At 36.5% G+C, this 140561-nt stretch overlaps 4 protein-coding genes across 5 annotated transcripts; all 4 read right to left on the reverse strand.

Moving 5' to 3' along the window:
- Positions 1 to 3923: 3923 nt before the first annotated feature.
- LOC149786812 (uncharacterized) lies at positions 3924 to 12249 on the reverse strand. 2 transcript variants are annotated; one of them, XM_089977323.1, is made up of 4 exons: positions 11895 to 12249; positions 9032 to 9694; positions 7246 to 7326; positions 3924 to 5734 (listed from the first exon to the last, which is right to left on the reverse strand). In XM_089977323.1, exons 2-4 carry the CDS (start codon positions 9687 to 9689, stop codon positions 5214 to 5216), a joined length of 1260 nt encoding a protein of 419 aa, XP_089833449.1. In that variant the 5' UTR covers positions 9690 to 9694; positions 11895 to 12249; the 3' UTR covers positions 3924 to 5213. The 2 variants fall into 2 exon arrangements, with proteins under 2 accessions (XP_089833449.1, XP_089833450.1); XM_089977324.1 differs by having other exon boundaries at positions 9032 to 9216; positions 11895 to 12245.
- A 35789-nt stretch (positions 12250 to 48038) lies between these two features.
- LOC149786813 (uncharacterized) lies at positions 48039 to 107453 on the reverse strand. The gene is made up of 5 exons (XM_089975982.1): positions 107297 to 107453; positions 90124 to 90789; positions 88664 to 88744; positions 87244 to 87788; positions 48039 to 49180 (listed from the first exon to the last, which is right to left on the reverse strand). Exons 2-5 carry the CDS (start codon positions 90782 to 90784, stop codon positions 48746 to 48748), a joined length of 1722 nt encoding a protein of 573 aa, XP_089832108.1. The 5' UTR covers positions 90785 to 90789; positions 107297 to 107453; the 3' UTR covers positions 48039 to 48745.
- On the reverse strand, positions 49127 to 64478 carry LOC149786814 (caspase-3-like). Its single transcript, XM_089977327.1, has 4 exons — positions 64355 to 64478; positions 51636 to 52322; positions 49918 to 49998; positions 49127 to 49463 (listed from the first exon to the last, which is right to left on the reverse strand). The coding sequence occupies exons 2-4, from the start codon at positions 52294 to 52296 to the stop codon at positions 49330 to 49332; spliced, it is 876 nt and encodes a 291-aa protein (XP_089833453.1). The 5' UTR covers positions 52297 to 52322; positions 64355 to 64478; the 3' UTR covers positions 49127 to 49329.
- A 17220-nt stretch (positions 107454 to 124673) lies between the features above and the next one.
- Positions 124674 to 125571, reverse strand: LOC149786815 (caspase-3-like). The gene has a single exon (XM_089978265.1). The coding sequence runs from the start codon at positions 125481 to 125483 to the stop codon at positions 124761 to 124763; it is 723 nt and encodes a 240-aa protein (XP_089834391.1). The 5' UTR covers positions 125484 to 125571; the 3' UTR covers positions 124674 to 124760.
- Positions 125572 to 140561: the final 14990 nt, after the last annotated feature.

A 140561-nucleotide genomic window follows, 5' to 3' on the forward strand; every position in this document is an offset into this window, starting at 1 on the left:
TTATATAGGACGCATAGCTCACATTGTACATATGATTCATATAGTTTATATAGGACGGATAGTTCACATTGTACATATGATTCATATAGTTTATATAGGACGGATAGCTCACATTGTACATATGATTCATATAGTTTATATAGGACGCATTGCTCACATTGTACATATGAATCATATAATTTATATAAGACGGATAGTTCACATTGTACAGATTATACAGTGTCAGTAGCGTAGTAGACAAGGGTACCAACTGACCGAAATGTTAGTATATCTAATAGGTTTAGTTCGTTTCGTTTTCCTTGCGCTAGCACAGGGCCAATGTAACTAGTCTACATAAATCAGAATAGTCCAAACTGGTGAAATGGTATCTCAGCTAACTCAAATGGAACAAGAAATCTGGTATTTTTCTTCAGGTCGAGGAATTTATAGATATATATATATATATATATATATATATATATATATATATATATATATATATATATATATATATATATATAAGGAGTGTTTATGTATTATTGTTATGAATTTTGACATAGAAATTGTGTTCGACTTAATTAGTTTGATTAATTTATTAAATTTCTGTTCATTACACTACTAGAAATTATATCATAATAAATAGTTGGTAACTAGAAGATGAAAAATGCTCTTCGTTCAGAATGAACAGTAACATATATTTAAATGTTGATGGATTTGGAAAGAAATGAAACCGACTAATGTGCCGCACGTGTAGTCTTGAGACCTGATGGCTTGACGATTTCCCCGTACTATCTACGGGATCTGTGATCATGTATTATTTTCCCTACCAGGTAGAGGAATGTACAGGTACATTAATAGTTTTTTTTTCTGTGGTTCAATATCTGTCTTAAGTATGTCTCATCGAGGTCTCATCTTCATGTTCTCCTGATGACTGATAAAAGGCTAATACCGTTTGTTTTCATGGGTACACGAGCTGTTTTTTTTTAAAATTTCTTTCAGACTGCGCATGAAGAACACACGAAGTCAAAAACCAGCAAAGTCGGGACAAACATTTGTTTGTTTTGTAACACCTGTGTTCGTAACAAAGAACTCATAACTTATTATGATATATTGAAAAGTCTGCCATTGTTTTATCAATTTGTCTATGTTGGAAATAAATATACGATACGTAACAGGCTCTTTAAATAAATGAATCTGCCGTTTACTTCTTAACTGCTCACATTTAATGATTAAAAAACCCAACATTCTAACTTTTGAGATGGGTCATATAATTCAAACCAAACTTTCTTTTCGTGCAATTTAATTTTTTGGAAAATAATTTTAGTTTTCAATCGCAGCGTTTCATTAACAACTCTACATCGAATGATAATCAAAGTAATTATTACTTCTTCTTTTTTCAAGCTAGAACAAAAAAAAAACTTAATATCAGAACAAAAGAGATTTTCATTTTACTTGCCATTTACAGCAGAAAACTATGTTCCTATCTAAATAATTTTCTCACTCTCCTCTCACACTCACAAACATGGCGTAAAAGTTTGTCGGTTTAGTATAGTCTCGATCCGACTCATTAAAATGCATGACTGTTCAACTAAAGTGCATATGTATACCAACACGTCTTATTTGACGTTGATTCGTCTCAATGGGCGTGACTTTGTAGGAAACTCTCGCTTAAAACTAGATATTTCTCTTAATTATACACACCAATTATATCTTTATTTCCAACAAGGACTTAAAGTAAATAAGACGCAGAGAATATGATAGGAAACTTAAAACATTTTTTTCTAGCTACAAGCATTTTTTAAAAAAAAAACAAACTGAATATACATTATTATTTTAGCCTCTAAATTCCGTTTTTTTTTGCAACGTTTGAATTAGGGAAATTTTGCCTGATTAAAATATGGTCTTGCTGAGGATCTTTATAATCTTAACACATTTGCAATGAAACCAAATCAATAAATGTGTGTTCGTGTTTCAGTCTTTGTACTACTTCCATGTATAAATTTCACACGACCTGTCCCTTACGCCATTCCTGGCATTATATTTTTTTACTATGTACAGTATTAAACCAATTCTTCAGTTGGTACAGTTTTTCTTTAAATGTCGCTTCCGAATTCAAAATCCTTTCAAACGTATAATATCCACCCGCATTTGTGGCAACCAAATTTAGAGGCTAGAATTAATAAAAAAAATGTCGATTACTAATTGGGACGTGTATTTTTAATAACTGTCACCCTTAACGCATTTTGTGAAATTATTTTTTGTGTGTTAATTTTACATTTTTTCATTGTCTACAAAAACATAACAAATGACTATTTCGGATGATTATCATAACACCAGGAGTCTATAACCCGTTGTTTTCCTCAAGCACGATCTGGTCTGCAACATCAGCAGTATTCAGTAGTTTTTTTGTATTTGCATTGATAAAGGGGCAACACTGCACAGTAAACAAGTTTTGAACCTAGCTTGTGGAGCACATATTGCGACGACGCTATGGCCTTAAACTAAGTAACAGAAAAGGGCGACCACCAACAGGTTTGGACAATTCAATAAAAATTATTTCCGTAGAACCAAAAGTGAAATTTTAAAAGTAACGTACAGTATTGTGAATTAAATTCCAATCGGCCCTAAAAGTTTTGTTTTATCACAAGTCCAAAAGTACAAAGTTCAGAATGAATTCCAGTGGTGTTCCGAATGCTTTCCAATCTTTGTATCAGTAGACTGGAATAGTGTTGATGTGCTAATAGTATTGATGTATCACAATGATCTAATCCAAAACGTCTGCAACGAGTTCAACATAATCCAAAAACAGTGATTTAGTCCAAATATATTAGTGAACACATTGTAATTCCAGTGAATAATTTCAATAAATAAATCCTCTCAATTACAACTGAACACAGCTAACACTTTGGATGTTCAGAAAGGAATAAAGAATTTCTGTTTTCTTCTCCCTGATATAAAAATCCAGTCACAATAGAAGGACCTGAACGAGGGTCAAAGTTCATCTCTATAACATTCTAAGTTGTCAACAATATCAGGTCTATTACTTAAACTTTGGTAAAGAACATGGCAAACAGCAGGTACACCAGGAACTCCCGAGGGGAATCCAATGTTCCGAACTCAAATCCAAGTAAACATGTTTACCTAAAAGTAATATTTATCCTAATAACTAATCTACAATCATAGCCATGTAATAGGTTGTTAAAAAAACAATAAAAAAACAACAACAACCCCCCCAACCTCTCCCCCAACATTTGTCAGGGTAGGCCCGGCTCTAACCCTCAATTATAGACAAAGTTCAATCACTAATAGAAATTAAATATACATAATAATATCACGTGACTAAAATGTCCATAAAATAATATGATTTCCTATTGCTAAAATGTTTTTCCAAGCTTTAAAAAAATTAATTTGTTTTAGCAAACATTAAAATTTTTCACAGAGTAAAAGCGAAGACGTTTTGTATTTTCCAACATTAATTAAGAAATCTATATTTCTACTTGGAAATATTTACAGTATCTCTTTGTAGGTCATGTATAGATCTTTCGAAAGTCAGTTCTGACCTCATTTTATCACTTTGTGCAACGGTCAGTAGGGTAAGTGAGCAGATTGGTCAATTTGCATTCTTGTATTTGTAGGAGTGGTTATTACAAAAGAGACATTGATACAAATATTTACAAAAACTGGTTAAAATAAAAATCTCATCTTATTATATTTACAATGCAATGTATGTGAATACATAAAAACTTAGTTATGATAAAAACTTAGTTATGGAAAGGAAAAATCCATTGTGGATATATGCGGTGCAGGTATGCCGATTGAACAGGTGTAGATGAATACACTGGTAAGAGTTCAAAATTAGCTATGTAAGGAACTGCACTCATCCCATGCGTGCTGGAAGCGTTTTTGCTAACTTAGATAAAGAATAAAAAGTATTAAACAATGTAGTGTGTGCATGCCAAATGTACTAAATTTATTGATACATATAAATACATTTATTAGACTACCTTTTAATACAAATACAAATATTAGACTACCTTTTAATATAAATACATATATTAGACTACCTTTTGTGGTATTCAAATATTGCTTAAGTTTGTGGATTTTGAGTAAAAGTTGCTTATAATTGGAATTAAACAGACCATATCTGCCTGGCTTGTTGTGTGGTATCGTTCATTGATTCGTAAAACTCCTAAACGGATTTTCGCCAAACAGATCTTATAACCGTTGGTCACTTTAGTGACGGACCATTTGTTTTACTTAGGGGTATCTGGTGGTTGCCTCTCATTTTCTTTCCAGTTGGGAAAATTTATTTTGTCTACCAGAAGAAAATTTATTTTCCAAGTAGTATCTGCAGCTACTATTTAGCAACTAGCGGTTGTTATAGCCGTATATAAAACTGATGAATACAAATAACTAAATTATGATTATGTTGTTGTTTCGGGTTTAACGCCGTTTTCTTTACATGATAGACTCTATATCTGGTGGAGAAAGAACACGGAAAAATCAAGGGAGGAACCACTAACTGTCGGGAAGCTGCTGGCAAACTTTCTCAAATAGCCACGTTGGCCGAGCCCGAGACTCGAATTAAAGTACACATGCCAGAGTTCGTATTGATAATTCAAGTGAACTTGAAAAATTATTAATGCGTCCTGTTCTATTTGCATGTTTTCAATTTATTCTGAAAATGCAGTGACTATGAAATTATTAGTACCGACATCGATGAAAGTTGATAAAACTGGCTAATATATGACACAATTTACTTTAGACAACGAGCTTGCTTTTATTCAAGAGCTATACCATGAAACAAAAGACTATCCGAATGTAATGCACACGACTTCGTGACATCTAAATAAGAAAGATGTTAACGTACTAGTAGAACAACAGTGCCACTTATATTATGATAAATGTCAGTTTTACATCCAGTGTGACATATTCAAGAATGATGAGGGTATGCAAAGCACACTTGTAGCAAAAAATGTCTCATTCTATTATTCGCGTGCTTGCAATTGTAGAAAATTGCAAACAAGAGAAAGGAACATTTTAAAGTCAAATAAGGATCAGGATAACACGGTTTGCAAGAGTTTTGTCTGATTATTGCAGTAGTGCGTTAAACGTTGTGAAGAACACACAAAAGATGCTTGTATTCTGGCATTATTTTCTTATCCTAAAGCAGATATTGTTGGTTAGTTGTCGTAGTATTTCCTCTAGTCAAAATTCATAAATCGCTTAGTCTGTCAGTGTTTTAGTGGAATCAGAAGATCCCTTGTCAACCTATGCTGAATGACGGAAACTGCTTTAAACCCTCCACCTGTCTCCCTCTGAGCCATTTTAAAGGCTGTCTTCGTAAGGATATCAAGAAAATGAATTTGGCTCTGAGACGTATGCTCTTCCATCGCGTTGTTTAACTCATCTAACAGCCAAGATCCAGTCTTGGAATTTCGCCACGCATACTTCCCAGACTGGATAGCATACACTACAAGGCAATCTTTCTGGATGTTCATAAGCGAGATGAGAGTTTTGCTTCCAAACCCTGACTCTGCTCCTTTCTGATAATCGTCGTTCTTATGCCCTGCGTCTGCCTCGTCCTTTGTATTTGCATCTGCATCTGTATTATCATTTTGGTTTGCCTTGTCCCTTTCACCTGCCTTTGCGTACGTTTCATCTTTTTCATCTGTTTTTGTGCCTTCCTTGTCTTCAATATTTACCTCCTCCTGATTATCTACCGAATTATTAGCGTCTGCCTTAACATCTCTATCTGTTGAGGAGAAAATGTCCAATTTTATCCAATGTCTAGACTATACACCTTTAATTTATTATGACCAATAAAATTATCAAAGACTTGACGTTTGTTTCTAAGCTTTTGCTTTATATATGCTTCTAAGCAAGAGAGAGAGAGAGAGAGAGATCGAGATCTTGTCCAAACACAAGGTTACCTTCATTACACTGTTGTATGGGCATATTACATTCTAAAGATTGACTTACTAGCGTATTTGGAATAAATTACATGACGAATTTGAAACTATCATTGATATTTGTAAAGTGCATGTAAATACTTATTAAATTTAGAGCCTTGCTTTTCAGTTAAACGTCACGTATCCCATCTTTGTGTGATGCTAAACCATCACAAGTAATTATGTAATCTCTGAGCTGATTGGTAGCAAAAACAAATTATATCAGTATTATAGGAAGAATCTAATATCGAAATCGTTTATGTAGCTGAAGAATTACCTTTGTCTAAAATTCGATATGTTTGTTCATTTGAAAGAATGCAAGAGTTTCAAATGTTGAGAATCAAGATCTAATAAGTTTTTTAAGGATTATATGGTCTTAAACTAAGTAACCTTTAAAGAATGAAATCAAACTAGTTTTGTAAAATTAAACAAATAATTTATTTCTCCAAAGTAGAAAGTGAAAAGCTAAAAATATCTTACAGTATGGTGAATGAAATTCTAAATATCCTAATAGTTCTACCACAAGCCCAAAAGTATCAAGTATTCCAAATGAGTTCCAATGGTAATCCAAATGAAGTTCAAGCTATAGTGCCGATGTGCCAATATACTTCATGTATAACAATGATATAATCCAAAATTATATGAATTCACTGTAATTTCAAACAGCTACTAATTCCGAAATTTTGAGCATAATGTAATTTTAACGAATAATTGAAATAAATAAATAAAACCAATTAAATGATCACAACTATTTGTCTCTTCTAAAACTGATGATTATACTAGGAATACATAATTTTCAGTCAGTTATCTCTTATATAGAAAAACTAAGACGCAGTTTCAAAGCAAAAACGAGGTTCAAAAAGTCATTTCGAAATCCCTTTAACTGTCAAAAAGGTCAAGTCTCTGACTGAATTTCCAGCAGCCAAACCAGTCAGGAATTAAGGCAGTTGGATTTCCTTAGGGGTAATCCATGACCTAGAACTCATTTCATCAACATGTTTTCTTTGATAAAAGTACGTCTTACTACCATTGACACTATCTACTGCATCAAAGAGCGACATCACCTTAAAGCATAGACTCATAATCGGAAAGAATATTGGTATTTAATGTGTTAACTGGCAAATGACCCTTTCAATCTATAATCATGAAAAGCAACACACATGATATAGATATACATAACAGTTTCAAGTTAAACGTATACAGCTTGCATTAGTTAGGTTAACTGCAAAAGTTAAACTCTGATTGTAAAAATCATGAATGGATACATTTCTCTCTGAACTGCAAATCAAAATTAAATTTCCCGTCGGATAACTACCATTTCCTTTTGGTTCCGAGTCTCTCTCCTCTTTCTTGGACATAAGTGCAAACTCGAGTCCTTTGTCAAACTTTTGGGGATCTGGAAATACGGAATGAAGAGTGTCAAAATTATTTTTGTAATACAGTTTTGTAATCTTATTGGTCTTTCTTCACGAAATTGCACCATGTGCACAAAGAAGTTCCAATTAATACAACCGGAAGGATATAATATATAGTAGAAGAAATGGTAATACTTGTAAGATACGCACATTACACATTACTCTAAATCTACTTGGAAATTCAAGCAGCTGTACATTGGCGCTATTTTATAACGTACACTCAAACTGAAATATGTTGATCCCAGAACTATAATTTAATGTATCTTCTGCATTGTGTCTCTTTAAAAAAACACACAACAATTTAAAATCTTGTGAGGCATTATGTGGTCATTTATAATTTGTTCACGATATCCATGCACTTTGTTTATGTCATGGTGTCGGTTTTTGATCATGCACTTTATTTTTATCTTTGTCTCTGTTTGGAATCAGGTCTTTTTCATCCTTATTGGCGACCGCTCCGGTAGTCTAGTGGTTAGAACGTCTGCCTCGGATGTGCGAGGTCCCTTATTCGAACCCCGGCTGAGTCATACAAAAAGACTTATAAAAATGGTACTAACAGCTGCCTCGCTAGGTGCTCAGCATTAAGAGGTTAGTGTTAGGACTGGTCGACCTGTTGTCAGGCCAATGTGACAGGGTGGGGCATGATGCTACATGTACACATCACTATAAACTGTCAGACTGCAGATATCGTAGCGATATGACTGAAAGACTGTTAAAGCTACGTTAAAAATCCAAATCACACACACACATCCTTATTGGTAAAACAGATTTGGGCCTTCATTCGAAAATCACGAAATCGTCTGAATCTAACGAACTAGCAGGCGATGTCGATTAGGTCGCGCTCTAGTATAACATCCCAAATCAATAATAGATCCTGTTTATACTATCACGTGTGCATTTATAACGTAAACACACTATACAACCATGTCTATACAAACACACTATATAGTCAGGTCTATATAAACGCATTATGCAGCCATGTCTATTTCAACACACTATACAGTTATGTCTACATCCACACAGTGGCGTCACTCGGGTTGGTGTCACCCAGTGCGGTAGTTCATGATGTCACCCGCATGGTCCTCCTTCCGTAACAGACCATACAGAATCCTTAGTAATGTCATTTAGGTGTCACCCCCTCTGACGGTGTCACCCGGTGCAGTTCGCAACCCCCGCATCCCCCTAGCGACGCCACTGCTGTGCCTGCTAGTCATGTATTTAACTATGATCGGTTATCCGCTTATGAAATCCGACTAGACCGAGCAGTGTGTGCTCTGTAAAATTTGCAATTTTTCATTTTGGTGTCACCCCTCTGAGATGGTGTCACCCGGTGCGGTCCGTACCCCCCGCACTCCCCCCCCCCTCCCCAGCGACGCCACTGCATACACAGATGCCTTGTAGAATATTTGTAGCATTTGTTCAATGTGTGTGTGTGTGTGTGTGTGTGTGTGTGTGTTTGGAATCTGTCAGAACTTTAAAATTACCAAATGTATAAGTACAGAAATAATTGTAATTGAAATTGTTTCTATTTAGAAAATAATAATTTCTTACAGATAAAATGTTTGCGGATCCAAGGTAGACAAGAATTAGCTCAAAATAAACAAATTACATTAAGGTGCGTAATTTGTCTAAATCTTGAATATTTAAAATTAGACTCAAAGGGACAAAAACTGTACAAATCAATACCATTTGGATTGCTGTCAGAACGACTCCTGCATGCTTGGATGACAAAGATCTTTGGTTTTCCTGCTAGAGAAGGACATCTTCCGAGGCTGTTTATGACGTCCATAGTAAATTTGTATTGATCATCTGCACACAGTAGCGCATGCTCGAATTGCTGGGAGCGTCTTGGTCTCTCCTCACCATGAGTGCTGATGGCAAAAACGAAGAAATCAGTATTGTTGTAGTCCTTCGAGATCGTTTTCTCCAAAACATCATCCAGTTTAGACAGTTTGAGGTTAAACTCGTCCCCTTTGTTCAATTGTTTAAATCCTAGTTTATCCAAGAACACGGATTTAAGATGTAACAGATCTTTTTCTGCACCATATCTATATGGGTAACTCTGAAAACTTTGATTGACAACAAATATAACACTACCTCGGATGCGTTCTCTATGGTAATAATACGGAGTTATACCTGGATCTGGTATTTTACCCGGTGCATATACTAAACTAACACCAGTTTTACGATCAGAGTCGTTTGTTCTCTGGTCCTTGGATGTACTATTATTTCCGGTTAGATTTTTTGCATCAAAACCATATGGTTCATCATCACTTTCTGAGCTGTGTTTATGAGTTTTTTTCTTTCTGCACTTCCATAAACAAGGATCCGTTTCATCTGCCATTGTTCCTGAATAATGAATGTATTTTGACTTGGTGAAAACGAAAGATAAATGGAAACACGCAATGTTAACAGAGAAGATTTGACTTTTTTCTGATAAAAAAAAGATTTGTGTGTGTACATTCTGTCACCTTTGTATATTCTAGAACACAAATTAATTTACAGCTGTGCAGTATCATTATAAGATTGACATTGCACAGTAAATACTAAAGGATGCCATTAAACAAATACTTTGCACAAGTCTATTTTCTTTTTAAGTCATGCATACTTGTACGTAAAAGGTGAAGAATAGCACACATGTTTACCAAATGTAATGATTCTATAATGGGTAGGATCATAACCTCTCTATGGATACTCAACATCAAAAAAGCAAATATTTCCTGAAGTGATTTGCAAAGAGTTGCATTTTTTCAATGTTCGGTCTTCTTTGAACGACTCTCAAATTTTAAATTCTTGTTTTGCAGTAAACTTTATTGAAAACCCCGCCTATCGTGTTTATTTGCATGAATACAAAATATCACTTCATTACAACAATTTTTCTTTTGCTAATATTCTTTCTGTTCACAGGATTAACATTAAGAGACAGTATAGGCTTCTACGAGAATTTAACATTAGGCTGGAAATTTTGGCTTTTATGAGAATTTAATGATAAAAACATCAATATATTTAACTTTGTGGGTCGAAATGAGGATCTAAGATCTTTAATGAAATTGAACATATATCTAAAATTTGTTTGATAGAAACGCTGGTGCATGCACATATACAGTTTTGAAAAGTTCGAGTATTCGCATTAAAAAGGTAGAATTAGATGCAGTAAAATAAAAATTTGGAAAAAATATTTTTAACAAATTAAAAAAAGAAAATTTTAAAACTTAAAAGCAAATTTTATAAGCAAAATATTTAAAGCAAAGTCAAACAAAATCAGGATGAATGACACATATGTGAAAGCGAATGTCCCTCTAGAAAGAATAAGAGAAAGTGTTTCTTGGCTTGCTTATTGATTTTTGGATCGGCGACTTGCGTAACGACTATTCTATTCTTTTCAAAAATATTGTGACTGTAAATATTTGTGAGCCGCCTAAGTAAAACTTTGTTAAAATTATTTTCTAACAAATGCAAATACACCGGTACATCTTTTTGGGACTGATTGATTATATCATCAATTTGCCTAGAGGATGGGACTAGAACGAATAATATCAGGGATTAAGTAAGTCTACATTCTATACTTCTCACAGGGTTCGATAAAAGTCACGTGACTTCAAAATGGGTATGGTTGGATCCGGCAAGAACATCAAGAATAACCAAAGGAGTTCCTAAGGTTGTGGTCGCAAAAGATCTCAGGCACAATATGCATGTGGAATCTCTTGAGGAACTACGTGAATTACCTTACTCGGCAAATTTTATTCGCTCAGCGCATGGGTGTATATCGTTGCACAACCGTTAGGTTTCTCCCACTACCAAGCGGTGCATTTTCCCTGATGGAAACACCACATACCGTACTGGTATTACGCGATCCCAAAATAAACATTGGCGGTAATTCCTTGGGGGGATATGAATCTGGTATGAGACTCGATGGACCATATAAAAATGCATATACATTGTGCTGCAGCGGTCTAGTCTAGCGTGCAGAGTGCACACTATTCTTCGAATTACACCATGTGTGTGTGTGTGCGTGTGTTCGTAGTTCTTTCAGAAATCGTCGATACATGATGGCCAATGCATGTATGTAGTACCCCCGGAGAGTTAAAAATAGTACGACCATTCTATTTGGAATGTAAACAATTACACTGTATTAGCTGAGGTGTACACATCAATCATCCATTGAGCGAGGCATAACAATCATAAGCTAACCAGAATTCCTAACAAAAGGTTGTGGCATCGTCTGTTTACAATAACATTTACTGTTTTCTAATAACGTACTATAGTATAGTTCGAAAGTAAGGAACGGCCAGTTTAACCTTTCACATTGAATGAAATATTCCTAATAGTCGAGTCCAAGTCATGTAGTACATGGCGGACATCTTGGGCGCATTCTATGCATAATTTGTTTCATTTACATCTGTAAGTCGATAGCATTATTGTGACCTGGATTCCCAAGTACACGTTATGTTGTGTAAGAAGTTTAGAGGACTTAGTATGGATAAGACAAATATTTTTGACATCAAATCTATCATATTAACTTGTCAAGCACAAAATCTCATGCACTTACCTTTTAATTTGTTCAAGCTATGTTGACTTTTTTTTTTCCAAACCCAAAGTGTTATTACAGGCGTGTAGTATGACAGATATGAACGTCAGTTTCAAGTGGTCTAATAGGAGTTCCGGGATGTAATACAGTACCGAAGCATGCAGACAGGTCATGCTACCGGAGTCCTAACTCGTTTGAAGTTTACCAGTATATATAATTACAGGCTCAAACTTTGCTCAGCTATACTCCTTTATTAAATGTACATCAGTGGTGTAGTGCTAACCAAAGAAGTGAGGGAACGCAAGAAAGAAGAGACGGATAGCCTGTTACTCAGATGATGGTTGGGGGAAACTAAGGCGAGCACAACAAAAGTAAGCGAATGCGCCAAAAAGTAACGGAACACCGTTCTCACGCGTTCCCACAGCACTACAATCACGATGTACACCAATAGTCACCGGTGTTATTTTGGGATGTTAAGGTAAAATTCTAAGCACTTTCGTTTATATATCACTGTATATAAAACTTGAAACAAGAAATTAAAGTTTTTCATTCTTTACGCCACACCCTTGATTTAACTGAAGGTATAAGCAGACAGAGACAGTTTGGGCATATACCGGAATTCAAATTTTGATCTGACACCAAATTAGCAGTTCACATTCGTCATGCTATAAAAAAGTATTATTCATTTCCATGTCCTGTAGTAAAATTATATCTTACAGGTTAGAGCATTTTTAATTCATACTCTACGGAGATTCGAAGCCAGGTCGGCGGATAAACGGCATTCATCGCTGTTAACCCACATACCTAGGTTCGAATTTCCGCTGAGTCCTAATTCAAAATTCTTTAACCTGCATGATAATATTAATTATTCGATTAAAAAAAGTTTATTTGAATTATCAAATATTGTTCTGTAGGATCAAGTGATAGCACTTTCCGCAGTGTTTGATGTATATTTGTAATTCTCTCTCTCTCTCTCTCTCTCTCTATAGTAACAGATGGGGGGGGGGGGTATGGGCTAACTTGTGTAAACGTAATAATAAATTGCAAGAATGCTCAAAGTCAGGACCTTTTTATTTTTGACTGAAATTGTGGTAAGATGCTTAGTACAAGAAATATGACTAAAACATGAATGTATGTGTTTGATTACGTGTAACTTATGCAATACACAAATGTTATAATATGCTGGCCTTCATAACCTTAACATAATCATTCAGCGAGAAATGGACGACCCACGGAGTATTTTGAAAGTTAACCCTAAATTCTTAGTGTGGCGGGAGATAGCTGCTTATTTATGTGGCACCATATTACTTTTATATTAAGCTTGACTCAATAGCAGTGAATTGAATTTGTTTGAATTGAATTGATTCCTATTGTTGTACTATATATAATTCCAGTCTAGTTTTGAGAATGAAGAAATTAAAAACTTGTAGACTTGTCTTATTTTTATAAGTATCTGTGAGCTTTTTAACGCCATCCAATAAAGTTGTAATTATAACTACCTCAATGGTGGAGAGATGTTGATTAAAGCGCTGATGTTGACAGCTATCTGCCGAATTTCGAATTTCACTCCTATTTATACTCTTTGGAAAGTAGTCATGTGCTGTAAACATAACCAGTCATTGCTTGTCCGGGACGCCGAACAGGTCTGGTGGTGCCGAACAGATACTCTACAACCAGCGACACAAACTGAGGGTTAATATACAATTTAACTATCATCACTTGTCCGTTCACACTATGTCATTAGCAAATATATAAACATTACGTATTTTGTCGTGTCCGTCAAACGTCAACGTACTTGAAATCGTAACAAAGACAGTTAAGCTTGGGTGAAGAGTACACAACTACCGATGAACGCTGATAACATTAAAAATATATTGACCAGCATAAAAACGAAGAATACACCATTAAATATTCAAAACATACTTATTCTAGTATAAAAGAAAGCCAGCATTTACAATCAACAAGTGAAATTTAATTTATAAAAATGTGCACTTGACAAATTTACTGTGTGGAACCGGTCATGTGATCTAGTGTCGGCCATCTTGCCTGCAGACGTATTTTCGTGATGTCAGCTGTTGGAGTCATAGAGCTTAGTGCTATTCAAATGATGAGTTGTCATGGGAATTTAAGGGTGATAAACATATTTCTTGGTGTGACAAATTCATATGAAATAAGATTCCAGAAGATTTTGTGAGTATTTAACGATGTGTGAGGTTGAATTTCATGACGCATGTTACCACATGACCGGCAATCACACTTGTCATAAACATGAACGGTTTAATACAGATATGAAGGTAAGTCGCGATCTATACACTTCTGATACATTACAGTGTTTAAATTCATTCTTTCAGCAGTTTATATGTTCATTGACATGAACAACATGTTAAATTTATGACATAGAAAAACCACCCTTCCCATCCATCCTATTACAGCTTTAGAGCCCCAGGTCTATAACAATATATATATATATATATATATATATATATATATATATATATATATATATATATATATATATATATATATATACAAACATCTGATCAATGAGCCGAGGGTCCATGTTGATGATCTCGGCAAGAAAAAGCGAAACAACAGTCTGGAAAACAAACAGGGTGGGAATTAGGGTCACATATCTAAAGTCATGCATATAAATGGCTGACAAATATCCCGATTCAAGGTAAACTTCTGGCAGATTTGCAGGCCAAAATAAGATGCAGTTTTTAAAATTTTCTGTAAAAACCAGTGGCATGAATTTAAGAAGAGCCTTCTGCCTGCTTTTGTTTTGGCATAGATCCGGCAATTAAAGGAACAGGCAGATTCTGCTTTGGAGCGCTTGGAGAGCCCATTAACGAAACCCATGTTTATTTGTGTTATGTCTTCAGTCATTCTTGTTGACAGGTTTACTTTCATTTCCCTTTTGTCATTTACAGGGGATTTTTTGGCCCCAGAATTTCCAAGTTTTATTAGTACAGGCTTTGGTACTCATTTGGGTCTGATGATTTCATCTAGGTCTGCTTGTATTTGCGCTAGCAAGCATCTAATGGTCGCCACGGTTTCCCTCGTGGCTCTTATGATATCCTTGGTGCGTTTAGCCGTCTTGACAATTTGGCAAGGTTCTGTTTCTGTTCCCATCATCTTTTTAACTTTTTCCGCAGTTTTACGCATGGGCTTTATCAGCGGAGCAAAATATTCTTCATAACATATTGTAAGAGCTTCCCTCGCGGCATGTTGCGACAGAAACATATCTTTGATGCGTTCGCGAACATTTATGTAATTGCGAAGAAGTTCCAATGAAACGTAGGCAGCTTTCAGGAAGTCAGTTAGTACCCTGTGCTCTAACGTCGCTGGCATGTTTCTCAAACATATGTATATTTATCGTGGTGTTTAACATGTTCCTTTGTCTCATTCACAAATGTTGGACCAAACCCACGCAATACTTGGACAATTCCGCGGTCCACCAGTAAAGTCAATCGTGAGGAAACTATATGAGTCCAGGCTGACCTCTGAGAATATATTATGAAACTAATAATGCTAGTATTAATCGGCACATCAAATCCAGTAAATCTTTGTAGTACCATATACGTGAACACCACGAAATATTATCAAGATGTTGCAGATGTTCCGGATCACTTGGGGCACATGGGCCTATTGTTGGTCACGTAGATCACGTCTGCGCTTTTTGGCAGCCCCGAGGATATGATCTCGAGGATTGTCTTGGCGGTCAGGCATTAAATCATTGTACACGACAAGATTATTGTTTTCCGGGTCAAACTCATCAATGTTAGGGGCTTTATCAATCGAGAAAATCAGCTGAATGGCAGACGATGGTTAATCGGATACTTGGGACGCAAGCGCTTCCGTGAAATCCCTGAGTACATCATAACATCGTCCATGCATGGCGCAATATGGTACCACCGATCCCATTTAAACCATCGTGTAATCCGATTCAGCAACAGTTGAGTTTTTCCGCATCCGGCCAGCCAAGAATTAATGCACGAATCAAGTCCTGATGTATGTTGCTGAGCTTCAGTGGTCTGGACTTCGCCGGCTCAGATAAGACAATGAAGGATGGATTTTTTTCTCTTTCGCATTTATGATGCCATGCTGAATACCAACTGAAATTTTATTTTACGATATCAGCATTCTTTTATATTGCTTGCGATGCCATATGAAAAGTAATACCCCTAATCCAATTCGGGTTCTAACGGGTAACAGTAGAGCTGTAATCTCGGGAAGTATTTCCCAATGTGGAGCGATGAAGTTTACCTTTATCGTCGGACGGCAAAGCGGTCTCTCTTTCAGTTACACTGAGAAAATCAGTGGTAGACGTGAATGCGTTCTCGCGCAGGGTCCAAAGAACCTTCGCGATGATATCGAACAAATCAACCTGGGGCAATATGGAGTAGATATCCTGAAACGCATATCGCTGGATGAAGCTATCGTGGGCTTGGAACACGGCTAGATATACGACTGGATTATAATAACCAACCAAAGCCTTGATATGTCCTTGTAAAACGCGTCGATGCTGCATATTACAAGCCTGATCTCATCGATTAAACATCAAACGATATCAAAAAAGCCGTCGAAGCTCTCATCCATGACTTGAATGTGATTGCATGAGCAGCTGTTTTAGAAATCGCTTGATGGATTGTTAAAAAAGACATGAAGGTAAAGATTACACTTGGAGGCTAAGCTCTCGCCTCCCGTGATCGCCAACGGTCCAATAAAGGCTTGTGTGTTAATGTAACAATATGAACGCTAAACTGACAACGTAAATTTAATTCACGGTGATGATTGGAAGGGCGAAACAGCCGTTGAAAAGTTAGGCAACGTGGAAATATTTCTTCGAATGTCGCTAGAGCGTGGCTGGACGAACACGAGTTGTAGCGGATTTATTTACCTGCCCCTAGAAAATGTTCCTGTGGATGGTTTGATGTAAGGACACCCAAGGAAAATCAACAAGCTGATATATTGTTTCTCCCAGAGAGTGTAAGAGTGGAAGCACGCTGTGCTCACGGACAACAACGTACATACAAATATGCACTAACAGCCATGGATGTTACTAGCAGATACGAGGAAGCCGAGGCGCTTGCGTGTAATTTTTCGTCAATGTCGCAGACGCGTTGAAACGCATCTACGCACATGGGCCACTAACACGGCCGAAGCTTTTGCAGGTAGGCCTGGCCAAATAATTTCTCAGAGCGGTCGTTACGTTGTTGTCGAAATACCTTGTGCGGTTTCGTCGTGGACATGGTGTTCATCGCTATAAAGCCATTGTAGAACGATTTAACAGAACATATGCGAAATGATAATTTTATCATCATCACGCCCAGTAATTATTGATTTACAATCGGTTTCGTGAATGAATGAGGTGGCATAGCTCGGTCATGGAAGCACTGATCAACGAAATTACACGACCGACAGGTATAGCTCCATCTGCTTCCATTTAGCAGAAAAATTGTAACCCGAAACCACCAAGCATTCTCACGAGACACTATGCGTCTGTAACCCTCTTCGTTAGATTTAGTGAAGAACAATCTGGTTCAGTATCTGCATACTCCGTGTCGGAGGGGATAGAAGGTTGGAAACGTCATACTACTCACCCAGTATGGTTTGTCGATGTGTCTGCGATCTAGAACCGAATTGATATCCCGGGGCAGCCAACTCCCTACCATCTAACGCCAGCCGACAACGTCCGTCCGTGTTAGGAGTGGTAAAGCCACCGAATAGGATATTTGTGCGAGAAAAATTGCAAGTTGTTGACACAATTACGAGCTTACCGCCAAGAGGTTGTTTTTGGATCTCGTAATGCCCGTACGCGCCCGTGGTGATTCCATCAGGAAAATTCCGCTGCTTGATATCCAAAGGGGACAAACTTACCTCGGTGCAACGATACACACCATTGCGATGTTTCTTCGAGCGATCTGCCATATTTTGGTTATTCTCGTCGTTGCTGAAGACAATCCATGTATATGTTGAGCTTGAGATCTTTTTCTACGGCAACCTTAGGAATGCCTTTGGCTTTCTTTATGTTCTTGCGGATCCAACGACATTCAGCTGAAGTTTATTGACTTTATTTGGAAGCCTGTGACAACTATAAATAAAAGATGTACTCACTTCAATCCTGATACTATTCACTGTTGTCTCATCCTCTCTGCTTATTGATTCTAGCACTGTATACCATCAGTAGCAAAAGATGCATTTGCAAGAAATAAATTTCAAAGAAGAGTTATATTGTTTACTTCGACTACGCGTCAAATTCTATTTAAAATCATTCACATTTTTCACCAAGCGCAATGTGTTTTGAAATAAATAAAATAGCATATACACAACTCTCCGATCCAAGAAGTGATATCCAGCCAAAGAAACTTAATTTTGATGCCAGCTTGAAGTAGATTTCTTGGATTGATTATTCCTTTGCTTCCACGATGGGATTCCAATAAAGTGACCAACATTCAATAAACAAAGCCCAATGCAAAAACTAACAAAACGACGATGAAGAGACTTGCAGCTAGTACACACCCAATAAATCCATGTTGGGTACATGTTCCTAAAGTCATCTCGAAAACGCATTAATCTGGCTAGCTAAAAAATCAAACTTCGACTGATCTTCATCAATGACGAGCTTGTTCGTGTAATAGTTTTCCTCCAAAAACGAGAACAGTCATTTGCAAAAGAAAGAGAAGCTTAATTAGCATAATTCTAAGTGGACTTTGTGGCACTCCCCAAAACGTACATTGTTTGGAGACATAACTATTACCAGGGATATATTTCTTACGTTCGCATGACGGTTGTAATAGTGAAGAGGAATAATTGGTTAGGAGTTCACGTGCCTGTTGCGCACTGCTGCGATGCGTCTGGAGAAGGTTGTAGCCACAACCGTTGGGCCCGGTTTTACGACTAAGGCAACTCTCATAGGCTCGACAACATGATTTGTTGTAGGAGATATTTTAATAGCAACGCTGGAGAAATATTTTCGATACGCATGCATGAACCAATATGGATTTATTCGTAAATTTTTGAAGCAACACCAAGCAGTCTCAGCACAACTGTCAAGCTGTACTCGGTGGCCATCCAAGATAAACGACTACCACGGTCGAGTTCGAGATGGTTCTGGGCGAAATGGAAAACTTCCGATGAATGGGTGCATATATAAGATCATCCGGTAGAACGTCCGCCCAAACGGAATATGAAACGTTAAAATTTAAATAAATACCAAGAAGACAAGTTGCCCTTCCATCGCAAATTATTGCGGAAATCTAAAAGAGCTGTATGGTTTTGTTTCTGCAAGAAATGTCCAAATCTGTTATGGAATTAACTGAACCAGATTACATCAAATATGTAACGTTTCTCAAATATTGCCTTTATGCGAACTATCTGGTAATCGACACGGAAGTTCTACAACCCATAATAGAACTATTCGGTTAGAGATACTTGGACTCGGTGATGTTGAAAAATGTCATCGCTGGATGGAGAAAAGTATCTGAAACTTCAAGAATTATTTTAGAGCCATTTAAGGAGCTGCTAATGCTTGCAATGTTTTAAAAGCAGCGGGACGCCTTGCCATAAAGTGTTTTGTAGAAAAAAATCTAGAAAAGGATGAGAGAAAACTTTCTAAATGAAATCTATGAAGAAATAGATTTAGATGAGGATTCGTTTTAGCTCTTGGTTTTCTAACCATTCACGATCTTTGCTCGCAAGCACCCTCGTGGTGGCGGCAGCGTCGGGTGGGGGTGGGGGACTTGATAAGTAAGCGTCGTCTCGATCCCTGTATCACGGTTCACGCAGGTTACAATCAGAGATGCACACGTTTCCAAAAATCTCCTGGGGGAAAACGTCATGGGATATTAGAAGGGTTTAGGGGATGGAAACCGTGATAGGTAACCTTTGTCTTATACCTCTATTATGATGCTACTACTCGTGTGAAATTGCCATAAGCATGATTCAGCTTTTGGCGTTTACATAGCCTACAACTGAACAGAAGATTTTTCTCTATGACATTGAAAGAAGATCACACACGGAGAAATGCGACTAACAAGCTTTGCTTTGTTGAAATATATTTTGGGTAACGTAAATAATATTAACATTGCGATAGTGTCTATCTTGTGTAAACCAATTAATTCTTTAATTTCTCCTAATATTTTATCGAAGACGGTGAGACTAGATTCAGGTACAATGTTGTAGTCTTCACACAGAATACCGTCTACAAACAGAATGTAACGAATTAAACTGTCACTCTTTGCAGCACCATATGATGATCTGAAAAACATTAGATCCAACAATTGACAAATGTGATGAATTTTTCTTTTTTTTTTGTAAATCTTATTGAGAATGGACGATGCAGCCATGACGCCAGAGTTTTGGAATATTTATTCCTTCGTGGTATCACAACACGTTCCGATATCTGAAGTTTTTCGTTCGGTGTTATGCTAATGGGTAGTCTTGTAACGATTCTTTCACAACTTTAGCATGGTGCATTACGCATTGTGTCCAAACCTTTTCCAGTCACATACTTCATTCGAGTGCAAAGTCTGATCGCGTACATCGCCAGTGAACACAATTCTTTGAACATGTAAACAATGGACTAAGTGTGACGAATCGTTTCTCCACAAAATGTTACATTTATTTTCATCACTTGTCCCATGAATTTTAACATAATGATTCTTGCTTGAACATAAACAGTTTTCGTAATCATTATAATCAGATCATTTCATGAAATGAAAATAAATGTAGCAAAGTGAATCTGCATGCAAACTAAAGGTACGATACAGTGCAATGATGCGTGCAGAAGTCGTGGGATCGATGTATTTATACCAATTTCGAGTTTTGTTTATGTCATAATTTTCCTTGAATCAGCCATTTAATACTTTGGAATAACAATAGGTTAAAGCTTCAGGATGTATTTTCGTTTGCATTTTACTCGAATTTGTGAAACTTACTTGTAAATGCGTTCTCACGGTTCCAAATGTAGATTTTGGATGCACTCTTCTAATTTATCCGTGAACAGATCTATAGGACCACTAGACTACAACTTTCATCTACCAGTCTTTAAACTGTATGGAGATCCCATGGAAAATCCATGCTAATGGTGTCATGTCAAGAATATGAAGTTTCTAAGGAACCATATGGGGTGACTAAGTGAATGCAGTGACAGTTCGGAGACCATTGAGCATGTTATGTGTTCACTGACTCTTTATATTCCCGTTGGTGATGTTTCACACGATAACTGTAAAAACTACTTTGTTTACTTTTTCCATGTACACAATTCCTGGTATGGGTAAAGCTCTATGACTGGGTCCTTCCAGACGTTTTGTGAATTTTAATTTGAAAATGTTGAATCGACTGGCAAAATCACAATAGCAAGGAAAAGCAACAAGAAACGTGCAATTTCCACTTTATCCCTGACCCTCTGTAATGAGGTGGGGGTAATTCTGCCATTATTGGCCAGTTAATTGTGGCGTTGGTACAGTAATAACCTCTGCCACCTTCTAGACCGGGTATAAGAAATGGAGCTACTTAGATGGAAAAGAAAACTAGTGTTGATCATCGGCATCCAATTTTGGAAAGGCAAAACAACTAGTAATGGATGTCATAATGGACGAAAAGGAAAATAACAAATGGAATGGGAGACCAAAAGAGAGCTGCAGCTAAAACAACAAAAAGAACAGCAGCAGATGGCACATAAGCAACTATGAGAGTTGTAGCGGTAGCCGATCTAATAGTGGAACCTGCAACAACAACAGTAACATTCACGACCATAAGAGTTAATTCCGAGGATGGATGATTGTGAGGCTGATCAAATCTGTAGATTATTGGCATCAGGATTGATGGGTAAGAAGGTGTTCTAGATGTGAAGCCGGGCCTGGGAGGTGCGCTCACAAAGCAAACAGCCCTTCTCAAAGCAAACATACAGCCCTTTTCAGGGTTACCCGTGTTTATTGTTGTTGTTGTTGTTGTTGTAGAGTTTTTCAGCACACGATAGGCTATACATGGCGGCCAGTATTAATGGTGCAGGAAGAACCCGGGAAAACTGCGGAAAGAACCACCGATCCTCGAGAAGCTACTGGCAAGCTTTCTCACATACCCATATTGGCCGAATCCGAGACTCGAACCTACGCAGACAGAGGTGAGATGGCAGTGATCTTTAACGGAGAGCGCTTTAGACCACTCGGCCACTCAGGGCCCCTTACCCGTGTTTATAGAAACAGAAATATTACTCAACATTGTCATCCAAATTATTTAATTTGTATTTTTGTACGTTTATGTACAAGTTTGTCTGAAAATTTTTAAAACAATTAAAAAAATTTGAAATGTTTTATCTTAAGACTTTCTTGTCGGTAAGATATTTTTAATTTATTTTGTAGATTTTTTTCTATTTTATAAAAAAAATTTAAACAAAATTTTAATATTTATTTTTGAATGACAATTTTTAAACATTTATTTATTTTACTTGTTTAAATAGTTCTTCCATGATGTTTACTGCTTTTAAGTGTGCATGCGCATGTTTTAAAAAGATTTTAAGCTTGCATGCACCATCTTTGAGAAAGAAAATATAAGCGTAGTTGCAGTTGTTTTTAGAAAATATTAAGTGCATGAGCAGAAACGTTTTAAATCCCTTTTCAAGCGTGCATGCACAACTATTTTGAGAAATCAAATTCTGATGGAGAGCTTGAATATATGATGTCATTTCCCATAAGCGTGATGGGTTATCTCTATTTGACTCCACCATGTTAAATTTATATAATAACCCCTTTATCTTGTTTCCGCTAAACAGTTATGAGGTTCTTGTGAAAGGGGAACAGTTTGTATGCATTTGCAGGATGCACAGGGAGATAATGTTGCCATACTTCTATGCTTGAAAGTATGAAACTGTAGATCGGAACATTTAGCATTACAGCTGTGTTCATGAATTGTAAAAGCCACGAGGTATTACTATTTTAGATCAGAATCTTATACCACTATGTTACTAAGGATGTGTGGTTAAACTTATGAACGTTTTCAACATAAAGTATTCACATGACCTTAAAGTGACAACATACTGTTAAATTCTAGCCGGCCACAAGATCGCCAGCCCATCCCACCCCAGTGTTAATCTTATGATGTTTGTAACATTAAATTTCGATAACCGCCACAGGGTCAGGTTTCAAAATGGCCACGTAATGGTAAATTCAAATAACCGCCATTGCAGCATTTTGATCGCTATAATATCCCCATTACACACACACACACACACACACACACACACACACACACACACACACACATACATACATACATACATACATACATACAACACCTTGTTCTTTGTAACAAACTATGTGTGTGTGTGCTTTTCGTTGCGCTTTCAGAAAGTTTCGATAACTGATAGCAAATACACGTATCTAGCATCCTGAAGAGTCAAAAATAACCAAAGATTCCATATGGAATATAAACAAATACATTATAATAATCAAGGTGTACAGATCAATCGTCCATTGACCGAGGTGTCAAAACCATAAGATCTGTAACTAAAGCTTGTGTCATAATCAATTTACCCATAGGTCGGCAGTAATGAACTGTCGGTTTAAACCTTCAAATTGAATGGAATATTGGTAATGGTCTAGTCCGAAACATGTAGTGCAGTCTAGACATATCGTGCGCACTCTAAGCATGGATTATTTCATTTACATACATACATACATACATACATACATACATACATACATACATACATATGTCGATAACATTGTAATATCATGATGATGACAAATTAGTCAACATACAAATGTCACGAGCTTACTTTTTACTTTTCTCATGATATATTATGACCTTTCCAAACAGGAAGGATTATTACAAGTGTGTAGTATGATATATCATTCAAGCGTTCTAATCGAGTTCCCGCATGTAATAAAATATCAAAGTACGCAGACAGGTCATTTTACTCGAGTTACATCTCGTGTGAACTATATCCTTTATATATCCTAAAATGACTTGGCTTTGCTCAGCTACATTCCTTTGTGACATGTACTCCTGTGTCACCGGTAGTATTATTGTTGGATACTAGATTAGTCACTGTGCGTAAGACTTGAAAAAAGAAATTAAAGTTTCAGCAACAGAGAGGCTAAACAGACCCCTCCAGATCGCAAAAATAAAGGCTTCTACGAGAAACTTCACGTAGGGAGCATCCAAATTTAAAAAATAAAAGCTGCCACGGGACGTTATTTACGATACAAACCTTGATGTGTGACCACATGTGTGTTATAAAAGCAATATGTGCAGGCAAAATTTGTTTCGTCGCTTAAGCCTCGCATTGCGGTCTCAGCCTCCCTGCTGCTGTACAGGTTAAAATATTTAGTCAAGTCCAATTCGATATCGTGATCGCGGATCATGCAAATTTATCGTTATAAATCCATGCGGCGTTGATTGAGCGCGACTAAACAGATTTTAAATTTTACAATATCCATGTCACCGTTGCACCAGGTTTGGTGAATATTTCTTAACGTGTGCGTGTCAACACCGTTAAATACTTCTAAAATATTGCAATTATCTCTAATTACCTTTGGTATCTGCGTGTATCTCTGCGTTACGTAAATAACATCCGTGTTTTTGTGTCGCCCACGAGAAAATATCCTAGCTGGATTTGCTTGCTTGTCTAACATCACATCGTCATACACGACTAAATTATTAATTTCTCCATCAAGATCGTCAACAGATGGCGCTTCATCAATATCTGTGATAAATTCAATAATATTATCACCAATTTCGGACGCATTATCGCTAAAATCTTTAAGAACCTGATAACTGCGCTGATCGTCAGCAGATGGGGCAACTAAATATAATTTGTCCCATTTTAGCCATCTCATTATCAGATTTAGCAACAATTGAGTCTTACCAGAACCTGATGGGCCGATTATTATGATCCTGATCGAATTTGGTAACGCCGCGTGATGTTTCACTTGCACAGGCTTTTTTGTGGCCGAAAAATCAATTACATTCATGATATATTAATATTTTATGGATTTATATTGTGTTAAATGTCGCTCAAGAACCCCAACACTAGATCTAAATGAAGTAACAACACGTAACGGCAGATCAGCGATGACAGGCAAGTGTGAAAAATGCAAAACAAAAAAGTTTAGATTCATTACAAAAAAAAAAAAACACGGCGGTGACATTGCCGCAGGATTAACATCGCTGCCTGGATTATCTTGGGCAAAATATCCTGGAGAAAAACATTTGCCTGGATATAATTATTGCGGTCCTGGTACGAGACTTGATCTTAGACTCGACAACAATAATAATCCGAAAAAAGGTGAAATTCAGGTAAATGCTGTCGATGGCGCGTGTTATGTTCATGATTTAGCTTATCGTAGCGGAGATTTAGCGCAGAGACATACAGCTGATGTAAAATTAATTCACGCGTTAAATTCTATTCCTGATAAAACTTTCAAAGAAAAATTAGCTTCATGGTTAATCAAAACAGGCATGAAAGGCAAATTAGTATTCGGTGAAGGTAATTAATATGGAGTCGATATATTATTCTCCTCGTGGATTTTGGCGAGGAAAAGCAGCAATTGCCAAACTCGCTAAGGCTGCTAAGGTAAAAAATCATGTAGCGGCATCTTGGCTATCTAAACAGGCAGTTTGGCAAATTTATCTTCTTCCGCCTAAGAAAACTGAGCACGCACATTTCGATGTTGGCGCACCTAACGATGTTCATCAGGCTGATATAATGTTTCTGCCTCACGATGATGTTGATGGTAAAACTTACAAATATGTGTTAACCGTCGTTGATATCGCTAGCAGATACAAAGAAGCTGAACCGTTAGCAACTAAAACAGCCAACGAGGTAGCAAACGCATTTAGCAGAATTTATCAACAAGGACCACAAACCTGGCCAAATTTACTTCAGGTTGATCCTGGTAGAGAATTTTTCGGTGCTGTTTTGTCGTTAATGAAAAAAACTAACACAAATATACGACGCGGTGGTACTGGAATTCACCGAAATCAGGCAATTGTTGAAAGATTTAACAAAACATTAGCTGAGCGGTTATTTGGATATCAATATGCGAAAGAATTTATCTCAGATAAGCGATCTCAGGAATGGGTGTTAAGGTTACCTGAAGTTATTAACGCGATTAATAATGAGCCAACTAGAACAATAAAAATGAAGCCACCTGTGGCGATTACAAAATCAACCATACCGATAATTAGGCGTGATTTTTCAAAACAACCTGTGCTAGGTAGTATCATCGTTAGATATTTATATAAGCAAGGCGATGCTGAGGGCGGCCGACAAAGAGCAACTGATCCAAATTGGAGCGTAACATCACACAAAATTTCTGCCGTAACAAGATCGTCGGGAAGACCTGCGATTTATATTCTTGATTCGTTGGCGCCTCAACGCGGATTTACTCGTGAAGAATTACAAGTAATTTCACCTGATACTCAATTGCCGCCAAAATCACTTAGATAACTCGTCTATTACATTCTAGGCACGTCAGCGTGACGTTGCTTCGTAAATGACCGATATTGTTGTTTTTTCTATTGACGGTGAATTGTCGAGGATCATTTTTTTGATATTTCCACGCCATTACGCAATTGCAAATCGCGCAGTGATTATTTTGTTGTCGTCGAAGCGTCATTATAAAATCCACATCAAGGTCAGATTGGTAGTTATTTTTCCTGTCGTATCGATTATATCTAAATATTTTTTTCTTAATTACATTTTCGCACGTTTCATCGTTAATTATTGATTCATCCAGAATAATTCGTCGTAATTGAGATAATTTTCTAACTCTAGATACAGCTAAATAAACTAAATTTGACCACATAATTCGGTCATCAATAATCCAAACAATATTATCGATAGTTAATCCTTGCGATGAATGTATCGTCATGGCGTATCCTAATTTCCACAGAGATTTTTCAGTATTTAGCGCGTCATTAACAAGATCAATATCAACAGGGACAATATCATTTAAAACTAAATTTTTTTTATCTCCTCCTGGTAAAATTACATCAATATTTTGTCGTCGCGTGTCAACCGATCGATAACAAAGTGGCACAGGTAGCGTTGGAAATTTCTCTCGATGATGTTGTAAAAGTTTTTGTTGAAGATCATCACGGACTATTTTTCTACTAGCAACAACTAAATGATTAGGCTGCCATAAATTTAGAAAATCTTTCATTGACGTTTCATCAATTATTTTTCTCATTACGTCACACTGAATTTTATCTGGCTGTAGTCGAATTAATTTCTTAAACTCAGTGATTTATCTAAAGATCTATAATCAGTATCAACCTCGTCGTAATAATCAACAAAATTCTTCAACCAGATATGCGGTGATTCTCCATCAATATAATTAGGTTGACCGTGATCGCCACACATTATTACGGCGGTATTTTTTGTCGATAGAAACTCAAGGAATAATTTTAATGTTGTTAAATTTATTGTACAAACTTCATCAATAAAAATATTTTTGTTTATGTATTTTTCTCCCATGCGTGAACAATTCCATACTCCTCCGCTATATTTGAAAAAGCTATGATAAGTGCAGGAAGCAACGCCGCGTTGTTTCATTTCCTTCGCTAATCTGTGTGTCGGCGTTAATACGATTAAATCAGAGTTTCTCAATAATTCGATAGCTCGTGTTGTTTTTCCGCTACCACCTGGTCCGTTTATGTATACGAATTTATGTCGAGAAATCGGATCATAAACAGATGGCGCTAAAGAATTATCTGGCATTATATTTTGATGATATTCATCAGCATCAGCAACGTCGGCAGATGAAGTATAATCTAAAATATTTTCATTTTTTATTCTCCAGGTGCCCCAACTACCATCCCCTGTTAAATTTTCTAACAACGACGCGTGTTTACTGTCAATATAAAATGAGTCCGTGGCTACTCTAACCGCGTGTTTAGGAAATTTATTTATCATCGAAAGTAAATTTATACTTACATAAGCTAGCATTGAAGATCTTAAATGCGTATATTGCGGTGATTCTCCTTCAACATAATTAACTACGGTACCTATCTTTGTATCATTGACGTAAATATTTTCGCGATTACAAAATGTACCTTTTAACGTTGTATCGGCAGTTATAAAATCTAACTCAGCAACGTCCATAATCAACCTAGAATGATGTCGTTGGTGATCGTACGCGCCACCTTGAGTAAATTTACCTATAATTTTTCTACCTAAATCTTTTGCGTTCTCGTCGCGCGTTGGCAACCAAACTGATGTTTGTTTTTTATACGAAATAATTGCTTCACTAACCGTCAGCAACGTCAACATGGCTGAATCTAACATATATCGTAACAGCGCTATATGAACCCAACGCTGACATGAAAAGTGTTTCCCAAACCAAATGTAGCAGATTTTATACAGATTTTCAAAAAATTTAAAAGATACAACACGAGCGAATCCTGTTAAGGGAAAATTCGGTAACGGTCCGTTAATCGCAACACGAGTCATTTCACTAGTTGGATGACCAAATTTAGCAAAATACTCACCACATTCTCCTAATCCTAAATAACTTCCAGGATACCACGCGGCCATATCAACAGATATCATATTTGTGTAATCGTATTTGGTGTTCCATAATCCGCCATGACCGTATTCGACGCAACTCATCTGAATATCTTTGAGAAACTCATTTCGCGTTGGCTTCCACGAGTTTTTCTCTCTAGCGGCGTGAGCAGCAACAGACGAAATAGTAAAACAATTAGTCAGTAATTCAGAGTTTGTCGTGTATTTATCAGCTAATTCTGTCATTGAATCGTGTAATGACTTTATTCGATAAATATCACCATTAGGTCGCACAAATTGATCATATTTATCTTCGCTGCTGAATAACCAAACTGATACAGGATCGGATTTACTTATATCGTAAATGAATTTAAACATGTTTAATGAATTATCCAGCGCAGAATTATCTGCGGGATAGAATTTAACAACACGATCTCGAGGAAATATTGTTACCGCGCTTGACCAAGCATGGGAATTATGATCGATAATTTCTATAGGAGCACCTCGTGATTTATATGCTGATTCGTATAAAATCTCACCAGTAATAGTTTTCACTAAATGGGAAATTTTAATTTGCATGATAACGCAGCTACGTCAGTTATTGATGCGCCATCAACAACTGATTCAGCCCAATTGTTTATTTTTGCTAATCTTATCGAGGTTAAGCCTGATCCGCGCTTTGAGTTTTTCAAATGCTCCATTACTCGCTCAGCTACACAATTAATTACCGAAGAAACTTTCATTAAAGTTAATTTTTTAACATCAGGTTTGTTATTTAACCGGTAAATTCCATAAACAACAGCACTAACTGGATAAGATCTAGCATAATACGGTTTATCTATGCCTGTTAATAATCCAGGTCGACTACGCGCGGATAAAATCACATTTTTTCTTTCTTTAACTATAGGATCTCGTTTATCACGAATTATCCATACGTCATCATTCATTTGTGCGATAAATTTTATTCCAAATATAAATTGTTCTTCGCCGTCATTATTTCGAATATAATTAATTATTTCTCTGGCTCTCTCGTCTGTCATTGTGTTATCGATCAAGTTCGTTTTCCAGGTCGACCAAGTGTGAATTGCTCCATCATCGTAAAATTCTTTCTTCGCTTGATTAGTTTCGGGAATAACATGCTCAATTTCGTCAATATCAAATATTTTCATATTATATTTTAGACAAATATCTAAATTATAAATGAACAAATGTAAATGGAACACTGATGGTTCATTAAATTGTTGCGACAAATCATGCAAGCGTGAATATTGCGGTGAACACATGCAGTCTGTGCGTAAAAACAATTACGGGCCGCAGAGGTGCATAAAATGTCAGGTTGGACTACGAGGAAAAACTCGCTTATGCTTAAATTGCGGTGGTAAGCGATATCGAGAAGTAAAGCGACACTTTGACAAAAAAATTAACGTTGATGATCGAATAATCAAATGCGAAGAGGACTATCTTAATAGGTTTCAAACAAATAATGATTTAAACAAATGATAATTTGTATATGAACCAGATATTTGTGAGGCATCCGATTATTGATGGCTATGAAGCATCGTGCGATGGTGTTGTTAGAAACTGCAGAACAAAAAATCCCGTCGGTAATATTACTAATACTGGTTATCTCAGATTTAATGTAAATCACGAAAAAAAAAAACATTATCTAAACCACAGGTTTATTTTCGAGTGCCATAACGGACCAATTCAGGATAAATTTGTAATTGACCACATCGATGGAGATAAACTAAATAATAAATTATCTAATCTAAGAAGAGTAACCCAGAGCGAAAATTTAAAATCTGGTAACGTTGGCGGTCGCAGAGTATCTAAGGCGGTTAAATCAACAAATTTAGAAACAAATAAAGAAATTATGTTTCAGTCGATGAGAGCCGCTGGTAGATATTTTGGTATTCATCCTGCACCGGTGAGATCTGTTGCAGAAAAAATACAAAATTCGACATTTTCGTATAAATTTGGCGTATGGGTTGAGTTTCATTATATACCATTAATTTTAGATGATTAAAAATTTTACAGCAATTATTTTCCAGCAACAATATATTTTTTTTTACATTATTTAGAAATATAATATTTACTATAATGAAAATATAAATTATATGATTGACGCCATCGAAGAACTAAAACAAAAAAATACAAAATTATCAACAGAGTTAGATTCTGATAATATTGTTAGTGACTTTAACACGCTCGCGCAGAATAAACTTGATTGCAGGTACGTATTGCCATGTGAATATAAATTCATAAAGAAACTTCAAACAGCAATGTATCAGTCACTAGCATCTGTCAGCGAGGAACAAATTAAAGATTTTGTTGCTTTATCTAACATCATTGAGAAAATTAGATCCGAATTATCAGACGAATACGAATCACGAAAAATAATTAATACTCGAGCGGGGCAACTAAAAAAATTAATAAGTGAAACTTAATATCCTTAAGGATATCACTTAAGATTTATTTCAGAATAATATTTATTAATATTTATTTCAGAATAATATTTATTTCAGAATAATATTTTTTTATTGAATAATTATTTCAGAATAATATTTTTTTTCGCTGAATTTTGTCATTTTTGATGAAAATTAGCAAATTTCATAATTTTGACTACCAACTACCCCCTCAAAATGAATAAATTCTAGATTATTTCACAAAATATCACAAATTTATGCAAATTTCTTAATTTTGACTACCAACTACCCCCTCAAAATCAATAAATTTCACAAATTTATGCAAATCAATATTTATTTCAGAATATTTATTTCAGATTAATATTTATTTTTTTTACTAAAATTTATAAAATTTGTGCAAATTTCTTAATTTTGACTACCACCTACCCCATCAAAATCAATCAATTCCAGATTATTTCACAAAATTTAACAAATTTACGCAAATTTCTTAATTTTGACTACCAACTACCCCATCAAATTTACAAAAAAACACAAATTTTTTAATTTTGTCCCTATAAAATCTTTGAAAATCCGAAAAATCAATAAATCTTAGAAAATCTGTAAAATCAATAAATCTTAGAAAATCTGAAAAATCAATAAATCTTAGAAAATCTGAAAAATCAATAAATCTTAAGATTTTAAAAAAACGTTAATTTTTACTGATTTTTTTGTCATTTTTTTCTGCATTGGAGAGATTGATACCCTTAAGGATATTCGATCTAAAATTTTCCATCAAATTAATATTTAACGTTTCTCTGCGAATATCAAGTAAATCCCCGCGCTGATTAGTTAATCTAAAATTAATTCTTGGCAATAACTGATTATGACACCGAAGATAAACTGGATTAATCGGTTCTTTTACGATTAAAGACCCATGTGGTGTTGTTGGCGAGAACGAATAAATAACAGATCCTTGCTGAACCTGACTCGACACGGACGCGTCTGCGCTGTAACTACCGTTAACGATATCCGCGTGAAGATTTACCGCGATAACGTCAGTTATATTCACGATATCTGGAGAAATATGCCGTCCTCCTCCCTCTGGGTTATTATTGTGCCTAAGTAAAGATTCTGGTGGTAATTTCTTTCTCCATGCGGTGTGTAATTGAGAAAATAACTCATCAATAGCGTCAGTGACTGATTTTTTCATTTTAGGTACGTTGTAGCTGGGAAATCTAAAATTTGGTAACGTCGCATCGGTTAGTCCGTACGCGGTCATAAATTTTTGTTTATTGTTAGTTTTATCATTAATTATTACCTGGATTATTTTCTTGTGCATATAATTTATGTCATGAGCGAGTTGATTTAATATGTGTGTGTATCTGATAATTTTGCTACATGAACTTGATACGTTTAATACACACTCCTGAAAATATTTCCTTAATAGTCGCAGTTGTTCTTCATGTTTTTGATTATATTTTTCTGATAATTCATTAATTACATCTAATTTAAAAGAATCAAATGTGCGTGTTTCTTTGATGATATTGAAGGTCCACATCATATTGTTCTTTTCCCAGAAAATAAAATCGTCTCTTGATGATACTCTCATGAAAGAGAATCTATATTTGTAGGTGTCATCAAGATCATGATAAGATATTCCGGTTGTTATATAATCAGATTTCACAGGTTCTGGTGGCGCTGGTGGATAAATTGACGCAATCTCAGGCCAACCTAGCACGGATCTAACCGAAGATTGATAAATATCAACGATATACGGTGATTTTAATTCAATAATTGAGGTTAATGTTGGTTCATGCGCAGATATTTTTATTCCAGGCTCACTATCTCCGGTTATATTCGCTATTCTGTATAATAATTCCTCGTTGATTTGTTCAATCTGATAACTACCTGTTGGCAATCCAACGATGATCCAATCTGGCGTATCATCGGCGCGGTTTTTATTAGCGAAAACAAACGAGTTATTCGACAATAAGCTACCAAATGATTTTGATCTAATATTAGGCCAGCTATGATAAACACGCAATTGTGATAACGCTATTTCGTCAACAAAAATCGGAATAGGAAAAATAATGCTAAATTCTGGTTTAGTTGAGCTTGCTGATATCATTGTTGTTCTGCTTAGATTCGTGTTTGTTACGATCTGTGCCAGCTCTGACATTATTATTTTCAATAACTTCAACATGGTAAATTTTTACCATCTCGGAAAATTCGTTATCAGATATAATTCCGTCATTGAGACTTTCTGATAGCAACGAAGATAACTTTGTATACGCGATTGTTACCACGTTGAATTTGTTAATGTATGAAGTTAATTTTTCGCTCGTGCATGATGATATTTTTTTTGCGATAATATTAAGAGCACCAGCGACGCTCGTTGTTGCGCAAACTGCAACGGTGACAGCGACCGGTGCCATCATCGTTATCGCGGATAATATTATTCCGGCGCCAGCAACAGCTGCACTTACCGAATAAACAACTACATCAATGACAACTAATCCTCGTTGATATTTTTTATCTTTGTTTGATACGTGCTCATGGTAAGTTTTAGTGAATCCTGCCATGATCGCGCTTGATTATATCTGTACTCGGACGCTGTCATTATTAATTTTATAACTGATTAAATTGATTGTGATAAATGCTGATCAAGTTGATGATGGCATTTCGGCGATAAATTCAAAGAACCAAAGATATTGAGCCGGATCTGTTCTTTTTCGATCTGGTGGTTCTAGCGTAAACAATTCTCCGATTTCTTTGGCCAAAGGAATAGTAAAGGAATTTGGATATATGTCGCCATATCCGACTATCTTAAAATGTATATTGGAGAGAACAGTTAATCGATACAAGCCAGTAACTGGAGGGAGGTAGGAAAAGCTGTTATCGGTTGGCGTCCATATCGCTACCTTCGACGCTACCGTAAATGTTAAATTTACAATATGCGATGCTAAACGTGGAATTTTGTTAATTTCCCCAACAGCGTTGCTGGCTGCCCTTGCTTCTTCCTTAATTTTATCAATTCTTTCTCTAATCGCTAATGATATATTTTTTTGAACATCTTTAAGACCCTCCTCAAGACCTTGCTCAATTTCTGATATTTTTTTATTTACCCTGGCGATGTCATCATTAACCCGCTTAGTAGCTTCGGCGTTAGTATCAATTTCTGATATTTTTTTATTTATCTCGGCGGTAGCATCATCAACTCGCCTAATATCTGCTCTGTTTTCTTTCACTTCGGTTGTTATTTGATCAATCTGCCAGATAAATTCATTAATCCGCTTGACAGATACATTGATAATTTCGATATCATCAGTGATGTTTTTGATGACTTTAGCTGAGTCTTTGTTATCCTCGTTAATTTTACTAATTTCTCTCTGAGTTATTTCAAAATCATTTCGTAAGCCAGTAAATTCATTTACATGACCAGTAAAATCACTTTGAGATTTTATAATTTTTTCGTTAATTTTTACAATATCATCGATAGCTTTTCTAGCATTTTTTCGTAAGGTAGTAAAATCATTTACATGACCAGTAAAATCGTTTTGAAATTTTGTAATTTTTTCGTTAGCTGTTATAATTTCTCCGTTAGCTTTTTTAATATCTTCGCTAGCTTTGTTAATATCTCTCTGAGTTATTCCAAAATCATTTCGTAAGCCAGTATAATCATTTACATGACCAGTAAAATCGTTTTGAATTTTTGTAATTTTTTCGTTAGCTGTTACAGCATCCTTTTTAACTTTTTCAAAATCTTTTACAAAAAATTCAAAACCTTTTTCAAATTCTTTGAGAATTTTTCCAAGTTCTTCTTTAATTTTTTTAACATGATCGTCTTGAGATTTTTTAACTTCTTCGCTAATATTTTTAATATCTTCGCCAGCTTTTCTAACAGTTTCTCGTAAGCTAGTAAAATCATTTACATGATCAGTAAAATCACCTTGATATTTTGTAATATCTTCGCTAGCTTTTGTAATTTCTTTATTTGCATTAGCGATAGCGTCATCAGCTCGCTTAATGGCTGCGTTGATTAATCCTGCGTTGGTATCAATTTCATTAAATTTATTCTCAATTTTTGTTTTAATTTCTGATATTTTTTTATTTGCCTCAGCTATAGCATTATCAGCTCGCCCAATAGCTGCTTTATTTGTTTTTGCTTCGGTTGTTACTTGATTAATCCGTACGATAGATTCATTAATCCGCTTGATAGATTCATTAATATTTACGTTAGCTTTTTTAATCTCTTCGCCAGCTTTTTTAACAGTTTCTCGTAAGGTAGTAAATTCATTTACATGACTAGTAAAATCACTTTGAATTTTTGTAATTTTTTCGTTAGCTGTTGCAGTGTCTTTTTTAATTTTTCAAAATTTTCTGCAAAATTTCTAATACCTTCTTCAACTTCTTTTCCAATTGTTTCAAATTCTTCTATAATTTTTTTAGTATTATCACCTTGAGATTTTTTAACATCTTCGTTAATTTTATTAATTTCTTCGACAGCTTTTCTAACAGTTTCTTGTAAAACAGTAAAATTACCTTGAGACTCTGCAATTTTTTCGTTAGCTTTTCTAATTTCTTCGTTAACTTTTTTAGTAAAATCATCCTGAGATCTTTTAATATTTTCATTAGCTTTTTTAATTTCCTCGTTAGCTTTTCTAACAGTTTCTTGTAAAACAGTAAAATTACCTTGAGATTCTGCAATTTTTTCGTTAGCTTTTCTAATTTCTTCGTTACTTTTTTAGTAAAATCATCTTGAGATTTTTTAATATTTTCGTTAATTTTATTAATTTCTTCGTTAGTTTTTCTAACAATTTCTTGTAAATCAGTAAAATCACCCTGAGATTTTTTAATATCTTCGTTAACTTTTTTAGTAAAATCATTTTGAGATTTTTTAATTTCTTCGTTAGCTTTTATAATTTCTTCATTAGCTTTTCTAACAATTTCTTGTAAACCAGTAAAATCATTTACATGACCAGCAAAATCACTCTGAGATTTTTCAATTTCTTTGTTAGCTTTTTGATAGTTTCTTGCAAGCTAGTAAAATCATCTTGAAATTTTTTAATATTTTCATTAGCTTTTCTAACAATTTCTTGTAAGCCAGTAAAATCATTTACATGACCAGTAAAATCATCCTGAACTTTTATAATTTTTTTGTTAGCTTCTACAACAGTTCCTTGTAAACCAGTAAATTCATTTCGTAAGCTAGTAAATTCATTTTGAGATTTTTTAATCTCTTCGCCAGCTTTTTTAATCTCTTCGCCAGCTTTTTTAACAGTTCCTTGTAAGCCAGTAAATTCATTTACATGACTAATAAAATCACTTTGAGATTTTGTAATTTTTTCATTAGCTTTTACAATATCTTCATTAGCTTTTCTAACAGTTTCTTGTAAGCCAGTAAATTCATTTACATGACTAGTAAAATCATTTACATAACCAGTAAAATCATTTTGAGCTTTTTTAATATCTTCGCTAGCTTTTTCAATTTTTTTGTTAGCTTCTGCAACAGTTCCTTGTAAGCCAGTAAAATCACTCACATGCACGAGGTGCTCGTCTCGCTGAATTACGTCAGCTAATTTGACATTACTCGTTTTTAATTTCCCGTGCTGATCCTGAAAAATAACAACCTCGTCAGGATCTATTCCTGATATTGATAATAAATTATTAAGGTCGTCTTTTGTTGCGTATTTTGATAAATCGGCATCAGATATTTTTTCCCTTATTAAGGACCGTTCATAAATGTCAACCATTATTAATTTGTGACTGATTTAATTTATCGGACGTATATTTAAGTACGGTTTTGTGATACGGCAGTGACGATTTTGATATCGCATCAAGAACATTAATTACCTCACTGCCGCAGATTGGTGGATCAGTTAGTGTTTGTGTTGGTAGCGTCGAATACCAAATCGGAGTTTTTAACTGTTTCGCGTAATTGATAAATTCAATCCATACGAGTCAAAATAAATTATTTCACGTGGATTAATTCCGTAAGCAACCCAATGTGTGCCTGGTCCAATACTGTCATCGAGGTTTATTATTCCGGTTTCGGTAGAGTTTGGTTTGGTCGGTAATTGATCTCGCATAAATACGCCTCTAAAAAATTTAATTTTCTTGTTTTTTACTTCGTTAGATAAATCTAAATTTGACATTGCTACAGGGTTCCTGGCAATCTTAGACCGCGGCCGTATCCCAGGTAAGTTCCTGGCAATCTCAGGCCGCGACCTTTTTTTTTACCATATCGTCCTCCTGTCATTTTTTGTGCTAATTTGCTACCTGCGTATCCAATCGCGCCCGCCGCAGCAGCTTTTGCTACAGCCGGAGCAGCAGCAGCTATTAATCCTGGCAATAAAGCTAATAAAAAGAAAAATCCACCAACCTTAATCATATCTTTGATAGCGCCTGGACTAAGATTAACGTGAACGCCAGTATTTGCCGATTTAGCCTTACTAAAACGCTTATGCTGAGTTTTAGTTAATGATAATTTATTTGGTCCACCATGAATTTGAACGTTTTTTAACGTTAATTTTACCGAGCTGGCTTTCTTTGATTGAAGTTTTTTTTATCTGATCCAGAGTCAGAGTTACACTAACATGATCGTATGGCATTATATTTTATGAGATTCAATTTAAATTCACATTTTTTCTATAGGCGCATCAACAACCCTCATTCTACCGCTAATTCCTTCTAAAAGCATAGTTCTATCGCTGAGAATCACCGCAGTTACTTTGTAGCCAGCAGCTGCATTAATTCTTGCTTTAAAATGTATATCAACGACAGATTGTTTTATCAAATCAAGATGTTCTAGCGAAAAATAATAGATCGGATAACGAGTATTAAAATCTAACTGTGATATTTGCAATCCCGTGTCAATTTATTTGATCTCGCCCCATATAACTTAACAAGCGATGATACGCTCGAGCTGTAGAATAAGTTGCAAAATCTATCGATATTTCTTCAGATGGTTCTTGTTGTCCGTTTATTCTCAACGACACATTAGTAGCGGCAACATTATCAAATATCATGTGACTGCGAATTTGACTATATCTGTCGCTGTTTTGAAAAGCAATGAAAATATGTCTAGGTGCAGAGACACCTTGTTGAGCTGCAATACGCCAGGTGTAATCACCATTAATATTAGTAGTTGTAGTGTCAGTTGTTGTTGTTAGCCATGACATTATTGATTTACCACCTTTATCCATGAACGACAGTAACTTTTCTTCTTCAATTACTGATGGAACTAGCGCTGGCATCCACAAGGTAAATTTATTTATGTTAACTTTACCAGCATCAACAACAGCATTATTTCGCCAGATGGCGTTATCACTACCGTTTCGAATAAGAGTTAACGTGTGTTTAGCTCCGAAAATTACCTTTCTAAAATTTCTACAAAATCCAAATATATGCGATAACGGAATCGCGCATGAAAATCTCACACTACCTCCTGCCAACTTTATCAACAATGCTCTTCGCGTGGCAAATCCTAAATTATAATTAGCGTTAATTTCTGTGACTACTGCTGCATTAGTAGCGTTGGCGTCGCCAGCAGCGTTTCTTGGTATAGCAGAAATAAATTGCACATGATCAGCTGTATCAGCATTATCTTTGGCAAACATCATGCTAGGACCAGCTGATCTGGTAAAATCATCTGAATATCTCGCTAGGCCTCTAATTGTCGTAGCTAAGTTAACATCATTAGTAATTGATTCAATCTCCCTTCCATCAATCATGTATGTGGCGCTCTTAAATAACGCCATAATACCATTATTTACAAATCTCACACTACCTCCTGCCAACTTTATCAACATTGCTCTTCGCGTGGCAAATCCTAAATTATAATTAGCGTTAATTTCTGTGACTACTGCTGCATTAGTAGCGTTGGCGTCGCCAGCAGCGTTTCTTGGTATAGCAGAAATAAATTGCACATGATCAGCTGTATCAGCATTATCTTTGGCAAACATCATGCTAGGACCAGCTGATCTGGTAAAATCATCTGAATATCTCGCTAGGCCTCTAATTGTCGTAGCTAAGTCAACATCATTAGTAATTGATTCAATCTCCCTTCCATCAATCATGTATGTGGCGCTCTTAAATAACGCCATAATACCATTATTTACAAATCTCACACTACCTCCTGCCAACTTTATCAACATTGCTCTTCGCGTGGCAAATCCTAAATTATAATTAGCGTTAATTTCTGTGACTACTGCTGCATTAGTAGCGTTGGCGTCGCCAGCAGCGTTTCTTGGTATAGCAGAAATAAATTGCACATGATCAGCTGTATCAGCATTATCTTTGGCAAACATCATGCTAGGACCAGCTGATCTGGTAAAATCATCTGAATATCTCGCTAGGCCTCTAATTGTCGTAGCTAAGTCAACATCATTAGTAATTGATTCAATCTCCCTTCCATCAATCATGTATGTGGCGCTCTTAAATAACGCCATAATACCATTATTTACAAATCTCACACTACCTCCTGCCAACTTTATCAACATTGCTCTTCGCGTGGCAAATCCTAAATTATAATTAGCGTTAATTTCTGTGACTACTGCTGCATTAGTAGCGTTGGCGTCGCCAGCAGCGTTTCTTGGTATAGCAGAAATAAATTGCACATGATCAGCTGTATCAGCATTATCTTTGGCAAACATCATGCTAGGACCAGCTGATCTGGTAAAATCATCTGAATATCTCGCTAGGCCTCTAATTGTCGTAGCTAAGTCAACATCATTAGTAATTGATTCAATCTCCCTTCCATCAATCATGTATGTGGCGCTCTTAAATAACGCCATAATACCATTATTTACAAATCTCACACTACCTCCTGCCAACTTTATCAACATTGCTCTTCGCGTGGCAAATCCTAAATTATAATTAGCGTTAATTTCTGTGACTACTGCTGCATTAGTAGCGTTGGCGTCGCCAGCAGCGTTTCTTGGTATAGCAGAAATAAATTGCACATGATCAGCTGTATCAGCATTATCTTTGGCAAACATCATGCTAGGACCAGCTGATCTGGTAAAATCATCTGAATATCTCGCTAGGCCTCTAATTGTCGTAGCTAAATCAACATCATTAGTAATTGATTCAATCTCCCTTCCATCAATCATGTATGTGGCGCTCTTAAATAACGCCATAATACCATTATTTACAAATCCGATTTTATCATTTGCGTCGTAGTTATCATTATTAGCTTTTACAATCTCACCAACAACTTCAATAAACGCCTCAGATGGAAGAAAATATCTGGTCGTGTCATGAACCTGAACTTCAACGCGACTTTGGCTGTTTGGCGTTACTGCGTCATACGAATAATATTGATAATCACGCAATGACGTGTCTTTACTTACCGGTTCGTCCATGTCAAACGCTTCGTTTGATGTCCTTGCAAACATTTTATTATAATTATTATCTTCTAAAACGAAGACCGTCGCCCGTAAAGCTGGTATTTACTGGTTGGGTGATTTCCTGATTTGTTAATTTATTTGTTAGCTCAGCTAATTTCTGATTTGCCGCACCATTAATAATTTTACTAATGTCGCTAGGCATTATGGCGGTGCTGGGTAATTTGGCCTTTTTACGCACCAATTTTGCGATTTTATATTAATGGCACTAAAAGCTTTACCAGCTAAATCACCAACAGCAGCAGTAGCTTTATCACGAACAAATCCAATTGCTTTCATAGCTAATTGTTTAGCAATTGGTCCGACTTTAGGTGTTATTCTTGTAACGAAACTTGCAAGTCCGTTACCGTGAACAAGTTTATATACCGGCAATCGAGAATTAACAACACGAACCTGAGCGGGTCTACGATGATGTTTATGCACGATCATATTTTATTTATCTTATTTATCTAACAACTAATCGCTGTACCCGTCAATAATTTCATCAATAAGATCTCTGTAAACGTGAATATCTATAATGCCACCGTGAAATAATCGTTTACAAATATCAGCAGCTTCGTTAGTTATTTCACGTGAGTTATTTCCTGCTCGTTTTCCCCCAATAAGAACCTCTAATCTAGATACGTCGTTGACAACACTATCAGGACAGATTGTATTATAACCTCTACCGGTAGCTCCTTGCTGCTCACCAAACATTTCTTCAAAGTTATTTAAAAAATATTTCTTGGCTCGTTTATCAGATTTTAGCTGTAATATATATGTTAAAAAATTATTATAATTTGGATCACCTTCATTAGGTATAAAACTTTGAGCAGCAGAATATACCAAAGCGGGCCATTTTTGACGTGAAATATCATATTTTTTCCCTTAGAAAAGTATCTCTCTTTTTAAAACCAAATGCAGCAATATTAGTTAATTTATTTTTATCCTTAAAATGTTCAAGAGCTTTATCGGTAAAAATTCTTCCAGGATCAAAAGATCTAGGTGAAGATTCTAATTCGGGTAAAGATTCTGGTTCAGGTGAAGATTCTGGTTCAGGAAAGGATTCTGTTTTGATTTGTGATCTACCATGTACCTTATTAACAAAATCAACAAAATCCGGATCATTAGCAGAGACACGATTAACATCACGAGATACATAATATATCCATCTCATCCAGTCATTAAAAGATATTTTTTTATTTTTGTATTGATCTTTCAAATATTGATGATGATGATCAAAATTCTTCCTAACAAAATCAGTTAGCTCATCATCATTTTCAAATGATTGTATTTCATTAACAGCATCATCAGTATATTTTTTAGCTCCAGGAACCCCTCCAATAAGTCTTTCCTCATATATATCTTCAAATTCTTCCTCATCATCAGCCTGAGGTGTACCTGTATAACTACAGGTGCAGGCGCAGGTATGGCAGTTTGTTCTTCAATTTTCTTCAGCACAGGAAGAATACCCCTTTTTCTCACATCAGGATCTTCGACATCTCCAAGTAAAACCCGCTCGGTAGTTTTAGTTACAGGTTCAAATAATTCTGTTGAAAAATCTCTAAATCCGAGTTTCTCATCCTCATATGCACGTATTTTTCTTTTAACAGATTCTCTAACAGGAATTAATTTTCTTAATGCTGCTAATCGCTCTCGTGCTAATCTGGCTGAATGTGGTTCTCCAACGCTCATGATATACAAAATAATTTAGTTTAATAATGGTAAAAAGTTACTAACCAAATATTTTAACCTGTACAGCAGCAGAGAGGCTGAGACCGCAATGCGAGGCTTAAGCGACGAAACAAATTTTGCCTGCACATATAGTTTTTATAACACACATGTGGTCACACATCAAGCTTTGTATCGTAAATAACGTCCCGTGGCAGCTTTTATTTTTAAATTTGGAGGCTCCCTACGTGAAGTTTCTCGTAGAAGCCTTTATTTTTGCGATCTGGAGCGGTCTGTTTAGCCTCTCTGCTGCTAAGTTTCTCATAATTTAGGCCATACCCTTGATTTAACTAAAGGTATGAGCAGACAGTGATAATTTTGGCAGATGCGGGAACTCAAATTTGATCTCACACGAAGCTAGCATACACGGTGACATATCCTCGATGAATTTAGAGTTAAAAGTATTGCTTTGTTTTGTATAGGGATAATTAATATACAGACCAAGGGTCCTCATTAATGGTGTCGGAAAGTGAAGGAGATACAACAGCCAGGATAACATATTATGGATTGGGAATCTAGGTCATATGTCTGATTTCATGTATACAAATGTCTGACAAATCTTCCGATTCAATGGTAAGGCTTTGGCAGATTTTGAGGCCAAATAAATTGAGTTTTTGAAATTGTTTGTTCAGTCTAGTGGTGTGTAATGGTGAAGAGCTGGTCCATATTTTAGAGAATATTACAAGACCAAACTCTAAGTTTATTGGGCAAGACCCACGGCGGAGACTTACCAAAGATGGCCTAGTGGATATATGTTTATACTGAATATACTGAATTAAATACTAATGTCTTGATTTTAAATAAATTTAATTGCTTGATGAATCATATTTTGTTTAGTTCATTCTGTACATTAAACGTCAAATATTAAATTAAATTACAAAAAATAAGCAAGCATTACTCTTATATATTGTTTTAAATGAGACAGTTGGATCATACATTGTGTTAGCTTTGAAGTTCATTACAAAAGTATAAGAACTCGAAATCAACTTTTTCAAAAGTCGCATACCAGGCAAACGGCGGAGATTCAACGACGGTGGTTGAAGGATATATTACACCAGTTGAATAAACTTATGGATCGTAACCCAGATTCGTGATTGTCAGTAAATTAAATCAACAAGACCATTCAGAATAATATATTGATTGTAAAAAATAGAAAAAATTACTAGACCAGAGACAACTTATTGAACGTAAAGACATTTAAATTTATTTTAATAATATAATAGTGCATTGGGTGGTACTGAAACATGCTAAGATATATGACTCAGCAGAAAAAGATAAAATATCACGGACGAGTTGCCGTTATTTTGGTATATTTAGTTACCCGAATCTTTGTTGATATGCCACATTCCAGACATTCTCATTTTGCATTTCTTACTGACATTGCAACATTTCAAATGTCAAGATTTTACAGACTCTATATAACACCAACTGGCACAGTATTTTGGGTGTTATATGTAACTTTGGAAAAGTCTTGACTTCTTATTTACACAGTCTATATTAATAGACTCCAATAAAAACTATCTCTATGTTGCTCTTTGTCTCCCTCGCTCTCTCTGTCTCTGTCTGTCTCTCTTTCTACACACACACAAATACACGAAATACACACACACTGTCAGACACAAAGAAGAAAATAATTGTACGCTCACGCTCATCACCGAAAATAGGGTGTTACTCAAACTTTAAAATATTGCGTCAAAATACAACAGATACAATGCATTTCAAACGTCTATGCATTATTATACAGCTTTGCTAAGTAGTTTCCAATTTTGTTCGTGGTATAAATGTATACCTTTGTAACTTGTACAATGTGGGTTTTTAAACGCAGTGAGACTTAAAAAAACAGATATTTTGCAAACAAGGTGAAAAATCAATTGAATCACTAAATTTGGCTATTTCCAAAGAAAATATATCTTTTTGAAACAATTATATTTGTTATATAATTCTTAATCCATGCAGTAAAAGATATTTGAACATCTTCAATCACTGGACAATCATAAAGTTGGTTTTTGTGTTGTTCTAGTTTACAAACGTATATGTATTGTAATAAATGAAGTTCATATTTTTCAAAACCTGATTTGTTACAATAATTATGTGCATGGATTGAAACTTAAGTTCATGTACATCTATATCCAACGTTATCTACAGGAGACTTTGCTAGTCTCCTGTGGGTTAGGTTGGATATAACTGTATATAAACTTAAGTTTGCCGATACTCACACAAAGAACTAAATGTAACCACCTTTGGAACATTTACATTTTAAAGTATCCTAATCGATTACTGTCTCAATGTAAGCTGGACTGTAGCCTTTTCACTTAGTCATAGCGTAGCACATTCTTTACATCTCTGATATGTTAGTCTTCTCTCGTCTCTTTTCTTGTACTCTCCTCCTTCTTTTAGTGGTGCACATCTATCACACGTAATTTGAACCATTTATTATCCGTGCTATATTTTAGAATAGTTCGAATGGAATAGATAATTCATACAGTTCAAAAAGAACAGATAATACAGCATCAGCCAAATATATCTAACAGGCCCTTTAAATAAATTAATATGCCGTTTACACCTTACCCGCTAACTTGTAATGGTTAAAAAATGAACAATGTTCAAACCCTTGAGAGTAGTATCAAATGATTCAAATCTAATGTTTCTCTTGGTTAGGTAGATTTTTTATTTTTTGGGATAAAGTTTGTAAGCTCACTTGAAAAAAATAATTGCATAATAAAAAGAGATTACCTTGTTCTTGCCATTGACTCCAGAAAACGTTGTTTAAATCTAAACCATTTGCCCACTCTCGACAATCTTCTACAGGGAGCTCCAATTTGACTGGGATTGGAGATATGAAAGACTGAGACGAATCAAGGCTTGTGTGTTTATGTAGATATTCAGGTAAAAAGTCTGAGACAAAACAAGGTAATGAAACGCAAAGAACGCTTGTCGTATTTTTGCGCCATCTGTTTTTATTTTGCATTTCAAACTTTATTTGACTGATTATTGATATTGTTCTTGACAATTATGACGCTGTGGCTATAGTGTAAAAGACAATCTCTCCTAGCATATGTGCCAAATTGATAATCGGTGTCCAAAGGGTTCACATTTACCATCAAATTAATAATAATGTGGTAACGCCGGTGTAAAGTAATCGGGACCTCAGTGGAAAGGGGATCGGAAACTAAAGTAAAGTTATCGCCATTTGCATAAAATGTTTGAAGGGAATAAATTAAGTTTGCACTACAATTTTAGCAACGAACTTTCAGTTTCTATTTCCTCTAAATTTGAATTTATGAAATGTTGGTTACTTGAAAGATGGTGTTACAGCTGTTATTTTTAATCTCCATGCTGATTAAGGTTCCTAGCTCAATGGTTCCAGTAATTCCGTATGTAAATGTCTCCTTGCAATAACTTGATTGCTATTGTCCAATAGTAAATAAAATCTTTAAGCGTCACTTATGAATTCATCTTTAAGTGTAACTTCTTAATTCAAAGTCATTTCAAATATCACCTCCACCATGTGATTGTTTCAGTCTTAAATAGAAACTAAAATAAATTTGTTTTTCTTAAACATGTGAGTCACTGATTGACAACTCTTTTCGCTAATGATTGTCAACTTTTAGAAATAATTTGGAGGCAAAACAAATTTTAACGCCGTTAATTTTACAGTTGTTTCATGTATGCAAAACGTAACAAATAAACATAATGCAAACGACCCATTTTCGCTGGTGAATTCAAAACGAGTATCGTAGTACCACGAATATATTACCTATTGAATCTATCACCTGTCATTTTTCCGACATCAACAATATTCACTAGCTATTTATTTATATATGAAGGGGAACCATTTAGCTCTGAGCTGAGTTGCACACCTAGCGTCTGGAAACATCATATCACGTGACGAAATGTCCCTATAACATTATGTTTCCTATTACTAACTAGCTTTTACAAAGTTGTATCAATATTGATTTGTTTTAGCAAACATGAAAAATATTCACGGAGTATGAGACAAGACGTTTTGAAGTTTTCCATCATGTACTAAAAAAGTTAGTTTCTTTTTTTATATCTATATTTGACTTTATCATATGTAGCGTCTCTAGACATAAATCATGTATACGTCTCGTAATAGTTAATTCTGACCTCACATTAACAGGCACATAGGTTTGTTCCATTGTTTTGAGTAAGTGAGCAGATTGTTGTATCTGCTAATATATTACAATGTACAAGGGCGAAATCTAAGATTAACCGAGTGCTAACGGCAGCGTCTGGGCGGTCACGTACTTGGTTTTCGAAATAGGCCAACACATGTGAAATTTTCTCCATTAAGTTACCAATTCAATGATGTCTTTTGAAATATTATGAATGTTGATCCATGTTTATTTTAATTAGAGCTGTAGTTAGGTTTACACTAGAAGAAGAAACTTGGACAAGACAGCAGGGTTGGAAATAGCGAGGGATGAGTAGTCGTGTCATCTCATGAGCTATATTGTTACCGGTCTGGACCCCCAGCCCTCTGTCCATTGACCGATACTCTTAATTTCCTTTCTATCTAGCCCCTGTGGAACCGCCGAGTGCTGGCAAAGATGCAGGCGAGATATTTGTTCGTACGTCACAGCGTGATCCCCATCGTCATTTTAACATGACACGAGCAGCAATCACAACGTGACGAAATCTTAGAACCATATACAAACAAAATGCAGGCTATTCAAAGAAATTAGATAAACTAAATGAAAGTCTGGAACAATGTCTGTCGGGACTTTTATAGATAAGCACTCGAATCTCTGACAACGGATAGTGTGCTAAAAGCCCACTAAGGACTAAGCTTTACTAAAGAGTACAGAAGGTATCCTTAAGAAAGTTTGATAAAGACAGCAAAGAAGGTGAAACACTTTGAGGAGAGGTTTTAAAGAAACAATTAAAACAGAAGATTCGGGTGTTAGATTCAGGGAAAAAAAGCAAAGGAAATCTTGATTGAGGTTTTCCGACTATGAATGAAGCTCTAAAATATATGAAGAATACATTAAGAAAAATAAAATAAATATTTACGGCTAAGAGGATAGAAAGAAGAATGTGTCGGTGGACGCAAGTGTGGAAAGGGTGGTAGCATGCTCAGCACTAAACTGCGGAAGCGGATCTCAGTTGAGGATCCTTCCATATCTTATAGATTGGATCAGTGTACATAATCAGTCAACAGACCAGTGATCTGCCAATTCATTTCGAGGAGGAAACGGCAAGAGGTAACTGTGAAAGGGAAACACGTGAAAGGTTCGAGACTCTTAAAAGAGGACGTGACTAAACCAACATCTAACTTGATGGAAACGCGTTGAAGTCAGAAACCAGTGTGGCTTTCGGGCGGATAATGTTTACAATGTCAAAATATAAGAGAGTAATCAGAGTAAGTATGAGGGACGACCTTTAAATTAAGATACACACAAGTGGAGTTTAAATTCAGTTTGACCTGTTTCATAATTTCCGTTTCTTGTTCTATGATACTTGGTTTATCCGAGTGTCGTTAATGGCTGATTACTACAAATACACTAAAAACGATTTGCAGTAGCATGTGGCAAAATTTTACCCCCTCCCCTTTTCCTCCCTTTCAGTTTTGAAGTCCTCCATGGAAAACTTAATGGTGAACAGTTGAATAGGAAGTAGTATATCAACAGGGTAATATAATACAAAATGCATCCTATGACAAGAGTGGTTTGGTCGATTATGTTATCTAGTTTCGAGTTAAATATATCACATGCTGACATTTTCAAACAATGGGCATTTTATGCTCTATGTTGACTTTGAGCTTTCGTTACACATATTATTATTTGTATCCCTAAACATTATGACCTTTGACACTAATTTTCTTACAAATGCTTTGTTAAGTCTTTATTTCATGCTTCTTTTGTTATCTGTCCTAATCCTACCTTTAGCTTTGTTCTTTCTTCTTTCTATCCTCCTATCCTCTAACCAAAATGTTACATTTTGTTTATTTTTCTTTATCTTTTCGCATATATATATATATATATATATATATATATATATATATATATATATATATATATATATATATGCAATGTATATTTGTATAGATTTACGCATAACGGTACGCAAGCGGGTGGAAAGATGGATGACACAAACAATGTAAGCAGAATTGTGAGAATATGAAAATACTATATGTAACAATATGCGTCACAACGTTTCACTTCGTAATTTTCTCTCTCTCTCCCCGTCCCACAAGCCTCAGACACATATAATAGTTAATCAAGTAACTTGGATCCACTATTATACATATAGCATATTTATATTTCAGCATACACTGTTAAGGCCGAGTCGAAGGTCGCCAAACTTTTCAGCCTAATGTGTCTTGTGTAACGAAAAACATACGCAGAGAAGTTCGTTAGAAAGAAAGCCTGCTCTTTATGTAAGAACTCTAATAAACAGACGCTATCCGAAGTAATTTCCAAATCGTTTTTAACAAGTAAATCAGAAACATGTCTTTTAGTTTGATAAATGTCAGTATTTTACATTACTTGTGACAGGCTTCAAATTTACAGGACAAAGTAAGTAAGGCACTCACATAGGATAAATGCCTCATTCTCTTACCCTCATGTTTGCAATTGTAGAAGATTACAAAGACATGAATCCGGTCAAATAAAATGAAAATAAACGTCAGGATAACGTGGCTTGGAAAATGTTTTGGTCGGTATTGCAGTATTCATCAAAACGAAAGAGCATATAAAATATAATAGTATTCAGGCATTAGTTCATTGTCCTAAAACAAAAGCAAATCTTGGCTAGGAATTGTAGAACATCAGGTCGTATCATAGCTATCCCTTGAGTAAAACGTTTCGTACATAGCTAGGTCTGTCGGTTTCTTATTGGAATCAAAATATCCTTAGTCAACGCATGTTGCATGACGAGAACGGCTTTTAAACCAGCGGACAAAGTGTCTCTTTCGCTTGTTTCTCTCTGAGCCATTTTAAAAGCTGTTGTTGTAAGGATTTCCAGAAAATGAACCTGACGCGGATATGTATATTCTTTTATCGTCTCGTTTAAATCGTATAGCAACCAGGATCCGGTCTCTTCATTTCGCAATGCCATCTTCCCTGATTGGGTGGCATACACAACAAGGTAATCTTTCTGGAGTGCGAGATTTGTCTTACCAGGCCCTAAATCTGATAGTCCTTTCAGATAATCTTCGCGCTTGTGCTCTGTGCCTGCCTGGCCCTTTTCAAACAAATTTGCATCTGTATCATCCTGTTCTTTTGTCTTGGTCGTTTTCGTCTGCGGTTGGGGTTACGTCTGCATTTTCATTTGCCACGTTCCTTGAGCCGGCTCTTGCTTTGCCCTTTTTATTTGATTCTGCTTTATCATATATATTGTCTGTGGAGGAAAAAACGTCTATTTGTTTTCTAATGTGTGGATTTTACAAATCTGATTTGTTATGACCATTGACTTAATGTTTGTTTCCACGCTCTGGCTTTCTCGTATGTTGCCTCCAAGCAAGAGAGACACATCTTGTCCAAAAGAAGATGCAGGGCACCTTCACTATATGACTGCATGTGTTTCCAAGATTCTAGTTAAAATATGCCAGAAACGTTAGAATGAATTACAGGAAACATTTGGAACTTTGATTGATATGTCTTTAAGATACACGCAAATTATGTTAAGTGTAGAACCATACTTTTCGACAAAGCTTTATATATATCCAAGCAAACTATTACAGGTAAATGAGTTATCTCTACGTGGATTCATAACAACCAATTTCTCAGTAAGATAGAATGAATATCGGACTGCAGTATGAACGTTATCTAGAATTCAAAATATTTAGTTTCCATGGATGAAAATTTATGTCTAATAATTATGAAGTTGCACAAGAGCATATTAAGAATACATAATGTTTGCTTAAGTTTGGTTGACAACACAGTTCAACATTAAAGTATGATTTAAAAAATCATAGATGAATAGATTTATATCAGTACTACGTATCAAACGTATCAAAGTTGGAAATCCTTATTTCTTGCAATTACCATTTACTTTGGTTTCAGAGCATCTATCCTCCCTTTTGTGGGTGAGTTTAAACTCTAATCCTTTGTCAACGTTTACGCAACCTGAAAATGTGGGACAAAAAGTGTCAAAATTGTATATTCAATAGAATGTTTTCATACTAATGGCATTTCTTCAAGGTATTGCAACATGTGTGAAATTACAATAAAAAAATCCGGAAGGATATTATTTGTGATCTAAGCGCCTCTAATACTTGCATGTTATGTACATGTAATAATATACTCAATCTAAATGGAAATTTAAGAGAATACCTGTAAATTAGTGCTAATTAATTAAAGAACACTCATATTTAAATATCTTCGGCATTATTTTTCCTAAATATATTTTAGCAATCTTAGAGGAATAAAGTATTGTATGTTCACAAGATCCATGTACTCTCTCTCTTTCTCTCTCTCTCCATATATATATATATATATATATATATATATATATATATATATATATATATATATATATATATCGCCGTAACAAACAACCCGACAAATACAAGCAAGACAAAGGCGCGCATGTAAACAAATATAAGGTTGAGAGGACAATAAAAAAAGGCTAACTGAGAAGATAATACTAAAAGGTTAACTGAGAAGACAATACACACAAGTAAATTGTACGGTCTTCTTTACAATTTAGCCGTGTGGATAAACTAACTTTTTCTCTTAGTATTAAATCAAAATAAGTTCGTCTTAATCGCCATCTCCAGGCTTTGGTCCCAACATATGGAACAGCACCGTTAGAAGATTACTTGCTCATAAAATTAACATTTAACTTTTCTACTTATGATTTATCCATAAATCAGGCTAGTTTTGCACAATATTCTCCTTTTTTCAATATTTTAATAAGTCAATAATAGGTTTCTTAACATTTCACAACAAGTGTGTATACGATGCCCGCCATGTATAGAGTAATAAACATTCTAAGTAAACAAACCAACATTTTATTAGCAAATTTATGTTTTATTTATTTTAAAGCATTATATTTTAAGAACATTTGTTCACACGTTCTTAGGCGCTCTTATGTCTGCGCGCTTAATGTCCTGCGCACATTTGTCTTGCGCGCGCGCTTAATGTCCTGCGCACATTTGTCTTGCGCGCTTTTGTCGGGTCACCATATATATATATATATATATATATATATATATATATATATATATATATATATATATATCTGTACGTTTGTCTTGGTTTTGGATTAGGTCTTTTTCAACATTATTGATCAAACAGGATTTGGCTTTCCGTCAAAAGTCATGCATATCGTTCGACTTAATATTTAGATTACGTTTAATTATAACATCCTCGAGGTTAGATCTGCTGTCCACGTTAGCGGTTGGGTATTTCTATCGAAATACACTTTACAGCCACGACCATATAAACAGATTAGAGTATGCGGAGCACTGGTTAAGAGGTTCTGTATGCATACATCCAGATGATGTTAGGACTTAAAAAATACCACACGTATATGTATATAGATAATCAAAATAGTTGCGATGACATTGAAATTTTTTCTCCAACGAAAATTATCACTTTGGCATGGTTAAGATGTATGTTGGTCGAAAACAGACACAAGTAATTTGAAAATAAATAATATTCAGATGCTGAATTTGTCTAAATCTTGAATATTTATTGTTAGATGCATGATCGGAAAGAAATGAACAAGTCAATACCGAAAAATATATAAAGGTTAATACCCTTTTCATTTGAGCCAGAAGGATTCCTGCATGCTTGGATTACAAAGATCTTTGGCTTTCCTGCTAGAGTAGGACACCTACTGAAGCTGTCAATGATGTCCTTAGTAAATTTGTATTGGCCACCAGAACATATAAGTGCATGTTCAAAATTCTCTGGAAGTCTTTGTCTCTCCTCACCATGAGTGCTGATGGCAAAAACGAAAAAATCAATATCGCTGTAGTCCTTCGAGGTCGCTTTCTCTAAAACATCATCAAGTCTTGACTTGTCGAGGTCAAAATCATCGCCTTTGTTCAATTGCTCAAATCCTAATTTATCCAAGAACACGAATTTAAGGTATGACAGATCCTTTTCTGCACCTTTTCTATAATCGCTCTGAAATTTTTGATTGACAACAAATATGGCAATACCTCGAAAGGGTTCCCTATAATAATACCAGGGACGTATACCCGGATCTTGCTGTGTTGTATCCTGTGCATATACTAAACTAGTGCCTGTTTTACTATGAGAGTCATTTGTACTTCGATCGTTCAATTTAATATCATTTTCGTTCCGATATATGGCACCTAAGCCACATTTTTCATCATCGCTTTCAGATTCTTGTTCATTAACTGTTTCTTTCATCTCATGATCACAAGGAAAAGAATCGATTTTATCTGCCATTCTTCGTCAATAATGTAGTCCTTTTTCTGGAAGGAGAGAAAATAAAAGAAGTGCGCAGTATTGATGGAGTTGACTTTAGTTACTAAGAAAAAAAATCATCTTATATTACGCGAGGATTTGATGGACACGCTGTCGTACGACTTAACAATAAGAAAAGCTGGCAAATTCAAATCCGTTCACTGCTTTGTAGTGCCATTCTCACATCGATAATATTATTGTCAACAACAAAAAAATATTTATTTCAAAGCGGGTAACATCACAGTTAACTGTTGGACACTCAACGTCGAAATAAAAAACCTCTGTTTGATCCAATGAATTTCAAAGAAACGTCCCATTCGTATCTACATTATTGGACGAATGTCACTATTTTTTTAAAAAGATTGTCCCTCATAAATGTTGTTGAAAAACTGCTGATCGTATATAGTAGCACCAATAAATTATATCACTTCCATATCAGCAATGTTAATTTGATGTCAGCAACGTCCATGACTTTAACATCTTGGGTCAGTAAGGATATCAACTTGGGAATTTAAAAGAATTTAATATGGTTGAGTCAATAGAGATAACCCATCACGCCTCCCAGAAAAGACATATATTCAAAATGTCTACCAGAAGAAGAATCTTTAAAACGCTTGCATACGCGCTCTAATTTTTTAAAAGTCTGTACATGCGCACATACATTTCTTTATATAAAGCTTTGCGAATGGACCCTAAAAATGTAAAACGTTTGTGCATGGTCATTTAAAATAAAAAATAAATAAAATGAGGAAAATATGAATAGAGAAAAACAAATACTTTAAAAGAAACATTATTTAAACAATATTATAAGAAATCGAATTTTTAGGTAACGTTGGTAAGGAAACCAAGTTGCAATGTTCACTGACGGTTTCATCATGAGTTCGATGAATATTACGGTTTTGAGATTAAGAGAAAAGATAGCCATAATGATACCAAAACCACATTATTATTTTTTATCATTGTCAAGGGAATGGAATTAAAAACGACTCAGTATATTTTGTCCACGCAGCATCATGTCTTATCACTGTAATCTCAAACTACTGAAATGGGTGGAAATACTATTTCTTCTCATACAGTCCGTAATATTGTCTTCGATTTGACGGGATTGGAGTAATCCATAGGAAACAAAATATTCCACCATGCCGTCGTTGAACAGACAGCTAATAATTGGTTTCCTGGCAGATGTCTGTATTCAGTGCCGATGCCATAGGCTTGAACGGCTTCAGGTTTTAGGCGAGGCACTGTAACTCTGCCCCAGACGAATTTGCTACAGGGTGCTGTATACGAACTGTATATCATGGGGTATTGAAGTCAGGTATTAATTCATTTGGAATCGAATGCGTCACAGTCGAAAATGCTTTCAAACTTCAATTTCTTTTAATTTGGCCCGTGAGGCACGTAAAGGTTTAAGAAGGATTCGTACTCTGCTGCTAGAGTTTCGATACGCGTTGTGTTTCAGTTTTAGTAATTGGAGATTTGGAATATGTGGCAAGTCCGTATACCATTCATTCAAGATTTTCTCCTTGTATAATAGTCTATACTTCTTCCAGATAATAACTCTCCTTCTCGACTCATCATTACAGATTTGCTGTATTGTACTTGTGAAAAAGACAAGATGGCCGCTATCGCTTACCCGGCTTGAAGCAGCTGCTCCGTTTTTTAGTGCCGTTTTCATGATATTTGTGCCTGTTGCCTGTTTTCGTCTTCGTTATTGTGTTCATTATGTATTGGCTGTTAAATTCGTATGTATTTATTCATCTCCTTGTTTTGGAAATGAGAACAATTAGATTTCAGCTTAGCTGTCTTGCTCCACTGTTTTTGAACAAACCGTAATCACGTGATACTCGACAGTCAACTCGTTTATGCTACGATGGACCCTCATTAATTGCTTTAAGTGATCACTCCTTGGCTCTCCACACTACATTGTGCTCTAGACTAAACGAACTGGGACTAGATTCATCATTACCTAAATGCAAACAGAAGCGAAAACAGAAACGTTGTTTCAAAGCTGGCCGGCGTAGAAAAGGAAGAAGAATTCCAGTTATCTCCGTTATTTCGGTTCAACAATTGAACAAAATTTTCGACCGTTAATTTAGATAACCTAATTCAAATCCCTATTAATTCGTCAACCTTTGTGTCGACTATCCAAGAGATGCCCAATCAGTAGGACCACCGGAAAAGAGCACAGAAATAGTTAATTTTATCAACGACCAGAATATTTACGTCTTTTTCCTGACAGAAACATGGCTAAAAAACATCAGGCGATGAGTCCAAGTGTGCGGATCTAACACCCACTGTTTACTCGATCAAGTCGTTCCCCCGTAATTCTCGCGGAGGAGGAATTGTTGTCATCACAAAGAACTCCATGATCAAACGTCATAACCACACCACAACATTCAGTTTTGACCACACATCGTTCGAACTAGTCCAAACCACACTCACACTGGAGAAAAGGTCAGTCAATTTTTTTTGCCTATACCGCCCTCCTCCTGGTAGAAAAAAAGAAGCTGGCTGACTCTCTCTTTTTGGAGCAGTTTCCGAATCTCCTGGACTATGGAAATTCGATGGTTGGCAATTCGATGGTTGGCAACCTGATTATTCTTGGAGATTTCAACTTTCACTTTGACTGTCCCGGAAACCCCAATACATCAAAACTCATAGAATCCATTATCGTTTTCAACCTGAAACAGTCAGTTAACCAACCCACCCATAAACATGGTCACATTTTAGGCTGGATTCTTCATAGACCTGATGATAACATTCTACGGTCCTCCCTGGTATCCCATTACCTTGCATCATCTCTGCATTATATGCCATCTTGACGTATCAGTCCCTAACCCTCCACCTTTATCTGCTACTAAGAGAAACCTCCGTATGATAAATAGAACCAAACTAATGCACGACATCCAAGCTAACCTAACAACTTGCTTACCTCCTACAGCAGAACAACTCGATAACTGCATGCGTTCATTGCTTGACAAACATGCCCCAGCTGCCAAGTGCAGAGTATTAATCCAAAAGTGTTATCGATGGTATAGCAGTGTTAGGGACCAGCTTCGCACTGCTAAAAGAGACCGCCATAAAGCTGAGAGGCTTTGGCTTTCCTCAAGACTCACTATTCATAAGCAAATCTATGAAGCCGCTAAGAAGAATGTCACAAATATAGTCCATGCAGCGAAATCAGATCACTACACTACTAAGATCATGGTAAGTTCCAGCTGCAAAGAGCTCTTCGAGATTACAAACAAGCTAATGTCAAGGAACAAATCTACACCATTTCCAACTATCTTCTCTCCAGTCGTCCTGCCGGACATATTTACGAATTTCTTCCGTGACAAAGTACAAACCATTAGAGATAATCTAGACAACACAATTTCAATTGACTCGTCGTCATCATACAGTTGGGATACAGAATCTGAGCGGCAACCATACGCAGCATTTGAACCTGTCTCTATGGATTTCGTACGTACAATCCTGATGAAGAGTGCACCAAAGTCATGTGAACTTGATCCAATTCCAACATTACTGCTGCTCGAGTGCTTAGATCCAGTATTGCCTTCACTAACTGATGTTATTAATACGTCTCTCTCATCCGGGGAATTCCCATCATTTTTCAAAACTGCCGTTGTAAAGCTTCTGCTGAAGAAACCAACACTAGACCATAATGATTTAAAGAACTACCGCCCAGTTTCTAATCTCCCATTCATATAAAAAATCTTAGAAAAGGTTGTTCTATCCCAGCTTGTATCTCATCTAAATTCAAACAGTTTCTTTTAGCAATGTACAATCTGCATATCGCTCTTGCCACAGTACTGAAACTACTCTTCTAAAAGTAGTTAATGACATTCTCTCTGCGTTGGATAGCGGAAAGATTACAGTATTCACCCTCCTTGATTTGTCTGCAGCATTTGACACAATAGACTATGATATATTTGGCATTCATGATACAGCCTTACTGTGGTTCTAGTCATACTTGGTCAACAGGACACATATTGTGTCTGCACATGGAATACACTCCATCCCAGTTAATCTATGTTGTGGTGTTCCACATGGAGGTGTTCTTGGACCTGTTATCTTCATTCTATACACTCAGCCGCTCTCAAGTGTCATAGATCATCATCCAGTGTCTCACCAATTGTACGCTGATAACACCCAAATATACAAATCTAGCCACCCAACTGAACTTGATGCTACCCTCCAAGGTGTAGAGAGGTGCACTTCTGATGTGAAATCATGGATGACATGTAACAAACTGCAGATGAACGATGATAAAACTGAGGCCATTCTGATCACAACACAAAGACTTTCTCATTCACATCCTTTACCTCAAACAATAAATATCAGCAACACCAACATTAAATTCACACAATCAGGACGCAACTAGGTGTTACTCTGGACAGTACTTTCACATTGCACTAACATGTCATGTACATATGTCATGTACATATGCAAGGCTGCATATCTTTAGCTGAGACGCATCAGCTCAATTCGCAAATATCAGTTGACGCCACTAAAACATTTGTGTGTTCATTAGTACTTTCAAGACTGGACTATTGTAACTCATTTATGTCTGGTTCAGCTCCATATCTGCTCCAGAAACTTCAAAAAGTTTGAAACACAGCCGCTCGGATCATACTTAGAGTACCACGATCAGAGCACACCTTTCCGCTGCTCTGTACCCTATACTGGCTGTCCATTCGATCCAGAATCAAAGACAAAATTTGTTCTCTGTGTTACGTTTCAATGTCGGACTCTAGTCCAACATACCTATATCCGACCTCACCCATGTGTACACACCAGCAATATACTTACTCTCCTCTTCTGACAATCGTATGCTCATTTTTCCACTATGAAAACAAAGTCATATGTACAGTGTTCTTTTGCATAACAGGGGCCAGCAACGTGGAATGAATTGCCCACTGAACCTAGACACAAAGACACAGTGAACCCATTCATGAGTGCTCTCAAAACTCACTTATTTCGACAGCAAGAACAAACTTAAAGACATAATAATGTTTCCTACCTTAAATATTCTCAGCATGTTTTTTTTAATGTATTCTAATTTCATGGTATTTGTTTTTGTAATGATATCATTATGTTTTTTTTTATCTTATAGGTGTTGTCTAATGTTGTAAAGCGCTTAGAGCTTCTAAAGATTAGGCGCTATACAAAGTCCCCATTATTATTATTATTATTATTATTACTTAAGTGGGGTAATCCACTTGACATTCGTAATAATTTTATACTGTAAGGCGAGTGATTTTCTTTGTCAAGCAAAACGTGTTTTTTTTTTTTTAAAATCTTGTTTCGGAAATCGTGCTAATGATGTTTGTCTCCTTTTTCTTTGCGACACTTTGACTTTGTTGTGTCTGCTGTAGTTTGTGTTCTTCATTGTCTGTATCCATCGCTATATGTTATATCATTTGAATAGGACACGATCACGTCTCACTGTTGATTCACAGGGTCTCGTCAAATTCTTCAATAGGATCACATGTACTGTGTTTTCGTGGACTAGTGCAAAGGGACGTTTCACAGAGAATTCTTCTGATTGTATAGAGTGGAAATGTCTCTCTTCACTGCCTTGGTATCAGATGGAATCAAAACCTCACAACATGTGCTTTTATATTATGTCAAATGATATGCTTCAAGCAGCAAGACTTTTTCTTTGTTTCCAAATGTAGATTTTATTGCTAATCATACAAATCACAGCAAAAGCAGGCACTAATTTGAAATTTGAATTCGTTTATCCTTTCTAAGGACATATTTCATTTGAAATAAACATCCACAAGAAGTTACATATTTTCCATGACATATTTCCACCACATTCTTTATAAAAATATTTTCATAGTGTAGTAATTTAGAATTAAGACAACGTATTATAGAACCTATGCTAAACTGATATCATACTAATGAGAAACATGTTTAAAAAACAAATAAGAATAACCTTTGATCTGTAATATTCTTCACCCTCACCTCATAATCTTTAATGTTTACAATTTGCTTTTTGAAGTTCTTTTTGTAGAGATTTTAAAGTAAATTGATTGAACTGAAAAGCAAATCAGTACTGGGTTAGTGACATTGCATATTAGTGAAAGAGACATTTAACTATGAGCACGATGCTACTGCCAAAAATGTTACACAGTCACCAGGATGTTTTGTGCATGTGGAGCTCGTAGAAATGTTTTGGCTAGATATGGATTTCTTCATAGGATGGTTGTATTGACCATATGCACAATATGAATCCAAATTTCAATTTAAACTAGACACTCCATTCTTTCGAAAGTTATGTCGAGCGCGCGACTAAGTTCAAATTTATCTGGGCGAAGTTATGTGCGCAGTAATAATGTTGTTTGTTGTGTAATGATGAATCTGCGCTTGTGTATTTAGTTTGGAATACGGCATACATTCAGTTACTTTGTTTCTTGTAGTGTGTTTTGTTAATATAATTAAGCATTAGATAGAATAAGAAAATGAGCATATAATAAAAAGGTTATTGCATTTGCATGGGAAAATATGAACTCGTTTTGTCGGATGGATATACTACACTCCCAAAGTCGTGCAGTATTTACATCCGAAAAACTCGTTCATATTTTCCCATACAAATGCAGTAACCTATAGATAACACTCTTTTGGATAATATATTGTCCTTCACACAGGCGACTGTTTTCGAGGCATGCAGTGATTGATGGAGGAAAGGTTTCAAGACTCTTGTGCAATATGAAAGAACCACTAGAACATTTATCCCAAACCATGTCCTCTTTGAAAAACTACTCCTCGGTAAATGGGACGCATGATTTAGAACACACTCGAGGAGAACCATTTTCAAAAATGAACTTACACGGTAATTTTTCCTTTCGAGAATATAATATTTATCAGAGAAGTTCTTTTCTACCAGTCTTGTCATTATCAATGCACTGACAGGAAGATAATGGGGATGCACATATTCTCGCTGGAAGTTATTCGTATTTCCGCCTTCATCGTTAGGACTAATTATGGAAAGCATTTTAAATGAATGACACTCTACATCGAGCAGCCATGTTTCCCACCACATTGTAGTCCACATCATCTTACTAAAAAAAACATCAAAATGAGTCCATACATAAGTCAGGTTTGTGTTTCCACCGAACAGGCAGACATACTAGTAGAAAATTTTAAAGACACCGATTTCATGACGGAAATATCAATTTTATACCACAGGAGGTCATATATCATTAACTGCCTGTTGGCTTTCTCTAGTGCCGTGCGAAACTAATAGCGATGGAGAACTAAAATCATATTGAGGAGATGTTGACCATTAAATTGATTTCCTTAAGGAAGTTATCATTTCATATAGAATCGAAAGCTCTAAGACTGGCGGCGCTGACTAATTTATTCGTTTGTTTGTTTGTTTTCGTAAATGCCTTGATCGATTTTGTCTGAGTGGCATCGTACTTATTTTATTTACTTATTTTATTTCTTCTGCGACTAAACTGGTTTGGCCATTCCGGTGATATCCTTAGCTTGAGTAGGATAGATGATTTTTACCACAGCCACGTCTCAATGAGCGTAATGGTGTAGCTGTATGGCTTAGGCAATTTTGACGTGGGTAAAATCAAACAAAATAAGTCATAAATAGGTCACTTGTTATCATCAATGAGGAGTCGCCTGATGTCTAAGAAGAATGACTTTACAACTGTTCCAAGAGTTGCATAATTTGAGTGGTTGTGACATAATTTCCATGACTACCGTTGTTGCTGCTATCATTATATTTTAGTGATGGATTGGGAAGAAGATACAACTGCTGTGCGAAATAGTATACAACAGCTTATCCACTTTTTGCAAATTCAAGGTTCCAATAACAGCTCTAATCGTAAAACACACCATGAACATATGTTAGAGACCGTACCCACTGTTTTGTTTTGCTTGATTTCCTGTTCCTGACATAGTGCATGACGATGGTGCAAAGTTTAACATGTTTATGACTGATTCTTTTTCTGTAGTGGATGAATATGAAGCTGCAATCCAAGAAACTAAGCTAAGTGGAATACGTTTCCAACGTTCCTTTACTACTTTGACATTTTCCCACTTTACTTGTTGTTGGTCTAAAATGCTACCTCAGGCAAGGAAAATGTTCTTTCTAAAGTTATTGCGTTTAAACTATACTTTTATAAACAGTCGAGTGACATCCACAAACGTGTCCAGTAAAAGGAAACAATTTAATCGCCCAGTTGGGTAAATATAATTTGTGAAAAGTGGATTTCATCTTCCAATGCGAACCTAATCTCAAGTTTTCAACATGTAATCTTTTCTTCGATGTCCCAGCCACCCATCCCCTACCAAACAAACAAAAATCCAGAAAAGGTCACCACTCACCCCCCCATTTCCATCATCAAAACCCCCGAAAAGCGATCATGCTTTGCCACTTTATTGTGAAGTCTTGTTATAGAGAACATCCGATACTGCGATGATGTGACACATTATAGGTTTTCACAAGACGTGGTAACATATTGATGTATTTGATGTTGGTGTGTAAAAGTCTTCCACATGCATTCTTTCAATGTCCTTTGAAATCATTTCGTGACACTCACTTTGATTTCAGGATTTTTTGGTTGTGGAGAAACGAAATTGTTGATTCAGAAATTCAGTGACTTTGTCAGTTTGCAATAGCAGAGAGGTCGACAACCTTGTTTCAAAAAGATTTTCAAAGCTCTCACTAACTTTGAAACCGTTTTTGATATTAAAGGTGCCACCCAAGCCGATTTTGAGAACACGTCAATCACACCAAATGAATATTTCTAACCTCATCGATTATATGAATCCAAGCAGGAAACAAAATTTAAATCGGCTTGCAATTTATGATTGATTGCTGATACTTTCATTTGACTTCTAGGAAATTTATGTCGAACGTTTTTGAGTAACGTAAACATCGATCTTTCTAGAATTCTGAAATTCCTCCAAGCCACCAGCATGTACATGATTGTAGTAATGTTCGTCAAACGTTTGTTTTATATTTCTGTTTATTAAATCAACCAACGTTTTATGCTCTTATATTCGTGTGGTAATTTGGATTGGGATGCTTTACATATCCGACGAGACATAGGAGTGGACATGGATGCTTCCAAAGAGGTCATGCTTTTTTTTCGTGACGCTATCTAAACTTCTTTCATTATCCTTCCGCTGGAGTGGACGTGGACATTCACTTTTTCACGAAGGCTTTAATATTTTTGGAATGTGTATGAATGTGTTAACATTGCTTCAACTGACTGAGCAGATCTTGTTGGAAAATCTTCTACCTCTTTTCCGTCGTTTTCTTCAATAGATGAGACAGTGCCTGTCGTTGGTTTTCTAGTTGATGTTGTCTTCGTTCTTCAGCAGATTATTGAGATAACTTAGACTGAGTCAGTCTATTTTGTCTAGTATTTTTTCGTGAAAGACTTGAATATTGTGCATTAATTATCTGTATCGTTGCTTGAAATGTTTACGTTCAGACAAGGATAGTTCCACCCACTAACGACAGTAATTCTTGTGATAAGTGCAATTAGGATTCATTGGCAGTGAAGTATCCGCTGATTTTACCATGGATTTTTTCCCCATTACGTCACAAAATAACTTTATTAAAATGTTTCATTGCTCTTTTCTCTTATTCCTTCATGTCTCTTGCTTGATGTTGTCCACTGCAGCTTGCACATATTTTGTAATAGGTCGGTGTTCAAGCTCCCCAATACATCCATTCTTCAACTCAACCATATGCATTTCACAGTACTCAGCTACAAAGTTTGTCCAGAGTACATATTTACTTCATAGTTTCAGATAATCACGCTCGTTTTTCCGTTAAAATACCATGGCTTAAATGTATACTTAAACTCTACAAACATTATACTTAATTAATCCCACTTCTCGAAATTAATTGAAAATGACAGTTTGCGCCTGGCCTAACAACCTATATTTTCCCAACTGGTGTATGCTCTCTTACCATCTTATTTGCTATTCGTTGCACAGAGCCAGGCAAGCCAATTGCAGTATGTTGATACAACGGTCTGAGGCAAAATATCTCATTTGCATCTACAAGAACCAATACAGCGGCCTTATTATTGTATGGGAAAGTGAATATTCTACTCAAATTGTTGAGCGATCACTAGACTGATTAAAACACTAGACAAACACTAGACAGATTCTGGCCATGTATAAAGTGTGCTCATTTGCATCTACAAGAACCAATACAGCGGCCTTATTATTGAATGGGAAAATGAACATTCTACTCACGCATTGTTGAGCCAACACTAGACTGATGAAAACACTAGACAGACAAACACTAGACAGATTCTGGCCATGTATAAAGTGTTCTCATTTGCATCTACAGGATCCAGTACATCGGCCTTATTATTGCATGGGAAAGTAAACATTCTACTCACGCATTGTTGAGCCAACATCAGACTGGTGAAAACACTAGATAGATAAACACTAGACAGATTTTGGCCATGTATAAAGTGTGCTCACTTGCATCTACAGGAACCAAAACATCGACCTTATTATTGCATGGGAAAGTGAACATTCTACTCACGCATTGTTGAGCGAACACTAGACTGATTAAAACACTAGACAGACAAACACTAGACAGATTCTGGCCATGTATAAAGTGTGCTCACTTGCAAGCACATAATAACCGGAAACATGTATTTTTTGCAAAAACAAAACAAAACATTTTCATTACGTTGCTTTTAAATGGACCTATTTTAAGCATAGTAGTTCATCAGTTTCACTTCACATTAAAGTGAGCGATTGGCTGGATTGCATTGCAAAACTAGTTTTGATTCGGCTTTAGAAGGGAAAACATAGTTTTCTTCTCCCAGATGCGTATAACATACGTAGGGATAATATAAAAAGAACATCCCCACCACACAAAAAACCCAACCCAAGACAAAACAAAAAGAAAACAAACCAAAAGAAGTGGACCCCCATCCCTCAGTGCCCTTTTCAATCCCCTACCCTCCTTCCACGGCCGTTATTTTTTGTTACTTGAAACGTTCGGGAATGAGGAGGCTTGACCTCCGGAGTTCACATGCCCCATTTACAAAATTCAGTCAATGACTGCAGGACGTTTGATTAGGTGTCAACGATACTGTATATGACACATGATGATGAGACAGTACAATAATTCCGTTACTGTTCTATTTCTTTAATGACAAATCATACTGATTGGATCCGTATTTCGCACACGAGGGAACTTGCTGTTTGGGACTAGTAGAAACGTGCCATGAATGGCATGATACATTTATATTTCGTACTTTTGGATTTATATTGCAGGAACATGGAGCTAAATACCATTATAGACTTAGTTTACTATTTACTGTTTGAAAAGTCCTGCCATGTTACGTATTGACTCAGGGGCCCCGAGTGGCCGATTGGTCTAAAGCGCTCTTCGTTACGGATCACTGCCATCTCACCTCTGTCTGCGGCGGTTCGAGTCTAAGATTCAGCCAATGTGGGTATGTGAGAAAGCTTGCCAGTAGCTTCTCGTGGGTCGGTGGATCTTTCCGGGGTTTTCCCGGGTTCTTCCTCCACCATTAATACTGGCCGCCATGTATAGCCTATCGTGTGCTCAGAGATGGCGTTAAACCCAACAACAACAACGTACTGACTCTACAGAAAATCTTGTCTGAGACCTAAGACATGTAAGTAGTGTCAGGCTAATAAACTGCTCCAAATATGGACATAAGGCAACCCCTGTTTTCACCTTAAACTAATAATGCACGTCGTATATCACTTGGAAAGAATCGATCTGCCATGGAAACCACTATGTAAACTAACATTGACGGGGAACCAAAATCCCATAATCCCCCACCCCCTCCAAAAAAATAAATTCTTTCAAGTAGCAGAAGATGTCAACCACTGTATGAAAGTAGAAGGAAGTAATTCATACATGGTGAAATGATTTAGACCAATAAACCCCTCCCCTAGCCATAAAAGCACACAGGCCTCAAAGACAGATAATAATGACAGTGATTATGCTGAAGTTCAAAGTGTTGATCATAATATCAAATGTTATCTTTCATATATTTACCTCTTACAAGCTGTTTTAGTCCCTTTGAAGCAAGAATGGCAACACATACAACGATTGTACATACCTATTGTACAAGTAATGACGTTTGATAACTACTGTGGGTCTTATCGGTCGTTGGTCACACACTGGTGAGTTGTAATTGCACTGTGCTATAAATTAGTTATATTCACTGTGACAGGCCTATTGTATGCTGTCTATATTTACACATTATACCTCTATTTTGCTCTCTGTTGTGTTACGGTTGCACTAATTAGTCTATCAAGTGAAATATAGCTACGTTAACTGGTCAGTGACACATTTTGAACACGGTACAACAGGCATGATATTGTATTGTGAAACTCGCGTAACAAAATTTCTCTGTACCTTCATTGGACACAAAAGTCGTTTTTCTTTCGTGTCATGTCGAAGAATATCATCATAGGTCTATCTTTGGAATACTTTTGATACTCGCATGGTAACTTCATGCATTTAAAAAGCATTGACCTTGCAGTCTAAATGGATCTCTATAGCTGTGACTGGTAATATTTCTTCAATCTGTTTTTTAATAGGTTTGCAGCCTTTGGAAAAACGAATGATATGTGCAGGCCCCTATAGTACGATCCAGATGTTATCATTATATACCTTCCTTAAGGAATACCTTCCTTAATCTGACACCAGTCAGACGATAATAAATATCAGCGGTACCGTTGACTAAATATGCAAATCTGGTAAAGGACAGATATCATGTCCGACTGTGATCGAGTATGCATGTGTGCGTGTTTTTGTGTATGAAGGTATCATTTTAGGAATTATGTTCAGGAATAAAGTAAAACTGAAATATTGGTTGTCTGTAAATTGTGATTTATGTTGTTTGTATTTTTAGATGAATTGATAATGTTTATTATTCTCTCACTCCCTCACACACACACTCTCTCTGTCTCTGTCTCTCTCTCTCTAACATGCAATCAGTTTCAAATTTATTGAAAAAGTAGCCAGCGTGTTGCTATTGTTGTGAGCTAAACGCCATTTTAGCACATGCATACATACATACATACATACATACATACATAGCGGGGGGCCACGAGTGGCCGAGTGGTCTAAGGCGCTCTCTGTTACGGATCACTGCCATCTCACCTCTGTCTGTGTGGGTGCGAGTCTCTGATTCGGACAATGTGGGTATGTGATAAAGCTTGCCAGTAGCTTCTCTTGGGTCGGTGGTTCTTTCCGGGGTTTTCCCGGATTATTCCTCCACCATTAATACTGGCCGCCATGTGTAGCTGCAAAATGGCGTTAAACCATAGAACAACATACATAGCGGTGAGTACATCTAGTAGAGGAAGAACCGCGGGGAGAACTACCGACTCACAGGAAGCTACAGGCAATCTTTCTCACATATACAGCAGCAGGGAGGGCGAATCCTACAACTTTTAGAAGGTTCCAAAAGCCGAAAAAAGCCCTTTAAAAAACCGCGAATCCTACAGGTTCCAAATGCCGAAATAAACCCGCGAGTAAACACAACTGTCGTCGTTGTTGCTGCCCTTTGTTGTGGTTGCCCTCCCTGCTGCTTCCTGCGTCCCTTTTCGAAAACCGATGTGCGAAAAATTATCCAAAAATCGTATCTAACCCGACTCGATACCGTGTTCGAGGATCATGTAAATTTATTGTTATAAATCCGTGCGGGGTTGACTGAGCCTGACTAAATAAATTTCTAAACTTATTTATATCCATATCACCACTGCACCAAGTCTGATGAATATTTTGTAACGTGTGTGTATCAACTCCGTTAAACATAGCAAGAATATTTCAATTATCCCTGATCAGTTTAGGAATTTGTTTATATCGTTGGGTTACATAAATCACATCAGTGTTTTTGTGTCTGCCTCTGGAAAATATCCTGGCAGGATTTGATTGTTTATCCAACATCACGTCATCATACACGACTGAATTGTTAATAAATCTATCAATATCTTCTACACTTGGTGCTTCATCAATGTTAGTGATAAATTCAACAACATGGTCTCCGTTCTCATTTAAAGATCTTGCGTTTTCATTAAAATCTTTTAACACTTCGTAACACAGCTGGTCATCTACAGACGAAGCTACCAAATACAACTTATCCCACTTGAGCCATCTCATTATTAAATTAAGTAACAACTGTGTCTTACCACTCCCAGATGGTCCAATTATGATCATACGAACAGAATTTGGTAGCGCTGCGTGATGTTTAACTATTTCTTGTTTTCGTGTTGCAGAAAAGTCAATTACATTCATGACATATATAAAAAGAATATGGATTTATATTGTGTGAAGTGCAGGGCGCGCACGCCAACAAGTGATTTAACAACTGTTACAACAAAAAAATAACAGATCTGCGGTTTCGGGCAAGTGTGAGCGACGCGGTATAAAAAAGTTCAAATTTATTTCCCTGACTCCATCAGGTGGTAAGTCAGCGCCAAGTAATAAAAAAAAGAAGGTGATATTGCCGCCAAATTAGGAAAATTACCAGGAGCTCCGTGTGCTAAATATCCAGGAGAAAAACATCTCCCAGGATATAATTACTGTGGTCCTGGAACCCGACTTGATATCAGACTTGATGACCAAGATCGACCAAACCCAGGTGAGTATCCGATAAATGCTATCGATAAAGCATGCCATGTCCATGATGTAGCTTATAAAAGTAAAAATCTACAAGATAGGCATCTCGCGGATGTGAAATTAATTCAAGCGCTAAATTTCATTACTGATAGATCTCTAAAGGAAAAATTAGCCAGTTGGTTTATAAAATCCGCAATGAAAGGTAAATTAGCGCTAGGTGCTGGTAATTAATTATAATGGAGTCGATTTATTATTCCCCAAGAGGATACTGGAGGGGTAGCGCAGCAATTAGTAAACTCGCTGAATCAGCAAAAGTCACACGTGATACTGCTAAGAATTGGTTATCCCGACAGGCAATATGGCAAATTTATCTTCCGCGTCCTAGAAAAATTAATTTTGCACATTTTAATGTTAGTGTGCCAAATGAAGTTCATCAAGCTGATATATTATTTTTGCCATATGATACCGTTCGTCGTTGAACATATAAATATGCGCTAACTGTAGTTGATGTTGAAAGTAAATGCAAAGATGCAGAATCGTTAACGACTAAAACAGCATCTGAGGTTGCTTCTGCTTTTGAACGAATTTATCAACGAGGACCTCTGCGATGGCCAAATCTATTACAAGTTGATCCTGGCAAAGAATTTCAGGGTGCAGTATCATCAACGACGAAACAACATAACGTCACCATCAGACGAGGGCATACTGAGATTCATCGTGATCAAGCAATTGTTGAACGATTTAATCGAACACTTGCTGAGCGGTTATTTGGATATCAGTACGCGAAGGAATTCATTCAGGACAAGAGATCGCGCGAATGGGTTGCAAGATTACCAAGCGTGATAACTGCATTAAATAATGAAATAACTCGAACAACCAGCATGAAACCTATTAACGCAATTACCAAAAAACATATACCACAACGACGTGATTTTTCAGCAAAACCAATACTGGGCAATGTCACTGTGAGATATTTATATGAACCTGGTGAGCTTGAAGGTGGTAAAAAAGAGCGACTGATCCTATCTGGAGCATCACCACACACCAGATATCTAACATAACTAGATCCACTGGTAGACCAGCAATCTACAGGCTGGATTCAACTGCTCCTTAACGCGGATCCACACGTGAACAACTACAAGTAATTCCCGAGGACACACAATTACCGCCCAAATCACTTAACTAGCACCAAGGGTGCCAGCACCACGACTTCGGTTACATTCAAGACATGTCAGCATCACATTTTGTTGTGTATGACCGCGACTATTATCTTTTCTGTCTACGGTAAATTGTTTTGGATTATCACTCGAATACTGCCACAACATTATTCAATTACAGTTCGCACAGTGATTATTCTGCTGTTGCTTCAGTGTCATGATAAATTCATCATGGAGGTCAAATTTTCGATTATTTTTTTTGTCACTCTGTTTGTAACCGGTGAGTTTTTTTTTCTTATTATATCGACTTGACATTTATCGTTATCATCAGCCATTGACTCTTCCAAGACAATTCTCCGCAATTGAGAAAATCTTCTGACTCGAGACACTGACATATAAACTAAGTTTGACCACTCGATTCGATCATCAACGATCCAAACAACTGTATCAGAAATAGTCAGTCCTTGAGATGAATGTATTGTCGTTGCGTATCCTAGCGTCCATGGGGATTTGTTCATTTTTAGTGAATCTTCAACAACATTGACATCAACTGTGACAATATCATTTAATACTAAATTATGTTTCTCTGTTTTCCCGGGAATATCAACATCAATATTTTGCAGTCGTGTATCAGCTGGTCTATAACACAATGGCACTGGCAACATTGGAAACTTTTCTCGTTGTAATTGAAAGAACCGTTGCTGAAGTGTGTCTCTGACTATCTTTCTACTTGCCACTATCAAATCGTTTGGTCTCCACGTTTTCCAAAAGTCGCTCATTGAAGTCTCTGCAATTATTTTACGCATAATTTCACATTGAATTTTATTCGGTTGTAATCTGATTAATGTTTTAAATTCCTTCAACGTTGCATCAAGAGATATATAATCATCAGACACTTCTTCATAATAATCTACAAAATCTGTTAACCACAAATGCGGAGATGGACCAACAAAAGGTGGTGGCTGACCGTGATCGCCGCACATTATCACTGCAGTATATTTTGTTAGCAGCCAATTAAAAAATATATTTAATACATCTAACGGCACTGTGCACACTTCATCCCAAATTATAACTTTTGGAATATATTTTGTTCCCATTCGATCTGGAGTCCACACACCACCGCTGTATTTGAAAAAACTGTGAGAAGTACAAGAATTAACTCCTCGTTGTTTCATCTCCCTGGCAAGTCTGTGTGTTGGTGTTAGCACAATCATATCTGAATTTCGAAATAATTCAATCGCTCGAGTTGTCTTACCAGACCTTCCCGGTCCGTTCAAATAAACGGTTTTGTGTCTGGTGATTGGATCATTTACAGACGGCGCCGACGACACTTCCGATAATTCTGATTTGCAATAACTGTCTTTGATAGCAACATCAGCGGATTCACAATAACAATGTAGCATTTCCTTTTTTATTCTCCAAGAACTCCATGATTCATCGTTGCTTGTAAAACGAGCCAGTGATTCTGAATATCTTTTATCGATATAAAATGAATTCTTTGCAACTCTAAATGCAGTGTCGGGGAATCTATTTACTTGCGATAGCAAATTTATAGAAACATAAGCCAGCATCAAAGATCTTAAATGTGTGTATTGAGGTGATTCTCCATTAATGTAACTTACAATTGTACCCAACCGTGTTTCGTCGGACAAGAAAGCGTCCTCCCGATTACAAAATATATTTCTCGCAGCGGCATCAGCAATTATAAAATTTAATTCAGCATCATCGATAATCAATCGTGAGGGATGTCATTTATGATCATATGCGCCACCTTGAGTAAATTTACCGATTATTCTTCCATGGAGATCTTTTGCTGTTTTTTTACTGTTGCTGAGTTTAATCCTGAAAATATTTGGAGCGTTATTGTTAATGACATCCATGGTCTGATGGGGACACTCTCGTGCATATTCCTCAATGACTTCATCGAGACTGATACGCTCAGGTGTTGGTAACCAAACCGAAGTCTGCGGTCGATATGATATGATTGCTTCACTGACCGTCAACGATACCAGTATTCGGCTGTCAAGCATATATCGCAACAACACAATTGGTGTCCAACGTTTATCTGAGAAATGTCTGCCAAACCAAACATAACAGCATGGATGAAGTTTTTCAGCTAGCGCAAACGACGTCACACGAGCAAATCCTGTCAGGCCAAAATCGAGTAAAGGACTATTTATAGCAACTCGCGTCATCGAGTTCGTGGGATGTCCAAATGTTTTAGAATATCCACTACACTCGCCCATCCCAAGAAAGCTTCCCGGATAACACGCAACCATGTCTACGGAAATGATATCCTTGTGGTCATACTTGGTATTCCATAAACCGCCATGTCCATACTCGATACAACTCAATTGTATATCTTCGAGAAACTCACTTTGGGTTGGCTTCCATGAATTTCTTCCTGTGGCGGCCTGAGCGGCAACAGTCGGAACTGTAAAACGATTAGTTAATAACTGCTCAGTGTTTTCTGAATATCTCTGTGCGAGTTTTTTCATTTCCTGTTGCAGAGATTCCGTCCGGTATAATTCACCGTTAGATCTTACAAATTGATCATACTCGCCATCTTCGGAACTTTTAAACAACCACACCGACACAGGGTCGTTTTCGCTTATTTGTTTAATAAAATCAAACATATTTTTAGCGGGGTAATATTTCACAACACGATCCCGCGGAAATATCGTAACTGCGTTAGTCCAAGCATGAGCGTTATGACCAATGATATTTATTGGAGCTCCGTTCCGATTATATTTCGATTTGTATAATACTTTCTCTGTTATCGTTGTTACGGTTATGGGAAATCTTAGTGCTTTTTCTAGCTCGGCAACATCGTTTATTGATATTCCTATATCCTTGACTTTTTCAGCCCACGCTGCTATCTTGGAACGTCTTAGATCAGTTAGACCGTTTCCGCGCATCGCATTTTTGAAATGTTCCAGTACTCGCTCGGCTACACAATTTAGCCTTGACTTTGTCAAGGATGAGAATCTCATTGGGGCAAGTTTGTTGATTTTTGGTGTTTTTATCGGATAGATTCTATAAATGACCGCGGTCACAGGATACGCTTGAACGTAATATGGTTTATCAATCCCAGTCAACATTCCTGGTTTGGAATCTTTACTCAACGGAACGGTTTTTCCATTAGCAAGGACAGGGTCATTTTTATCACGGATAATCCACGTATCGGAATCTGCTTGCACAATAAATTTTATTCTGAAAAAATATTTCTGATTAAGATAATCGATAGTTGTTTTCGTTCGTGCATCATTCATTGTAGCATCAATGTCTTCGTCAACGACACCTTCGGTGTCGCGTATAATTTTAAATGATGACCATACGTGAGATGCTTTATCATTACGAAATTCTTTTTTGGCATCCCTGAAAATATCAAACAGATCAGTCAGGGCTCGTCTCCGCGAGTCAGGGGTCACTCTGTCAAGATCGAATCTGGAAGCTTTCCAGGGCTTGATTGCAGATAACCTTTCAAGCTCCTCCATATTATATTTAAGACAAACATTGAAATAAGAAATATATATATATATATATATATATATATATATATATATATATATATATATATATATATATATATATATATATATATATATATATATATATATATATATATATATATATATATATATATATATCAGTGCAAGTGGCTTAAAGTTGGATCTGTAACCGCCTGTAATAAATCCTGCAGAAAAGAATTCTGCGGGGAACATTCCCAAAGCATCCGAAGCGGGAGTTTAGGACCAATACCATGTCTGCGATGTGGTGTTGGAGTGAGGAGTAAAACATAGTTATGTGCAAGTTGCGAGGGAAAGAGATACCGTGAACTTAAAAGATATTATAACAAAAAAAATAACGATGTTGCGCTAAAATGTGAGCGCGATTATATAACTAGGTTTTCAGACAAATTATAAATTAGACAAATATATATATATATATATATATATATATATATATATATATATATATATATATATATATATATATATATATATATATATATATATATATATATATATATATATATATATATATATATATATATATATATATATATATATAATGAATCAAGAATTTGTCCCACATCCTATCATTAAGAATTACGAAGCGAATCGTGAGGGAATAGTCAGAAATTTCAGGTTGAAAAAACCAGTAGGCGTTGTTAGTAATATTGGTTATCTTAAATTTACTGATGGAAGGAAGAAAATATATCACTGTCATCGTTTCGTGTTCGAGGTATTTAACGGAGTGATCCAAAACGGTCTTGTGATCGAGACATCAACAATATTAAAACCGATAATTCTTTATCCAATCTGAGCTGTCACATAAAGTCAGAATTGTAGGTTTGGTAATACTGGCTGTAACAATAAAAGCGCCAAGGGAGTTGTATCCATAAATTTAGATACGAATGAAGAAATAATATTTGAATCGATAAACTCAGCTGGCATCTATTTTGATATTTGTGCGCCCTGAGTACGAAGAGTCGCAGAAAATATATATAAATTTACTCTCTCAAAAAATATAAGCAAGGGATTGTTTTTCAATATTTACTTCACTAAAATCCGAGTTTTATTAAAATGTAAATGGGAGATGACTCCGTTAAGCATATCTCATGCAATTAGTTTCCCCCCTTGTCAAGGTGATTTCATCAGGGAGATTGCGCAACACTTCCTGAGATGTCATTACAGGTAAATTTATCCAGCGCGGCAGAGCGGTATATAGTTGTTTTTATTACAGCCAATTGCGTCACAGTCTATATCACTTCCGCGTTTGTCAGTACAGGTAAGTGTTATTTTCACAGTAATATGAATTCTGTGTTAAAATTTAGATCCAATTGGATTTCAGAATTTAAATTCAGCAGTAATGTTTCAGAACTTGTTAACTGTCTGTCAGTAGTTACCTATATGATAATTTTTAAATCCTGTATTATCAGATGAGACCGTGGTACAGTGGTAAAGCGTTTGACTCTCGTCCCGACTTTATCAAATGCCAGCTGTTCGAATCTCGTCACGGATACACTGTCAACGGTGCCCAATCATAGGGTTTTATAAGAAAATGGCGGCTCCAGCAGGGGCCTTGTGTACATATCTCCTCCACGTCGAATCGTGGGGGGTGTTGTTCACCCCTGGGATTTGGAACGCTTTGGAGCCCCAAAAATAAACAGTAGCCTTAAAGCTCTACATCACATGGGCCTTACAAAAACAAAACATTCAGAAAGAATGTGGCCAAAAGAACCGATCACGAGGATTGCCGAGAAGCGATCAGAAAGGCTCTGTAAAACTGATATAAAAAAATTCTTCAAGATGAAACCTTGGGACAAAAGGACCTCGTGGAGACCCATAGTGCCAGTGCAAGACCCATGATTGATAACCGCTCATCAATGGCTACTGTTTATTTTTTTCTTTTTAAATATATAATATTTATATATATATATATATATGAATTACGAAAATATCAATGATGTGATTGTTGCTATTAAAAAAATAGAAGAGCGCGGATTTAATATATCCGATGAACTAAATCCTGAAAGAATAATGTCTGATTTTGAAACACTACATGAAGCAAAATGCGCAGGTCGTTATATTCTGCCTGCTCAGTACCGATTTCTAAAAAAATCCAGACGAATTTATTTAAATCGCTGGTTACAGTAGAAGAAGCACAAATAAATGAATTTGTTTCGTTGTCTCGTGCAATTGAAAAAATTAGGTTGGAATTAGCTCAAGAATATGAAACAAGGAAGGTGATAAATACTTGTGTAAGAAAGCTAAACAATTGTATGTCCGTTGACGAGGAAGTAAATACCTCGCCTTGATTTCATCAAGGTGATTTCATCAAGGAAGCAAATATCTTGATTTCATCAAGTACTTGGAACTGAAAATGAAAGTAAAAAAAAACAACATTTTTTTTTTACTTGTATCAGTCCGAGTTAGATAATATTTGCCTTAGTCGATCGAATTTAATGCAAGAGTGCGCATAATTGAGAATTTGATCTCGGTCGCATACAATTGAAATAATATGCTCGCGTCTGAGACTATCTAACTGTTGCTGTGTTAGTAAGAAATCTTCGTCTCCGTATTCGTCAATAATGAATTTAACGCTAATTTCTTCTTGGGTAAATGCGGCCTTAACTGCTTGCTCGAGCGCTTGTTTGTCATACACGAAAACATTTATGTGGTGGTACATATTTAAATATTTCAAGATCCAAATACGCGTATATATTCTAAAATTTGAGGTATACTGCAATGCGCGATCACAATATGATTTTTTTTAAAATGCTTCCAGTTGCGTATCAGTCAGTATAAAATCGTCAGTGCCGTAATCGTCAACAATTATTTTTTCCGGGGTAACTTTTCCGGTTTCGACAGCTTCATCAAGAAGTCCTTTGTTATGTATGAAACAATTTATGCAGTGGTACATTATATAATACTCGCTTGATTAATTGTCAGTAAAAAATAAATTTTCCTGCAGATTGTTTTACTTTACTAAATTCGCATGATTTTTACTAGTAAATACCCTATCAAAATTAGCAAATCGGACGATTTATATGATTTTTTCTAGTAAATGCCCTATCAAAATTGAGAAATTGGTCGATGTGTACAAAATATATATAAATAAAATATTTGTACTGAGCTACGATTTCATAAGTAAATTAATATGTAGTTTTTCATTTCGCAAATCAAGAAGATGGCCAGACTGGTCTGTTAGTTTGAAATTTATTCTGGTCAGCCACGGATTATGACATCGTAGATAGACCGGATTGATCGGCTTCTGCACGATTAGAAATCCAGTTGGGTCTTTCGGGGTGAATGAATAAAGAACAAACCCTTGCTGGGCTTGATTTGATACTGTCGTGTCTGTGCCGTAGCTGCCATCAATGGCATCACACACAAGACTGACTGCGACCACTTCGGTTATATTTACGATTTCCGGAGATACATGTCGGCCTTCTCCGGTTGGGCTATTGTTGTGACTGAGCATAGTTGCCTCCGGTAGTGATCGCCTGTGTTGTGCAAGTATGTCATCAAAGAACTCATTGATTAGATCGTTAACAGATTTTTTTAGTTCGGTTGCATTATACCCGGGAAATTTAACATTTGGCAGAGTGGATTCTGTTAGCGAATATGTAGTTAAAAATTGTTGTTTAAAGCGATTTAAGTCGTCAGTATAATCAGTTGTTGCCTGAATTACTCGCCGGTTAATATATTCCATGTCGGATACAAGCTGATTTAATATTTCAATCCGGTGATGATTTCGCTGCGTGAACTTGTTATATCAAAAAGATGTTCTTGGAAGCGCTGCCGTAGTCGCTCTAGTTGTGTTTTATGTTCTTGATTAATGATTTTAAAATATTCAATAATATCTCTTAGGTCAAGAGCAAAAGCACTAGTCCCTCCTCCGGGAAGGTGTTCATTAATAAAAAAACCACCTAATATGGTCCTTACTGTAGAAGCCAAAATTACTACCCAACTTTGATCCTTTTATATTATCCAGACGTTGTTTATATGATGGAATAATTTCATGATATGATTGTTTGTCAGTGATATAATCGGATTTTTTAGGTTCTGGTGGTATTGGTGACGCCTCGGGTGGAATTTCAGGCCATCCTAACACTGTTCTGATCGAACTCTGATATATATCCATGTCGTAGTCTGGGGTGCTTATTTCGATGGCAGAAGACAGCGTTGGCTCATGAACAGTTATTGTTATCTTAGATTCTTTTCCTGTGATATTTTTTTTCGACGTTGTAATTCTTCATTGATTTCTTCGATTTGATAAGACCCGGTTGGTAACCCAATGACATTCCAGTCGAGAGTGCTATCGGGTTTATTTTTATGTGCAAATACCAGTGCATTATTTGCTGGCAATCCATCAAACGATTTTGATCTGATATTGGGCCAACTGTGATATACTCGTAATTGTGCTAACGCGATTTGGTTTACTGGAATTGCAGTTGGAAAATTAATACTGAATTCTGGTTTAGTCGAGATTACTGTTATTGAAGAAGTTCGTTTTGGGCTTGTATTTTCGACTATATCAAGCAGAGCTTGATGAAGTAATTCCGATATTGTTATTTATCTTTTGTTGCTTCAAATGACCGGTGTAGTCTTCATACATCTTTGCCATTAGCATAAATTCGGAATCTGATATTACTGTATCGTCGAGACTTGATGATATCAGCGACGATAATTTCGAGTTGGCGCTCGTGGCCGCATTGTTTAACTTTTCATATTCGTGCAATTTTGTTAGCGCGCATGAAGACATTTTTTTCGCGATAATATTAGCAACTCCTGCAATTGTCGTTGATGTTGAAACTGTAATTGTGACCGCGATTGCAGTTGTCACTGGTGTTAGCGCTCATAATAATACTCCCGTAGATGCAACTATCGCGGATCCTGAATACACTATTGTGTCTAGGATGATTACACGCCACTTATATTTTTTACTTTTATTGTACATTCGTTAATGGTATTTTTTAACTCTGACTGCCATTCGCGTACTTGATCATATCTATATTGTTGCGCATTTAATGACTCTGTCATTAGAGTTGTCGTTGATGCTGCCATCGTTGCCATTTATTATATTACGCAGTAAACAATTGAGGTGTTTCAGCTACAAATTCCAAACACCACCAGTAAGATGTTGCGGTTAATTTCTTGTCGGTTGCTTCCAGTATAAATGTTTCTTCGGTTTCCTTGTTTAATATGATAGTCACAATACCGGAAAACTTGTCGGTGGAATGTCTCCAGGGATATGTTGTGAAAATTTCATATTTAGCAGCACTGAACACAGACAGCCTGTATACTCCAGTGACTGTTGCTGTATATTTGATAGTATCATTTTGTTTAGACCATGGGTAACTCCAGGTGGAATTTTAATCAAACTGGATTTGTTAACGATATCAGGAATCCCACTTACGATATCCTGCTGTGTTTGTTTGATCGTGTCAATGTTGGTCTTGATATCAGAAAGTTTCATGTCAACGGTGTGCGGAGTACCAAAGAATTCCTCTCCGGTTTCATGAATTTTTCTAAAGTTTCTGCGAAGATTTGCAAACGCGCTTACATGAATGTCATACTCGGTCCGCAACGTGGATAATTTGCCGTCAACGGTGTCAACATAATTTTTCGTCGCGGCATCTTCCTGTGATGTTGGGTCTCTTAACACGGTTATTTTGTTACCGTTCATGCTGAGTTCACCTGTCATTGTATCGCCGGTCTTTTTTACGCGTTCCCCTGCAGCTTTCTACGTATCATCTCTTAACGCCGCGATTGATATCAGCGAATCTCTGATTTTTCCGCTGTCAGTGAAGACAGGGATGTTACCCGGCGTAGCTCCAATAACCCTACGAATTATTTCATGCCATTTGATATCGCTGGTTTTTAGTTTTCCATGTCGGTCCTGAAAAATAAGAAGCTCATCTGGGTCTATCCCGGTCAGACTTAAAAGATTATCGATTTCATCTTTGGTCGCATATTTTGATAAATCTATATCGGTGCGCTTCACTTTTCTGTTGAGAAGAGATCTCCCGTAAATATCAACCATTATTTGATAGGAAACTGTTTAAATCGACCCGCGGTATACTCGTGCACGACTTTGTGAGGTGGTTTGGTTGAGTTTGATATCGCATCGAGGACATTTAATACTTCACGACCACATATCGGAGGATGGGTCAGTGTTTGTGTTGGCAGCGTTGAGTACCAAACTTTTATCCCTGTCTTTGACAGGGGAATGTCTTTTGTATATTTTAGAAATTCAACTGGCGGTGCTAACCCATACGAATCGAAATACATAATTCCACGTGGATGTATCGTGTAAGCAACCCAATGAGTTCCTGGGCCGTTACTGTTATCGAGATTAATAATTCCGGTTTCTGGATTGTTTGGTTGTTGTGGTAACTGATCTCGCATAAAAACGCATCTGAAATTTTTATATTTAATTGTTTAACAGCATCGAGTAAATCAAAATTTGACATCGGGGTAAACACTTTGTGTTTCAAAACACTGTGTTTTTAGAACCGTTTTGGGTACCATGAGGGCGGAGTTCCTGGAAGTCTTAACCCGCGTCCTTTCTTTTGGTACCCTTTCCCTGTGGCTTTCTTCAGTGCCATTCCAGCAGCTGTTCCAAAAGCTCCTAACGCGGCGGCCTTAGCGAGAGCTGGGGCAGCAGCAGCTATCAGTGCTGGTATTGCGGCAAGAAGAGGAAATATACCAACGGTTTTAATAATGTCTTTGACGGCTTTTGGAACAAAATCAAGTCGAGCTCGAGTTTTTGCTTGTTTTGTTTTATTGAAATGATTAAGTTGTGTTTTAGTCAACGATAGCTTATTTGGACCACCATTAGCGATTTGATCTTGTTTTAGTGTCATCGTTGCCCCACATGTGCTCGCGTTTTTCGATTGTAATTTTTTCGCCTGACCAGGAGTCAGAGTGACATTAACGTGACTGTATGACATTTTATTTAATACGAGATTGATCTAATTGACTACATGTTTTCGGAAAACTACATGTTTTCCACTGGTGCATCAACGATTCTCATTCGACCACTAATGCCTTCAAGTAATATTGCTTTATCACTGAGGATGACCGCGACTGCTCTATAGGGGCCATATTCAATTGGCGGACCATCTGCAATTTTAGGTAATGCACCTACACGAGCTCGGAAGTGTATATCAACAACAGACTGCTTGGATAAATCAAGATGCTCCATCGAAAAGTAATAAATCGGGTACAAATTTGTAAAATCAAACTGTGATATTTGCGTTCCAGTATCTATATTTGTGTTACGCGACAAGAACGTCAGCCAGCGATGATATGCGCGCACCTCATGATTATTTATAAAACTTAATGATATATCTTCGGATGGTTCATGTTGTCCGTTTATTCTCAACGAAACCTGTGTTGTAGGATTCGCCCTCCCTGCTGCTTATACACGTTGGCCGATTCCAGACTCGAACCAACTCGGACAGAGGTTAGAAGTCAATGATCTGTAATGTCAATGAAGTCAATGACCACGTGGCCACCCGTTGCCAGCATGCAATGATTATGTGAATATATAAGATTGATAGTGTAACAGGATTGAAGCCGGTTGGGATTATATCAAACGAAAACATTAGACATAAAACAATTGGGTTAACGAGATGTTTATTTATAAGTAAGAGTGAATGAATATAACATTTTATTGATGGACATAAAGTTCAACAGTGGATAAATGAAAATGATGAGTACAAAGTTCAACAATGAAGGCAAGACATACTATCGTTCAGCAAATAAAAACAAATGATTTAGTATACGAACGAATATGATCAACTTATGAAACTATCACCAATATATGATTATTATATGCAATCATATACGAGTACAGTTGACATTTGGATCTATCGACATGACATGATCAAAGTATGAATTGTATAGTCATGAGTGATAATAGATTATAAATTAGCATGACGGGTGTGTAATTTATCTTACATACGTGGAGCGAATTATGTTTTTTATTTAATAACGTCCACTCAACAAGCATGAGACATTTCCCATCCATTTGTGAAGAAACAACCTCACGTGGTCCTCCCAGGTTTCCGTAGGTTCCCTCGTGAGCGTCATTATCCCGCAGAGCCACTAACCCAGAACCCATAGCCTACCACAGTGAGTGAACCAGTTCTATCCTCCAGAACAACAATGCTATCGACAGCAGCATCCGGGTTAGACAAAACCTCAGAGTTCAGTGGGTCCTCATGATGAGTTTAGAATAAAATGAGTGAGCCCTGTCAGGCATGAGACTCAATTAGGTTTGTTGATCTACATAATGTCTGAATGCACATGAACTATACCTCATTATCGTGATACGGAATTATAAAAAATACCGATGTTATATAAACAACAAACGTCTTTACAAAAGTATTATTATAATAACCATGGTCGTATATGAATCTGTAAAACAAAGGCGAAGAAACAGAAACACGATCATGCCATAGTACATTAAGAGTAGAAGCAATAATTGTAGAGGAAAATCAAATAAAAGAACAATCAAGAATAAGAAAGGACATGAGAATCTTGTAAATAGGTCAATCCATAAATAAAATTAAAAGTACCAATAAACAACGCGGAGATAAGGTCAAAGAAAAGAAACAAGGGAATAACAAAAACAACTTAACATTGAAAAATCAAACAAATCAAAAAGGAGTAAAATATTAAAAGCAAACTTAATAATACAAAATAATATTTTCTAAGCATGGAATGTTCGTTTGTTGGTAAAAGTCAGATAGACAGTATTTTAAAGTAACATAAGCAGGAAATCAATTCGAACGCCTTTTCTCAATTTTTAAAAAAGATTTTCAATAATAATGACCTTCATTTCCTGATATTGTTAATACTATGTAACAGGTTTATTTACGAATTTTCCACAGGTGCATCGATGGCCCTCATCCTGCCATTAGCACCCTTCCAACAACAGTGTTTTGTCAGAAAGTATCGCAGCATAACATCCAATTGTTAGCACCAGTGAAAAATACTAAATCGGGTACAACTTCGGAAAGTCTTGTTGGGTAACCCGTATCAACATTTTGATGCCGGTCTATGTACAGCCACATATTATGCTATCAGCGTTCAATATGAGGAGTGGCTTCTGCATAGTTAAGCTGAATTTCATCAGAAGGTTCCTGAAGAATGTTTAACCGTCTTTCCTAAGGTATCAAATATCATCACTCTATGCTCTTGACTATTATCTCGATTTCCATTTTGAAACGCCGAAAACACATTCTTTGGTGTAGTGAGACCATGATGAGTACTTATTTGCCACGTAAGTTGCCCTGCAATACAAGCTGAGAGTGTGCGTCGGTGATATGAGCGAGAAATGACAACGTTGAAGTAGTTCCCGACTGCATAAATGATATCAAACGCGATTCTGTGGAAAATGAAGATGATAAAATATACATCCACAATGTCAACGTTCTTAATATAACTTTACCAGCAGCACCTCCTACACGCCAAATTGCATCGTTGGAATTGTTCTTAAAAAAATAGTGACTACGTGTTTGGTTTCAAATATAACCTTGCGAACATCTCTACAAAGGCCAAAGATATGACCTCAGTGAATCACCAATACGTTGTTATCGACGTTGTGCAAATCCAAAGATAAAAGTAGGATTAGGAAACTGTACATTTTCTACAGCTGCATCAGCATCTCCCGTAAAACTAGTTGGTCTATGATCTGCATGATTGGTTGCATCTTTCACAAACATCACACTTGGACCAGCTGTTCTCATGTAATCATTGCAGTATTTGGCGAGTCCTAGAACTGTGTAGCCACGTCAACATTGTCCAGAATCAGTTCGATTTCCTTTCCATAGATGAAATAACGTGCACTATTAAGCAATGTCATGATACGGTTGTTGACAAATCCTACTTGGGCATTGGCGGGATAATCAGCATTAGCAGCCTGTACCAGTTTTAAGTCAACTTCCAAAACTGCTTCACATGTGTCTTGTACTTGCAATTGAATTTTTAATTGACTAGGGATCTCAAAACATCTTTCCTGCTTCGATATACTGACACAAACGCTCCCATGTCAAATGATAAATCAAATGCTTCTTTGAAATGAGCCATTGCAAAACTATATATTACTGATTTTTTTAAAATACCACTTACTGTCCAAATCCACTCGCCATTTCTTGATTTGGAATCGCTTAATCTGACAATCGTTTTTGACCGCCCTAGGTAACGATTTTACTGACTAAACGAGGCATTGTTTCTGTTGATGATAACGCAGCTGGAACGGTCTTTCGTGCTCCTATTATTAATCGCCGTAATTGATCTCGAAGCGACGGAACGGCCTGTAGCCCAGTTGCTTTAATCGATCCACAGTAGAACTTTTAATACTATCCACAGCTAGCATTGAAACCTGTATAGCTATAGGTACAGCGCACGATGATAAGGCTATGAGTGTATTTAGTGCACACAAAAATAATCCACGAACAACATCATTGAGCCCAGTTCCATCATATGTCATGCAGACAGTTTTTTTCGCATTAATTACGCGAGCGGGTTTCACAAGTCCACGCATGACTGTCATTGTTGTTATTATTATGAAATGTCAGGTTGATCTCTAATGTACAGTTGTATCGTCAATGCTTCACCGCGCAGTTAAAACACGTGCCCGTCATAATATACAAGGGAAAAACGAATATAAGTCAGCCGATTAATATGGCATCGAAGATACACGTGTGATGCGGGCGTAAATCGATATCAAATCACATGGCTCTACGGTTTCTGAAAAACCAAACTATTGAAAACACTGAAAACCTACTCTTGTCGTTTCAGAGCTGCTTTCATAACTGCCACTGATAGCGTCATAAGTTGAAATAACCTGGGTTGTTGAGGTAATCCTAGCAGTGTCAGGGGTGACATGATATCCCGAACGTAAGAGTCGCTTATCATCTCGAATACTGTCAGGTCAACCTAAAACTGATCTTACTGACGACCATTCAATATTAACCTCATACGTTGTGATTATAATGCAATGACAGAGCAGAGCATGGGCTCAAGGGCACGAATACAGTTTTTAGAGTCTTTGCCGGATACCAAATTAATTCTTCGTCGAATTTGTTCATTGATCAATTCTATGTCGCACGTGCCAGAATGAAGTTCATTATTATGCTAGTTGGCGCCAGTGTCTGCTGCAAACACAAATTAATTATTTGCAGGCAGACCACCAAATGGTTGGGTCAAATATTAGGTCAACTGCAATACACTTGCAGCGATGCTAGTGCAATCTCAAATGTACGTGATTCCTCAGCAGTTACAGGTGCAGTAAAAGTCACGCTGAATTCCGGTGGTGGATAAAATGGTGATCATCGAGTTAACGCTCTGGACTGTATCAACAACAACCTGTTGCATTTTTGCATATCTTTCACTTGTTTAGGCTTTTGAACACATAATTTTTTAAAAGCCGCTATGACATTTTGACGAAAAGTATTTATATATGGTTTAGCCTTTCCTGCACCTATAAGTTTATAGATGCGAACAACTTTTTCAAACCCCTGTCACATACGATCTTTTACTGCTTAATCTGATTTGTCCAGTTCACTCTTTTATACCCATTCAGGTCAGTGTTGTTCACTCTTTTATATCCATTCAGGTCAGTGTTGTTCACTCTTTTATACCCATTCAGGTCAGTGTTGTTCACTCTTTTATACCCATTCAGGTCAGTGTTGTTCACTCTTTTATACCCATTCAGGTCAGTGTTGTTCAAATGTAAGTACAACCTTTATTCAATTGCAGCTTATTTCCCAACATATACTCAGTTCAAATTTGGCTGTGTCAGGAAGTACACTCATCTATTGCATATTAGAAGGGAGTTTTGCCAATTTAGAAAAAGATGACAAAGAATGACAGTATGTAGTATGTGAATGAAGATGTGCAGTCGAACTTTCTTGTTACTTTAGACCAACGTTGGCAAACATGGTTTAAGTTTGCCGATTGTGAGAAAACATGATATGTCAAAGGATTCAAACAGAATATATTCACTTGGTTCGTTGGTAAATGATATCAAAGATTTGATAGCCGAAACGATGGGCAAAGTTTCCCCACCATTATGTATATACACGGGACAGTTCATAAATGGTCATTTTTATCGAGTGTACTTGTGGGTGGGTGTGGTATGCCAGGGATTTTCTTTCTATCGGCGATATTTTGTCTTATTTACGCGAGAGTTTTTTTTTTTAAATTAATACCATGGATGTATTTTGTATTTAACTTTCTATAAATCACAGGAATAATATTTTTAAGCGAACTGGGGGTGGGGACTGGAACTTGTTTCCAACACACCTTGGAAAGTTTATTGGTTGTTTCCACATTTAGACAGTTGCCTCTCTGTGAAACAGTTGCTATTTACACGTTTTTTAATTACTTGATAGTTTTCACAGTACGATACCGGATATTGCTTTTTATAGTGGACGATAATCAATCAATAATTCAATATGTTCGATCAACTGTATGAGCTTCATTATTTTGTCGTCTTATGAAAACGCACCATAACGTATCTACACCTCCTCCAATTTACAATAATGTTTCGCCTCCATGTTTTGAATACCTTCCCTTTTGCTAGACACTAGAACAGGGACGCCGAGTGGCCGAGTGGTCTAAAGTGCTCTCCTTTACGGATCACTGCCATCTCATATCTGTCTGCGTGGGTTCGAGTCTCGGATTCGGCTAATGTGGGTATGTGAGAAAGCTTTCCAGTAGCTTCTCGTGGGTCGGTGGTTCTTTCTGGAGTTTTCCCGGGTTCTTCCTCCACCATTAATACTGGCCGCTATGTATAGCCTATCGTGTGCTGAAATATGGCGTTAAACCCCACAACAACAACAAAAAGACGCTAGAAACAATGTACAGTTTATCCTTACATTTTTATGTAAATCATTTTAGTACTTTAAAATGAGTAGATTTTCGTATGATCGGTACATCTGTATTGTTCGTTGACAATTTCTTGATCTTTTTTGCATTGATCTTAAAATGTCTGGAGCGTATGTTACAGCAAGCTTCCATTTATTCAGAACAATCTTTAAACGTAACAATCTATATCATGCACATTTCTCCATAACCTTAATTGAAATGTGACAGTCTAATCGTTTTATCAACTATCAGTTTTCATAGTAAATGTTGTGCGGTTTATTTCGTTAAGTCCCCGCATTCATGCATTACTAGAAATTATAGTATCTGAGATTCAAACAAATTTATTCACTTTTGCCTGTTTAAGAATATATATCTAATTTTTAATGGAAATTGATGCCATATCAGCTTCTCTTTATGTGTACGTCAGAGAGAGAGAGAGAGAGAGAGAGAGAGAGAGAGAGAGAGATCAATGCAATAATACATATGTGATTTAAATTTCTAGTTTCAACATAATATGTTGTCATGATTAAGCTTTATCGACAGTATAAGAGAAATCCCAAAATGCAGGTTAGGAGAGTAAATTGGATCCGTTACAATTTGCGCTAACATCGAACCATTTCATCCACATATGACACTGATTGTGTTGGAATAATCAGATTGCTTTAGTTCCATTTATTAAAGCAGTAACTTAATAAGAAACATCCAATGGAAATAGTTCATTAAACGTTAAATTAAAAGAAAATCGTTAACATTATAATAGACTGCTGGGTTTATCCGCATTGCTCAGAGTGGTAATTTAGGTAAGATTAACGAGGCTAGACTGTAATTTATGTTCGCAGAGAGGAAACCTGGGAGCAGGCTGAATGAGATTTTAAAGACTAACTGAAATTAAGTTCTTTGTTGAAGAGAGATTTAGCGGCATATAATAATAATCTGACAAAGTATTCAGATAAACTCAGAAGGCAAAGATGTATAAACAGACCGAAAATGAAATACCCCAACATCCAAACTATCGCTACTTGTGTAAGTGACTGAAATACCCCAACATCCAAACTATTGTTACTTGTAGAAGTGACTGTGTGATCTTTGTAATTCAATGTCATTTCATATATGTCAGTAATAAGTTAATCACCGAAGAAGCTGATTTGATCATCACATTGCATCATCTTGCTGTTGGGATCAAATGCTGTGTGTCATAAAGTTCTCTGGAATAGGTATTGTAAATACAAAGCAATACACGTTTGCTAATGTTTAATTGGTGCCTTTTATTTAAATATCGTTTCCCTTGCTCGAAGGGCAAACTTGATTTACTCGACCCATCACCCGATTTTGATGCCACATTCAAGTTTTCATGCTGTTCATTAATGCACTAAGTGATGTACTGCTTTCGATTGTCAAGTAAAGAGTTGTCATTTACCAGTTCTTTCCTGATCAAGAACGATTCCTACTATACGTCTAGCGCATGGTCAGACATGCAAATCTGCATTGCGTCAGTTGCTCTATTTAGAATTGAGCATTTACCAGAATATCGTCATAAGGAATTTGTAATATAACATGCTATGATATTGTATGCAAGTAAACGTCTTTTTTGAAATGAATCTGTATTTAATTTCCTTATTGACATGTTTAGTGATATTTGGATATAACTGTATCGTTATATTGGTTTGTTTTGATTGTATTGACAACAAACGCATCTTCTGTAAAGAAATACTTCTAGTTTCTAGTTGACTCTGTATATTGTTGATCAACGCCATAGTATGCGTGCTGACATTTCTATTTCAAGATTATCTATGACATGAAAATCAAAGAACTTTACAATTATTTATCCTGGCAGTATTACGAACTATATAAAGCAATGGCACAGATAATATAAACTGGGTCCGTGAGGATGGAGAAGAATAATGACATCTTTCAAACGTTGATGCTTTCTCAAACATTTAGTATTATATCAATGTCAGTAATCTTTCAAAATCAGTTGGCATCATGTATTTATTGCTTTAAAGTGATGAGTAATTCATGCTATTACCGATATATTGTTATTGTTGATATGTGTGTATTTGAGCTCCTACTAACATCAGACTGAATATTCCCTTTCATGGACTGTTCATTCTGTGTAAACAAGTGTGCATGTTGTATAAAATAATGAGTACAAAGAATAAAATGTTTAAGTTAAGTGTAAAAACAGTAAAATACAAGTTTCTGAGTATGTAATGGTAATTCAACCCAAGTAAACCATAAAATTATTCACATTTGGTCCATTCGTGTTCACACATTTTCAATGTGATAGGCAATCAAGTTGCAGCGGAAATTACTTGTATCGAAACCGATGCATGTTTATCAATGTGTCCCATATGTGACACAGTAAAGCTTAGAAAATCTTTTTATGAAACGAAAGTACTATCCCAAAAAGTACCTATGATCTATGTAACATGTAAATAAGAAAATATTTTATTAGTGTCAGTATATTAGTTTAAATCAAGTGTGCTATATTATACAAAAAGAACATATAATGTACAAATGCCAATTTCTCTTATTAGCATGCTTACAATGATAGAAAATGGCAAAGATGAATAAGGTAAAGTAAAATCAAAACAAGCATAATACAATGTTAGTATGATACTGAGCAGTGAGTAAAAAGCTGTGAAGAAAGGATGCTAGTATTCAGGCATTATTTACTTATCCTGAAACAAAGGAAACTGACATTTAGAAATATTAGAAAATCAAGCCTTCTCTTGCCCCTATTTTATTCTCGGGTCGAAATTTAAACATAAGTCTGTCGCTGTTTTAATGGAATCTGAATATTCTTGGTCAACCTATGCTGAATAACTGGAACGGCTTTGAACTCCCCTTCACTTGATTTTCTTTGAGCCATTTTAAAGGCTGTGTTAGTAAGGATATCCAGAAAAGGAATACGACACGGATATGTATATTCTTTCAACACTTCGTTTAAGTCATCTAACAGCCAAGATCCAGTGTTGGAATTTCGCCACGCATACTTCCCAGACTGGATAGCATACACCACAAGACAATCTTTCTGTATGTTGTTAAGCGAGATGACAGTTTCGCTTCCAAACCCTGACTCTGCTCGTTTCTGATAATCGTCTTTCTTATGCCCTGCGTCTGCCTCGTCTTTGGTATTTGCCTCTTCATCAGTTTTGTCCTTTTCGTTTGCCTTGTCCCTTTCACCTGCCTTTGCGCACGTCTCATCTTTTTCATCTGTTTTTGTGCCTACCTTGTCTTCAGTATTTACCTTCTCTTTTATATCTACCGTGTTATTAGAGTCTGCCTTATCATTTGCTTCTGCACTATCTGTAGAGGAGAAAATGTCAAATTTTGTCCAATGTCTAGACTGTACAACTTTAATTTATCATGACCAATAAAATTATCAAAGACTTAATGTTTGTTTCTAAGCTTTTGCTTTATATAGGCTTCTAAGCAAGAGAGAGAGAGAGAGAGAGAGAGAGAGATCTTGTCTAAACACAAGGTTACCTTCACTACACTGTTGTATGTGTATATTACATTCTAAAGATTGACGTACTAGCGTATTTGGAATAAATTACATGATGAATTTGAAACTATCATCGATATTTGTAAAGTTCATGTAAATACTTATTTAATGTAAAGCCTATTATGTAATTATGTAATCTCTCAGCTGATTGGTAGCAAAAATAAATTTTATCAGTATCATAGGAAGCATCTAATATCGAAACCGTTTATGTAGATGAAGAATTTCATTTAAAAATCCCTTTAACTGTCAAAAAGGTCAAGTCCCTGATTGAATTTCCAGCAGACAAACAATTAGGTATTTAGACAGTTGGATTTCCTTAGGGGTAATCCATGACCAAGAACTCATCTCATCAACATGTTTTTTTTATTTTTATATAAAAGTACGTATTACTAACATTTAAACTATGTACTGTATTAAAGAGCGACACCACCTTAAAGCATAGTCTCATAATCGGAAAGAATATTGGTATTTAATGTGCTAACTGGCGAATGCCCCTTTCAATCTATTATCATGAAATTCAACACACATGATATAGATATACATAACAGTTTCAAGTTGAACATATACAGCCTGCATTAGTTAGGTTAATTGCAAAATTTAAAGTCTGATTGTAAAAATCATGAATGCATATATTTCTCTTTTAACTGCGAATCAAAATTTCCCGTCTGATAACTACCATTTCCTTTTGCTTTTGAGTCTCTCTCCTCTTTCTTGGACATAATAATAAAGTCGAGTCCTTTGTCAAACTTGTTTGGATCTGGAAATATGGAATGAAGAGTGTCAAAAGTATTTTTTGTAATACAGTTCTGTCATGGTATTGGTCTTTCTTCATGAAATTGAACCATGTGCACAAAGAAGTTCCAATTCATACAACCGGAAGGATATAATATATAGCAAAAGAATCGGTAATACTTGTAAGATACGCACATTACACATTACTCTAAATCTACTTGGAAATTCCAGCAACTGTAAATTAGCGCTATTTTATAAAGTACGCTCGAACTGAAATATGTTGATCCCAGAACTATAATTTACTGTATCTTCTGCATTGTGTCTCTTGAAAAAAAACTCCAACAATTTACAATATGGTGAGGCATTATGTGGTTATTTATAATTTGTTCACGATATCCACGCACTTTATTTATGTCCTGGTCTCGGTTTTTGATCATGCACTTTATTTATGTCTTTGTCTCTGTTTGGAATCAGGTCTTTTTCATCCTTATTGGCGACCGATCCGGTGGAGTAGTGGTTAGAGCGTCCGCCTCAGATGTGTGAGGTCCCGGATTCAAACCCCGGCTGAGTCATACCAAAGACTTATCAAAATGGTACTTACAGGTGCCTTGCTAGCTGCTCAGCATTAAGAGGTTAGTGTTAGGACTGGTCGGGCTGGTGTCAGGCTAATGTGACAGGGTGGGACATGATGCTACGTGTCTGCGACATGATGCCCCAGTGGTAGACATCACTATAAACTGCCACACTGTAAACATTGTAGCAATATGACTGAACAATTGTTAAAGCTACGTTAAAATCCAAATATCACACACACACACACACACACACACACACACTCTTATTGACAAAACTGATTTGGGCTTTCCTTCGAAAATCACTAAATCGTCCGAATCTAACGAACTAGCGGCGATGTCGTTTAGGTCGCGCTTTAGTATAACATCCTAAATCAACAATAGATCCTGTTTATACTATCACGTGCACTTATAACATAAACACACTATGCAACCATGTCTATACAAACACACTATACAGTCAGGTCTATATAAACGCATTATGCAGCCATGTCTATATCAACACACTATGCAGTCATATCTACATACACATATGCCTTGTAGAATATATGGAGTATTTGTTCAAGGTTTAACTATGTATATATATGTTCGGAATCTGTTAGAACTTTAAAATTATCAAATGTATACGTGCAGAAATAATCGACATGGTTCTGATAATATTGAAATTGTTTCTATTTAGAAAATAATAATTTCTCACAGATAAAATGTTTGCGAGTCCGAAGTAGATAAGAATTAGCTCAAAATAAACAAAGTACATTAAGGTGCGTAATTTGTCTAAATCTTGAATATTGAAAATTAGACTCAAAGGGACAAAAACTGTACAAATCAATACCATTTGGATTGCTGTCAGAACGACTCCTGCATGCTTGGATGACAAAGATCTTTGGTTTTCCAGCTAGAGAAGGACATCTACCGAAGCGCTTTATGACGTCCACAGTAAATTTGTATTGATCATCTGCACACAGTAGCGCATGCTCGAATTGCTGGGAGCGTCTTCGCCTCTCCTCACCATGAGTGCTGATGGCAAAAACGAAGAAATCAGTATCGTTGTAGTCCTTTAAGATCGCTTTCTCCAAAACATCATCCAGTTTAGACAGTTTGAGGTTAAAATCGTCCCCTTTGTTCAATTGTTCAAATCCTAGTTTATCCAAGAACACGGATTTAAGATATAACAAATCTTTTTCTGCACCGTATCTATATCGGTAACTCTGAAAACTTTGATTGACAACAAATATGGCACTACCTCGGATGGGTTCTCCATGGTTATAATACGGAAATATACCCGGATCTGGTATTTTTTCCGGTGCATATACTACACTAACACCAGCTTCACAATGAGATTCGTTTGTTCTCTGGTCCTTGGATGTACTATTATTTCCGGTTAGATTTTTTGCATCAAAACCATATGGTTCATCATCACTTTCTGAGCTGTGTTTATGAGTTTGTTTTTTCTTTTTGAACTTCCATAAACAAGGATCCGTTTCATCTGCCATTATTCCTGAAGAATGAATGTATTTTGACTTGGTGAAAACGAAAGATAAATAGAAACACGCCATGTTAATAGAGAAGATTTATCTGTTTTTTTTTCTGATAAATAAGATTTTTGTGTGTACATTCTGTCACCGTTTTATATTCTCGAACACAAATTAATTTACAGTTGTGCGGTGTCATTCTAAGATAGACATCACACAGTAAATACTAAAGGATGCCAGTAAACAAATACTTTGCACTAGTCTATTTTCTCTATAAGTCATGCATACTTGTACATAAAAGATGAAGAATAGCACACATGTTTACAAAATGTAATTATTCTATAATGGGTAGGATCATAACCTATCTATCTATGGATACTCAACATAAAAAACAAACATTTCCTGAAGTGATTTGCAAAGAGTTACATTTTTCAATGTTCAGTCTTCTTTGAATGACACACAGTTTTTAAATTCTTGTTTTGCAGTAAACTTTGTTGAAAACCCGCTCATCGTGTTTATTTGCATGAAGACAAAATATCGCTTCATATCAGCAATTTTTCTTTTGATGATATTATTTCTGTTCACAGGATTAAGATTAAGGGACAGTATACGCTTCCATGAGAACAACATTAGGCTGGCATTTTTGGTTTTTATTGGAATTTAATGATAAAAACTTCAGTAGATTTAACTTTGTGGGTCGAAATGAGGATCTAAGACCTTTATTCAAAATTCAACATATATCTCTACTAAATTTGCTTTGTAGAAACGTTGGTGCATGCACATATCAAGTTTGGAAAAGTTTGAGTATTCGCATTTAAAAAGGTAGAATTAGATAATGTAAAATACGAATTTGGAAAAAATATTTGAAAAAATTAAGAAAAGAAAATTTTAAAACAAGCGAATGTCCCTCTAGAAAGAATAAGAGAAAGTGTTTCTTGGCTTGCTTATTGATTTTTGGAACGGCGACTTGCGTAACGACTATTTTATGCTGTTTAAAAATATTGCGACTGTAAATATTTGTGAGCCGCCTAAGTAAATCTTCTTTTAAATTTTTTTGTAACAAATACAAACACTCTTGTACATCTTTTTGGGACTGATTGCTTACATCATCAATTTGCCGAGAGGATGGGACTAGAACAAATAATATCAGGGATAAAGTGAGTAAATCTACATTTTATAGTTCTTACATCGTTCGAAAAAGTCACGTGACTTTAAATTGGTATGGCTGGATCCGGTAAGAGGATCAATAATAACCTAAGGAGTTCCTAAGGTTGTGGTCGCAAAAGATCTCAAGCGCAATATGCATGTGTAATCTCTTGAGTAACTACGTGAATTACCTTACTCTGCAAATTTTATTCGCTCAGCGCATGTGTATATATTGCTGCACAAAATTAGGTTTGTCCCGACTGGATACCAAGCGGTGGATTTTCCCTGATGCAAACACCACTTGCCGTACAAGTATTACGCGATCCCAAAATAAACCTTGGCGGTAATTCCTGAGCGGGATATCAGTCCGGTATGAGACTCCATGGACCATATAAAAATGCATACACATTGTGCTGCAGTGGTCTAGTCTAGCGTACAGAGCAGCAGAGAGGGTGAACCGACCTCATTTTATAAGCGTTATTTTGGTAAACTAAGGCTTATACAAAAACGAAAAATAATAAGCTGATATCGTGAAACCGAAGCCTCTAACCTTTCAAGAACTTCTCTATGGGATAGCTTTTTTGTTACTTTTTTTCGCGTCGTCGTTTTCGAAAAACATATCGTAAGTTTTACTACGATGACGCCTTATTGAGGTCGCATCCTCTCTGCTGCTATCAATTAAAAAATGTTACAACAAATAATGGCACCAGCGTTGGAGCCTTATACAGCTAGATTAGCTCGAGAGCGACTAGAAGCAATTAAATTTCTCCCCATGAGAGATTCTTTCAGGAAAAAACTACAAGAACGGCAAGAATCTCAAGTTGAATACGCAGAAGGCACAAAACAGTTATTTAAACCTGTCACAGAAGTTATTGAAAAGGTCGTAACGGCTATTAAGGAGGATCTTCTTCCATCAGTCAAACAAACCGCTGAGCAAACCGCAAAAATAGCAAAGGGAACTAAGAAAACAAAAATAATTTTAAAAAGACTTCCAATTGACATAGCTGCAGAGCAACCTCCACCTGCTGATGAAGAAATACTTTAGGATATCAGTGAAATAAAAGAGAAACTCACGCCTAAAGTAAAATTAAGGAAAGAAGCGGAACCGGAAGAGCAGAGTAAACTGCTTGATAAATTTATTAATAACGCTATTAAACAAACAAATATGTTCGATGATATTTCCAAACTAGGTGGGTTTGCAGCTTCAAGTTATATTTATAGAGATATATATTTAAAACCCGAATATGATAAACCAGTAAGCAGGGAGATTTGGCATAAATGGATATTTCGCATAAAATTTAAAAAGGATCGAATCTCAAATAGTGATGTAATGTATCTAGTGTATTTAGATGAAATAGATAAATATCTTCTAGGTTCTCAATTTCGACAACAACCCGTTCAGCGAAAACCTCAACCCAAACCACAAGCCAGACCTCAACCATATATGGTGGCAACACCACCACAACCTCCGCCACCGCAACAACAAAAACATCCTGCTTAAATTTTTAATGATTATGCTCTTAAACGATTTGCTAATAAAGACCCGAAAGTTACAGCTAGCATTGCTGCGTTTGGGTATAGAAACAGAAAAAAATACTTAAAACCCGAATTTGACAAACCGGAGATATTAAAACAAGGAAACCGAATTCCTTTAGTGTTTTCTGCTGCTGATAACCTACCAGAGATTGACACAACTCATCCAAAATACAGCAGTTTTACAAAATTAGTAAGAAGACAACGACAAGAGCTGAAGAAAGAAATGCAACAAGAAAAACTATCTAAGCAGCAGATTTCGTCACAATCACAATTGCAACTTCCTCCACCGCTGCAGCAGATTGAACAGCAACAGCGACAACAAACGAACGATGAAGATTTTACTGAACTGATTGGAGAACCTCCAAAAAACGGGAAGTGGTCTTATTCCATGTCCTAACAATATTCTCTCCGACGTAGGACGACTAGAAGTTCTCATAGGAGGAAAACGAGCTGGTAATAATTCTCCGGAAATAATTAATGAAGCAGCTGATATTTGTCAACGATTATTTACAGGTGGTATCATGGATATTAGCGTTTACCGGGAACTTATTGATGAACTCGTTGACGACCTTGACTAAGTGACTAGTTGTCACCATGATTAGATAAAAGGCAAGTAAAATAAGATGATCGTGCACAATAGTCAGCGAGGACCTGTAATGATCACAGTAATTAAACTCACGATTACCAACCTACGGAGCGATATAATGAGATGGACTGGGTGATGTTGTTCAGGGATTATTCAGAAGGTTAGCTCCAAAAGTAGTACCTGTTGCAAAACAATTATAAATGAAAGCTATTAACGTTGTTCGTGAAAAAGCTCCTGGTGCAGTCGTCAACGTTGCTAGTAAAACATTCTCGGCAATCAAAGAAAGACTAGCACGATTAATACAACGAAAACCACAACCAGTTAAATTACCAAGCACTGAAGTCATGCCTGCATATGTCAGTAAAATAATAAATCAAGCTGCAAATCAAAAACTGGCGCTAATAGATCAAGGACCCAGTGAAGCAAAGAAGAATATTGTTTCAAGTTTGATATCAGGAAGCGGAGTTTCCCGAAGGCGGTAATCCTCGTGTTAGACGAAAATAATTATAATAAAAATGTTTAAACGTATATCCGACACAGCATTTGATATGGAAGCACCAGTCCTTAAAGACGAGTCTGTGCGTGATTATCAATTTTATTCTTATGACGCATGATTACCAAATCAGCGTGGAAGAACTGAATTACATGTCCATGATAAAAGTAGATACTTTCTACCCGCTGAGGCTTTTATTGAAGTAGAAGGTGAAATTATTAAAAAAGATGATACTGCATATGCAGTCGGAGATAACACTAGTTTTGTTAACAACGTCATTATGGCATTGTTTGATAGCGCCACTTATTTGATTGATGGAAAAAAACATCGAGGTAATTCAGAAGGACGTTGACGTTGCCACAACTAAAATAGGTTTATTTCGCAAGATACTCTGATGACTTTACAAAATCAGCCGGTCCCACAATGATGTTTGCAAAAGACACTACTAACACCCCTGAAAGCGGTCAGTATAATATAAGACGACCATAAAAACACACTGCCGTTGCCGATGACGCTGATGTAGAAGCTATGGTTCATAGTGTTAATCCAAATTTCAACCTAGGATTAGTAACACGCTGAGCAATGTTGGAGGGAGGCCGTAGAGCTTTTTCGTTTGCAATTCCACTGTCACATATCTTTGGATTTTTTTTAGAAATGTTAGAAAAGGTATCTTTGGAGCTAAACACACAGTTGCTCTTGTGAGAAAGGCTACTGAAGACGACACTATCTAGAGATTTGCTGGTGATGCTGGTAAAGTAATACTGACAAAACTTTCGCTGTGGATGCCGGTAATGACCCCAACGATCGCAGAAGAGCGACTATTATCTCTTATGGGCACAGGTGGTAAATCACTACTGTCATGGTTAACAACAACCACGGATAGCATCAAACTGATATCAACGGGGTATTTACGCGGCATATATCACCACAGCAAAGTGTTTCTGCACCACGACATATATTTGTTACTTTTCAGAATTATAATCGATTAAAATCACAAGAACGTAGTCATATGATATTTGACGGACTTGGTGTTACCGAGGTTTCTTTACGAATAAATGGACAACAAGAACCGACAGAAAACATACTACTAAACTATGAACAGAATCGTATAGTACGTGTGTACCATCGGATAATGACGTTTATGGGGCACGATCAAAATGTAGATACCGGTTTACAAGTCTCACAGTTTGATTTTAAAAGTCGATATCCGATCTATTACTTTTCGCTGGAGCATCTTGACTTATGCAGACAATCTGTCGTTGATATACACTTCAGAGCCAGCGTGAAAACAGGTGGTGGTGTTAATTACAGAGCTATCGCTGTCATACTTAGCGATAAAGCAATGCTACTTGAAGGTAGTGGTGGAAAAATGCGAGTCGTTGATGCACCTGTGGAAAATCTTAATGTCTTACCTTAATCCATGTTATTTACAAATACGAGTATTATCATAAAATGTCATATCATCATGTTAGTGTCAGTCTGACTCCTGGTCAGATTAAAAAGCTACAATCCGCGTCAGTAAAAAAACAGGAACTGCAATAACGCTAAAAACAGTCAGATTACAGGCGGTCAAAATAAACTATCCTTGATAGGCCGTCAATTTAAACAATTTAATAAAGCCAAACTATCCCGAACTGGAATACGAATTGAACGTTCCGCCGGTGCCATCAAAGACACTGCTAAGACAGGTGGCATATTTCCACTTCTCGCGGCAATACCAGCATTGATATCCGCTACAGCTCCAGCCGTTGCAAAGGCGGCCGCGTTATGTGCTGTTGGAACCGCTGCTGAAATGGCATTAAGAAAAGCAGCGGGACAGGGCTTAAGACTTCCAGGAACTCATCGAGAAAAGGTCTGAGACTTCCAGGAACACTTCGTTGAAAACCAGTGGTTTTACGCCCATGTCAAATTTTGATTTACTTGATGTTTCTAAGCAACTAAAATTAAAAACTTTAGAGGTGTTTTTATGCGAGATCAATTACCACAACGACCAAACAATATTGAAACCAGTATTATTAATCTCGATAACAGCACTGGACCTGGAACTCATTGGGTAGCATACGCAATTGATCCCCGTGGAATTGTTTATTTCGATTCGTATGGGTTAGCTCCACCGCAGGAATTTATACTCTATGTCACACCACTTCAAGTAAAAACCTGGTACTCAACACTACCAACACAAACATTAACTGATCCACCAATATGTGGGCGTGAAGCAATTCCTGTACTCCATGCTGTATCAAAATCATCGTTGCCACCTCGCAAAGTCGTATCTAATTATACAAGTCAACAGTTTGAGAAATCATTGATTTAGATCACCATTTGGAAAAACGACGAAGAAAATAATTGTAGATATTTACGGAAGATCCCGCGGCGATACTATTAAGAATATAAAAAAATTCGACGAAATAGATCTGTCAAATTACGCGACTAAAGACGAACTCGCTGATATTATGAACCTCTCTGGAGTTGACCGAGATGAAGTTGTTGTTTTTCAGGATAAATACGGAGTTGTAAAAACGAGTAATATCAAATGGAAGGAAATAGTTCGTAGAGTTCTCGGTGCTACCACGGATAACATTCCAGTATTTACTGACGGTGGTAGAATCAGAGACTCAAATATATCGTTTATAACAATCAGAGATGAAATTGCAAGAGCGTTGCTAACCGTTTGAAGAATACCGGTGACACAATGACAGGTGAACTCAGCATGAACGGAAATAAAATAGTCGTGCTAAGAGATCCAACATCCGACGAAGATGCGGCAACAAAATAAATACGTGGACAACGTAGATGGTAAATTATCCACACTGCGAGCCGAGTACAACGTTCATGTAAATATGTTCACGAATCTTCGTATAAATTTTAGAAACATTAATGAAACCGCAGAGGAATTCTTTGGTACTCCGTTGACTGCTGACGTGAAACTCTCTGATATCAAGACGAATATTAAAACGATTAAAAAAACACTAGAAGATGTCTTAAGTGGAATTACTGATATCGTTAACAAAATTAATCTGATTAAAATTCCTCACAAGCAGATCACCAATATAGTATATACAGTGTCATCGGGATTCTCGACATGGTCACAGCAAAATAATACTATCAAACATACCGCAGAAGTCACTGGTGTATACAGGTTGTCTGTGTTCAGCGCTGCAAAATTTAGTATGTACCCTATATATCCCTGGCGGCATTCAACCGATAAGTTTTCTGGGGTTGTGTCTATTGTGTTAAATAGTGGAGATGAAGAAACATTTATACTGGAAGCAGCTGATAAGAAATTAACTGCAACATCTTACTGGTGGTGTCTGGAATTTGTTGCTGAAGCATCTCAATTCGTTACTGTGTAAAATATAAAGGGCATTTCAATCGGCGTTCAAAAATTTAGATATGATCAAGTACGTGATTATCAAATATTGTTGAAAACCATCATTGACAAGTATACAACGAAAGTAAATAAATACCGAAGACGAGCAATTCTCATTGATGTTATTGTGTAATCGATATCCGCGCTCACTGCTGATACCGGTGTGGTATTATCAGCGCTAACACCAGTGACAGCAGCAGTAGCAGTGACAATATGTTTCATCATCCGCGACCATCGCTGGGGTTTTTAATATTATCGCGAAAAAGATATCCACGTGCACGAGCACAAAATTGCATGATTATGTTGTAAAATTACACACGGCATCGAATGCGTACTCTAAATTGTCTTCGATGCTATCATCAAAGCTTAACAATATCAGATTCCGAATTTGATGTGATGCTTAAGATGTACAATGAAGTCATCGATTTGGAAAATGGAAATTTAAATAATGACAGAACTACTTCAGCAGATAGCCGCAAATATAACCCCACTGAAAACCACGATGATAACAGTAAACTCCACTAACCCTGAGTCCGGTATTAATTTTCCACCCGCGATTCCAATAAAAGAAATCGCCCTTGCGCAATAGCGAGTATACTACAGTTGGCCAAATATCCGATCAAGATCGTTTGGTGGACTACAATCAAATAATTCGCTGATATTTGCAAATAAAAATAAAGATGATGAATCACCTGACTTGGTAGTTGCTGGAATACCCACGGGAAGTTATCAAATCGAACAAATCAATGATGAATTTCAACGTAGAATAAAATATATCACGGGGAAAGAATCCAAGATAGCGATAACAGTACACGAACCAACGCTATCGTCCGCTATTAAAATAAATTCACCGGATTACGTCGTTGATATATATCAGTCATCGATCAGAAGTATTTAGGGTGGTTTGAAGTTGCTCCAGAGTATCAAGGACCACCAGAACCAAAAAAGTATGATTTTACCACTAATGAAATGAAATTTATAGCGGAGCAAAGGTACAGAAAAGATTTTTGGGAAACGGGAGCATTGCTTTCTGGTCTTTCTGATGACAGCATCTACATTTAGTCTTCTCTTATTTAAGAGACCAGGTGGCCCGGGCAGAAATATGATTGTAAACGATGAGGATATTAATAAACTTTCAGAATAAATTAAACCTGAACTTACACGCGTATTTGGCAATTTAAGTAATTTATTTGTTACTATTACACAATATTATTATGATGAATTAAGACAACAAATCAGTGAAACAATACGAAATTTAAATCATATTAGCGACGATATTAAGTTTATTAATCGGCGAATTCGTGATGAAATATTAGAAATGAAAGAGGATTGCTTTGGTTCTCGAAAGGCGTTTCTTGATTATTATAAAATAACCGAACAACAATTACCAACATTTGTAATACCAGCATTTGCAACCGACGAACTAAAAAAAACACTCAGCAATCTTATTAACGAAAGGTTTACCAAAATACTTTAGTCATGGTGAACAATATATACACCACCAACTGTTCTCAGGCATAATAATGACCCATATGGACAAGGCCGTCATATTTTTCCTGGAATTGTAAATATAACCTCAACGATCGCAGTAAATCTTATTTGTGATGCAATTGATGTGAAGTTATCAGACAAACACCGACATATCAAATCAAGCACAGCAAGGATACATTCTGTATATTTTTACACTGCAAGTCCCACCTGGATCTCTCATTGTGCAAGAACCGATGAATCCGGTCTATCTATGATGTCATAATCCGCTATTATCAAGAATACATTTCAAACTAACTGACCAGAGCAATAATTTGATTGACCTTCGTGGAGACACTCTAAGTCTGAATTTATATGTAAAATCCTAAAAATCTACGATTTTCGTGGATTTTTAATCTTAGAGTGTTGTCTCCCCTTATCAAGGACAAAAGGAACAGCACATACTTTTAAAATGCCATTGAAGCGTGATACACATTAAAAACAGTAAAATAATAAATAATCGCCGTCCTTGATAAAATCATTGAATGGATATTCTTTTAACAGACAAATGGACTGAATGTGAAAAAAAGACTAAAATCTGACATACCTTCACTTTCATTTCCACGAATGACTCTAACTTTCATTTCTGATATAATTTTTCTTAATTGTCTTGTGCGAGTCTTTTTTGCCTCATATTCACGAGACAGTTATAATCTAATTTTTCTATTGCGAGAGACAGAGAGAGAGAGAGATAGATTCTCTCACTTTATTTTCTTTTAATGTAGCGAACGATTGAAACATCCCCGTTTGAATTCGTTTTACCAACTTGTATTCCGATGGCACCGTGTATCCACCTTCATATTTACGGTCTGGTAATATTTCAAAATCAGAAATATTTTTTCAGAATTTAGTTCTTCGATATATTTATGCCGTCTTTTCTAATTTTTTAATAGCAGAAATAATATCATTGATATTTTCGTAATTCATTATATACTAAATATACGTTTAAAAGAAAAAATATTTTACACTCTTATGTGAATCTCTAAATTGCCATATGACATTCTAGCAAATCCAGAAGGGTGTTGTTTTTTATACACTAAGGACGACACAATCCCATTAGATTTCCTAGATTGCCATATGACAGTCTAGCAGGTTCGGGGGCGCACGACACACCATTTCACCATGTGGGACCCTAGATTGTCAAACAACAGTCTAGCAGGCTCAGGAGGGCGTGTTTGGTGGAGGACGGCACAGTGCATAAATCTTACTTCTAAATCTTAATTCTAAGGACGGCACAACCCCTCATGTGAGCCACTAGATTGTCAAACAACACTCTAGCAGGCTCAGGAGGGCGTGTTTAGTGGAGGACTAAAACTAGATTGCAAGCTGAGGAAGATATATTTACAGTAAACCTTAATTATAAGGACGGCACAGTACATAAATCTTAATTCTAAGGATGGTACAATCTCCATGGGAAATCCCCAGATTGCCATATGACAGTCCAGCCGGCTCAGAAAGATATATTTGCAGTAAACCTTAATTATAAGGACGGCACAGTACATGTAGTATATACAATTTTAATTAAGGACGGCACAGTACATGTAGTATATACAATTTTAATTAAGGACGGCACAGTACATGTAGTATATACAATTTTAATTAAGGACGGCACAGTACATGTAGTATATACAATTTTAATTATAAGGACGGCACAGTACATGTAGTATATACAATTTTAATTAAGGACGGCATAATACATGTGGTATATTCAAATTTAATTAAGGACGGCACAATACATAAATCGTATCTAAGGACAGCACAACATACACAGGAGCCATTTTCTACGCTCAACAGATTTTTGCATACCCTCCCCCGAAATCAACCCTGGGAGAGTGCAAAAGGGGCACCCACCACGTGGTGATATGGTGGGAAGGTGTGTTTGAATTTCGAGCAATCGGGAGAATGTATCCTATAACCGCGGTTCTTTATGGAATTTATTCGCTAAATGATAACCCTAACATTAATGATCTTGTGCCAATGAGATTTTCAAAGCTAATTGTGTAGCAGAACGAGAAATCGAACATTTTACAAACGCGATCCGTGGAAATGGGTTAACGGATATACGACGTGAAAAAATAAACAAATGTGCTGAATTAGTTAAGGATATCGGAGCTACAATAAATGATGTCGCTAAGTTAGAAAAAAAACCATTAAAATTCCCAATAAAAGTAGCAACGATAACAGGAGAGATTTACGATTCGAAACATTACAAAAGAGAGAACTCCAATCAGTATCGTTGATCATAATGCTCACGCGTGGGCTAGTGCAGTAACAATATTTCCATGAGATCGGACTGTAAGATTTTACCCCCCACCAAGAAAACTCTGGGAGGGGAAATATGTTTGATTTTATTGACGAAATAAGTAAAAACGATCCTGTATCAGTATGGCTATTTAAGAGTTCCGATGATGAAAAATATGATCAATTTGTACGACCTAAGGGCGAAATATATCGTAAAGAATCTCTCCACGAAGAAATGAAAAATCTTGCGCAGAAGTTTTCAACAGAGAATACTGAACAATTGCTAAATGTTTCACCGTTCCGTCAGTCGCTGCTCACTGTGCAAGAGAGAAAATTCGTGTAAGCCAACACGATTTGAATTTCTTGAAGACGTGCAGCTTAGCTGCTGTGAATACGGACACGGTGGATTGTGGAATACTAAGTATAATTACAGCGACGTTATCTCGGTTTATATGGTCGCGTGTTATCCGGGAAGCTTTCTTGGTTACGGAGAGTGTTCTGGATATTTTAAAAGTTTTGGACACCCCACACACGAGATGACAAAGAGTATCGATAAATGGACCCCTACCTGATTTTGATCTAACTGGATTCGCTCGTATTGTATCATTTGAGTTTGCTGAAGGTCTTCATCCGATTTGTTATGTTTGGTTTGATAGGCATTTTTCAGAAAAACTTTGAACACCAATAGTTTTATTACGATATATGCTTGATTGTAAAATATTAATATCACTGATTGTAAATGAAGCAATTATATCGTACCGTCCTCAGACCGAAGTTGGGTTGCCACCACCTGATGATGATAAAACCGCAAAAGATCTCGGTAGAAGAATAATCCGTAAATTTACTCAAGGCGGGGCATATGATCATAAACGATTAATTATGGACGATGTTGAATATGATTTTATAATCGCCAATGCAACCAAGAGAGATATATTTGTAAGTCGAGAAAACGCTTACTTGTCTAACAGAGCACAATTAGGTACAAATGTTGGTTATATTGATGGTGAGTCACCTCAGTTTACTTATTTAAGATCCTCAATGCTCGCTTATGTTTCTATAAATTTATTATGACGATAAATAGATTCCTTACCACCAGAGTTGCAACGGATTCATTCTATATCGAAAAAAAATATTCAGAATTACTGACTCAATTTACAAGTACTGATGCATCGTGGGGTAAATGGAGAATAAAACAAGAAATGTTATATAATTATTCTGAATCTGCAGATGTTGCGATTAAAGGTATTTATAATAAAAATAATCAGATATCAGAATTATCGTCTGCGGCATCTGTATATGATCCAGTATCCATACACGAGACGGTCTATCTAAACGGATCGGGTGGCTCTGGTAAAACAACGCGAGTTATTGAATTATTTTGACAGAATTCAGATGATATGGTTGTTTTAACACCTACACACAAACTCGCCAGAGAAATGAGAGCACGAGGAATGCAATCATGTACTTATCATAGTTTTTGTCGATGGTAGGGAGACGCATGGACTCCTGATCGAATAGGAGAGAAATATATTCCAAGAATCATCATTTGGGATGAGATACGTACAGTGTCGCTAGATACATTAAAAATGTTTATCGATTGGCTGTTATTGAAAAATACAGCTGTGATAATGTGCGGCGATCATGGTCAACCACCACCGTTTGTAGGGTTATCTCCGCACGGATGGCTAAAGAATTTTGTGGATTATTACGAGGAGTTAACTGATGATCATAGATCTCTTGATGTAGAATTATGAGAGCTTAAGAAATTAATCAGACTACAACCGAATAAAATTAAATGTGAAATAATGCGTAAAATAATTTCAGAAACTTCTATGAACGATTTTCTGCAAATGTGGAGACCAAATGATTTAATAGTGGCAAGTAGAAAGATAGTTCGTGATACACTTCAACAGCGGTTATTTCAAGTGCATAAAGAAAAATTTTCAGATCTACGTGTACCATTGTGATATAGGCAGCTGATACACGACGATAGAATATCGACGTTGATATACCAGAACAGACTGAGAAACGGAATCTCGTATTAAATGATGTTGTCGCAGTTGATGTCAGTGTTGTTGAGGATGCGCTGAGCGCGGATAAATGCCTGTGGACACTGGGATACACAATGACAATTAATTCATCTCAAGCGTTAACCATCTCTGATACTCGAGTTTGGATTGTCGATGATCGCGTCGAGTTGTCAAACTCAGTTTATCTCTCAGTGTCTCGAGTCTGAAGAATATCTCAACTCCGGAAAATTATCATAGACACTACAGAAACCATCAATGATGTCCTCGATGACAGTGATATAGTAAGGAAAAAATATCTAGTTATAAACAAAGTGACAAAAAAAAAACGCGACTTTGATCTCGATGTTGACTTTCTCATAGCGCTAAAACAGAAGCAGAATAATCATTGTGCAAGTTGTAATTGTATAATATTGTGGCGATATTCAAATAATGATCCAAGACAATTTACCGTAGACAGAAAATATAGTAGTCTTGGTCATACACGCGAAAATGTGATGATAACCTGTCTTGAGTGTAATCGGCGTAGAGGTGCAAGTTAAGTGATCGCGGTGGTAATTGTGTGTCTTCAGGAAGTACTTGTAATTGTTCACGTGTAAATCCACGTTGAGGAGCAGTTGAATCTAGTCTGTAGATTGCGGGTCTACCCGTGGATCTTGCCACGCTGAAATTGTATGTGTCGTAATACTCCAGACAGGATCAGTTGCTCTTTTTTTTACCACCTTCAAGTTCACCGGGTTCATATAAATACCTGACAGTCACATTACCTAATACTGGTTGTTTTTAAAAATCACGTCGTTGTTGTGGTGTTTTTTTGTGATTGCGCTATTAGGTTTCATGGCAGTTGTTCGAGTAATTTCATTATTTACTGCCACTATCACACTTGGTAATCTTGCAACCCACTCGCGAGATCTTTTGTCTTCAAATATTTCCTTCGCGTATTAATATCCAAATAAACGCTCAGCAAGTGTTCGATTAAATCGTTCAACAATTGCCTGATCACGATGAATTGCAGTATGTCCTCGTCGTATTTTGTCGTTATATTGCTTCATCAACGATGATACTACACCTTGAAATTCTTTGCCAGGGTCAGCTTGTAGCAGCTCTGGCCATCGTAGACCACCACGTCGATAAATTCGTTCAAAAGCAAAAGCTACTTCAGTTGCTGTCTTTGTTGATAACGACTCTGCTTCTTTATATCTACTTGCATCACCGACGACAGTTAAGCGTGTTTATATGTTACACGACGTGTTCCAATTTTGATAATATCGTCTGGTAAAAATAAAATATCAGCCTGATGAACTTCATTACGAACGCTAACATCAAAATGTGCGTACTGAATTGTTTTAGGCGGTGGTAAATAAATTTGCCATATTGCCTGTCGTGCTAACCATTTTTCAGCAGTAGAACGTTCGATACCTGCTGCTTCGGCGAATTTACTAATCGCTGCTCTACTCTTCCAATATCCTCTTTGACTATAATAAATCGACTCCATTATAATAATAATCGGTTGATTAATTACCAGCTCCTAATGCTAGTTTACCTTTCATCGCAGATCTCACCAACCAATTAGCTAATCATTCTTTGAAAGATTTATTTTTTTATGGAATTTAACGCATAAATTAATTTTTGCATCGGCAATATGTCTAACTTGTAGGTTTTTACTTTTATAAGCTACATCATGAGCGTGACACGCTTTATCGATAGCATTTACTGGATACTCACCGGGTTTTGGTTGATCTTGGCTGTCAAGTCGGATATCAAGTCGAGTACCAGGACCGCAATAGTTATACCCGTGAAGGTGTTTTTTCTCCTGGGTATTTAGCCCATGGTGTTCCTGGTAGCTTTGCTAACTGAGCGGCAACATCACCTCCTCATTTTTAAAAATATTGTTTGGATTAGAAATACATTTAAATTTCTTTGTACCACATTTTTCACACTTGCCTGTAACTGATGATCTGTTATTTTTTGTTCTGATAGTTGTTAGTCCACTTGTGGGAGCACGCGTCCTGCATTTTACACAATATAAATCCATGTTATTTATTATATTTCTACAACATGGATGTAATTGATTTATCAGCGACACGAAAGCAGGAGCCAGTCAAGCATCATCCAGCATTACCAAATTCTGTCCGAATGATTATAATTGGCCCATCCCGGTTTGGTAAGACACAACTGTTACTAATTTGATAATGAGATGGTTGAAATGGGATAAGTTGTATTTAGTAGCTCCGTTTGTAGATGACCAGCAATGCTATGATGTACTGAAAGACTTTAATGAAAACGCAAAATTGTTGGATGAAAACGGTGATGTTATTGAATTTGTTACTGATATCGGTGAATCGCCATCCGTAGATGACCTCGATGGGTTTATTAATAATTTAGTTGTATACGATGATGTGATGATTGGAAAACAGTCAAATCCAGTTCGAATATTTTCTCGAGGAAGGCATAAAAACAGATGTGATTTATGTTACTCAACGATACACACAAATGCCTAAAGTGATCGGAGATAACTGCAATATTCTTGCTGTGTTAAATGGTGTTGATACACATACTCTGCGAAATATTCATCAGACTTCGTGCAGTATCGATTTGGACATAATTAAGTTTAGAAATGTATTTAGTCAGGCTCAGTCAACCCCGCATGGATTTATAACAATAAAATTACATGACTAACGACCGCGTTATCGTATAGGTCTTGATAAAATTTTTGGATAGCAGCAGAGAGGGTGCGACCTCGATAAGGTGCCAACGTAGTAAAACTTACGAAATGTTTTTCGAAAACAACGACTCGAAAAAAAAGTAACAGAAACCTAATCCCCAGGGAGACTATCAGAAAGTTTGAAGCATCGGTTTCACATTATCAGCGTATTTGTTCGTTTTTTGTATAAGCCTTAGTTTACCAAAATTACGCTTATAAAATGAGGTCGGTTCACCCTCTATGCTGCTTACAGAGTGCACCTTATTCTTTGAATTATACCATGTATGTATGTGTGACCGTGTGTGTGTGTGTGTGTGTGTGTGTGTGTGTGTGATTATACCATGTATGTATGTGTGACCGTGTGTGTGTGTGTGTGTGTTCGAGCGTGTTCAGAAATTGTCGATACATAATGGTCAATACATGTATGTAGTACACTGCAGAGTTAAAAATAGCACGACCATTCTATTTGGAATGTAAACAAGTACACTATGTTTGCTGCGGTGTACACATCAATCATCCATTGAGCGAGGCATAATAATCATAAGTTAACCAGAATTCCTAACAAAAGGTTGTGCCATCGTTTGTTTACAATAATATTTACTGTTTTCTAACAGCGTAATAGTTCGAGAGTAATGAATTGCCAGTTTAACTTTTAACATTAAATGAAATATTCCTAATAGTCGAGTCCAAGTCATGTAGTACATGGCGGACATCTTGGCCACATTCTATGCATCATTTGTGTCATTTACATCTGTAAATCGATAGCATTATTGTGACCTGGGTTCCCAAGAACACGCTATGTCGTCTAACTAGTTTAGAGGATTTAGTGTGGACAAGAAGAATATTGTTTTACATAAAATCTATCATATTAACGTAGTCAAGCACAAAATCTCATGCACTTACCTTCTAATTTGTTCAAGCTGTGTTGATTTTTCTCCCTCCAAACAGGAAGGGTTATTACAGGCGTCTAGTATGACAAGTATGAACGTCTGTTTCAAGTGGTCGAATGGAGTTCCGGAGTCATAACTCGTTTGAAGTATACCAGCATACCAGTATGTATGTATGTATGTATATATATATATATATATATATATATATATATATATATATATATATATATATATATATATATATATATATATATATATATATAGATAGATAGATAGATAGATAGATATATATAACATATATATATATATATATATATATATATATATATATATATATATATATATATATATATATATATATATATATATATATATAGATATATATATATATATATATATATATATATATATATATATATATATATATATATATATATATATACATATATGTATATATCTATATAGATATATAAAGATATATATATATGTACATACATACATATATATATGTCTATATATATATATATCTATATATATATATATATATATATATATATATATATATATATATATATATATATATATATATATATATATATATATATATATATATATATATATATATATATATATATATATAACTTTATGAAATGTACATAGGTGGTGTAGTCCTAAGGAAAGAAGTGAGGGAAAGCAAGACAGAAGAGACAGAATGCTGTTACTCAGATGGGAAAACAATGGCAAGCACAAGAGTAAAAAAAGTAACGAAATGCAGTTCTCACGCGTTCCCACAGGACTGCAATCATTATGTACACCAATAGTCACTGGTGGAACTTTGGGATGTTAAGTTACTATTCTAAGCACTTTCATTTATGTATCACAGTATGTAAAACTGTAAGCAAGAAATTAAAGTATTTCATTCTTTACGCAATACCCTTGATTTTACTAAAGGTATAAGCAGACGGGGACGGTTTGGGCATATACTGGAACAACAATTTGGATCTAACACCAAGTTAGAGGTTCATGGTCGTCATGCTATGCATATGAACTATTCGTTTCGATGTCCTACAGTAACATTATATATTGAACAAATTAGAATGCTGGTAAATGCCATCTGGTTTGATGTGCTGATAACTGTGTTTATTTTAACTAACTTGACGTCAAGTATTAACATCTGATCATTGAACCGAGGGTACACGTCGATGATCTCGGCAAGAAAAAGAGAAACAGCAACCTGGATAACAGGGTGGGAATCTGGGTCACTTTTCTAATTTCATGCATCAAAGTGGCTGACAAATATCCCGATTCAAGGTAAAGTTCTGGTAGATTTGCAGGTAAAAATTGTTTGCTTACAATCAGTGGAATAAATCTCGGAAGAGCATTCTGCTTGTTTTTCTTTCGGCAAAGATCCTTCAATTAAAGTACCAGACAGATTCTGTTTACGAGAGCTTGGAGAGCTCATTAATGAGAACCATGTTTTTTGGGTTACACCTTCATTCCTATTGACAGGTTTTCTATAAATTCCCTTTTGTCATTTACAAGGGCTATTTTGGCCTTAGAATGTACAAGTTTCATTAGCACAGGCTTTGGTGCTCCTTTGGTTCTGGGTATTTCATCTAGGTCTATTTGTATTTGCGCTAGCATGCGCTCAATGGTCGTCGCGGTTTTCCTCGTGGCTTTCATCATATCCTTGGTGCGTTAAGCCATTTTGTCAATTTGGCAAGGTTCTGTTTCTATTCCCATCATCTTTTTCACTCGTCTGCAGTTTCGCGCATGGGCTTGATCAGTCGAGCAACAGTTTCCTCAACAGCTATTGTGACTGAAACATATCTTTGATGCGTTTGCGAACATTTATGTAATTGCAAAGAAGTTTCATAGAAATGCGGGCAGCTTTATTGTTCAGTTAGTAACCTGTGCCATTACGTCGCTTTCAGGTTACTCAACCATATGTATATTTATTGTGCTCATAAACATGTTGCTTGTCCCATTCGAAAATATTGGACCAAAATCCGGTCAATACTTGGACCAATCCTCGATCTACCAGTGAAGTCCAGTGTGACCTCTGAGAATAGATTCCGAAGCTTATCTTGCTATTCCTCAACGGCACATCAAATCAAATAAGTGTTTGTAAGACCAATGGCGTCAATCCCACGAAATATCATCAAGATGTTAGAGATGTTCCGGATTACTTTGAGCACATGGGCCGATTGTTGGTCATGTAGATCACATCTTTGACTTTTTTAATTGGCAGCCTCGAGAAAACAATCTCTCTGATTGTATTGGCGGTCAAATATTAAATAGTCGTAGACGACACGATTACTTTTTCCCGGGTCAAACTCATCAGCGTTAGGGGATTCGTCAATTGTGGAAAACAGCTGAATGGCAGACGATGGTTCATCGGATACTTGCGACGCAAGCGTTTCCGTGAAATTCCTGAATACATCATAACACGTTCATACAAGAACCAATCACGTACAGCGGATCCCATTTTAATCATCGCTTAATCGGATTCAACATCAGTTGAATTGTCCAGTATCTGGATAGGCAAACAATTAACGCGCAAATCAAGTTCTGAAATATGTCGTTTAGCTTCGCAGGCTCACATACAACTATGAAGAATAATTCTCTTCTCTTTCGCACCAATGATCCAATGTTGAATACCAAATTAAATTTTATTTCATGATATCATAATGATTTTATATTGCATGCGATGCCGCGTGAAACATCGTACCGCTAATCCAACTCGAGTTCTAACGGGTAACAGTAGAACTGCACTATCGGGAACTGTTTCCCTGTGTGGAGCAAAGAAGTTTATCTTTATAATCGGACGGGAAAGCCGTCTCGCTTTCAGGTCCATCAGTGGTGGACACGAATTGGTTTCTCGCGCAGGGTCCAAAAAACCTTCGCGATGATATCAAACCATATTACAAAACAACCTGGGGTAATATGGAGTATATATCCTGAAACGCATATCCCTGGATGAAGCTATTGCGGGCCTATAACACGGCTAGATATACGACTGGATTCTAATAACCGATCAAAGCCTGGATACGACCTTGTAAACCTCGTCGATACAGCATGTTATTAGCATGATCTCACCGATTAAACATCAAACTATATCCGTGTCGAACAAAACGCCGTAGTAGATCTCATCCATGACTTGAATGTGATTGCGGGATTGGCTGTAGGACAAAACAATTGCCAGATTGTCAAAGGAGGCATGAATGCAAATATTTATCTTGGAGGCTAAGCTCTCTCTTCCCGTGATCGCCAACGGTCCAATAAAGGCTTGTGTGTGCTAATATAACAACTATAGACTCTAATCTAACCGCGTAGACATAAGTCACCGTGGTTAATGGCACGGCGAAGCAGATGTTGGAACGTTAACCACCAATATCGAAATAGCGGGGCAGGACGAACAAGAGTTGTGTCAGATTTATCTACCTGTCCAGAGAAAAGAATAACCTGGTATATTGTTTCTCCACAATATTAGGTACATATAGTGTAAGCGTGCTATGGTCACGGACAACAACGTACATACAATTATGTACAACCGCCATGAATGTTGCTAGCAGATACGAGGAAACCGAATTGCTTGCGTGCAATGATTCATCAGTGTCGCAGATGCATTGAAAAGCATCTAAGCACGTGGGCCACCTACATGGCTGAAACCTTTGCAGGTGGACCCGGTCAAATAATTTCTGAGAGCGGACATTGCGTTGTTGTCAAAGTACCATGTGCAGTTTTGTGTGGACATGTCGGTGTTCATCGCAATAATGCCATTGTAGAACGATGTAACTGAACATATGCAGAACGATAATTTTGGCATCAGTACGCCCAGGAACTATTGATTTACAATCGGTTTTGACTTCGCTCAGTTATATCAGCACTGAGCAACGAAATTACACAACCAACAGGTATAACGCCATCTGCTGCCATTCAGCAGAATTTTTTTAAAACCCGAAACCACCAAGCAGTCTCACGAGACACTATGAGTCCGTATACGTCAGGTTTGGTGGAGAACAATCTGATTCAGTATCTGCGTACTCCGTAGCGGAGGTGTAGAAGGTTGGAGACGTCGTGTTACTGACCCATTATGGTTAGTCCGTGTGTTTATGATCTAGAACCGAATTGATATCCTGGGGCAGCCACATTTCTAAAGTCTGACACCAGGGAACAAACGTCCGTCCTTTTAATGAGTGGTGAAGTCACCGAATATGATTTTTGTCGAGAACAATTAAAAGTTGTTGACACAATTACGAAATTACCGCCAAAAGTTTGTTTTTGGATCTCGTAATGCCCGTATGCACCCGTGATGATTCCATCAGGAAAATTCCACTGATTGATATGCAGTGGGGACAAACGTACCTCGGTGCAACGATACACACCATTGCGATGTTTCTTCGAGCGAATAAAATCTCAAATATTTTGGTTATTCACGATGTAGATCACGACAAACCATGTACATGTTGTGCTTGAGGTCTTTTGCGACGACAACCTTAGGAACGCTTGTGGCTGATGTTCTTGTCAGATCCAACCAATCTCAGTTGAATTTTTGTGACTTTATTTTAAACCCTGTGACAACGATAAATACTAGATTTGCTCACTTTATTCCTGCTATTTTTAACTTAGTCTCGTCCTCTCTGCATATTGATTCTAGCACTGTATGCCTTCAGTTGCAAAAAAATGCACAAGTGCGTTTGCATTGGCTAGAAACAAATTTCAAAGAAGAGTTATATTGTTTACTTTGACCACACATCAATTACTGTAGAGAATCATTCACATTTCTCATCAAGTGCAACGAAATGAATCAAATAGCTTATACACAGATCTCCGATACCAGAATTGTTATCCAACTCAATAAACTTAATCTTGAAACCAAGTTGAAATAGATTTCTTGGATTGATTATGTCTTTGCTTCCACGATGGGATTCCAATAAAGTAAAAAAACAGTCCACAGACAAAGCCCAATACAAAACTAACAAAAAAGGCGATGAAGAGGCATGCAGCTAGTGCACAATCAATAAATTGATTTCGTTCACATGCTCCTAAAGGTATGTCGAGAAAGCATTGATGCGGCAAGAAAGATAATAACGCAGCTGATATTAATGAATGACGAGCTTGTTCGAGGAATAGTTTTCATCCGAAAGCGAGAACAATCATTTGCAAAAGAAAGAGGAATTTAAATGTCATAATTCTAAGTCGACGTTGTTGCACGCCCCAAAACGCACATTGTTTGGAGACATAAATATTACCCGGTATATATTTCCTACATTCGCATGACAGTTGTATTAGCAGTGTATCCCCCAGGGGTGTAAAATTGAGGGTAAAAAAAAGAAAACCTTGGTGTCAGAACTGGGGGTCAAATAAAAAATGCGAGGGTCAAAAATATACTGACAAATTTTTATATGACTTGTACTTTTTCAGCTTGAAATAGAATATTGCAACTTGCACAACATACTGTCTCTCTCTAAACATACAAACAAACCAACATGCACAATTAACAAACAAATGCATTGTCCATTCCAAGAATAATTTTATTAGTTCATTTTTGTTTTAAAGTCGTACTTTTAACAGCCTCCTTATAATCATTATGAAGCAATATTATAGCCAACACAGTACATACAAGCCAATACAAAAAACCAAAATGGCAGTCAAATTACTGCCTTTCATAAAATGTGTACTATCATTGGTTTCATTGTACTTCGTCCTAGAGCATATTTATCCAAATATCAAGGAGGATAATGATTCATGTTCTTTCTAAAAAGTTACACTTGAATTTTAAAATCTATCTTTTATTGCAGCAAAGTTAAAAACCAACAAAATCTGGAATGACCCGCTGACTTTGTAATTCAAATAACGCATTTGTCTATGCAAGTTTACTGATTTCTTTGTTGTGAAAGAAAGTCTTGGGTCATAATATGTTCTCCAGATATCTTGTGGCGAACGAGGGCAGATTTTTTAAAATTCTTAAACCCTGTCACGAAACGATTATTCACTTTTGCAGTCTTCGCAATCACGCGATCATAAGTCACACCGGTATACATAATGTATGAATACCGTATTCAAGTGACGGGTATTATTTTCTCCATTTTTCATTAAAGTTAGATCCACAGTTACTCTTTTGTTCTGCTTCTTTCACTTTCTTCGCTAATGATTTTTAGTGAACGTCGTTTTAATCTGGAGATCACTTTCTAGTGCAACAAGCATTGAGATTAAACATCTAGATGACAGCTTGCTGAGCTCGATGGAAATCGCGTGAGAGCTCGCGAGATTAGGGGAAGCTACTCTGTCATAATATTGCTTATGCTAGTCTGGTTCATTGTTTCGAATGTTCCCTGCGTTGCACTCTGCTATACGAATAGAGGAGCTCAAGGCAAGGAACAAACGAAGCGGGGAACCAGTCAATGCCTATGCTCGAAGTATGTACGATGCCATCCCTCGTCCAATGCATTGGGTATTAAATAAATCCTCATCACATTATGAAAGTCCTTTGTGTCAAAAAAAAAAAAAAACGCACGGAAACAAAATGTGTGCGTCAATTTTTTCCAGCGTGCGTCCTTAACGCACAAATGTGCGTAAAGGGAAACACTGTATTGGTGAAGAGAAATATATGGTTAGAAGTTCACGTACCTGTTGCACACTGCCACGATGCGTTTGTGGAAGGTCTCAGCAACAGCTGTTGACCTCGGTGTTGCTATTTTAGTAATTCTCATAGGCTCGACAGCAGGATTTGTTGTAGGAGCTATTTTGATAGCAACTTGCTGCTAGCAGCTCTGGAAAAATGATTTCGATACGCTTTCATAAACCAATATGCATTTATTCCCAAATTCTTGACGAGACACAAAACAGTCTCAGCACAATTGCCAAGCTATACTCGGTGGCCGTCGAAGATAAACGACTACCACGGCCGAGTTCGACATGGTGCTTGGCGAAATAGAAAACGTCCGAGGACTCCGAGCACAGATAAGGTCATCCGGTAGAACGTCCGCCAAAACGGAGTAATGTTCTTATGAAGCGTTAAAAATCACATAAAATGCCAAGTAGACAAGTGGACCCTCCACCGCAAACTTTTGCGGAAGTACAAAACTATGGTTCTGTTTCTGCAAAAGAGGTCCAAAAGTGATATGGAATCAACTGGACCCGATTGGATCAAATATGTAACGCTCTCAAATATGTCCCAGATATAAACTATCTGGTAATCGACAAGAAAGTTCTACAGCCCATACTAGAACTATTCGATTGTAGATGCTTGGATTCGATGATGATGATAAATGTCATCGACGGATGGAACAAAGTATCAGAAATTTTAAGAATTATTTTAGGGCCACTAAAAAGAAGTTCCTATTGTTTGCATTGCTTAAACAGCATTACCATACATAACCATAAAATGGTTTGTAGAAAAACAATTTGGGAAAAGATGAGAGAAGGATTTCTAAATTAAATCTATGAAGAAATAGATTTAGAAGAGAGTTCTTTTTGGCTCTTGTTTTACCCTCAATTCGCAATCTTTGCTTGCAAGCACCTGCGAGGTGGCGGCAGTGTGTGTGTGTGTGTGGGGGGGAGGGGGGTTGATAAATAAGCGTCTTCTCGATCCCCGTATCAAAGTTCACGCAGGTTGCAATGATAGATGCACACGTTTCCAAAAATCTCCAGTGAGGAAAACGTAATGGTATATTAGAAGGGTATAGTGGATGGGAACCGTGATAGGTAAGCTTTGTCTTATATCTCTATTATGATGCTACTACTCGTGTGAAATCACCATAGGAATCGTTCAGCTTTGGCGTTTCCATAACCACCAATTGAACAGAAGATTTTTCTTTAGGACATTGAAAGAAGATCACACATGGAGCAATGAGACTAACAAGTTTTGCTTTGTGGAAATACATATTGGGTATCGTAAATAATATTAGCATTGCGATAGTGTCTATTTTGTGTACATAAAACATTTTTCATTTTTCTCCTAATATATTATCAAGATTGTGAGACACATTTGACTTGACTCAGGCACAATGCTGTAGTCTTTGCAAAGAATACCTTCTATAAACAAAATGGAACTAATTAAGCAAACTGTCACTCTTTGCAGCATCATATGATGATCTGAAAAACATTAGATCAAAAACTGACAAACGTGATGAATTGTTCTTTGTTTGTAAATCATATTCAGAATGGAGGATGAAGCCGTGACTCAGAGTTTCGGAATGTTTATTCCTTCGTGGAATCACAACGCGATCCGCTGTCTGATGTTTCTCGTTCGGTGATGTGCTATTGGGTAGTCCTGTAACGATTCTTTCACAACTTTAGCATGGTGCATTGTGCATTGTATCCAAACCTTTTCCAGTCTCAGACTTTATTCGAGTGTAAAGTCTGTTCGCGTACATCTCTAGTGAACACAATTCTTTGTACATAGAAAACAATGGACTAAGTGTGACCAAGGTTTTCTCCACTAAAGGTTACGTTTGTCTTCATTACTAGTGAGTTTTCACACAATGATTCTTGCTTGAACATATACAGTTTTCGTAATCATTACAATCATATCTTTTCATGAAATGACAATAAATGTACCAAAGTGAATCTGCAGGCAATTTAAAGCTAAGATACGGTGCAATGCTGAATTCAGAAGTTGTGGGATTGATGTATTTATACCCATTTCGAGTTTTGTTTATGTCATAAATTTCCCAGAATCAGCCATTTAATACTTTGAAAAACAGTAGGTGAAAGCTCTAGGATGTATTTTCGTTTGCATTTTACTCGAATTTGTGAAAATTAATTGTAAATGCGCTCTCACAGCTCCAAATGAAGATATTGGATGCACTATTCTAATTTATCCGTGAACAGATCTATAGAACCACTAGACTACAACTTTCATCTACCAGTCTTTAAATTGTATGGAGATCCCATGGGTTATCCATGCTACTGGTATCATGTCAAGAATATGAAGTTTCTAGGGAACCATATGGGGCGACTAAGTGAATGCAGTAGTAGTTTGGAGACCATTGAGCATGTTATTTGTACACTGACTCTTTATATTCCCGTTGGTTACGTTTCACAAGACAACTGTAATAACTACTTTGTTTACTTCTTCCTTGTATACAACTCCTTTTGTAAGTAAGGCTCTATGATTTGGTCCTTCCAGATGTTTTGGAAATTTTAATTTGAATGTGTTGAATCGATTGGCTAATCGTAATAGAAAGGAAAAGCAACAAGAAACGTGTAAGTTCTTCTTTATCGTTGACTCTCTGTAATGAGGCGGGATATTTCTGTCATTAGTGGCCAGTTAATTGTGGCGTTGGTACAGTAATAACCTCTGCCACTTTCTAGACCGGGTATAGGAACTGGAGCTTATCCGATGGAAAAAAACTAGTGATGAAAGGCAAAACAACTAGTAATGGATGACATAATGGACGAAAAGGAAAATAAGAAAAGAAGTGGGAGACCAGAAGAGAGCTGCAGCTAAAATAACAAGAAGAACAACAGCAGATGGCACATCAGCAACTATGAGGGGAGTAGCGGCAGCCGATCTAATAGTGGAGCCTTAAACAACAACAGTAACATTCACGACCATTATAGTTAATTTCGAGGATGGATGATTGCGATAGTGAGGCTGATCACATCTGTAGATTTTTGGCAACAGGGTAGGTGGGTAAAAAGGTGTTATAGATGTGAAGCCGGGCCTGGGAGGTACGGTCATAAAGCAAACAGCCCTTCTCAAAGCTAACCTACAAAGCCGGGCCTGGGAGGTGCGGTCATAAATCAAAAAGCCCTTCTCAAAGCTAACCTACAAAGCCGGGCATGGGAGGTGCTGTTATAAAGCAAACAGCCCTTCTCAAAGCTAACCTACAAAACCGGGCCTGGGAGATGCGGTCATAAAGGAGACAGCCCTTCTCAAAGCTAACCTACAAAGCCGGGCCTGGGAGGTGCGGTCATAAAGGAAACAGCCCTTCTCAAAGCTAACCTACAAAGCCGGGCCTCGGAGGTGCGGTCATAAAGCAAACAGCCCTTCTCAAAGCTAACCTACAAAGCCGGGCCTGGGAGGTGCGGTCATAAAGCAAACAGCCCTTCTCAAAGCTAACCTACAAAGCCGGGCCTGGGAGGTGCGGTCATAAAGCAAACAGTCCTTCTCAAATCTAACCTACAAAGCCGGGCCTGGGATATGCGATCATAAAGCAAACAGCCCTTCTCAAAGCTAACATACAGCACTTTCCAGGGTTACCCGTGTTTATAGAAACAGAAATATTACTCAATATTGTCATCGAAAATATTAAATTTGTATTTTTATATGTTTATATGAAGTTTGTCTGAAAATTTTAAAACGATTTAAATTTTTTTTTTTATCTTAAGACTTTCTTGTCGGTAAGATGTTTTTGATTTATTTTCTGCATTTTTTAAACATATTTTAATTTTTGAGAACAAAATTTTCATATTTATATTTAAATAACAATTTTTAAACATTTTTTTATTATACATGTTTAAATTGTTCTTCGATGCTCTTTAATCTTGTTAAGTGTGCATACGCATATGGTTTGAAAAGTTTTTAAGCTTGCATGCACCATCTTCGAGAAAATGCAGTTGCAGTCGTTTCAGAAAATATTAAGTGCAAGAGCAGAAATGTTTTAAAACCCTTTTTAAGCGCACATACACAACTGTTTGGAGAAATCTAATACTGATCGAGAGCTTTAATACATGATGTCATTTCCTATATGCGTGATGGGGTATCTCTATTGACTCCACCATGTTAAATTTATATTATAACCCGTTAAGTATGTTTCCGCTGAACAGTTATGGGGTATGTCTGAAAGCGGGACAGTTTGTATACATTTGCAGGATACACAGGGAGATAACGTTGCCATAATTCTGTGTTTGAAGGTATCAAACTGTAGATCGGAACATTTAGCATTACAGCTGCGATCATGAATTGTAAAAGCCACGAGGTATTGCTATTTTAGATCAGAGTCTTATATCATTATGTTACTAAGGATGTGTGGTTAAACCTATGAACGTTTTCAACATAAAGTATTCCCAGAACCTTAAAGTGACAACATACTGTTAAATTCTAGCCGGCCACAAGATCGCCAGCCCATCCCACCCCAGTGTTAATCTTAGGATGTTTGTAACATTCAATTTCGATAACCGCCACAGGGTCAGATTTCAAAATGGCCACGTAACGGTAAAATTTAAATAACCGCCATTGCATTATTTTGATCGCTATAATATCCTCATAACATACATACATACATACATACATACATACATACATACATACATACATACAAAACCTTGTTCTTTGTAACTACACTATGTGTGTGTTCTTTTCGTTGCGCTTTCAGAAAGTTTCGATAACTGATAGCAAAGACATGTTTCTAGTATCCTGAAGAGTCAAAAATAACCAGACGATTCCATATGAAATATAAACAAATACATTATAATAATCAAGGTGTACAGATCAATCGTCCATTGACCGAGGTGTCAAAACCATAAGATCTGTAAATAAAGCGTGTGCCATAATCAATTTACAATAACATAGGTCGGCAGTAATGAACTGTCGGTTTAAACCTTCAAATTGAATGGAATGTTGGTCTAGTCCGAAACATGTAGTGCAGTCTAGACATATCGTGCGCATTCTAAGCATGGCTTATTTCATTTACATACATACATACATACATACATACATACATACACACACATTCAGTCATACATACATACATACATACATACATACATACATAGATACATACATACATACATACACACATACATACATATGTCGATAACATTGTAATATCATGATGATGACAAATTAGTCAAACATACAAATGTCACGAGCTTACTTTTTACTATTCTCATGATATATTATGACCTTTCCAAACAGGAAGGATTATTACAAGAGTGTAGTATGATATATCATTCAAGAGTTCTAATCGAGTTCCGGCATGTAATAAAATATAAAAGTACGCAGACAGGTTATTTTACTCGAGTTACATCTCGTGTGAACTATATCTGTATATATCCTAAAATGACTTGGCTTTGCTCAGCTACATTCCTTTGTTACATGTACCCATGTGTCACCGGTGGTATTGTTGGATACTAGATTATCACTGTGCGTAAGACTTGAAACAAGAAATTAAAGTTTCTCATAATTTACGCCATACCCTTGATTTAACTAAAGGTATGAGCAGACAGTGATGATTTTTGCAGATGTGGAATTTCAAATTTGATTTCACAAAAGCTAGCATACACGGTGACATATCCTCGATGAATTTAGAGTTAAAAGTATTGCTTTGTTTTGTATAGGGACAATTAATAAACAGACCAAGGGTCCTCATTAATGGTGTCGGAAAGTGAAGCAGATACAACAGCCAGGATAACAGATTATGGATTGGGAATCTAGGTCATATGTCTGATTTCATGCATAAAAATGTCTGACAAATCTTCCGATTCAAGGTAAAGCTTTGGCATATTTTCAGGCCAAATAAATTGCAGTTTTTAAAATTGTTTGTTCAAACTAGTGGTGTGTAATAGTGAAGAGCTGGTTCATATTTTAGAGAATATTAAAACACCAAACTGGAATTAGACCAGTTCCACGGCGGAGACTTACCAAAGATGGCCTAGTATATATATATATATATATATATATATATATATATATATATATATATATATATATATATATATATATATATATATATATATATATTGAATAATGAATTAAATACTAATGTCTTGATTTTAAATAAATTAAATTGCTTGATCACTCATGTTTTGTTTAGTTCATTCTGTACATTGAACCTCGAAAATTAAATGAAATTTCAAAAATAAGCAAGCATTACTCTTATATATTGTTTTAAATGAGACAGATGGATGATACATTGTATGTTAGTTTTGAAGTTCATTACAAACATAGAAGAACTTTAAAATAAACTTTTTCAAACGTCCCATAACAGCAGAACGGCAGAGAGTCAACGATGGTGGTTGAAGGATATATTACATAAGTTGAATAAACGTATGGACCGTAACCCAGATTCGTGATTGTCATTAAATTAAGTAAGCAAGACCATTCAGAATAATATATTGATTGTAAAAAATAGCGAAATTTCTCGACCAGAGACAATTTATTGAACGTAAAGAAATTTAAATTTATTTTAATGATATAGTGCATTGGGTGGTAATAAAACATACTAAGATATATGACTCAGTAGAAAAAGATAAAAGATCATGTACGAGCTGCCGTTATTTTTTTTGTGTTTAGTCTCCCGAAACTTTGTTGATATGCCACATTCCAGACATTTTCTTTTTGTATTTCTTATTGACATTGCAACATTTCAAATGTCAAGATTTTACAGATTCCATATAACACCACCTGGCACAGTGGTTTGGGTGTTATAAGTAACTTTGGAAAAGTCTTGACTTCTAATTTACACAGTCTATATTAATAGACACCAATAAAAACTATCTCTATGCTGCTCTTTGTCCCCCCCTCTCTCTCTCTCTCTCTCTCTCTCTCTCTCACACACACACACACACTGTCAGACACAAAGAAGAAAATTATTGTACACTCACGCTCATCACCGAAAATAGGGTGTTACTCAAACTTTAAAATATTGCTTCAGATACAACAGATACAATGCATTTCAAACGTGTATGCCTTATTATACAGCTTTGTTAAGTAGTTTCCAATTTTGTTCGTGGTATAAATGTATACTATTGTAACTTGTACCATGTGGGCTTTTAAACGCAGTGAGACTTTAAAAATAGATATTTTGCAAACAAGGTGAAAAATCAATTGGATCACTAAATTTGGCTATTTCCAAAGAAAATATATCTTTTGGAAACAATTATCTTTGGTATGTAATTCTTAATCCATGCAGTAAAGGATTTTTGAGCATCTTCAATCACTGGACAATCATAAAGTAGGTTTTTGTGTTGTTTCTAGTTTACAAACGTATATGTATTGTAATAAACGAAGTTTATATTTTTTCAAAACTTGATTTGTTACAATAATTGTGTGCATGAATTGAAACTGAAGTTCATGTACATCTATATCCAACGTTATCTACAGGAGACTTTGCTAGTCTCATGTAGGTTAGGTTGGATATAACTGTATATAAACTTAAGTTTTCCGATACTCATACAAAGAACTAAATGTAACCTCCTTTGGAACATTTACATTTTAAAGTGTCATACTCGATTAGTATCTCAATCTAAGCTGGACTGTAGCCTTTTCACTTAGTAAGAGCGTAGCACATGCTTTACATCTCTGATATGTTAGTCTTCTCTCGCCTCTTTTCTCGTCCTCTTCTTCTTCTTTCAGTTGTGCACATCTACCACACATAATTTGCACCATTTATTATCCGTACTATATTTCAGAATAGTTCGAATAAAATAGATAATTCATACAGTTCAAACAGAACAGATAATACAGTATCAGCCAAATATATCTAACAGGCCCTTTAAACAAATTAATATGCCATTTACACCTTACCCACTAACTTTTAATGGTTAAAAAATGAACAATGTTCAAACCCTTGAGAGAGGTACCAAAGAATTCAAATCTAACTTTTCTCTTGGTTAGGTAGATTTTATATTTTTTGGGGCAAAGTTTGTAAAGCTCACTTGAAAAAAATAATTGCATAATAAAAAGAGATTAACTTGTTCTTGCCATTGACTCCAGAAAACGTTGTTTCCATCTAAATCCTTTGCCCACTCTCGACAACCTTCAACAGGGAGCTCCAATTTAACTGGGATTGGAGATATGAAAGACTGCGACGAATCAAGGTTTGTGTGTTTATGCAGATATTCAGGTAAATAGTCTGAGGCAAAATAAGGTAATGAAACGCAAAGAACGCTTGTCGTATTTTTGCGCCATCTGTTTTTATTTTGCATTTCAAACTTTATTTTACTTATTATTGATATTGATTTTGCCAATTATGACACTGCGGCTATAGTTTAAAAGGAAATCTGTCCTAGCAGATGTGCCAAATTGATAATCGGTGTACAAAGGGTGCACATTTACCATTAAATTAATAATAATGTGATCATAATTTTGCATTCGGTAACGCCGGGGTAAAGTAATCGGGACCTCAGTGGAAAGGGGATCGGAAACTAAAGTAAAGTTATCGCCATTTACATAAAATGTTTGAAGGGAATAAATTAAGTTTGCACTACCATTTTAGCAACGAACTTTCAGTTTCTATTTCCTCTATATTTGAATTATTGAAGTCCTGGTTATTTGAAAGATGGTGTTACAGCTGCTAGTTTTAATCTCCATTCTGATAAAGGTTCCTAGCTCAATCGTTCCAGTACTTCCGTATGTAAATTTCTCACGACATTTTCCTTATGCCGTTCCTTGCAATAACTTGATTGCTTTGTTCAATGGTAAAAACATTATTCAGCTGGTAGTGTTTCTTAAAGCGTCACTTATGAATTCATCTTTAAGTGTAACTTCTTAATTCGAAGTCATTTCAAACGTATCACCTCCACCATGTGATTGTTTCAGCCATAAATAGAAACTAAAATAAATTTGTTTTTGTTAAACATGAGAATCACTGATTGATAACTGTTTTCACTAATGATTATCAACTTTAAGAAATAATCTGGAGGCAAAACAAATTTTAACGTCGTTAATTTTACAGTTGTTTTATGTATGCAAAACGTAACAAATAAACATAACGCAAAAGATCCGTTTTCGATGATGAATTCAAAAGGATTATCATAACACCACGAATATATTGCCTATTGAATCTATCACCTGTCATTTTTCCGAAGTACGATCTTATATTTTTAACGACAGCAATACTATTCACTAGCTATTTATTTATATATGTAGGGGAACCATTTAGCTGTGAGATGAGTTTCAAACCTAGCGTCTGGAAAATCATATCACGTGACTAAAATGTCCTATAACAATATGATTCTTATTAATAACTAGTTTATTCGAAGTTGTATCAAAATTAATTTATTTTAGCAAACATGAAAAATATTCACGGAGTATGAAACAAGACGTTTTGAAGTTTTCCATCATGTACTAAAAAAGTTAGTTTCTTTTTTTTAATCTATATTTGACTTTGTCATATGTAGCGTCTCCAGACATAATCATGTATACATCTCGTAATAGTTAATTATGACCTCATATTAACAGGCACATGGGTTTGTTCCATTGTTTAGGGTAAGTGAGCAGATTGTTGTATCTGCTAATGTATTACAATGTACAAGCGCGAAATCTAAGATTAACCGAGTGCTAACGGCAGCGTCTGGGCGGTCACGTACTTGGTCTTTGAAATAGGCCAACACATGTGAAATTGTATCCATTAAGTTACCAATTCAATGATGTCTTTTGAAATATTATGGATGTTGATCCATGTTTATTTTAATTAGAGCTGCAGTTAGGTTTACAATAGAAGAAGAAACTTGGACAACACTGCAGGGTTGGAAATAGCGAGGGATGAGTAGTCGTGTCATCTCTTGTGCTGTATTGTTACCGGTCTGGACCCCCAGCCCTCTGTCCATTAACCGATGCTCATAATTTCATTTCTACCTAGACCCTGTGGAACCGCCGAGTGCTGGCAAAGATGCAGGCGAGATATTTGTTTGTACGTCGGAGCGTGACATCCCCCACAAAAATTCGTCATTTTAACATGACACGGGTGGCAATCACAAGGTGACGAAATCTTAGAACCATATACAAACAAAATGCAGGCTATTCAACGAAACTAGATAAACTAATTGAAAGTCTGGAAAAATGGCTTTTGGGACTTTTATAGATAAAGCACTCGATTCTCTGACAACGTAAAGTGTGCTAAAAGCCCACTAAGGACTAAGCTTTACTAAAGAGTACAGGAGGTATCCTTAAGAAAGTTTGATAAAGACAGCAAAGAAGGTGAAACACTTTGAGGAGAGGTTTTAGATTCAGGGAAAAAGGCAAAGGAAACATTGAATTAGGACTTTACTTTGTGAGTGATTAGGTAAAATTTACACATCGATAAATACCCAACCATGATCATTTAATCCTATAATATATATGTGCGTTTGTCTTGGTTTTGGATTAGGTCTTTTGCACCATTATTGATCAAACAGGAATTGGCCTTCCGCCAAAAGTCATGCGTATCGTTCGACTTTGCAATAATATTTAGATTACGTTTAATTATAACATCCCCGAGATTAGATCTGATGTCCACGTTATCGGGTGGTTATTTCTATCGAAATACACTTACTACCATGACCATATAAACAGATTATAGTATGCGGAACACTGGTTAAGAGTTTCATTATGCATACGTCCAGATCATGTTTGGACATTAAAAATACCACACGTATATGTATATAGATGATCAAAATAGTTGTGATGATATTGAAATTTTTTCTACAACAAAAGCTATCACTTTGGCATGGTTAAGATGTATGTTGGTCGAAAACAGACACAAGTAATTTGAAAATAAATAATATTCAGATGCCGACTTTGTCTAAATCTTGAATATTTATTGTTAGATGCATGATCGGAAAGAAACGAACAAGTCAATACCGGAAAAAATATGAAAGTGAATACCCTTTTCATTGGAGCTAGAAGGATTCCTGCATTCTTGGATGACAAAGATCTTTGGCTTTCCTGCTAGTGTAGGACACCTACTGAAGCTGTCAATAATGTCCTTAGTAAGTTTGTATTGGCCATCAGAACATATAAGTGCATGTTCAAAATTCTCTGGAAGTTTTGGTCTCTCCTCACCATGAGTGCTGATGGCAAAAACGAAGAAATCAGTATCGCTGTAGTTCTTCGAGGCTGCTTTCTCTAAAACATCATCAAGTCTCGACTTGTCGAGGTCAAAATCATCGTCTTTGTTCAATTTTTCAAATCCTAATTTATCCAAGAACACGAATTTAAGGTATGACAGATCCATTTCTGCACCTTTTCTATAATTGCCCTGAAATTTTTGATTGACAACAAATATGGCAATACCTCGAAAGGGTTCCCTATAGTAATACCACGGAAGTATACCCGGATCCTGCTGTGTTGTATCCTGTGCATGTACTAAACTAGTGTCCGTTTTACTATGAGAGTCATTTGTACTTCGGTCGTTGGATTTAATATTATTTTCGTTCCGATATATGGCACCTAAGCCACATTTTTCATCATCGCTTTCAGATTCTTGTTCATTAACTGTTTCTTTCATCTCATGATCACAAGGAAAAGAATCGATTTCATCTGCCATTCTTTGTCAGTAATGTAGTCCTTTTTCTGGAAGGAAAGAAAATAAAAGAAGTGCGCAGTTTTGATGTAGTTGACTTTAGTTGCTAAGAAAAAAAATCATCTTATATTACATGAGTATTTGATAAACATGCTGTCGTCTTACTTAGCAACAAGAAAAGCTGGCAAATTCAAATTTTTTCACTGCTATGTAGTGTCATTCTCACATCGACAATATTATAGTATACGCCGAATGAATAGCACGCATCAACAAAACCTTTCTTTTTTATTTCACAGCGGGTAACATCACAGTTCCGCTAACTGTTGGACACTCAACGTCGAAATAACAACCTTTGTTTGATCCAATAAATTTCAAATAAACGTCCCATTCGTATATGCATTATTCGATTAATGTCTCTATTTTTCTCTCAAGATTGTCCCTCATAAATTTTGTTGAAAAACTGATGATTGTATACAGTAGCACCAATAAATTATACCACTTCCATATCAAGAATGATAATTTAATGTCAGCAACGCCATGACTTTAACATCTTTGGTCGGTAAGGGGATCGACTTGGGAGTTTGAAAGAATTTAATATGGTTGAGTCAATAGAGATATCCCATCACGCCTCTCGGAAAAGAGATATTTTCAAAGTGACTACCAGAAGAATAATTTTTTAAATGCTTGAATACGTGCTCTTAATTTTGTAAAAGTCTGTACATGCGCACATACATTTTTTTATTATAAAGGTTTGCTCATGCACCCTCAAAATTTAAAAAGTCTGTGCATGTTTATTTAAAATATAAAAAATGAGAAAAATATGAATTGAGAAAAACACAAATATTTTAAAAGAAACATTATTTAAACATCATATTATAATAAAATCGAATATTTAAAAAACCCAGGGTGAATCAAACTAATGGATCTAAATCAAGATCTTTTAAACAAGAAATAGCTCCTGTTAGCCAATCTTTAACAAAGAATGAACACAGAGGGTTATGGTTCTTCATGTACAATAATTTAATTCTGAAATCATTACCAATACAAATACAAAAACATAACTAAAAACGTATGTACTAAGTAGATAACGTTGGTAAGGAAACCGAGTTGCAATGGTCATTGATGGTTTCATCATGGGTTCGATGAATATTACGCTTTTGAGATTAAGAGAAAAGATAACAATAACGATACCAAAACCACATTATATTTTTTATCAACGACTCAGTATATTTTGTCCACGCACTATCACGTCTTATCATTGTAGTCTCAAACTACTGAATTGGGTGGAAATAAAATTTCTTCTTATAAAGTCCGTAATATTGTCTTCGATTTGATGGGATTGGAGTAATCCATAGGAAACAAAATATTCCACCATGCCGTAGTCGAACAGACAGCTAATAATTGGTTTCCTGGCAGATGTCTGTATTCAGTGTCGATGCCATAGGCTTGAACGACTTCAGGTTTTAGGCGAGGAAGTGTAACTCTGCCCCAGACGAATGGGCTACAGGGAACTGTATACGAACTGTATGTCATGAGGTATTGAAGTCAGGCATTAATTTGTTTGCAATCGAAAGCATCACAATCGGAAATGCTTTCAAACTTCAGTTTCTTTTAATTTGGTCCGTGAGGTATGTACAATTTTAAGAAGGATTCGTACTCTGCTGGAACAGAGTTTCGATACGCGTTGTGTTTCAGTCCTAGTAATTGGATATTTCGAATATGTGGCAAGTCCGTATACCATTCATTCAAGATTTTCTCCTTGTATACTAGTCTATACTTCTTCCAGATAATAACTTTCCTTCCCGATTCATCATTATACATTTGCTGTAATGTACTTAAGTAGGGTGTTCCACTTGACATTCGTAATAATTTTATACTGTAAGGAGTGTGATTTTCTTAGTCAAGCAAACCGTTCTTATAATCGTGTTCCGGAAATCGTGCTAATGCTGTTTGTCACCTTTTTTTTTCTTTCTCCGACACTGACTTTGTTGTGTCTGCTGTAATTTGTGTTCTTCATTGTCTGTATCCATCGCTATATGTTATATCATTTGAATAGGACACGAACACGTCTCACTGTTGATTTACAGGGTCTTGTCAAATTCTACAATATGATCACATGCACTGTGTTTTTTTGGACTAGTGCAAACGGACGTTTCACAAAGAATTGTCCTGACTGTATAGGGTGGAAATGTCTCTCTTCACTGCCATGGTATCACATGGAATCAAAACCTCACAGCATGTGCTTATCGTATGTCCAATGACATGCTTCCAGCAGCAAGATTTGTTTCTTTGTTTGCAAATATAGATTTTATTTCTCATCATACGAATGACAGCAAAAGCAGACACTAATTTGAAATTTAAAATCGTTTGTTCTTTTCAAGGACATATTTCATTCGAAATCAGTATCCACAAGAAGTTACATATTTTTGATGCCAGATATTTCCACAACATCCTTCATAGAAGTATTTAGATAGCATAGTAATTTAGAATTAAGACAACGTATTACAGAACCTATGCTAAACTGTTAGCATATTAATGAGAAATATGCTTAAAAACAATTAAGAATACCTTTGATCAGTAAGATATTTGACATGCATCCCATAATCTTTAATGTTTACAATTTGCTTTTTGAAGTTATTTTTGTAAATATTTTAAAATAATCTGATTGAACTGAAAAACAAATCAGCACTGTGTTAGTGACATTGCATATTGGTGATGGAGACATTTAACAATGATCACCATGGTGCTGCTAAAAATGTTACACAGGATGTTTCGTGCAAGTGGAGCTCGTACAAATGTTTGGGCTAGATATGGATTTCTTCATTGGATGTAAGATGATAGCTGTATTGACCATATTTTGATGCAAAGTACCTGACTGGTAAATTTTGTATAATTACTTTCCAGATGAATGCTTTAACATTTGGCTTTGGCTGTGGAAGTTTTGTTAGTGCATGCATCCAAAAAAGGCCTGCTCTAAAGAGGGTTTAATAAAAGCAACTCCACATTTCAGAACATGAAGGTCAGCCTATTGATATTTAAACGCCCAGATTATTTGGCAGTTTGTCTCTTTGATTACTTCAATTCCAAGTTTGTGTCACTCTGTCTCCCACTAAGTTTAGTACTCTGTAATTATATGGAATGTTTCGCTCAATTTCGGTTGTTAAATGCCTTATAAGAGACAAGATGGCCGCTATCGCTTAACCGGCTTGAAGCAGCTGTTCCGTTTTTTATTGCCGTTTTCATGATATTTGTGCTTGTTGCCTGTTTTCATCTACGTTATTGTGTTCATTATGTATTGGCTGTTAAATTCGTATGTGTTTCTTCATCTCTTTGTTTTGGAAATGAGAACAATTAGACTTATTCTCAGCTGTTTTGCTCCACTGTTTTTGAACAAACCGCCATCACGTGATACTCACCTTTCAACCCGTTTATGCTACGATGGACCCTCATTAATTGCTTTAAATGATCACTCCTTGGCTCTCCACACTACATTGTGCTCTAGACTAAACGAACTGGGACTAAATTCATCATTACCGAAATGTAAACAGAAGCGAAAAAAGAAACGTTGTTTCAAAGCTGGCCGGCATAGAACGGGAAGAAGAATTCCAGTTATCTCCCTTATTTTGGCTCAACAATTTTAAACAAAATCGACCGTTAATTTAGATAATCTAATTCAAATCCCTATTAATTCGTCAACCTTTGTGTCAACTATCCAGGTGATACCTCTGCGTATTGCATTATTCCATGCCCAGTCAGTAGGAACACCGGAAAAGCGCACAGAAATAGTTAATTTTATCAACGACCAGAATATTGACGTGTTTTTCCTGACAGAAACATAGCTAAAAACATCAGGCGATGAGCCCAAGTGTGCGGATCTAACACCCACTGGTTACTCCATCAAGTCGTTCCCCCGTAATTCTCGCGGAGATGGAATTGCTGTCATCACAAAGAACTCCATGATAAAACGTCTTAAACACACCACAACATTCAGTTTTGACCACACATCGTTTGAACTAGTCCAAACCACACTCACACTGGAGCAAAGGTCAGTCCATTTTTTCTGCCTATACCGCCCTCCTCCTAGTAGAAAAAACAAGCTGGCTGGCTCTCTCTTTTTGGAGCAGTTTTCGAATCTCCTGGACCATGGAAATTCGATCGGTGGCAGCCTGATTATTCTTGGAGATTTCAACTTTCACTTTGACTGCCCCGGAAACCCCAATACATCAAACCTCATAGATTCCATTAACGTTTTCAACCTCAAACAGTCAGTTAATCAACCCAGCCATAAACATGGTCACATTTTAGACTGGATTCTTCATAGACCTGATGATAACAGTGTACGGTCCTCCCTGGTATCCCATGACCTTGCATCAGATCACCTCTGCATTATATGCCATCTTGACGTATCAGTCCCTAACCCTCCACCTTTATCTGCTACTTAGAGAAACATCCGTATGATAAATAGAAACAAACTAATGCACGACATACAAATTAACCTAACAACTTGCTTACCTCCCACCGCTGAACAACTCGATAACTGCCTGCGTTCATTGCTTGACAAACATGCACCAGCTACCAAGTGCAGAGTATCAATTCATTCAAAAGTGTTCTCCATGGTATAGCAGTGTTAGGGACCAGCTTCGCACTGCTAAAAGAGACCGCCGTAAAGCTGAGAGGCTTTGGCTTTCCACCAGACTCACTATTCATAAGCAAATCTATGAAGCCGCTAAGAAGAATGTCACAAATATAGTCCATGCAGCGAAATCAGCCCACAACACTACTAAGATCATGGAAAGTTCCAGCTGCAAAGAGCTCTTCGAGATTACTAACAAGCTAATGTCAAGGAACAAATCTACACCACTTCCAACTACATTCTCTCCAGCTGACGTTACGGACATGTTTGCAAATTACTTCCGTGACAAAGTATAAACCATTAGAGATAAGCTTGACACCACAATTTCAATTGACTCATCATCACCATACAGTTGGAATACAGAATTTGAGCGGCAACCATTTGCAGCATTTGAACCTGTCTCTATGGATTTCGTATGTACAACCCTGATGAAGAGTGCACCAAAGTCATGTGAACTTGATTCAATTCCAACATCACTGCTGCTTGAGTGTTTAGATCTCGTATCTCGTATTGACTTCATTAACTGATGTTATTAATAGCTCTCTCTCTCATCCGGGGAATTCCCATCATTTTTCAAAACTGCCATTGTAAAGCCTCTGCCGAAGAAACCAACACTAGACCATAACGATTTAAAGAACTACCGCTCAGTTTCTAATCTCCCATTTATATCAAAAAGCTTAGAAAAGGTTGTTCTATCCCAGCTTGCATCTCATCTAAATTCAAACAGTCTTTTTAGCAACGTACAGTCTGCATATCACCCTTGTCACAGTACTGAAACTACTCTCCTAAAAGTAAAGTAGTTAATGACATTCTCTCTGCGTTGGATAGCGGAAAGATTACAGTCCTCACCCTCCTTGATTTATTGCAGCATTTGACACAATAGACCATGATATATTACTTCACCGTCTCCAGCATGTATTTGGCATTCATGATACAGCCTTACTGTGGTTCAAGTCCTACTTGGTCAACAGGACACAAATTGTGTCTGCTAATGGAATACACTCCAGCCCAGTTGATCTATGTTGTGGTGTTCCACAGGGGTCTGTTTTTGGACCTGTTCTCCTCATTCTATACACTCAGCCGCTCTCAAGTGTCAGAGATCATCATCCAGTGTCTCATCAATTGTACGCTGATGACACCCAAATATACAAATCTAGCCACCCAACTGAAGTTGATGCTACCATCAAAGGTGTAGAGAGGTGCATTTCTGATGTGAAATCATGGATGACATGTAACAAGCTGCAGATGAATGATGATAAAACTGAGGCCATTCTGATCACAAGACAGACTTTCTCATTCACATCCTTTACCTCAAACAATAAATATCAGCAACACCAACATTAAATTCACACAATCAGTATGAAACCTAGGTGTTACTCTGGACAGTACTCTCACACTGCACCAACATGTCATGAACATATGCAAGGCTGCATATCTTGAGCTGAGACGCATCAGCTCAATTCGCAAATATCTTTCAGTTGATGCCACATAAACACTTGTGTGTTCATTAGTACTTTCAAGACTAGACTATTGTAACTCAATTATGTCTGTTTTATATTAATATCTACTTCAGAAACTTCAAAAAGTTTAAAACACAGCCGCTTGGATCATACTTAGAGTACCACGATCAGAATACACCTCCCCGCTGCTCTGTACCCTACATTGGCTATCCATTCGATCCAGAATCAAACACAAAATTTGTTCTGCGTACTACGTTTGACTATCGGACTCTAGTTCAACATACCTATCTGACCTCACCCATGTGTACACACCAGCAAGATACTTACGCTCCTCTTCTGACAATCGTATACTCATTATTCCCACTATGAAAACAAAGTCATATGGACAGCGTTCTTTTGCATACCAGGGCCTAGCAACGTGGAATGAATGGCCCACTGAACCTAGACACAAAGACACAGTGATCACATTCAAGAGGGCTCTCAAAACTCACTTATTTCGACTGCAAGAACAAACGTAAAGACCTGATAATGTTTCGTACCTTAAATAATCTCAGCATGTTTTTTTAATGTTTTCTAATTTCGTGGTGTTTGTTTTTGTAATCATATCATTATATGTTTTTTATCTTATAGGTGTTGTCTAATGTTGTAAAGCGCTTAGAGCTTCTAAAGATTAGGCGCTATACAAAGTCCTCATTATTATTATTATTATTATTATTATTATTATTATAACCAAATTGCCAGCTGGCTTATTTGCACATATTTATTTTTGAAATCACTTATCAATAGTCATTAAAAGTGTGTTGAAATATGAAATTGAATTCAAGTGAAGCATATCACAGTATGACTACCAAGGGTGATCACTGGTAATCACCCCTTGGTAATCACTGACAGCACATGAAATGTATTGAAGCAAGTGGAGACCTTCATGTATGTGGAATCAGTAGTAAAAGCTAAGCAAGGATGCGAGGAGGATGTCAAAAAGAAGATCAAGGCAGTCTGGCAAAAGTGGAAAGTCTTATCAGGTGTAATCTATGATCAGAACATGCTAGTCCAAGTTAAAGGAAAAGTATACAAGCGATGATAAGACTCCTGTTGATATATGGAGCAGAAGCACGTTCACAACGGAGGATAGAAGAAGAGCCCCATAGAGAAAGCAGACTCGAGAATGCTACGTTGAGTACGTGGAATCGCACTTGAAGAGAGGAAAATAAACGAAGAGATCTAACGAATAGTTAAAGTAGCTTGTATCGCAGACAAGGTTTGCGAGGACAGACTATGGTGGTATAAGCACGTCGAACAGAGGGAAGAGAATAGCTGCAGCAGAAGAAGCATGAAAGCAGAAGTGTATAAACAACGGAGCAGAGGACGGCAGAAGAACAAATGGATGGATGTGGTACACCAGGATCTAAATAAACTTAGATTCATTGCAAAAGATACTGGTGTTGGAGCTGAATGGAGAAGGAGAACCCATGTGCCTGATCCCTCTTTAGAGACGGATGTACAACTAGAAGGAGAGAAGATAGTATGACTATAATGTAGCAAAGAAGGTAATGTCACATTGAAAACATATTTGTGAAAAGCAATTGAAAAAATGATGCCATGCTTAAGTGTTAAGTTCCATCTTCAAATTTATTTTGGACCTGAAATTCAATGGTAACACTATTGTTTTGGACTTGTGATATAGCTTTTCTTTGATTAGTTTGGATTCAATTTGAAATACTGTTATTTTTTCTTGAATGTTCATTTTATGACTTAAGAAATGAATAAGGCTTATTGCTGTATTAAGAAGGGACTTTTCCACAACTCCTGACCAAACATAGCTGATTTCGACTGCACAGAGGTGTCACCCAGGCAGATTTTGAGAACACGTCGATCACACAAAATGAATATTTATAACCTCCTCGATTATATGAATCCAAGCAGGGAACAAAAGTCAAATCGGCTTGCAATTTATGATCGATTGCTGATACTTTCATTTGATGCCTAGGAAATTTAAGTCGAACGTTTTTGAGTAACGTATACATCGATTTTTCTCAAATTCTCGAATTTCTCCAGGCCACAAGCATGTACAGGATTGTGGTAAATGTTCGTCAAACGTTTGTTTTATATTTCTGTTTATTAAATCAACCACCGTTATATACTCTTAGGTTTGTGTGGTAATTTGGTTATGATACGTATCGGACGAGACGTAGGAGTGGACATGGATGGTTCCAAAGAGGTCATGTTTTTTTCGTGACGCTATATAAAATTCTTTCAATTTCCATCCGCTGAAGTGGACGTGGACATCCTCGTTTTCACCCAGGCTTTCATTTTTTCGATTGTATATGAACGTGTAAACGTTGCTGCAACTGATTTAGCAGATTTTGTTGGAAAATCTTGTAACTCTTTTCCGTCGTTCTCTTCAATAGATGGGACACTGCTTGTCGTTGGTTTTCTAGTTGATGTTGTCTTCGTTCTTCAGCAGATTATTGAGATAACTTTGGCTGAGTCTGTCTATTTTGTCTAGTATTATTTCGTGAAAGACTTGAATACTGTGCAATAATTGTTTGTATCGTTACAATGTTTACGTTCAGACAAGGACAGTTCCACCCACTAACGACAGTAACTCTTGTGAAAAGCGCGATTAAGATTCATTGGCAAGTGACGTATCCGCTGCTATTACCGTGGATTTTCCCTCCATTAAGTCACAAAATAACTTTATTAAAATATCTCATTGATCTTTTCTCTTATCTCTTCATGTCTCTTGTCTGATGTTGTCCACTGCAGCTTGCACATATTTTATAATAGGTCGGTGTTCAAGCTCCCCACTTCAAGCATGAATATATTTTGCGTCCATTCCTCAAATCAATCATATGCATATCACAGTACTCAGCTACAAAGTTTGTCCAGAGTACATATTTTCTTCATAGTTTCAGATAATCACACTCGTTTTTCTCTTGAAATACCATGGCTTAAATGTATACGTAAACTCTACAAACATTATACTTAATTAATCCCACTTCCCGAAATCACAGTTTCCGCCTGGCCTAACAACCTATATTTTCCCATCTGGTGTACTATCTCTTACCATCTTATATGCTATTCGTTGCACAGAGCCAGGCAAGCCAATTGCAGTATGTTGATACAACGGACTGAGGCAAAATATCTCATTTGCATCTACAAGAACCAATACAACGGCCTTATTATTGTATGGGAAAGTGAACATTCTACTCAAGCATTGTTGAGTGAACACTAGACTGATGAAAACACTAGACTAGCAAAACACTAGACAGATTCTCGCCATATAAAAAGTGTTCTCATTTGCATCTACAGGAACCAATGCAACGGCCTTGCAATTGCATAGGAGAGTGAACATTTTCCTCATTCATAGTTGAGCAAACACTAGACTGGTGCGATAAATAGACTAAAACATACTGCCCGTGTACAAAGTGGAGTATTAATTCCACTCTCGTAACAAGGTTTTGTTTGCGTTTTTCTGTGACGAATATTATCAAACGCGTGACTATAAAGAGCTAAACGTGACCAAAAGAAGGAAAATGAGGTAAGTTCCTCAAGCACAGAATAACCAGAAACATGTATTTTTTTCAAAAACAAAACAAAACAAAACATTTTCATCTCGTTGCTTTTAAATGGGCCTAATTTAACCGTAGTAGTTCCTTAGTTTCACTTCACATTAAAATGAGCGATTGGCTGGACTGCATTGCAAAACCAGTTTTGAGTCGGCTTTAGAAGGGAAAACATAGTTTTCTTCTCCCAGATGCGTATCAAATAGGTAGGGATAATGTAAAAAGAACACCCCACCCCAAAAAAACCCCAACAAAAAACAAAACAAAACAAACCAAAAGCGGTGAAACCCCATCCCCCAGTGCCCTTTCCAATCCCCTACCCTCCTTCCACGGCAGTTATTTTTTATGTTACTTGAAATGTATAGGAATGATGAGGCTTGACCTCCGGAGTTCACATGCATACATACATACATACATACATACATACATACATACATACATGCATGCATGCATGCATACATACATACATACATACATACATACATGCATGCATACATACATAAATAAACATACATACATACATACATACATACATACATACATACATACATACATACATACATACATACATACATACATGCATGCTTGCATGCTTACATACATACATACATACATACATACATATGGTTTTCTGTATTTATATGTCATTTTGTAAATGCATTAGTTGACGATGTATATATCACTCTTGCGTTCTCGTCTATAATGTGTCTCATAATCTTATGATATGTATAATATGTATCTTAGTAACCTGATATACTCTTTGTTGAAGTGGTAACTAAGTCATTTAGACAGTCAGTCATAGATAAATGCATGCACACACGCATACGCGCAAACAAGTATATATATACATAAATACATGCGTCATATGAAGAAAAAAAAACTACATATAGAATTACACTGTTATAAGTTTTTCATTTCATTTTCGTTACTATCTCGAACTTAATGTTAAGCACATAACACTATAGACGTATTAACTTTTCGAAATATTATCATCATCAAGCAACTGTTAAAAGATTAGTGCCTTGCTCCGCCAAATGATTGCAGATTTGCATAATTGCAGGTATTGAGATATTTCGTTTTGTCAATACGGTAGCAGACACAGTATTACTAGTGTATTTTTGTCAATTTTCTGTTTTATTTTAAGATCTTGTATTATCATGAATTTGTTTATTCTGATATAATCTCTTTTTAAAGAGGAAATAAAGTCAGTCAGTCAGTCAGTCAGTCAGTCATACATACATACATACATACATACATACACACACACACAGGAAGCTACAGACAATCTTTCTCACATATGCACGTTGGCCGATTCCGAGACTCGAACTAACTCGGACAGAGGTTAGAAGTCAATGGTCTGTAATGGCGAGCCCCATTGACCACTTGGCCACCCGTTGCCAGAATGTAATGATTATGTGAATATTTAAGGTTGATAGTGTAACAGGATTGAAGCCGGTTGGGATTAGATCAAGCGAAAACACTAGACACTAAACAACTGGGTTGACGAGAAGTTTATTTATAATGCATACTAATAGTGAATGAATATAACACTTTATTCATGGGTATAAAGTTCAACAGTGGATAAACGAAAATGATGAGCACAATGTTCTACAAATAAGAACAAATGATTTAGTATAGGAACGAATATGATCAACTTATGAAACTATCACCAATATATGATTATTATATGCAATCGTATACGATTACAGTTGACATGTGGATCTATCGACATGACAGGATCAAAGTATGAATTATATAGTCATGAGTGATAATTGATTATAAATTAGCATGATGGTTGTGTAATTTATCTTACATAAGTGGAACGAATTATGTTATTTATTTCATGACGTCAACTCGACAGTCATGAGACATTTCCCATCCATATATGAGGAAACAACCTCACGTGGTCCTCCCAGGTTTCCGTAGGTTCCCTCGAGAGCGTCATTATTTCGCAGATCCACTAACCCAGAACCATTAGCCTACCACAGTGAGTGAACCAGTTCTATCCTCCAGACTAACACTACTATCGACCGCAACATCCGGGTTACACAAAACCTCAGCGTTCAATGGGTCCTCGTGATCAGTTTAGAATAAAATGAATGAGTCCTGTCAGGCATGAGACTCAATCAGGTTTGTTGATCTACATAATGTCTGAATGCACGTGAACTATATATACATCATTATCATGATACGATATAATTAAAAATACCGGTATTAGTTAAACAACAAACGTCTTTACAAAAGTATTATTATAATAACATGGTCGTATATGAATCTGTAAAACAAATGCGAAGAAACAGAAACACGATCATGCCATAGCACACTACGAGTAGAAGCAATAATTGTAGAGGAAAATCAAATAAAATAACAATCAAGAATAAGAAAGGACACGAGAACCTTGTAAATAGGTCAATCCATAAATTAAATTAAAAGCACCAATAAACAACGCAGAGATAAGGTCAAAGAAAACAAGCAAGGGAATAACAAAAACAACTTAACATTGAAAAAACAAAAAGGAGGAAAATATTAAAAGCAAACTTAATAATACAAAATAATATTTTCTAAACATGGAATGTTTGTTTGTTGGTAAAAATCAAATATACAGTATTTTAAAGTAACCTATGCAGGAAATCAATTCGAACGCCTTTTCTCAACTTTCAAAGAAAGAGGGACTTGAGCCGTATTAGATCAGTGAGGAGTGAAGTATTGCCACTGGGAGGTAGGGTGTTGGTTATGTTACTCCTTCTATGGGAGATGGTGCGCTGAACAAAGGTGTCTCACGAAGTAATTTTTTATTTTTGCAAGCTGATTTTCAATACTATGTAACAGGTTTATTTACGAATTTTCCACAGGTGCATCGATGGCCCTCATACGGCCACTAACACCCTTCCAACAACAGTGTTTTGTGAGAAAGTATCGCAGCATAACATCCATTGTTAGTACCAGTGAAAAGTGATAAATCGGGTACAACTTCGGAAAGTCTTGTTGGGTAACCCGTATCAACATTTTGATGCCGGTCTATGTACAACCACGTATTATGTTATCAGCGTGCAATATGAGGAGTGGCTTCTGCATAGTTAAGCTGAATTTCATCAGAAGGTTCCTGAAGAATGTTTAACCGTCTCTCCTAAGGTGTCAGATATCATCACTCTATGCTCTTGACTATTATCTCGATTTCCATTTTGAAACGCCGAAAACTCATTTTGTGGTGTAGTGAGGACATCCTGAGTACTTATTTGCCACGTAAATTGTCCCGCAATACAAGCTGAGAGTGTGCGTCGGTGGTTTTAGCGAGAAATGACAACGCTGAAGTAGTTCCCGACTGCATAAATGATAGCAAACGCGATTCTGTGGAAAATGAAGATGATAAAATATGCATCCACAATGTCAACGTTCTTAATACAACTTTACCAGCAGCACCTTCTACACGCCAACTTGCATCGCTGGAATTGTGACTGCGTGTTTGATTTCAAATATAACCTTGCGAACATCTCTACAAAGGCCAAAGATATGACTGAGGGGAATTGCGCACGAAACCTCAGTGAATCACCAATACGTTGTTATCGACGCTGTGCAAATTCAAAGATAAAAGTAGGATTAGGAAACGGTACATTTTCTACAGCTGCATCAGGATCTCCAATAAAACTAGTTTGTCTATGATCTGCATGATTGGTTGCATCTTTCACAAACATCACACTTGGATCAGCTGTTCTTGTGTGCTCATTGCAGTATCTGGCGAGTCCGAGAATTGTGTAGCCACGTCAACATTGTCCAGAATCAGTTCGATTTCCTTTCCATAGATGGAATAACGTGCACTATTAAGCAATGTCATGATACGGTTGTTGACAAATCCCACTTGGGTATTGGCGGGATAATCAGCATTAGCAGCCTGTACCAGTTTTAAGTCAACTTCCAAAAATGCTTCACATGTGTCTTGTACTTGCAATTCAATTATTAATTAATTGTGATCTTTTGCAGGGTATGCGTAATACTAAACATCTCTCGTGCTTCGATCTACTGACACAAACGCTCCCATGTCAAATGATAAATCAAATACTTCTTTGAAATGAGCCATTGCAAAACTATACATTACTGATTTTCTTTAATAACACTTACCGTCCTAATCCACTCGCCATTTCTAGATTTTGAATCGCTTAATCTGACAATAGTTTTTGACCGGCCTCGGTAATGATTTTACTGACTAAACGAGGCATTATTTCTGTCGATGATAACGCAACTGGAACGGTCTTTCGTGCTCCTATTATTAATCGCCGTAATTAATCTCGAAGCGACGGTGCGGCCTGCGAGTCCAGTTGTTTTAATCGATCCACAGTAGAACTTTTAATACTATCCACAACTAGCATTGAAACTTGTTTAGCTATAGGTGCAGCGCACGACGATAAAGATATGAGTGTATTTATTGCACTCGTAAATAATCCACGAACAACATCACCAAGCCCAGTTCTGTCATATGTAATGTAGACAGGTTTTCTAGCAATAATTACGCGAGCGGGTTTCACAAGTCCACGCATTGTTGTTATTATTATTAAATGTCAGGTTGATCTCTGATCTGCAGTTGTATCGTCAATGTTGCACCTCGCAGTTCAAACACGTGTCCGGCAAAATCTACAAGGGAAAAGCTAATATATGTCAACCGATTAGTATGGCTTCGAAGATACACATGTGCTGCGGGCGTAAATCGATATCAAATCACCTGGCTCGACGGTTTGTGAAAAACCAAACTGTTTATAACACTGAACAACTACGCTTGTCGTTTCAGAGCTGCTTTCATAACTGCCACTGATAGCGTCATAAGTTAAAATAACCTGGGTTGTTGACGTAATCCTAACAATGTCAGGCGTGACATGATATCCCGAACGTAAGAGTCGCTTATCATCTCGAATACTGTCAGGTCAACCTAAAACTGATCTTACTGACGACCATTCAATATTAACCTCATACGTTGTGATTATAATGCAATGACAGAGCAGAGCATGGGCTCAAGAGCACGAATACATTTTTTAGAATCTTTGCCGGATACCAAATTGATTCTTCGTCGAATTTGTTCATTGATCGATTCTATGTCGCACGCGCCAGAATGAAGTCCATTAGTATGCTAGTGGTCGCCAGTGTCTGCTGCAAACATAAATTAATTATCTGCAGCCAAACCACCAAATGGTTGGGTGAAATATTAGGTCAACTGCAATACACTCGCAGCGATGCTTGTGCAATCTCAAATGTGCGTGATTCCCCAGCAGTTACAGTGCAGTAAAAGTCACGCTGAATTCTGGTTTCGTGGATAAAATGGTGATCATCGAGGTCACGTTCTGGGCTGTCTCAACAACAACCTGTTGCATTTTGGCATATCTTTCACTTGTTTAGGCTTTTGAACACTGAATTGTATAAAAGCCGCTATGACATTTTGACGCAAAGTATTTATATA

The sequence above is a fragment of the Sinohyriopsis cumingii genome, chromosome 12 (assembly GCF_028554795.1).
Source record: "Sinohyriopsis cumingii isolate HCF-2022 chromosome 12, ASM2855479v2, whole genome shotgun sequence".
Taxonomy (NCBI): domain Eukaryota; kingdom Metazoa; phylum Mollusca; class Bivalvia; order Unionida; family Unionidae; genus Sinohyriopsis; species Sinohyriopsis cumingii.

Excerpts from the sequence above, each read along its gene's own strand:
- LOC149786812 (XM_089977323.1), bottom strand. The coding sequence starts at position 9,689 with ATGGCAGATGAAACGGATCCTTGTTTATGGAAGTGCAGAAAGAAAAAA. Across the intron at positions 7,327-9,031 it reads TTCTGACAGCAATCCAAATG|ATCCCCAAAAGTTTGACAAA; the intron begins GTATTGATTTGT and ends CCGTATTTCCAG. Across the intron at positions 5,735-7,245 it reads CTCGGAACCAAAAGGAAATG|ATAGAGATGTTAAGGCAGAC; the intron begins GTAGTTATCCGA and ends TCTCCTCAACAG.
- LOC149786815 (XM_089978265.1), bottom strand. The coding sequence starts at position 125,483 with ATGGCAGATGAAATCGATTCTTTTCCTTGTGATCATGAGATGAAAGAA.
- LOC149786813 (XM_089975982.1), bottom strand. The coding sequence starts at position 90,784 with ATGGCAGATGAAACGGATCCTTGTTTATGGAAGTTCAAAAAGAAAAAA. Across the intron at positions 88,745-90,123 it reads TTCTGACAGCAATCCAAATG|ATCCAAACAAGTTTGACAAA; the intron begins GTATTGATTTGT and ends CCATATTTCCAG. Across the intron at positions 49,181-87,243 it reads AACAGCGACAGACTTATGTT|CAACCGCAGACGAAAACGAC; the intron begins TAAATTTCGACC and ends CAGACGTAACCC.
- LOC149786814 (XM_089977327.1), bottom strand. The coding sequence starts at position 52,296 with ATGGCAGATAAAATCGATTCTTTTCCTTGTGATCATGAGATGAAAGAA. Across the intron at positions 49,999-51,635 it reads TTCTGGCTCAAATGAAAAGG|GTTGCGTAAACGTTGACAAA; the intron begins GTATTAACCTTT and ends CCACATTTTCAG. Across the intron at positions 49,464-49,917 it reads CTCTGAAACCAAAGTAAATG|AATCTTGGAAACACATGCAG; the intron begins GTAATTGCAAGA and ends TATTTTAACTAG.